The sequence below is a fragment of the Coptis chinensis genome, chromosome 5 (genome assembly GCF_015680905.1).
Source record: "Coptis chinensis isolate HL-2020 chromosome 5, ASM1568090v1, whole genome shotgun sequence".
NCBI lineage: Eukaryota > Viridiplantae > Streptophyta > Magnoliopsida > Ranunculales > Ranunculaceae > Coptis > Coptis chinensis.
The window spans coordinates 69,385,570-69,529,748 of NC_141460.1; the positions used below are offsets into that span (position 1 = coordinate 69,385,570).

At 37.1% G+C, this 144,179-nt stretch overlaps 5 protein-coding genes, 5 long non-coding RNA genes and 3 pseudogenes across 19 annotated transcripts; 10 read left to right on the forward strand and 3 right to left on the reverse strand.

Annotated features, from left to right (window-relative positions):
• The first annotated feature begins 17,094 nt into the window (after positions 1-17,094).
• LOC147498590 (uncharacterized) lies at positions 17,095-18,073 on the forward strand. Its single transcript, XM_086559059.1, has one exon. It carries the CDS (start codon positions 17,174-17,176, stop codon positions 17,750-17,752), a length of 579 nt encoding a protein of 192 aa, XP_086415185.1. The 5' UTR covers positions 17,095-17,173; the 3' UTR covers positions 17,753-18,073.
• A 6,054-nt stretch (positions 18,074-24,127) lies between these two features.
• LOC147498591 (uncharacterized) lies at positions 24,128-57,725 on the forward strand. Its single transcript, XR_015194329.1, has 5 exons — positions 24,128-24,254; positions 25,073-25,164; positions 25,319-25,385; positions 27,499-27,982; positions 57,388-57,725. It is a non-coding gene; the product is annotated as an uncharacterized LOC147498591 (long non-coding RNA).
• LOC147498592 (uncharacterized) lies at positions 54,240-55,522 on the reverse strand (annotated as a pseudogene).
• Positions 57,726-61,994: 4,269 nt separating the features above from the next.
• Positions 61,995-62,722, forward strand: LOC147498593 (uncharacterized). The gene is made up of 3 exons (XR_015194787.1): positions 61,995-62,197; positions 62,337-62,473; positions 62,559-62,722. It is a non-coding gene; the product is annotated as an uncharacterized LOC147498593 (long non-coding RNA).
• A 2,281-nt stretch (positions 62,723-65,003) lies between these two features.
• LOC147498594 (elongation factor 1-alpha-like) lies at positions 65,004-65,649 on the forward strand (annotated as a pseudogene).
• A 4,486-nt stretch (positions 65,650-70,135) lies between these two features.
• LOC147498595 (uncharacterized) lies at positions 70,136-71,788 on the forward strand. The gene has a single exon (XM_086563281.1). It carries the CDS (start codon positions 70,136-70,138, stop codon positions 71,786-71,788), a length of 1,653 nt encoding a protein of 550 aa, XP_086419407.1.
• A 17,987-nt stretch (positions 71,789-89,775) lies between these two features.
• On the forward strand, positions 89,776-92,142 carry LOC147498596 (uncharacterized). The gene is made up of 5 exons (XR_015194330.1): positions 89,776-90,047; positions 90,140-90,261; positions 90,373-90,474; positions 90,554-90,663; positions 90,758-92,142. It is a non-coding gene; the product is annotated as an uncharacterized LOC147498596 (long non-coding RNA).
• Positions 92,143-92,218: 76 nt separating this feature from the next.
• Positions 92,219-93,012, forward strand: LOC147498597 (uncharacterized). The gene is made up of 2 exons (XM_086559060.1): positions 92,219-92,536; positions 92,660-93,012. The coding sequence occupies exons 1-2, from the start codon at positions 92,245-92,247 to the stop codon at positions 92,926-92,928; spliced, it is 561 nt and encodes a 186-aa protein (XP_086415186.1). The 5' UTR covers positions 92,219-92,244; the 3' UTR covers positions 92,929-93,012.
• A 7,336-nt stretch (positions 93,013-100,348) lies between these two features.
• LOC147498598 (uncharacterized) lies at positions 100,349-101,674 on the forward strand. The gene is made up of 3 exons (XR_015194630.1): positions 100,349-100,418; positions 100,580-100,699; positions 101,466-101,674. It is a non-coding gene; the product is annotated as an uncharacterized LOC147498598 (long non-coding RNA).
• Positions 101,675-102,327: 653 nt separating this feature from the next.
• Positions 102,328-104,079, forward strand: LOC147498599 (uncharacterized). The gene is made up of 2 exons (XM_086563282.1): positions 102,328-102,389; positions 103,611-104,079. The coding sequence occupies exons 1-2, from the start codon at positions 102,328-102,330 to the stop codon at positions 104,077-104,079; spliced, it is 531 nt and encodes a 176-aa protein (XP_086419408.1).
• Positions 104,080-105,370: 1,291 nt separating this feature from the next.
• On the reverse strand, positions 105,371-112,592 carry LOC147498600 (uncharacterized). Of its 10 annotated transcripts, none has more exons than XM_086560549.1 (6): positions 112,330-112,592; positions 112,135-112,199; positions 111,966-112,034; positions 111,141-111,239; positions 108,512-108,574; positions 105,371-107,463 (listed from the first exon to the last, which is right to left on the reverse strand). In XM_086560549.1, exons 3-6 carry the CDS (start codon positions 112,021-112,023, stop codon positions 105,551-105,553), a joined length of 2,133 nt encoding a protein of 710 aa, XP_086416675.1. In that variant the 5' UTR covers positions 112,024-112,034; positions 112,135-112,199; positions 112,330-112,592; the 3' UTR covers positions 105,371-105,550. The 10 variants fall into 10 exon arrangements, with proteins under 10 accessions (XP_086416675.1, XP_086416674.1, XP_086416673.1 ...); XM_086560548.1 differs by having other exon boundaries at positions 111,141-111,245; XM_086560547.1 differs by lacking the exons at positions 111,966-112,034; positions 112,135-112,199; positions 112,330-112,592 and adding an exon at positions 111,722-111,893.
• On the forward strand, positions 108,568-111,140 carry LOC147498601 (uncharacterized). The gene is made up of 2 exons (XR_015195524.1): positions 108,568-109,655; positions 110,727-111,140. It is a non-coding gene; the product is annotated as an uncharacterized LOC147498601 (long non-coding RNA).
• Positions 112,593-114,923: 2,331 nt separating the features above from the next.
• LOC147498602 (uncharacterized) lies at positions 114,924-116,193 on the reverse strand (annotated as a pseudogene).
• Positions 116,194-144,179: the final 27,986 nt, after the last annotated feature.

Genomic DNA, 144,179 nt, shown 5'->3' on the forward strand with positions numbered 1-144,179 from the left:
CAGAAAACTTACTAAGTTCAACCCAGAAGCTATCTTCCCCATCAACTAGTACGCCTTTACTATACCCTTCATATGTGTTGTACTTTTCTTCTTTCCCTTTGCTTCTCCCTTGTCCTTACCACTCTTCTTATTTTGCTTACTACCAAATCCCTTGTCATTAAAACTCTTCTTCTTCTTTTGCATGGAATTCCCCTTGTCATTTGCATTCAAAGCCCTCTTCTTAATCAATTTTTTAAAATCCATTAGTGTACACATTGTTTCATCATATTCTTGAGATGGTGGAACAACACTTTCATCCATATTATTCTCCACAAATACATGACAATACCCTTCATCATCAACAACTAACAAATCAAACATTCCTAAAAGACCACTATCACTGTTTACATACACTTGCTTACCACTAACAATATAGAACAACTTAATGTTTATATAATCCAACTTTGACATGTGACTAGGTAGACTAACATCTGCAGCAAAGTCTATCATATTCAACTCATCACTATCAACATCAAGCATTTCCTTAACTGGATATTTTGATCTCAGAATCCAAATGTGACAATTCCTCTCCATTTCTTCTTTTTGAAAAATCGACCCAAAGATAATGTATCTTCAAATTTTTCCTATCACCCATTTCTGTAATACAAACATAAATGTTAACCCCACTTCCATTCATAAAAAACCAAAATTATATCTTGGGTTGAATCGAAATTGTCAAAATTATATACAAATTTAGACTGCATGCATAAAATTGTACAAATTTAAACTGCATGCATAAAATTGTTATCTTTCTCGATTTCCCAGGTACCAAATCAACATATTCCACCAAAAATACTTAAAACAACTTTAAAACGTAACATAATTACCTCCGCAAATTGCAAGTAAAATTTGTCCTTGCTTCTCCTCTTCAAGTTGCAAATGATTGACAGGTTGAAAATGATAACAAATAGCACTTGCTATGAAGACTAACACTAAAACAACATGAATTTATCAAACACGACCTAACACCATGACTCAACACAGACAATGAAAGCTAGAGTACATTTTCCCGCCTTAAAAATGAGAGAGCGCTAATTTTAGGGATGGAATATGGACTGTTGATCTGAGTGAACAAGATGTTTACACGTGTCCTTTTATTTTTCAAAATAAAACTCGGTCTTGTGAAGTCAAGGGATATTTAGGTAATTTTATATTCGAAAGGGTAGTTTGGACATTTCACAAGGAGATAACGGTCAAACTACATTGACTTAGACAGAGTCTGAGTTTGGGGGGGCAAGTCTAATTTCCCTGAATTTGGGGGCAAGTCTAAAAACCCATTATTTTTTAAAGAAAGGCAGCAACCAATCTAACAATTCTTGATATTAAATTTTTTTAGATTTGCTAAGGGTTAGGTGTAAATGGACTTATTATTCATGGAACAATAGTAAGCTCTCTTGCGGTGCTCCTCTCTACCCCTCTTTTCTCTACTCTTTCAAATTTGAATTCATAGTTTGCTTTAATTTGTGTTGTGAATAGGACAATGCGGAAACAACGTTATCCACAACAAATAGATCAATCCTACACAAGGATCAATCTTTCTCACTAGACAAGACTTTAACACCCTCCAAAGTATTCCCAACACTTCTCAATATCAAATAAACAAGTATCTAAAATAAAACAATTAATGTAAAAGGAAGAATAAACCACAAGACGAGATATATCGTGGTTCGACAATTTGCCTACGTCCACACTGTGAGTTCCAAACTTTACTAGATGTCCGGAGTAACAGATTACAAGTCTCTCAATTCACTCACAAAGAATGAACACTCAACTCACAAAGAATTGCTCACTTATAATCTCTATCTTTCTTAGTTTTGGAAAAGTTAGGTTTCTACAGAAAAAACCTATATTTATACTATTTCAGAAAACTTTCGAAATAAGTCAAATTCGTGCTGAAATACGGTGGAGCATGACCCGCGCCCTTGTGAAGGCAAAAGGGAGCGCAGGGTGTGCTGAAGAGCCTGGAGGTCAACCAAGGCATGAGCGCGACCCGCGCCCTTGTAAAGGCAAAAAGGAGTGCAGGGTGCGCCCTATATGAGAAAAGTAAAAATCACCTTTTTTTCTCTACATTCTCCACCTCGGTGAGGTTTTAACACATAAAACCGAGCCGAACACATCTAGCAAGAACACATCCAAAGAGGAACACATCCAATGGGAAGACTGCAATCAATCAAGCCCCCCAAAGGGCCATGCCCAGAAAGGGCTCTTTCAAACATGTACGATTTGGAGCAAGTCCAAACAGTGTTGGAACTTAACTCCGGTGACAACTTTCGTCAGCATATCAGCAGGATTGTCATGGGTGTCCACTTTCTCAAGTGCTACATCACCATCCTCAACGACATCCCGTATAAAGTGATAACGGACATCAATATGCTTGGTCTGAGCATGATGAACCTGGTTCTTCGCCAAATGAATAACATTCTGACTATCACAATACAAAGCAACACTGTTCTGCTCAATACCCATATCATCTAGAAGATCTTGAAGCCATAGTGCCTCTTTCACTGCCTCTGCTACTACCATATACTCTGCCTCAGTAGTAGATAGAGTAACTGTAGCCTTTAGCATAGACCTCCAACTAACCGGTGCACCATGCATCATAAATACATAACAAGTAGTCGAACATCGTCTATCTAGATCACCTGCATAATCTGAATCCACATACCCACTGACATAACAAGTGCCTCCACCATAAACTAATCCCACATCCAAGGTACCCTTCAAGTACCTTAGTACCCATTTCACTGCCTCCCAATGCTGCTTCCCAGGATTTGTCATATACCTGCTTACAACACTAATCGTCTGCGGAAATATCCGGGCGCGACACCATAGCATACATCAAACTGCCCACGACACTTGCATAAGGAACATTAGCCATATGCTTTTGTTCCTCCACCGAACTAGGAGAGAACTCAGCTGAAAGCCTAAAATGCCCAGCTAAAGGTGTGAAAACCGACTCTGCATTCTCCATAACAAATCGAGAAATTACTTTCTAAAGGTATTTCTTCTGAGATACAACTATCCGTCGCTTCTTCCTTTCTCTGTCAATCTCCATGCCCAGTATCTTCTTGGCTCCACCTAAGTCTTTCATCTCAAACTCAGAGCTAAGTTGAGATTTCAACTTGTCTATCTCCACCATACTTTTGACAGCAATAAGCATGTCATCCACATAAAGCAGGAAATAGATGAAGTCATTACCACGAAGCCTACGAAAGTAAACACAATAGTCATACTTACTTCGGGTGTACTCATGTTGCATCATGAATGTGTCAAAGCGCTTGTACCATTGCCTGGGCGATTGCTTTAACCCATATAGTGACCTATTCAATTTGCATACATGATCTTCTTTCTTAGCAACAACAAACCCTTTAGGTTGTCTCATATAGATCTCTTTCTCCAAATCCCCATGCAAGAAAGCAGTTTTAACATCAAGTTGCTCTAACTCCAAGTCGAAGTGAGCAACTAAACTCAATAACACACGAATGGAAGTATGTTTGACCACCGGGGAAAATACCTCATTATAGTCGACTCCTTCCTTCTGTGAAAACCCTTTTGCTACTACTCTTTGCCTTGTACCCAAGATCTTTGTCGGACTCAGGAAGGACCTCTTTCTTTCTGAACACCCATTTACTGTCGATAGTCCTTTTGCCCTTTGACAATAAAACTAGGTCCCATGTGTGATTTTTATCAAGAGACTCTATCTCTTCTTGCATAGCAACCAACCAATCTCTGTAATGAGCTTCTCTAACAACTTCCTTGAAGCTATCTCGCTCATCATATTCAATATTTAGTGCATATGCCACTAAATCCACCTGACCATAGTGTTTCACCAGCTTCTCGTGCCCATATTTGTACACTTCTTTAACTTGTCTCTTTGGCCTAGGGTCAGCCATTACAAGTTGCGGATGTTCATGCTCTTCTTCTTATTGCTGTGTGGTTCCATGATTTGGTACCTCATCATGAACCAACTAGTCATCTGCTGCATCAGACAACTCAAGCTCAGTGGCTTGAACTTCTATAGACTCACCATTCTGCCCAGCTACTTCCGGCTTACTAAAAGATAACACGGAAGTCTCATTAAAGGTAACATCTCTGCTGACCAGGAACTTGTGGTCTTCTAGACACCGTAATCTGTATCCCTTTACCCCATTTGCGAAGCCTAAGAATATGGCTTTCTTAGCTCTAGGATTTAGCTTGCTTTCTCTCACATGGTAGTAAGCTGTCGATCCAAACACTTGCAAAATACTATAATCAGCTGGGTTACCTAACCACACCTCATAAGGTGTCTTGCAATCTATAGCTGGAACTGGTGACCTATTATACAGGTAACACACCATGGACACTACATCTGCCCAATACTCTTTGCCTAGACTGGCATTAGACAACAAATATCTCGCTCTTTCAAGCAAGGTTCTATTCATCCTCTCTGCCATTCCATTCTCAATGCGGCGTGCCCTAATCGTCCGATTAATCCGACAATTCCACTGTTACAAGATAAAACTCTTGGAAAGGCCCATAGGTATACTCAGTACCGTTGTCAGATCGTAGTGTCTTTACCTTTCTATCTGTGCGATTCTCAACCCTTGCCTTCCACTTCTTAAATATCTCAAACACTTCATCTTTCGTTTTCATCATATACACTCACACATAGCGGGTATAATCATCAATGAATGAGACATAATAGCGGTTACCTCCCTTTGAAGCCACTCTGGAGGGTCCCCAAACATCTGTATGCACATAGTCAAGGATGCCTATTGTCGTGTGCTTGCTTGACTTGAACTTGACTCTGCACTGCTTCCTATAGACGCAATGCTCACAGAACCCCATACTTGGCTTTTTCAAGTCCTTTAAGATCCCTCGCTTGCACAACTCAGACAAACCCTTTTCACTCATATGCCATAGTCGCATATGCCACATCTTAGTGCACTCAGAATCATCACTACATGCAACCACTGCTACATCGCCTATCACCGTACTACCCATCAAAGTATACAAGGTTCCATGTCTTTGACCCTTCATAATAGTTAAAGAGTCACTGACAATCTTTAGGACTCCACCTTCGCCCATAAACTTGTGGCCTTTGGAATCCAAGGTACCAAGAGAAATAAGGTTTTTCTTTAGCTCAGGAACATGCCTCACATCAGTTAAAGTCCTCACTATACCATCATGCATCTTAACCCGTATAGTTCTAATTCCTACCGTCTTACAAGCAACGTCATTACCCATCAAAACGGAACCACCATTAATGCTCTCATAAGAAGTAAACCACTTTCTATTCGGGCACATATGGTAGGAACATCCGGAATCAAGAATCCACCTTTCGGCCATATAGTCTTGTGTGGACACACAGAGACTCAACTCGTCCCCTTCAGAGCCTGAAGCATAACTGCCTCAATTTTTGCCTTACCTTTCTTCTTACCATCTTTCTTGTTCTCTTTCTTCAGGTGAGGACAATTACTTGCGTAATGTCCATTTTCATCGCAATTGTAGCACTTCACATGTGTCAAAGGCTTCTTTGACTTGGACCTAGACTTCTCATTGCTTATAGAAGCCTTTTCATATGACCTTCCTCTTGCCACTAGCCCCTGACTTGCATCAATGCTATTCTCTACACGTGTCTTCTTCATCAACTCATAAGAAAGAAGTGCACTCTGAACTTCGTCAAGATTAACGTCTTCTCTGTTCATAAATGTAGTCATTAGATGCTCATAGCTTTCTAGCAAGGAGAATATTAAACATGCCGCTTGATCCTCATCATCCATCTTCATGCCAACATTCAAATAATCTGCTAGACGTCGACAGAACTCACTAATGTGCTCTTACATCGTTGAACCATTGACCATCATGTACCGAAAGATGCTTCTTAAGGTACATCTTGTTCGTCATGCTCTTGGTTATATACATAGACTCTAGTTTGAGCCAAATACTGGCAGCGGTATTTTCTCCCATCACACTATACATGACCTCATTAGCAAGACACAACCGGATTGATGAACAAGCCTGAAGATCGAACTCTTCCCAATCATCATCACTCATACTCGCCGCCTTTGCTTGTCTCCCCTTTAAGGCCTTATGCAAACCTTGTTGGATGAGGATGTCCCTGACTTGGACTCTCCAAATCCCAAAGTTATTTTTCCCATTAAACTTATCTACTTCAAACTTAGCATTTGACATCTTGGGAGCCATCTTTCAAGTTACACACAATAACCCAAAAAATAATTTTACTTCGGAATTTAATTGAACACCTTGTCTACACAAATTTCGAGCACTATAGTTCTTTACCAAAACTCAAAATCCTAGGTCGTAAACCTACGCTCTGATACCAATTATTGTGAATAGAACAATGCGGAAACAACGTTATCCATAACAAATAGATCAATCCTACACAAAGATCGATCCTACACACTAGACAAGACTTTAACACCCTCCAAGCAATATCCCAACACTTCTTAATATCAAATAAATAAGCATATAAAGTAAAACAATTAATGTAAAAGTAGAACAAACCACAAGACGAGATATATCGTGGTTTGGCAATTTGCCTACGTCCACACTACGAGTTCCAAGCTTTACTAGATGTTCGGAGTAACAGATTACAAGTCTCTCAATTCACTCACAAAGAATGAACACTCAACTCACAAAGAATTGCTCTCTTATAATCTCTCTCTTTCTTGGTTTTGGTTAAGTTAGGTTTCTATAGAAAAAACCTATATTTATACTATTTCAGAAAACTTCTGAAATAAGTCAAATTCGTGCTGAAATACGGTGGAGTGTGACCCGCGCCCTTGTGAAGGCAAAAGGGAGCGCAGGGTGCGCTGAAGAGCCTGGAGGTCAACCAAGGCATGAGTGCGACCCACGCCCTTGTCAAGGCAAAAGGGAGCGCAGGGTGCGCCCTATATGAGAAAAGCAAAAGTCACCCTTTTTCTCTACATTTTTGCTTTGGGATTACAATAAAAAGGACTAGAATAATAAAAGTACATGCTTTTTTCTATGCTACTGTTTTCTATAGTATAAGTTTTTTTTTGTTTCTGTGAAGGGTGGTTTTTGGTTCATCCATATAGTGTCTCAGAGAAGTCTTTCTGGTTCTATAGTGATGAGGGAACTTATGAGACTAAGTCTCAGAGGTGAGACATCAGGCTCGAACTCAAGATAAAAAATTGAACAGCTACAGGATGAGATGCAGCAGCTAATCTGCTCAAAAGAAAAAAAAGTTATTAATATAAAATGCAAAAACCCAGTGATAGAGGAGGAAGGAACGAACACTCTAGTGGGTAAGTTGTATGGGGAACGACATATAGAAGTGAATGAAGTAGTTGAAGAGCTACACAGGTGTTGGCAGACAACTAGCAAGACTAAAGTGGAACTTATTACAAGAGGTTTATACAAGCTTCAATTTGAGGATAAAACGGAATATGATTGCGAAAAAATGGACCATGGCTAGTACATGGTTTTATTATGTCAATGAAGAAATGGAGACATCTGGGCAATGGAGATGAAGTGCTTGGTTTTGATTTTGTAAAGTTCTGGGTTCAGATTTATGGGATTCCAGCAGATAGGATCAATGCTGAGAATGTGCAAAGTGTGGGAAGTAGCTTGGGCAAAGTGAAAGCTACTGATCTTACCTGCTCAGCAGAGTTCAAGGTCCCAGTAGCTAGAGTTAGAGTGAAGATGGATATAAAGGAACGCCTCTTGAAAGGTCTGGACTTGAGAACAGAAGTGGGAGAGGTGTTTTCGGTGTCATTCAAATATGAGAAACTGGATATCTTCTGCTACTTTTGCGGGAGGATTGGTCATGATTTTTACTTGTGTCATTAGAAGGAGAAGTATCAAATCAATATGCTGAAATGTGGAGGTTCTCCGAGGGACATTAAACATAATTTCTCCTTCATGATGAGAGCAACGGTGTTCTATAATGGGCTGGTGTACCCAAATACTACTTCGGTGATCATCTCTGGAAGACCACAGAAACCAAAGTTTGATCAGATTCCTGCTATGTTCAAAGGTGAGCGGAGTCATCGGAATTGGACCGGAGCTGGAATTTTGGCAACACCACCACGATCAAAACACGTGGCAAGGGATCATGGAAATGTAGCCGTTGGATCTAGATCGAAAAGGGACAAATCTTGTCAGGCTCCAACGGCTATCTCTGGACAAGGTATATGAGAAGGGTCAAGGTCTGTTGGTACAGGTGGAGGATCTGGGTCCACTTGTCTTGGATCAGACAACTTTTCTTCAGGCCCATATGCTCAGGGTCCAGAAAGTGTTAGCAGCTGTGTAAGTATCAATACTGGATCTAACATGGTATTAAATAGGATCGGGGCCTCTGGGCCTTTGGTGATTGTGGGCTCTGTTTCAGGTAGTCCGAATGTGGAAGTGGAAATGGGTAGCTAGGATATGGAAGTGGGCATGGGTGGAAGAAGTATGGATGTGGGGTTGCTTTATGGGTTGGGTGTATGATGCGGGGATTTGGTACCGCATAAAGGCCCTGTAGGGGCAGGTGAGTTGGAGAGAGAAAGTAATCATGATCAGGCTACATCTAGCCACTCATGTCCTCCGAGTTCTAATGTTTGCTCATCTTTTCTTGTGGGTTATGATGGATCAGCTGATACCAATCCAGTGGCTTCGAATCCACCCCCCCCCCCGTATCGGTTCTCCAACACACCTACACGTGGTAGAGGATACAAAGTTATGGCTTCCCGAGGACGGCGAAAGAAATTTAAGAGACCTGATGGTTCACTCCCAGAGACAAGAGTGGTTGTGTTATCTAAAGAAGTGCAAGTGGTAGGAGAAAAAAGAAAAAAAAATGTTCTTTACAAGCTTTGGGGATGGCAGATCACGATGAGGAGAATTGGGTACGCAGAAGTGTTCGTTTGATGGCTGTTAGATCGAAAAGAGCGAGGTTAGACGCTCAAGCTATGAGAGATAGAGGTGAAGGACATCTTCTGGTACCGAATGATGTGGAAATCACTAACATATCAAGTGATTCCATGGGGTCGAATGATTCTGCTATGGGTAATGATGAGGAGGCTGGGGGAGAGGCACTCTCTGAGGAGGTATCTTCAGATGACTCTCAGCAAGAGGATGATGTTGTATCAAAGGAAGAAGAGGAGGAGCAAAATGCTGACTTAGTGCCTCCTCTAGCAATGATGGGTTAGGATCAAGTTGATGTAGAGCAAGAGAGTCGTTTTATGTCCTTGGGTTATGAGTCTGGATCAGAGAATAGTGTTACCCTGCCATGTCCTCTTGTAGTGGATGATTCTACAGTGGTTCGAAGGTTAGAATATTATGAAAAGAACAATGATATAGGGGTAAGCTTAGAGGTACAAGGTAAGTGTAAGGAGGAAAAAGGTAAAGCTAAGAGTAAGGAGTCAGAAGGTACGTCAGGCAGTGGGGGTCTGTGTGGTCCTCCCCCAGGTTTCGCTGTGGCTGTACCTCAACAGCTACCTCATCAGCAATGATACATGCTTGGAATTGCCAGGGAATGGGTTCCTCCACGGCAGTTCAAAATCTAAATGATCATAGGAGGTCTTGCTCTACTGTGGAAGGAGGGAGTAAATCTGGAAGTGATCGGAGCAACAACAAACCAAATCTCAGATAAATTAAGTAATTATCATAGTAATGAGCCTTAGTTTTTTACTTTTGTGTATGGAGAACCTAATGCTAGTCTGAGACACCAGTTCTAGACAGAATTAAGGGAAATGGCTTCCTATATTCCTGGTCTTTGGCTGGTGTTGGAGACTTCAATGCTATTAAGTCTCTTGATAAGAAAATAGGTTTTTACTAAATGCATGACTGATTTTAATTCTGTTATCAATGATCTTGGGCTGATAGATTTGGGATACAAATGCCCTAAATTTACCTGGAATAATAATAGGAGGTTAGCTGATAATATTTTAGAACGTTTAGATAGAGCTCTTGCTTCCTTTGATTGGATGAATAAGTTCCCTAATATGTTGGTTACAAATGTTGCTAATGCTACGTCTGATCATCTTTCTATGAAGATCTCTCTGAAGGCTTGTGAGGATAAAGCTAAGAGACCTTTCAGGTTCTATAGTATGTGGCTGCAAGATGAGTCCTGCATACCTACTATAGAAAAAGCTTGGAACTCTGTCACACATGATTTACTTGATTGGAAAGTGATTCAAAAGTTGAGAAGTACTGCTGAGAGTCTTAAAATTTGGAATAAAAAGGTTTTTGGAAATATTTTCTATAACATAAAAAAGACTCAAAAAGATTTGGATAGAGTGTTACAAAGGCCTTTTAACCCTTCAAATTTAGAAAAAGCAAAGGTTTTAAAAAGTCAGTTTTTGACTAGTATGAAAAAGAAGAAACTTTTTGGAAACAAAAATCTAGTCAACATTAGATCAAAGAGGGGGGTAGGAATACAAAGTTTTTTCACCTGTCTACTATATATAGGAAAAGAAAGAATAATATAGATAAGGTTAAAGATGATAATGGTGCTTGGCATGAATGTAGAAAAGGGGTGGGTGATACTACTAATGCATATTTTGAAAATATTTTTGATTCTAGCAATCCTATAGATAATGAAGACATTTTAAACCTGTTTAATCCTTGTATCACTGATAAAGAAAATCAGATTCTTAGTGCTTATCTTTCTAGAGTTGATGTTTGGCATGTGGTTAAGAAGTTAGGGGCTCTAAAATCCCCTGGGCCAGATGGGTTCCAAGGTACTTTCTATAAACAATGCTGGGCTGTGGTAGGGGATAGTGTAACTGATTGTGTTCAAGATTTTTTTATACATGGTAAGATGAATGCTAGTTTTAATGAGACTTTTATAGCTCTAATTCCTAAGATTTCTAACCTTGATCATATCTCCAAGTTTAGACCTATCAGTTTGTGTAATTTTTGTTATAAAATCATATCAAAACTGCTGGCTAATAGATTGAAAGCACATATTAATAAAATTGTTTCTCCTTTTAGCTTTCGTAAAAGGTAGGAACATAGGAGATAATATAGGCTTGGCTAATGAAAATTTTCATAATATGAGACATATGAAAAATAAAAAAGGGTTTGTAGCTTTAAAAATGGATATGTCAAAAGCTTATGATAGAGTAGAATGGTCTTTTATTGATAAGTTATTCCAAAGATTGGGTTTTAATGAAAGGTGGAGATTCCTCATCTCCCAATGTTTGTCTACTATCTTTTTTTAAGTATTTTTGAATGGAGCTCCTCTGGATACTATGATTCCTAGAAGAGGGCTGAGACAGGGAGATCCTCTCTCCCCCTATCTGTTCATCTTGGTCTCAGGAGCTCTGTATAGGATGATAGCTTCAGCTGAACATAAATGGGAGTTACATGGGATAAAGATTAAAAAAGGAGCTCCACCTATCACTCATTTACTGTATGCTAATGATCTCATTTTGTTTACTAAGGCTAATCTCACAGAAAATGGGAATTTAAAAAAGATTTTGGAAGATTATTGTAAGGTGTCTAGACAAAAAATAAATTATGATAAATCTAGCTTTTATAGCAGTAAGAATGTAAATAATAAACATAAAAAGATTTTGAAAAAGTTTGGAAAATGAGATTTTTTGATAGGAAAGATAAGTATCTTGGGGTTCCTATAGTCCTCTCGATCTAGAAAGAAGAGAGAGGATTTTGACTACTTGGCTGATAAGATTCATGGGAAGATAAAGGGATGGAGGGCTAAAGTTCTTTCCTTGGTTGACAGAACTACCCTCATCCAGGCTGTGGTACAAGCCACACCAATTTTTGCAATGACTACTTATCTTTTTCCGGCATCTACTTGTGAGAAGATAGATAAGGCCAGCATGCAGAAATTTTTGGTGGCACGGTACTAAGGAAAGTAAAAGCATCCACACCATGGGGTGGGATAATATTTGTAGACCTAAGGCCCAAGGTGGCTTAGGATTCAGAAAAACTCAAGATATGAATAGAGCTATGCTAGCTAAGTTGGCTTGGAAGACTATCACTGATAAGACTTCCTTGTGGGCAAAAAAATTTATAGCTATATATGGAAGGTATTGGTTTGATGTGAAAGACAACTCACCCCCTAATGCTTCCTGGTTTTGGAAAGGGATACATAGGGTGGCAATACCACTCAAAGAGGGGTGCTTGTGGAGTATAAGGAAAGGGAATGAGGTTTCCCTGATGACTCAACCATGGCTGAGCATAAATAAAAGGCCTATCACTATCAGTGAGCTAATGATGCCTATGAGGCCAGAGCTCCAAATGCTTAAAGTAAAGGACATTTTTCTGGAGGATGGGAGTGGATGGGATATAAATAGGGTTGATCACCTATTCCCATCTGCTGTTTAGTACCCTCATAAAACAAGTGTTTATTAGACCAAGATATGGTGGTCAAGATAAGATAAGGTGGTTGGGTACTAGGAATGGTACTCTCACAGTGAAGTCAGCATATCAGAAGCTGATGGGGAACAAAGAGGTAGCACATTCCTCTTCTTTCAATATGAGGACTGTTAAAGCTATATGGAAAATACCTATCACAGTTAGTATATAGATCTTTCTGTGGAAGCTGTACATAGGATGTCTCCCCACTGGGGATTTGCTCAGAATAAGAGGTCTGAAGGGTGACTTCTCTTGCTCCTTCTGTGGAGAAGTCCAAGAGGACCCAGTGCATCTGTTTTTCCAATGTGATTGGGTAAAGTCGATTTGGTTTGCTTCTAACATTGGGGGCAGAGTAGAAGAGGTAGCTGACAAGATTGTTAGGGAGTGGCTGAACATGTTCATTGAGTGGACTAAGGACCAGGATGAAGGAGTAGTAGAAAAAGGGATTCTGGCAATGATAATAGTGCAGGAGCTATGGGAAACAAGAAACAAAATAAAGTTTGAAAGCAGGAGCAAAAATAGAGAATGTTTTATAAGAAGGACATCATCAATGTGGACAAGGATCCTCAAGGCCTTTGAAGGTGAATAGGGAGTTGGGGGGCACCAGTCCCAAAACAGAGTTTCTACTCAATTAAATAACTGTTTGAATGAAAATGTATTTCTTGTTATTGAAATAGATACAATAATAATAAGATTTGATGCTGCTTTTTTCAGGGAAAATGGAGAAGCGTTAGCTGGAGGTATGGCATGGGACAATGAAGGATGTTTAATAGCAGCATATCCTCAAGGAGATTCACAGCAAGGGATGTAGAGGAAGCAGAAATGGTGGCAATAGAGGTAGTAGTAAAGCTAGCTAGGAGTACAGGCGCTAACTCCTTCTTGTTCGAGGGGGATAGCAAGCTAGCAATCCAGAATGTTGTAAACACGATCGAGTCAAAGTCATGTAGTTGAAACTTGAACCTATTAAGTGTATGGTAGATGAGGTCTGTAGGTCTTTTGGGTTTTGGAAGTTCCATTGGATTAGTAGGAGGTATAACACTGAAGCTCATGAGTTGGCTAGATGGGCAGTTCAGGGTCAGGATGTTAACCTCTTGCCAAAACTCTTATTGGATTGTAGTGTGGTTCCTTTGATGTTTTAATATATAAATGTGTGTTGCTAGCTGAAAAAAAAATATTAAAATTTTAAAACATTGAAACTCTGGAAGTCTTAATAGTTAATACCAAAAGATTGACAAGTCTATATGCATGCCAACCTGTTTAATCTAGAGCACTACAAAGAAAATTGGTTTTTAAATTAGATTACTTAAACTTTCACTCTAGCCAGTGTTTACAATGGATTTTCTAAACAAAGAAACAACAAATTAAAGGGAGTAACTCTAGAGGACAAATTGGGGGAAAAAGTAACTCTAGAGGACACTCTTTTTTTTTAATCACAAACAAAGACCGGATAGATCGATGAAAAGTCAAGTATACCCTTGACGCGAAATTAAAAACGGTTCAAGTAGATGAAATTTCAAGTATACCCCTGGTACGAAATAATAAACGGCCCGGCCCGGCCCAACCGAAATGATCTGGTATTAACATGAGCTATGAACACTCATTGTTCATATAAACAATCATTGTTGATTGTTCATATCTATTTAGTATATGAACAATCACTGTTCATACCTCAATATAATGTATGATCAGTAAAAACACCTATTGGAGTATGAACAATATATGATTGTTTATACCTCAACATGAGTTATACCTATTTGGGGTATGAACAATCAATGTTCATATCTCAACATAATGTATAATCAATAAGGGTTATTGGAGTATGAATAATGATTATTCATACCTAATCACTGTTCATACCTATTTGGGGTATGAACAATCATTGTTCATATATCAATATGAGCTATGAACAATCATTGTTCATACCTATTTGGGGTATGAACAATCAATGTTCATATATGTGAACAATTATTGTCCATACCTATTTGGGGTATGAACAATCAATGTTCATACCTCAACATATATAATGTATGATTAATAAAAACACTTAATTATTGGAATATGAATAATCATTGTTTATAACTATTTGGGGTATGAACAATTAATGTTCATACCTCGACATAATGTATGATCAATAAGAATATTTATTGGAGTATGAATAATCATTGTTCATACATCAATATGAGTTATGGACAATAACTGTTTATACCTATTTGGGGTATGAACAATTAATGTTCATGTGAACAATTATCGTTCATACCTATTTGGGGTATGAACTATCACTGCTCATACATCAACATGAGCTATGAACAATCAATGTTCATACCTATTTGGGGTATGAACAATCAATGTTCATACATCGACATAATGTATGATCAATAAAAACACTTATTAGAGTATGAATAATCATTGTTCATACCTATTATGAACAATCATTGTTCATACTATATCAACATATTTGGGGTATGCACAATTATTGTTCATACCTATTTGGGGGTATGAATAATCAATGTTCATACCTAAACATAATGTATGATCAATAAGAACATTTATTGGAGTATGAATAATCATTGTTAATACCTATTTAGGGTATGAACAATTACTGTTTATACATCAACATGAACTATGAACAATCAATGTTCATACCTAAACATAATGTATGATCAATAAGAACACTTATTTGAGTATGAACAATTATTGTTCATACCTATTTGGAGTATGAACAATAATTTTTCATATATGAAGAATAATTATTGTTCATACTTATTTGGGGTACGGTATGTTCAACCTCAATATAATGTATGGTCAATAAGAACACTTATTGGAGTATGAACAATCATTGTTCATATCCGAAATGTTCATACCTATTTCGGGTATGAACAATAATTGTTCTTATTATTGATACCTATTTAGGGTATGAACAATTAATGTTCATACTTTAACATAATGTATAATCAGTAAGAACACCTATTGGAGTATGGACAATTATTGTTCATACATCAATATATTGTATAAAGTACGTTCACCTATTTGGGTCATTGTTCATACATCAGCATAAGGTATAAACACTCATTGTTCATAGCAAAATGACAGAAAGGGTAAAATTGAAAAATATTTATTTCAAATTCGGGCCATTTATCCTTGGATTATTTTCACTTGAAAATTGGTTTTCCGGATTATTTTCACCCGAAAAATTGTTCTTGTGAGTGATTATAAAAAAACTCTGTCCTCTAGAATTGTTTTGAATCGAAATTGGGCCTTAGACTAATTTCTTGAACAAATTAACACTTGCAAAATTGCTCTGAAAAATGAAAATACAGTTATTCTCCAAAAATGCAATTTTTTTTTGTTATATCTTTTTTTTTTCTAAAAGCAGCAAAACACGGATTTCATGTAAAATTATAAGTGCAATTGCTTGCATCCAAGTACGATCGATGCAACTTGCTGTACTCATCGAGCTTACTTATTTTTTATGCTTTTGTAATGAGATACTCTGATACTCGCTCATCAAGGTTATTGATGGTCTGATGTAACATACTAACATGCTTTATTATAAGTGCAGTGATTGATGCCACACTGAACGTCATTAACATGTACGTAGTAGACTCTGCATTTTCCTTTTTTTCTTGATAAAAGAGGAAACCCTATTGTGATGTAAAATTGATACTCAATTATCAGTTTGAGACTTGAGTATAATTTACGGATCGGAGTGATGAGTCTTGTAACACCAAAAGCACCAAGTTCATGCAGAATGCATGAATGCCTTTCTGTATATGATTAATTGGTTAAGTGGTAAGCAACTATATGATTGATTGACAACACACAAGTTGCTGAGTTTCTCTCACACGGCGGTGCCAGACATACGCGTAACGAAGTCATCAATCCATGACCATCTGTTTTTCTCTTCTCTCCGTTTCCCCTGCCATAGGAACCGCTCTCACGTTATATTTCCTTTTTTATTTTTAGCATTTACTATAACACAACCCTCGGTTTTGCGTTCATATTACTACTTCACCACTGATAGGGGAAAGCTGCTCCATGTTTCCCATTTTATCCTTGTCCTCCAAAACGGATTTGACTTACGATTTTCTAACACATTTCCCCTGGTTAACTCATGAGTCGTATAATTAGCTCCTCAGATGAATTGCCAAGTGATTTTGGAATCAAATTTTAGTTTTCCTTTATTGAGGTTTTCGAATGAAAGTCAAACCATCAAATCTTAGGCCGGCTTCAATTTTGCAAAAACACTATACCACGTCTCCGTTTAATGATGCTGTGCAATTGTTTTGTTCATTAACCAATGTCGCCTTTTTGCTTCATGCAAGTGTGGAACTAGCTGTTGAAATTTTAGTAAACCCTCAACAATTTTTCCGTATGTGCGACCATTTCGTTTTCTGCAGCATTAGAAAATTAGTATTAATTACAAGCATTAATGGTACATAGGAAACTAGCTATGTGACTCTAGTATGAAACTATGAACAATTAGGCTTTCCGTTTTCATTGACTCGGCGAACTTAACTCGTTCACAAAATGTTCAACTCAATGAGTTTTCTAAGAAACAAGGGTACTTGGGTAATTGAAAACCAAACGGTCTATTATTACAACATTGAGCATCTTATTGCCAGATATTCTTTTCAATTTGAATCAGTGAAAAACAATGGTCTTATATAATTTTTTTTGTTTACAAAAATCAACCTTATAAATAATGTTGCTCTTAGTTCTGTTTTATAGCCTTCTTACCTTCTCTCGCCCTGCTAAAAGCAGGGCTTGAACGAAAGAAAAAACACAAAGGCTCTCTTTCTCCATCATGGAGATAGATGAAGCCATTCCTATACACAACAAGCCTGCCAGACATCTTTCCACCAAGAAACATGGCTTTCTCAATCTTGTTAGGATCGCTGTCTACATGATAAAGCGCCGATCGGCCAAAACAGGGCAAGTTGAAGTCGCTTCAAAGGGACTATGGAAGAGACTAGTTGGTGCAATGCGCCCGTTGCACCACCAACACCTCCAACACCAACAATCTCCGCGTCTAACCATCAACGTAGGTGGTGAATCACCATATGCTTATACATTCCATGATGTTCCTCCTACACCTATGTCACCACCACATGGAGGAGATTCACCCTTCTCATCTTCAACTTCAGATGGTACTAAAAGTCGTTATGCGTCTGCTTTGAATCTCCAAGAACTTGCTAAAGAAAGTGATGAAACTGATGAGAATATTGAGGTTGTTATTGAGGAGGGATATTTTGAAGATGGAGGTGATGAGCTGATTGATGCAAGGGCAGAGGAATTTATTGCAAATTTTTACGAGGAAATGAGGCTCCAACGATTGGAATCGATCACTCGTTACAATGAAATGATTCAGTACGCATCAACTTAAGGGATGAACATTACTAGTGTGTGAAAGTTTTAACATGCATGCATATTGCGTAGCAAGTTGGTTGCATTTCGTGGTTCATAATACATATTATTTCGATCTGTTAAGTTATCTACTTATTCTGCTTTGATATCTCTATGAATAAATGAGTCTAGTTTAATGAAGAGCGAAAAAATGGAGAAGGCGGGGGAAAAAAACATGGTAATTGTATTGGGGATGTTCTGTTAGAAAATTGTATTGGTTTAATTTATCTTTGCATTTGTAAAATTCTAACTTTGTAAACTTTATTTTGTTCGTAGAAATGTAATTTAGATAATTCATACCCTTCCTTAATTTTATGTTTATGAGAAAACCAAAGCTCAAAGAATGATGACGGTAAGTCAGTAAGACAATCCTCAAAAGGGAAACACAATGTTTCTAACGTATCACTGAATTGAATCAGATGATCATTGTTTTTTCTGCATACTTTATATCTAGGAGCTACCCTATATTTCATATGCAATATCCAGTTGTCCATTAGGAATTTGATTCCAGAAATTGCACAAATACATTTCTAGGAGAATCTATGAGTTTAATACAGTTCATCGTTCTGTATTTGATGAATACGCAATCTATATTTTAGCCTTCAATTATATGTCTCGTCAAGGGAATTGAACTACCAAGTCCAACTTCTGTTACTCTCCGTGACAGCACATTTCCCCCCCCCCCCCAATTTAATGTATTACATTTTCGAACGTCTTTATATATTTCACATATAAATAAATTAAAGCAATCGCAATTCACAAAGACTTTTAATGAAATACAGTTGTCTCCAATTTATTTAAAAGAATCACACAATCACAGAGGTTGATTTATCTTCATAATTTCCGTTTCTTTTGTTTTTTGAACAATGCAAAGGCAATTCAATGGAAAATAATTTAGATTAACTGAAGTCCTACACCAACAGAGGAGTGTATATCAATCAGGCTGCACAGGAGTCTTTGGCTAGGCGGGTCACAGGTGTGCTACCATCCCACAGTACAAGGAAATCTTAGGTTTGATACTGCTTAGGCACTTACACCCAGGATGGGAGGGTTTTCATTTCTTTTAACACCTAGAACGGGGCACCTAAACACGAAGAGATATAATGTGAAAAGTAAAACAGGACAGGACAACTCCCTATCATATGATTTATGGTGAAGAAATGGTCAAGTGGATCAGGTTGTTAGGAGATTTCACTAGGAAGTCACACCTCTACCTAGTTACTCTCTATCCCAAATGACTTCTCTTGGAGATTTCACTAGGAAGTCACACCTCAACCTAGTTACTCTCTATCGCAAATGACTTCTCTTGGAGATCACACCAAAGAAGTCACTAACCCAAAACTTTAGTAGTTATTACAACAAACTTCAATAGAGTAATAAAGACTACTACTCAATCCATAAGAAATCACTAACAATCAATAAATATGAAAGTAAATGCAAAGAGACACAAAGATTTAAGGTGGTTCGGTAAATGTTACCTACATCCACACAAGAGCCAAGTTTCTTTTAAAGTAAAGATTGGAGAGTTTACTAGAATCAAGAACAAACAACCTCACTCAAACCCTAGCTCAATAGAGCTCCCACAATTCCCATGAAAATTAATCTCTCAAAGTTATCTCAACCCTAACCATAAGTTTACTTTTATATGTGGGGAGAAAATTTAGTGAGAAAATAGGCTTGGGCTTTAAATCGAAATTTCAATAAACTGTCGAAATTCCAGAATATCTCAAATAGGGGTGGTTTTGGCCGATGCCCACAAGTTGTGAGATCAACTATGACACGGTACGGTCGTTCAAGTATGTTGTTCGGACATCGGAGCGAAGCTCGACGGTTCCATAACCCAATAATCTCCCACTTGGAACCTTCGAGATTCTATATGCATATCACATCTCAATTGTAACAACTCCATCTAATTCCAATTTACTAATAAAACACTCAGCTCATCTAACATGGTCTTCAAGCAAGAAGACCCGACGAAGTTGAACACTTCAACTTCATCTTCATAACACCTCTACCATGACATAGACATGTCTCCGTGGTACTCCATGAATAACACAATATCCATTTCATTGCTTCCCAATGATGTTTGCCAAGGTTAGCTATAAACCTCCAAGCAACTCCTACTGCATGTGACATATACGGGTGCGTGCAAACCATGTACCACCGCCTAGGGGCTTGTTGAAAACCATGCAACCTCTTTCTCAGCTTGCACACCATATTCTATCTATCTTTCCGTAGAAAACTCAACAGTTATCGCGTGTAAATCTCCTCAACATGGTCACAATGGAGGTGAACAGTTTTCACATCTAACTGTTTAAGATTTAAACCTTCCACTACAACAATACTAAACACTGACTAAAAAGTATTTGGGGAGAATATCATTATCATATATCTCTTGGAACCATCATGTTCCTTCTTGACTCGATACATTTATTTGCTATGTAGAGTCATGTCCTTAGGTACTTTGGCCAACTCCCAAATGACACTAGAGACGAGGGACTTTGTCTCATCATACATAACAAGCTCCCACTTGTTAGCATCACCAACCTCCAATGCCGCATCATAGCAATGAGATTCACCATCATCAGTAAATAAATAGGTGGATGGAGAATACTTCATGCTTGGTATAGTTTGCCTAGATAACCTCCTTATTGCACAAGGTGGAGATGGACTTGGTGGCATAGTCTCCTCATCTGAGTCACTACTATCATCATCTGACTGTGGAACTTCCACAATACCTCGACTCATATCAAAGCCTTCCAACTTAACATACTCAGTGTCACTCTCTGTAACCGGCTCCATGGGTTGTGCTTCATTTCTGTCATTGTACAGAACCATCTCATTGAACACGACATCTTTGCTCCAAATTACTTTCCTGTTTTGGTCATCCCAAAAATGATAACCAAAATCATCGTCATTATATCCAATGAAAGTGTACTTGACATCAAGCTTACTCATAGCTTGGTCACTGATAAACGTAAAAAGTATGGTTTACTCCTACTTAACTAATTAAACTTAAACAGAAGTAAAGTTATACTAATTTACTCTAAACTATCAAAGTTCTACTCTCGTGAATCATGCAATAAATGGAGTAGAGAATTTGTTCCACTTATAGTCCTTTAAACATAAGTTTTCGCTAGTTTAATCGATACTAACAAAGCGAATGAGAGTAATGAATTGAATTATACTAATATGGCAATTGAACTTAAATAAGATGTATTAACTTATACTATGATAATTGAATATTGAAATGTGAATATGGAGAAGGGATTAGGGAGATTTGAATCCACTTGATGTACTCATAATATGTTAGTGTAGGTTATTGCAATCCTAATCAACTAAGATTAAGTGTTTGATCCCTAATTACTCATGGCAATCTCTGCCAACTAATAATTAGCATGTGAGGAAGTCCAACCCATTCTCATGGCGAATCAACTATCCTACTAGAGTGAAACTCTTAAAAGCAATAATCCTAACTATCACATCAAGTCTTCATCAAGCTTCATCAAACCCCTCTAATGGAGGTTTAGCTAGGAGTCATTAGACTATCATGAATATATAAATAAGAATGAAACATAATGAAGAACAAACTTTCTTTTATTAATCAAATGAATACTGAAGAACAATAACTTAACTTAAATTTAATCTAATAATTAAGTCTAAGTCTTTACTATCTATCTCTAATTAATTATATCTATCTAAGTCTAAGTATATAGAGAGTTATACTTTAGTCCTCTTTATGTAAGAGAGGCTAGGTTTACAATTTCATGCATGGGCTTTGGAGCCATGTTTTGGGCCCTTAAATCAAGCCCAAAACCTAATTACATAAGTCTAAAAAGGGTTTATATGTTGGAAATTATTACAACAGGCTTTTCGTCCACTTTTGCTCCTCTGATTGGGTCAAGGCCTAGACCGTTAGAAAGAACTTTCCGAGCCGATCGTTTTGACATATAATTGGCCCAATTCCAAGGTTGAAGTCCAAAGATACGGCCTGCGAAAGTTCTGTTGACTTTTCTGCTCTATTTCTGACCGCGTTAACTTTGACTTTTCAACTTTGACCGGGATTTAAAAAGGTTTTTTCTCCTTGAATCTTGGCCTTTAATCATAGAACTTCTTAGCAACCAACCTTTGCTCCTTTATCTCTCAAAAGTGACATGTTTCTTCACATATTTGACTCCAATGCCTGAAAGACATAAACGCACGTAGACAATACTAATTCATATTTATTATACACCTAATTGGCCTAAATGTAATGATATTAAGGGGTTAAAACTACAGTTTTGGGCTCTTATCAAACCACCCCCAAACAGTATTTTGCTTGTCCTCAAGCAAATATGAGAAATTAATATAAGTGACCAAAAATAGAGTTCTAACTAATCTCTTTTCGCCGAGTGTGATTGCATTGACCATATGCAATAAGTCCTTAAACCACTAGGAATTCCCTAGTGGTCGAGTTATAGCCTCGTGAGAGTTTTTTAGCGAAGGTACTCACAAACTTCATCTATACTACAACGACTAAAAAATAAAATTATTATTTCCTATTTTATTCTCAGATATCTATACATTTCACTAGCAATGAATATAGAATAATCAAGTCGAAATCTAAGCTAATATGTGCATAATAATCAATCATCTACGGATAAACATATATATAATGAACTATGCTATGAAATGCAATAACAGGTCGTCCGTTTCTGAAACTTTGGAATAACGTCCTTAAGTAGGTCCTCACATATATGTCAAGACAAAAACCACTCTGATTTTTCCTCTCAAGTTTTGCTCACTCCAGTGTGGAGTGGACACACTTTACCTTACAATCTCAATGACACACAAGGAAGCCAAAGTCGATCAAACACATCTGCCACTTACTATCACACTAACCTATTCCTAATTGAGCTAGATGTCTTTATTAGGTGTTGCGGGGATTATGTGATGGTTTAAGAATGAAGGAAATGGATATTCAAAAAGAACCAGTCTGTGATAATAGAGTCTTCATATTATATAACTAGAGAAAACCTTCACTAGTAGAAAAAAGGTTTTTTGTAACTGTTTTAAAATGTTATTTGTGACTGTTCTGTTTGAAACGGTCACAAATAGAAAAAAAGGGTTTTTGTGACTGTTATAAAAGTTTTTAGTGACGTGCATTTTCGAAACGGTCACAAATGGTTTTTTTCTAAAGAAGGTGTATATGTGTGGAGAACTATTTGTGACCATTTTACTAAAATAGTTACATATTATCCGACCTTAAGTGATCCAATATTTGACCCAACTAGTTTTTTGTCCAGCACTCACAACTCCACTAAAAAACAACTAATTCGAAACACAATACAGCCACGTTCACTCTCACCTCCCTTTGTCTCCCACTAACTTTAGATTTGAAAACTTTTGTTGCGACATAAAATGTTGTGAATTTGTAATTTCACTGTGACAATTTTTGTTTCAAAACTATGTCCAAAGACTTCGATTTCTTCTCAACCTCAACTTAAGAACACCAAATGAGAAACCCTTCTTCTCTACCTTTTTCGATCTATTCGAATTCAAAAAAAGGTGGTTTATGTTTTTCCCAAAATTACACCTACCGTGGATAAAGGGGTCTCAAAACCGCTCGATCGAAAAACAAAAAAATAAAACTGAAAATAGGGCAAAAAAACATAGTGCTAAAACTCCCTCTTTTCAATCGTCACTGGGTCTCTATGTCTCTCCTGGATATAGTTGCAAGGCTCACTTCTAAAAAATTGTCCTGCTCACTACGTGTTCGATTCACTTCATTTTCAATTCATCTGGTAAGAATTCCTTGTTTTTAGTTAGAAATTTTTTATGGGTTTCTTTTTATTGTGATTTCAAAATTTTGAAATTAAATTTCTCATTTTTAGTTCAAAACTCATGGTGTATAATTCCTAATTATCATCACATTACTGCTCCTCACGAGTCTTCTTGGCAATTAAATTTGTAGCAGTCATCCTCTTTCTGTTTTTTCCTTGTTGGTTTGGAAAAATTTATTGTAGTTGTACCAATCTGAAACTTAACATCTTGTTTTTAACCTGTTAATTTGCATAACTGAAATAATGTGTCGGTTGGGTGATGTATGTGGTCTAGAAGTATGCAACAACAAACACAGTAGTACCTTAGCTTATCTGTCTGTTTTGGGTTTTCTATTTATCTATGAAGTGTTTGACTAAAGGTCACAATAATGGCGTATAGTTTAATTTTGTTTTCACAGCCGTTTGTTTTTTCTGTCCCGTCTTTGCAATAGCCATTTAAATTGTCTCCCCTTATCTTTGATTCATTGTAGCAGTAGAAACATAGAAGCAAGATGGCTTATATTGTGTACAATAAGTCTGCAAGTAAATTGGTTTGGAGTTTTTATTGCAACTGGTTAGGTTGTTTGGATTACTGTCTACCTTGATTTGTTGGTCTGAATCGGAGCATATTGTTTAGGTCATCCTAGAGCTGGGAAAACTATGGAAAGAGGTTGGTGTCAAGTTCTTTGACATTTGAATTATATCCTTGGGTTCAGCACCCATATCACATCTTGTATTTAGTGCTATCGTATGCTTTATTTTGATTTGGGTGTTTGTTGATTTTGGTCTCAATTATTTTAATGGTTGGGAAGTGTTGTTGGGCTGCAATAGAATTTTATCTGTTTTTGAATGTTCAACCCTCTATAATCCCAGGCTAACACTAGTACATAAATTGGTTTTTGAGATTCGGTATTTTTTGCTTCTAGTTTGTTACAATTAGGAATAAAAATACGTTTATTAACTGCAATCTTTTTTGGTGTTGACGACGTATTTGATATTTCATGTTAACTGAAATTAGTGTTAGCATTAATCTCTTTGATTCAAACAAGATTCCTTTAAGAAGTAAATTTGTTAATTGTTTGAAAGAATGGTTCTATGCATTCGTAGGACACAACATCTTGAATCAAATAGTTAATTTTTTGTTTTTAGTTATAGACTTGCAACTTCTTAAGTCCTTACGGAATTTTCATATGTTATAAGACTTGTATCAAATAGTGGGGCTTTCAAGTTTTAACCATTAATGGCCAACAGGTTGCCTTGCATTACATTCTATATAACACACCCGGATTTTAAATCTTTCTTAGTTTCTTTATTGGTAGAACTGTGTAAAATGAAGATATCACTTGTTGACTGTCAATGTTAGATGTTGCATCATCTTATTGAGACGTGCTATATATCAGTTGCTATATAGCACTAACTAGATACTACTGACCCAATGTATTATGTTCATTTTTCAGTTTCAGTTTTATTCAAGTTGTGATCACTTACTGGGTGTGCAGACAGAAGGGACAGTGTGTTGGAGATGATTGGGGGTGGAATTTCGACGTTGGAGCCTATCTCTTAATGATGAAAGAATATCCTGTTGGACAAGGTATTGATATAGAAAATTTGTAACTTGCTCTTAAGTAGTGGCAATGTGTGTTTTCTAGACTAATTCCCTTTATGCATTGATTTATCAATCAGTTCCGCTTAATTTAATTGTGGTTAGTTGTAATATTTTCGGTATTGATATTTGATGCAACTAGTTAGCAGATTGATTCACATTAATTTCCAGCACACAATTGGAGGATCTGCCACTAGATTAATTACTTGGTAAGAGTTGTCTTCACCTACTTTTTCCTTATTCATGTAGAGAAGCACCCAAAATACACTTGATTAGATATATTGTTTTTACCCAATTTTGATTATCAGTTGAACATTTGAAGTTTCTTTTGAAAATTTTCTGACGTATTGGATTGGGGTAAGGAATTAAACCCAATCTCTCGATTGATTTTCTGCCCAAGTTATTAAGGGTACACAATTGGAGAATTAAACTTAAAAGTTTCTGTTATGTTGCCTCAGTTCTTGTTTTGTTCCTTTCATTTGTAATATGCAAAAGGTAAGTTTAATAAACTCCCTTTTAGCTATGCTACACTACATGGTGGACAAAAAGCTGCATCAACTGTAGTAAGAATGGCAGCTCCTACATGGTATTAAACATGTGCCCCTTGGCCAGCAAGCTAAGAAACGTAGACTCTTTTTCTTAGTTGTATGCCATAGCCAAGTGGTTTTATATGGCTTTTAGACTTGAGTAGACAGTTCCAGCATCTGAATTAGTTAGAGATAGAAGAAACACAGTTCTTTGGCATCCCTTAGTATGGAACAAATGTCTGTATCCAATGCTTGCTACAATTAGCATACTAATGTTACAAAAGTTCTCTTTACTTGGTGGGGGTCGAATTAACTGATGTAGTTTTTAGATAATACCTTTTCTCTGTCAACTGTGTTCCTTGATTATATTTCGGATGAGTGGCCCAAACACTAAAGAGGTGGTTATGGTGGGTCGACTTAATTCTCAAATGTGTACTGTTCCCTATATTTGTCTCAGCCTGCACGAAATAAGTTTTTAAAGAGTAAGATATTGCTAATAATTGTTCTGTCCATAATCAAGTTCACCAAAGTGTGTTTCGCACTATGTAGCACCGATCATTTAGTTAATCTTTGATATGTCCTTGAGTCCAATGAGGCTAAAGAGTTAGAAGTCTTAGACTCCAAGAGCAGCAATGCATATCTAGTATAATAGGTTTCTGGTTATGCTTATCTGCTGTTTTATCTGCTCTTTCCTTCGTATTTGACTAGTTAGGATGTTCCTAGTAGCTAGATATCTAGGTATCAAGTAAGTTCTATAATCTCAGACTCATGAGACGTATCTGAGGCTGGATAGGCTAGGTAGTTCGGTCTAAGAAGTCCACTATCCCTGTGCTAAGTGCTTCCCTTCCTTCCATTCTTACCGCAAGTCAGTACTGTGTTAAGGTCCTCCCTCCCCTCCCAGTAGTTTTGGCTCGATAGACCTAGTTCTCTCCTCCTGCCTAAGCGAAATGCGTAAATAAATGAATAAGTCAAGTGATTCCTTTTGTAATCCTTCTTTTAGTAATTCCTCCCGAGGTTGAAAGAAAGATTGGGTTAAGCTTCCTCGCCTAGGTGGCTGGTTGGAAAGAGAGTTTGAATTAAAGTTGTGTTGGTGTTGTGGTATGCTAAGGTATTTGTTTGCAGATAAATGGTTAGACTGAAATTCTTCTATGCTAAGGCTTGGAAATCGTTAAAGTATTATGAAGACCTTAAGTCAGGTTCCTACATACACCTAGCCTTTTCTTTGCTTTGTAGTATCACTTTGCTCAAGCTATTCTTGATGAACAAGCACTTCAAGGTCATTGTTGCCATCGAGAGGCGGCTTTGTCTTTGAATGTTTTCACATTGGGTATTAAAGAAGAGCGAATGAAAAGGCAATCAGGTGATGTTGTTTCACTCAGCCTAAGATTTGCTTGATATCTATGTTCATTCAAAGTTTAATTCGTTTTGGGTAGTTAGGGTTTTTTCACTTTTAGCTTTGATTGATCTAAAAAATCCTTAATTTTACTGAAAGTTTACAATTAATAGAATGCACTCAAATAGTCAAGGACTCTATTAGTTTGTGGTATTTAGAGTTGCATATAGGCTGACAGTATAGTATTAGTAATGGTTTGACATTGTTACTCAGGCATCTTGAATATAGTGCATAGTCAAGTGCAAGTCATATTATCACGATTTGATATAGGGCTACTGCCAAGGAATAAGTTTCCGTCAGAACTCATGTTAGTTATATTTGGATGCTACCTAAGTCCTGGTGATATGAAGTAGGTGATGGTCGCCTGGATTCTAGCTTAAGTTCTTATGTTATTTTGTTTAGGGTCAGGGAAGTAAAGAAGGAATCTACTTCTGTTGCTTGTAGTTTTATGGCTGTGCTATTTGAACAAGGACTTGGCTTTGGCCCTTTATGAATATCAGGTGCTTCTTAATTACTAGGTATTTTTTTTTTCCAATAATTCTTTTGTTTATGCTACTATACATGGCTATATGATGATTATTTTCTTTTGTTTCCATGTTTATATGATGATTCTACTGTAGAATGTTTCTTATATTTCAGTGGACATCATCACCAAGTTGATGCTATTAGTCTCTATTTGAAAGGCTGATATTTGGTAATGTTACTAGCAAAAGTGATAGTTGTTGTGTTTAGCAGTGTGCGCAGGGCAGAAAGTTTGAGTCGTGTTCAAGCTGGAATTCTGCTACCTACACGAAAATGTTACCCCGTCGAGTCTACATTTAAGCGAACCAAGTTTCATTACTTGTCGATGTCTGTGCTAAAAGCTACAAAACTAACAGATTAGACTGTTCAAACTGAAATTTTTATCGTTCATATACTTACACTGATAATGAATTTTCGTAGTTTACTTTTCGACTCTTAGGCACTTAAAATTGATTAAAGTGTAAATATATATTTTTTTCCAGCTCTTTGGGGGTAGGCTAAAGCATTGGCAAAATGTTTATTTATTTATATATAGGTGCTTTGTATTTGGTTGTAAGTGTTTGAGTTATTCACAAAGGGTTTCAGTTATACATGTGTTCCCCAAGAACAATTAATGGGTATTGGACCTAAGTGTATCTTGGTTTAACTTAACAATGGACAGATTGTTTGTTTGCGATATCAGGGTTTCTTATAAGATGCTTATAATGACTTGTAGCTTGTTTCAAATAGTTTCGATTGACTTACCCCTTAGATATATTAACAGTTGCAATTTTGCTTATTCACATAGGTATTTATGATCTTGAGTTAACTATTTTGCATTCAACTATCATGCCTACTAATGATTTACTTTAAATCCTTAAGAAATATATATATATTAGTAGAGTACACCATAATTAACATGGACATTTAAATTGGACCAGCCTTTTTTCTACCACTAAATACCCTTGATAAAATATTTAAACAAATTATTTAATGCCTTTAAAAAGGACTACTTAGTCATTTCAAAATTTACTACCATTTATACCCTTAAAATTACATAGTATCTTACGGACGTACATGTAAATTCAAGTTGGAAATCAACTACACGCCACTATTCAATTGTTCACGACTTAGCATTCACATTTATTGCCAAATTATTACCATTTATGCCGAATTTAAATGCGAGGAAACCAGCCGTCTCTCTCTTCATCTTCTCTTCTTCTTCTTATGCGCACATTTCTCTCTCTCTCTCTTAAAAAGGTAAAAGCCAACAAAAAAAAAAAAAAACATATATCTCAGACATCTTTCTCTTTTCTCTTTTATGAGTTTTATCTCTCTCAAATTTGCCCTCATTCAGTTATCAAAAAAGAAATCTCCCTTCATTCGCTCTCTCTTAAAAAAGAAATCCCCTTAGTTGAATCTTTCCTTGCATCATAGTTTGTTACTATTGTCGATTTAACACTTTCTGCTGAATATATCTGCCTCTTTATTTTCTGGTTTGATAACAAATTATAAATCCTTCTGATGTAAAACCCTCTCCAAGATTACTATGGCATGAAGACAACAAAGAAGCAGCGCGCCATCAAGCTAGAGATAGGTGAGACTAATTTCTAATAATTCATTTGCTCTAAGGTCTAAAATGTGCATTTTTTGTCGGTATTGGAGGAAACCCGAAGCTATAAATACCGAGAGAACAGTTATTTGTAGGTAAGAAAGTAAAAATGTTCTTGTCTTGCTTGAAGTGAGTCCGCCGGGTCGATTATGATAAACCGTTAAGTTGGCCATTCCTTTCATCTGAAAGATACTTTGAGATAGCCATGGGGATTTGGGTGGGTGCTTCAGAAAATGCTTGGGATGGATAAATCTTTTTTGTAGTGGGGACTTTTCCATGTGATAGTAACTGTATGTATCGTAACTTCCCTGCCTCGGTACTTCCATTAGAGAACTGGAGCAAGTGAAAAATCAGGATTCTCCTAGCTTGAATATTTTCATATTACAAAGTCGGGTTTACTATTGAAAATTCTCCCATGCAATCAAAATACTGTTAGATATTGGTACAATCTGATTTCGTGTTGTCATATTCTGGACATATTGAGTTTCCAATGGTGATTAAGTTGACTAACCCATTATTGTACATTATACACTGGTTGACTAGATTTAATCACTATTAATTGAATGCCACATTTTTGTATCTGCTTTTACAGGCCAGAAGTGTCGAGAGCTATCTTTGGACCTCATTTAGGAGAAGCGTCTCATAGGCTGCTCAGGAACACACTCCAAATGAAACCCAGTACATCTGCGTTGTTGGATTATCCAGCGAATTAGTATCATGTTCCAAACAACCATACAATGGACAAGCCTAGGCCAGCAGGACCTTCAGGATATGAAAGAGGATATGGCCAGGATCAAAATTATTTCCATGGGAACTTTAGCAATCCTAGAGGTACAATTGTTAATTCTAGATCGGCACCTTCTTACAATGAAATGTGGAAAGAACAGAATTACAGAGCACAAGAGAGGTATCGATTAAGAACAATACCACTTACAAAGGAAAGTCGCCTTTGACAATCAAATATGGTCCAACATACCAACACTCTGTGGTGCCACTAAGGAAGCCTAATACTCTATTTTCACCAAGCCCACAAAGAGATGCCCTGTTCAGTATGTGGGTCAACCACCACAGCCACTAACCGACTGGATCGATAAACCAGCCTATGAAAACCCTGGAATGTATGTCATACACCTGAAAATTTACAAAAACACTGGGATGTATGTCAGACAACCTGAGGTGCTCTCATCTTATGTGTATGAGAAACAGGTAAAAATGCTTCTGCCTCCACTGCCGATTATTATTAGAAGTAAAAAAAAAAAATCTCTGTTTCAAAATTGCCCCACTACTCAAAACCAGTTTCTTGGATGTGGCTGTTACCTGTCCCTCGGAAAGGTATGTATTTAGCTTGGGATTTTCTCATGCGGAGAGTCTTTCAATGTTTAAGAGGTAACCTTGTATTTTCGTACTTTCAAAAGAGAATATGCAAAGCAGGGTCGAGTTTTTCACTGTAAAACAAAATTTTGAACTATCGGATATTATGAAAAATCCAGTGATACTTGCTCTAAGTCTTGAGAAAAGGATCATTCCTAGGTGTAATGTGCTGGAAATTCTGTACTCAAACGGTTTGATAGGAAGACTGAATGCAGGTTTAGTCACTTCAGCGTTGACATTAAATGAGGAGAAATTCATAGAGAAGTATGTCACTAACTATCAAGTGACAGTCCCTGAGATGGTATAGATTGGGCTTGCAGATTTTAAAAGAGGGAGATGGGTTTTACAAGATGTAGAAAGTTGAGGTATGTATTCATTTTCTTTTGTGGTTTTGGTCCTTGACAACTATATCCATCCCACTTTTGTTGCTATGGTAAATGTGAAGAATGAATGTGATTTAATGTAATCGTATTTGGTTACTCTCACAAATTGTACATTAATTTTTAAGCTCTGCAATTTGTTTGCAGTGTCACTATGTGTCTCACTATATCCTATTCTTTAATTGTGTTTATAATCAATGGCCCTGAAATTCTCTTTTGAATTCTCACTTTCTGGAGTTGTTTTCGAAGCATACAAAAATGTAGTATTAGCATTTCAGTCAATTGATAAGTGCTCAAAAAGTGCAATTTAACTCTCGATTATGCCTCTTGTTTAGCCATCTTAGTGGACTAATAGTGTTTGTAAGTTATGTTTTATGATTTTATAGGTCAAAGAGAGAGTTTTGTGGAATATTAGAGAAAAAGGGATAAAACGGAGCAATTCAGAGCATTAAGGATCACATGGGAAGCCCATGGACAATCATGGAGAAGGCCAAGGAATTGGAGCTATTAAAGATGCGACTTGGACCTATTTTAATGTCTATTTGGAAGCCCAAGGCCAAAAGATTTGTTTCTTGGACCAAAGCCCGCAAAAGAGGATAGAAGGATAGAGCAGAAGAGACAAAATAGGCTTACGCGACTGGGACGCATGGATTGAGCGTCCAGACGCATTGCCTGCGTCTGAGACGCATGAATAGTGCGTCCAGATGCATGAATCGACACTGTAGCCAATTCCTTCTCAGTTTTGGAGACGAAGTTGGACTCTGAAAGAAGTCTATTTGTATTAGGAAACAAATGACAGTTTGGAATGCTTCTAGAGCTTATTGTAACCTCTATAAATAGAGGACCTAAGTGCCTCATGTAATTTGCCAATTTACTTATACTCTTGTCTCCAGAACTTAAGGCAGAGAGAGATTAATAATAAAAGACCGGCTTTAACTAGCTGAGTCTTAATAAATTAGTCTTTCTAGTCTTATGTTCTTTGACTCTTCTTCTTCTCGTTCTTCGTGTTCTTCCTTCTCTATGGAAGGCTAATCTTCTCCTTCAAGGGAGAAGATGAAGCCGATGTTAAGGTTTAATGATTCTTCTGGTTCATGGTGTTCTTCAATCAGGTTAGTTCTTTATGTTTTTAGTTATTAGTTCCATTGCCCACACCAGGGGATGGAAGTATAGAATAGGGTTTATGTTTTGCAATATTAATATCATGCTAGTGTTCTTTACTTTTCTTCTAGTAGTATAGTTCTTTAGAGTTAGGGAAGTATTCTTTGTGTTGCCTTAGAAGGGGTAGCTCAGGGAGTGGCTACCTAGGGGAAGTATTCTTTGTGTTTTCCTTAAGTGGTGATTCATTGAATGGCCACCCTATTAGGAAGTACTCCTTGATGTTGCTCTGGGTAATACATTGAATGGCTGCCCGAGCTTACATAAAAGAAAAGAAGATATTAATAGCATAAACATAGGAACAACCTTAAGTAGAGTTAATTGTTAACGATGCTTCGTCCAAGAGGGCATCGACACTCGCTCGATTGCCTAATTGTAGTCTACTTGTAAGAACAACCATGAAGCAGAAGGTCATAGATTAAAAGTATTGGTGGATTCTAATATCTTGAATTCCCTCTCTTATAAATTCTCAATAGTTTAGTTAATTTAGTTTAATTTAGCATTAGAATCTAAAATCTCTACAGTCATAGTTTTTAATCCCTTAAACCTGTCCTTCACATAACATATACTTAAAAGTGGAACGATACCCTACTCATCCTTTACTTATTGAGGGATAATTAGGTTTTGATACGCTTTTATTTTGTTTAACGACCATACACCATCTACATACACAAAAAGAGGCTTGTCAAATGGCACCGCTGTTGTTTTAAGTTGTTTATGTTTAACGTTTTCTTTCAAGATTAGAATTTTGGATCTTGAGGTAATTTTAGCCGCATCATCCATCCTTTTAAGAAAGAAAGAAGCTTGAAGGACATCTCGAAGACAAGATCTACCATCCAGGTTAGTCGAATCTTCATTTTTTTTATTTTTCTTAGTATAGTTGCATCATAGTTTAGTTTTATTGCTTTCTAGTATAATTGCATTTAAGACCTTTTCAACAATTGAAGTTGTAAGCCAACACAGCGAAACATCAAACTCTAGTGTTTCTTGTCTGAATCTTGACAAACGGACTATCGTCTGTGGGCAGTGGTACTTAAGCAATCCATATGATTCACCATAATCCTAGAAGAGACAGCTTTAGATACTAGTTACAAAGCCCAACCCAGTTGAAAGAAAGTAGTTTTACATTTTAGTATAACTTAGAATAATTGCATACTATTCAAGCATTGTAGGATAGTTTTTCATCATTTTCATAGCATTTTCTAGTGTATGCCCCATCGTCCATATCATCGTCCGATAAGAGCATAACAGTGGACAAGGTTTAACAATCAACTCACAAGAATACTAGACGAGATTGATACAATGGCCGCACGCAATGATGGAGTTGTTTTGGACACCAATAATCCTGAAGCTATCCCACCCATACAAGCACAACAGAGGAAGAAGCTGAGTGATTTCTATTCACCAATCATTGGAGACCCACCAAGCAGTATTGTTTTTCCAGAGACAGAAGCTAACCAGTTTGAACTTAGAGCATCAGTAATCTCTATTCTTCCGAAGTTCAATGGTTCAGATAATGTTCAGCCTTATGTTCACATGAACAAATTTCTATCAGTCCTCAGAACTTTCAAGAACCAGAATATCAGGGATGAGAGTATCAAGTTAATTCTTTTTCCACTCTTACTCGAAGGGAAAGCATCCGAATGGTTAACTATACAGCCGATCAATTCAATCAATAACTAGGAGAAGTTGAGAACAAAGTTTATGAACAAGTTCTACCCACCCCAGAAGACAGATGCCATGCAGCAAGCCATCAGCAATTTCAAAGGGAAGGTGACTGAAGAATATCATCAAAGCTGGGAGAAATTCAATAATCTGCTAGTCTTATGTCCACATCATGGTTATGATAAGAGCACACTAGCTCATTTTTTCTTTCGAGGACTTTCTACTATGAACAAGCAGATGATACAGTTAACGCATCAAGGTAAGTTTACATCACTGGATGGAGAGGAAGCCTACAACTTTCTCAAGAATTTAGCTGAAGACACTCAACAATGGAGTACTAGCAACGAGGACGTAGCTAGAGTGGAGGGGGTGCCGAAGCAATTTGGCAACCAAATTCAAGAAGAACCAAAATAAGCAATGCTATCAATTATGGCAAGCCTATCAACAGGACTTGAAACTCTGAACAAGAAGTTTGATCAGCTCTCCATGAATCCTCCAAAAGCAAACAATTTCCAAGCTAAACCTCAGCCAACCAAGGCCTGTTATGCTATTTGTGAGCTATGTTCTGATGAAGGCCACACCACTGAAGAGTGTTTGTACTATCTGGATACTAATGCAGAGGCATGTAGTATCAACTCTTTAGGAAGAAATAACCAGTTCAATCAGGGACAGAATTATTGGAAGCCACAAAATACAAATCAGAGGAATTTTCCTCCAGGATTCCAAAATCAGTCAAATCAATTCTAGAATAACCAGTATCAGTTCCAAAACTGCAAGCAACCATACAGAAATCAATAGTCATACCAGAACCAGCAATACCCAGCCAACAAAAATAGAGAGTTAATACCAGATCTTATGAGTGGATATATTGCCCCTACGCCTCAGTCAAGCAAAGCAGTTATCCTACATCTGGAAGAAGCTATCACCACCATTGTCAATGAGCTGAAACAGACAAATCAAAGAACCTAGAAGTTGGAGAGTAACTTTAGTTTCATTTAAGGCCAGATAGGGCAAATTGCTGCCGCCTTGACGGAAAGATCAAAAGGAGCATTACCAAGTCAGTTGGAGCCAAATCCGAAAGGAAGAGGTGTCCTGCAGGTGGATAACCTGGAGAATACTCAGTCAAATGCCCAAGTTAATTATGTCACCACTCTGAGGTCAGGCAAGAAAGTTGATAATAAGATTGTCTATGAACCAGGAAAAGATTTTGTAGAGCCTAAGATAACTTATGTCCCCACCATCCCACCCAGTTCTAACATTCCAGATATATCTAGTGTTGTGCCCCATCTTTGCCGCAAAAAGAAGTCGAAGGAACTACTGTGGAAGTAAGTAAGAAGAAGCCATCACGAGTGACTCCTCCTGTCACTCCACTATCTGTTACCAAGCCAACCGAAGTCGAAAGAAGAGAACCGATATTGAAGAATCCGCCAGCACCGTTTCCTTCGAAACTAGTGAATACCAGGAAGGATGACCAGTACAAAGAGATTTGCGATGTATTTCAGAATTTACATATTAATATCCCATTTCTGACCGCCATAAAGCAAGTCCCCTCGTATGCCAAGTTCCTGAAAGATCTAGTAAAGAAGAAGACCAACATTCCGAAAGAAGCTTTTCTCACTCAAAGATGTTCATCGTACCTACAGAATCTATCGGTTATGAAACTGAAAGATCCTGGAAGTCCAACTGTTACATGATAAATCAGAGATTCTTTGGAGGAGCAAGCTTTATTAGATTTGGGTGCCAGTGTGAATCTTCTACCATATTTTGTCTACGAGAAGTTAGGCTTGAAGGATCTTAAACCGACTGATGTTACTTTATAGTTGGCAGATAGATCAGTGAAGATACCTATAGGACTCATTGAAGACGTCATAGTCAAGATCAAAGATTTCTATTATTCGGTTGATTTCATAGTACTAGACACTGAACCTACGTCTGGTAGGTAGATACCAATCATTCTAGGTAGACCATTCTTGGCCATTGCAAATGCATTTATCAACTGTCAAAACGGTAATATGACGTTATCCTTTGGTAATATGAAAGTCGAGACCAATGTTTTCCATATATTACAGCAACCACAGGAGGTGTGTGCTGTGAACGAGGTATGCATGATTAAAGCGTTAGCACAGGATTATCTGACTCATTCATATCCTGTTGACGAGTTGTTGAAAGCTCTGACAGATTCAGATTGTGAGGAACTTAGTGTCGAGGCAATCAATGCGATTTTGGATTCATCACCTATCATGGATGACAGCAAGTTCAGAGAAAAGTTTGAATCGCCTATGCCTGATGGACCATCTAAAGAGCTTAAGAAGGAGTCGCCTAAGCTAGAATTGAAGCCTTTGCCGTCTACACTCAAGTATGTTTTCTTGGAAGATTTGGGAACCTACCCAGTAGTCATTGCATCAGATTTGACTGAGGAGTAGGAATCCAGGTTAGTAGCACTTTTAAAGGAACACAAGTCAGCTATAAGTTGGATAATTGATGATATCAAGGGGATTAGCCCTATGATAGTTCAACATATGATTCATTTGGAAGAGGATTCCAAGACTTCTAAGCAACCACAGAGGAGGCTTAATCCGAAGATGAAGGAAGTAGTCCGAGAAGAGGTCGTCAAACTCCTTGACGCCGGCATTATCTACCCGATTTTTGATAGTCAATGGGTTAGTCCAGTTCAAGTTGTGCCGAAGAAGTCTGGAACCACAGTGATCGAGAACGAGAACAATGAGTTGATTCCAACTAGGATTCAGACTGGATGTAGAGTTTGCATCGATTGCAGGAAGCTGAATAGCGCATCCAGGAAAGACCATTTTCCATTACCATTCATCGATCAGATGTTAGAAAGATTAGCTGGACAAGCTTACTACTGCATTCTTGATGGTTACTCAGGATATTTTCAAATCTATATTCACCCTAAGGACCAAGATAAGACCACATTCACATGTCCATTCAGAACGTTCGCCTACCGTCGTATGCCTTTTGGTCTATGCAATGTACCGACCACTTTTCAGCGATGTATGATGAGTATTTTTGACGACATGGTGGAGAAATACATGGAAGTTTTTATGGACGATTTTTTAGTTTTTGGGTCATCTTTTGAAGATTGCCTACACCATCTCTCCTTAGTCCTTAAACGTTGTTGCGATACCAACTTAGTTCTGAACTGGGAAAAGTGTCACTTCATGATAAAAGAAGGGATAGTGCTGGGTCACCAAGTTTCAAAGGAAGGAATTCTAGTAGATCGAGCGAAGATTGATATTATAAAGGATCTACCCAAACCAAGAACTGTCAAAGATATCCGTGCCTTCCTAGGTCACGCTGGATTCTACCATTGATTTATCAAGGATTTCAGCAGAATTGCAAGACCGCTGTCACATCTATTAGGGAAAGATATTGTCTTTGATTTTGATACGTCATGTGTTGAAGCTTTTATGAAGTTAAAGGAAGCACTCACTTCAGCACCAATCATTCATGCTCTCGACTGGAGCCAGCCATTTGAGATAATGTGTGATGCATCTGATTATGCTATAGGAGCAGTTCTAGGATAAAGAGACAATAAAGTGATGTACGCAATCTGTTATGCTAGCAAGACTCTAAATGGAGCTCAGATTAATTATTCTACCACTGAGAAGGAACTCTTAGCCATCGTCTATTCTCTTGACAAATTCCGACAATATTTGATAGGTTCAAAGGTGATTGTCTATACTGACCATGCTGCCTTGCGTCATTTACTCGCTAAGCAGGATGTCAAGCCTAGGTTGATCTGATGGATACTACTTTTACAAGAATTTGATTTGGAGATACGTGATAAGAAAGGAACAGAGAATGTCGTTGCTGATCACCTTTCTAGATTGCTAGTGGAGAATGCGGAAGACAGCTTACAAATCTGTGAGACTTTTCCTGATGAACAATTGTTCAATATATCAGAAGTACCATGGTACGGCCACATCACAAATTATCTTGTGACCGACAAGGTACCATTGCATTGGAGCAAGCAAGAAAAAGATTTATTATACTCAAAGGCTAGATATTATTTTTGGGATGATCCATACTTATTCAAGAAGTGCTCGGATCAGATTATTCGAAGATGCATCCTAAAATCAGAACAGGAATCCATTTGATCATTCTGTCACGATTAGCCTTGCGGAGGACACTTTGGCCCGCAACGTACTACAGACAAGGTATTACAAGCTAGATTCTATTGGCCTACTCTTTTTAAAGATGCAAATGTTTATTGCAAAGCATGTTCAAGATGCCAATTCTTGGGTAAGACCTCGAAAAGGTTCAAGTGGCCTCAACAACCGATCCTTATCTCATAAATCTTTGATGTATGGGGTATAGATTTCATGGGACCATTTCCGCCTTCTTTTGGTTACACCTATATTCTACTGGCTGTGGACTATGTTTCAAAGTGGATTGAAGTAGTTCCTACAAAGACTGCCGATCATAAAGTTGTCGTGGACTTTCTGAAGAAGAACATTCTACCAAGATTTGGAACACTGAGAGCCATCATCAGTGATAACAGTTCTCACTTCTGTAATCGTGTATTTGGGAATCTTATGGCAAAGTATGGAGTAATTCACAAGCTAGCTTTACCATATCATCCTCAGACTAATGGTCAAACAGAAGTGTCGAATAGGAAAATCAAGAGTATTCTGGAGAAGACAATTAATCCTTCTAGGAAAGACTGGTCTCTTAGACTCCAAGATGCACTATGGGCATACAAAACAACATTCAAAACACCCATAGGGATGTCGCCCTATCGCTTGGTATATGGAAAGGCGTGTCATCTACCTGTTGAGTTAGAACAGAAAGCCTACTGGGCAGTGAAAGAGATGAATTTCAGCTTAGATCAAGCAGGAGAAAGGAGGAAGCTTCAGATAAGTGAATTTGAGGAATTGAGAAGTGATGCATATGATAAGTCAAGGATTTACAAGGATAAGACTAAAGCATTACATGACAGAAGAATTTTGAAGAGAGAATTTGAACCTTGACAGAAGGTTCTGGTCTACAACTCTCGTCTAGAAATTTTCCATGGAAAGTTGAGATCTAGATGGACGGAACCATTTATAGTAAGACATGTCACACCTTTTGGAGCTATTGAAGTAGAAGACATAAAGAGAAGGACTCATTTCAAAGTCAACGCTCATCGACTGAAGTCTTTTATGGAGTTACCTATTGGGGATGTGGAGGCCGTTTTTCTCAAGGTTCCGGTTTATCAGACCACCGTTGAAGCAGAAAATTGGGGTAGGTTACCTACACACCTTAAAGATTACATTCTATGTCTTGCTAAACCTGTTACTCTGTCTAGTTTAAGTTTTTTGCATGAGGAAGCCAAGCGTCGTAAGCTTGAGTCCTTAGGATCTCATTAGTATAAGTGCCACCGATAGCCGGGCCCTCAGATTTTCATAACTTTATCCTTTATTGAGAGGAGTTGCAAGCGCCAGAGTCAAAGTCTCATAACTCTAGTAGACCGAGTATAAAATGTCTACAGGAAGTAAGCATGTTGTTGAGAGATCAATTTTTAGGTGGGAATACTAGTCTTGAGAATCTGACTTTAAAAGAGTCACATTACGTCTTGGGGATCTGACGTAAAAAGACCTAAAAATTTGTTTCTTGAACTAATTCTGATATTCAGCATCAATGGTAATATCCTACTTTTTTCTCATCCATTTCATTTACTTCTTTATACATTGAGGTCAATGCATGCATAAGTAGGGGGAGGGTGTACTTGAGAAATGAATTTCGAAAATTAGTTTTCAAAAACAAAAATATTTTTGTTTCTATATCTGTAGCATGAGAAAAATGAATTTTAATGATGAGTCTGGGATATATATTCTATACTGCCTAGTGTTGAGTTTGATAGATAGTTGATATTATTGATTTCATTACCGCTTAGACTATTTATTATGCTCGGACATAGTTCTTGTTGATAGAATTCTTTATCAAGGCACCACCATAGTACTTGGTCAGTTTTGTGTACTTTTGCTAGAAAAGAGATTTAAACCCCTAGTAAACTGGAAGTAGAATTTTTAGACTTAGCCCGTGAGATTTGAGCTTTATAACCATTCTTTGGAGAGTTCTTACGAAAAATCCAAGTCTTAATGACTCAACATCTTTCAGTTCTTTATGTCGTTGTAATATAGTCTCATTATTTGTTGATTTGGTTAATCACAAAGTGACATCAACTGGGGAGATAGCCATTAGGTCTTGTAGTCTATTCGAAATAGAGTATCATACTGATAAGTTAAGTAGTGAACCTATTCAGCCTTTATCCCACCTAATAGGACCATCATGTTAAACCCTTTTGAGCCTTACAATAAGCCATTTTCTTTCATAAAACCCTGTGAACCTATTCAGCCTTTATCCCACCTAATAGGACCATCATGTTAAACCCTTTTGAGCCTTACAATAAGCCATTTTCTTTCATAAAACCCTTTACCCTTTACCCAACTCCAGACAAGGACTATAGCCAAAATCTTTATCAGCCATACCCATATGTTTCTGAGAATACGAGGGGCACAAAGAGGAAGAAATAACACAAAAAGAAGATTACAAGGAAATACCAGAGAGATACAATGAAGACCATCATTCAGTTTTAACTTAACTAAAAAAAAACAGTTGAACAGAATGGATGGAAAAGCTAAGAGAAAGGAAGAACTTTCTCTGCAATACAGAATTTGAAGAAATCTTCCAAAGAATGAAGGAAAACCCTTAGTGTTTTCAGAAACAACCTTAGAATCCTTTTTACCTTTCCTTCATAAACCAATACCCAAGCCAAGTTACAACCCATGACTTATCACTACAATATGGTACAAAGTCTAGAATAGGTGAGAGGATGCTAAAGTGAAGGACCCGACACTTCATATGTGAATGACATTCTTTTCATGAGACTACTTTTATTCAGAAGTCTGTTTTTCAAGGTAGTATGTGGGATGTTCGTATGCATTATTCTTTTCCCCACATACATGAGGTAAAATAGTAGACCATCTTCTTAGAGATTCTTTTATGAGAGTATGACTGGTGAGAATTGAAAGTCGAGATTATATGTCTAAAGGTAAACTAGGGATTCTGTTTCTTGGATAGGAGAGTATAGGAGATTGACTAAGTACACACATAAGCCTTGATTGAGAATTTTGTCAATTTTTACTATCTTCCATCATAATCTATGAGTCTTTGCAGTAATATAGTTAGCAATGGAGACTGTCTGTTGGAGTAAGCACTAAGTGGGTAAGGAATTTCTCTCTCTGAAAAATACTATCATTCTTGAACATGCTATTGATTGATTTTGTGGGTATATCACCTGAAAACCTTCACTTAGACTATAACTTCGTCCTTTTGAGGAACTTAAAGGTTTAAAGCCTTGTTGCATATGGTAAATGCAATTCACGATGCCTCTTGAAAAATGAGTTAGGATTTTATTTTTGTTATTAGGATGTGATTTTGATCACTTATCTATTTTTTATCTTATTTGCTAAGAGACTAGCAAAAGGCTAGTTGGGAGCTGTAATAAGTGTTTAAAAAGTGCAATTTAACCCTCGATTATGCCTCTTGTTTAGCCATCTTAGTGGACTAATAGTGTTTGTAAGTTATGTTTTATGATTCTATAGGTCAAAGAGAGAGTTTTGTGGAATATTAGAGAAAAAAAAGGGTAAAACGGAGCAATTTGGAGCATTAAGGATCACATGGGAAGCCCGTGGACAATCATGGAGAAGGCCAAGGAATTGGAGCTATTAAAGATGCGACTTAGACCTATTTTAAAGCCTATTTATAAGCCTAAGGCCAAAGGATTTGTTGCTTGGACCAAAGCCCATAAAAGAGGATAGAAGGATAGAGCAGAAGAGACAAAATAGGCTTACGCGTCTGGGACGCATGGATCGAGCGTCCAGACGCATTGCTTGCGTCTGAGATGCATGAATAGTGCGTCCAGATGCATGAATCGACATTGTAGCCAATTCCTTCTCAGTTTTGGAGATGAAGTTGGACTCTGAAAGAAGTATATTTGTATTAGGAAACAAATGACGGTTTGGAATGCTTCTAGAGCTCATTGTAACCTCTATAAATAGATGACCTAAGTGCCTCATGTAATTTGCTAATTCACTTATACTCTTGTCTCCAGAACTTGAGGCAGAGAGAGATTAATAATAAAAGTTCGGCTTTAACTAGCTGAGTCTTAATAAATTAGTCTTTCTAGTCTTATGTTCTTCGACTCTTCTTCTTCTCATTCTTCGTGTTCTTCCTTCTCTATGGAAGGCTAATCTTCTCCTTCAAGGGAGAAGATGAAGCTAGTGATTAAGGTTTAATGATTCTTCTGGTTCATGGTGTTCTTCAATCAGGTTAGTTCTTTATGTTTTTAGTTATTAGTTCCATTGCTCACACTAGGAGATAGAAGTATAGAATAGGGTTTATGTTTTGCAATATTAATATCATGCTAGTGTTATTTACTTTTCTTCTAGTAGTATAGTTCTTTAGAGTTAGGGAAGCATTCTTTGTGTTGCCTTAGAAGGGTAGCTCGGGGGTGGGCTGCCTAGGGAAGTATTCTTTGTGTTTGCCTTAAGTGGTGATTCATTGAATGGCCGCCCTATTAGGAAGTACTCCTTGATGTTGCTCTCAGTAATATATTGAATGGCTGCCCGAGCTTATATAAAAGGAAAGAAGATATTAATAGCATAAACATAGGAACAACCTTAAGTAGAGTTAATTGTTAATGATGTTTCGTCCAAGAGGGCATCAACACTCGCTCGATTGCCTAATTGTAGTCTACTTGTAAGAACAACCATGAAGCAGAAGGTCATAGATTAAAAGTATTGGTGGATTCTAATCTCTTTAATTCTCTCTTTTATAAATTCTCAATAGTTTAGTTAATTTAGTTTAATTTAGCATTAGAATCTAAAATATCTATAGTCATAGTTTTTAATCCCTTAAACCCCCTTTCCAGTCCTGTCATTCACATAACATGCATTTAAAAGTGGAACGATACCCTACTCATCCTTTACTTATTGAGGGATAATTAGGTTTTGATACACTTTTGTTTTGTTCAACGACCATACACCATCTACATACACAAAAAGAGGCTTGTCATCAATGGGCAAGACATGTTATCTGTTTTTCATCTTCATATGGTGCTTAACGCTTTGACATTTATGCTCTTTGAGGATATAGGAATAAACTTTCTTAAGGGTGGATAATTATTTGAATACAAAAGTTGCAAAATTATGTTTGTGTGCAGTTGCGCATTATTCGTTCAGTGCCCATTTGGACACATGATAGAGTCTGAATGCTAAAGATGTGCTCTCTGATAGGCAATGAAACACCGAAAAGTGGTTCGAGTGACACCATGTGCCTGGCAGTAGAGATGGTTAGTTAACATTTCAATCAAGTTGGTCTTTTCTGTATTGCTATAAATAATTGGCATACTATTGAGAGAGTTTCCTTCTCAGTAGTGGTTATTATCTTTTACATACTGATGACATTGTTAATTGACTTTTCTCTTATTGGAAACTAACCGTACTTTAACTTAAGTTGGAGATACTAATTTTATATCTTTTCAAACTTAGACATTTTGTGCTATTTTTGGTTTATGCAGGTTTAGGAGGCAAGGGCAGCAGCTGAAAAATCTCAGTCATTGTTGCTTAACGTGGCCAATAGGAAGAGAAATAAGCCAGGTTAAGGTGACTTCAGATCATCATGAAGAAGTGATTAAGGTTGGGATCAGTCCATCATTGAAAGAAAGTGAGTCATTTCAGAAGTTTCTCTATGTCATTGCAAGCTATCCAGGTGATGTCAGGTACTACTGAGAATGTATTCTGTAATAGTTATTTATTTATATTTTTTCTGAAAAAAATGAATTCATCTTAAACATTACAAGGAGTCACCTTGGTTCAAGCAACAAAGTTTAAAGGTTCGGTATCGATTGCAAATAGTTTTTGTAATATGTTTATTGCTTTTGTAATAATCTGTTTGCATCAATTTTTTGGCTTCGATAATGGCTTCGTATAATTGCAATATGTATGTTTTTGTACGACTTTGATAATGTATGTTGCTGATCAACACTTAACTTAAGAAATTTAGGGTTTGGGGTTGGGTTTAGAGTTATCGGTAGCATTTGTTGATTTTTATTCCAATTTTTTCAAGATCTCAAGCTTCATATTAGTACTGATGTATTGTGACTTTTAGCTTATATTTTTTTGATAATATACTTTGAGATGTTTAACTATTTCGAGTACGTACCATGTTATTGCATAGGTACCCCTAAATGAGCCAGGCTTTGCCGAACCTATGGAATTGAAGATCCATATATTTCTCTCTACGTGCATGATAAGTAAATTTTTCATAAGCTTATTGATTTTTCTTTGATTTATTTCTACTTAGTTATATGAAAACTTTGATAATTATAAAGTATTTTAGCTGATGTATTTAAGACAAAACTTTATAGGAATGTAGATATGCTAAATCACCATCAATCATACATCACAAGACCACCAAGTAACTGCTACCACTATTTACTTTACAGTTCTAAATTTCTAATAAGCAGAATCAAGGATCTATATGATTCTAGCTGGCCTAGTGATGCAAGGATGAGACTTATGGAGCATGATGGTACTATTGTATCTTATTTTCTCAATAAATACCAAATAGCGCCAAGCAAGTTGATAACTGTAACGCCCGTATTTTTAAAAATACGTTTTTATCTATTTAATTAATTAATTTAATTATTTATTTTCAAAATTCGCTGGATCGGATTTGAGATATGTGGGCCTGGTTTTGGGCCCGAGTCTGTGTTGGGCTTGGGTTTCGGACCCCAGTATATAAACACATTGTTATGGAAAATAGGGTTTAGAGAATAATAAAATAATGAAAATGGAAATGGAGAGATTGAAAATTTGGATTTCGGAGGGTGGAGCCGGCGCCTGACTCGAGAAATTCGTAGGAGCTGTTCATACAGGTGAGTATCTATTTTGTTATTTCACCGGATTTATGATTTTCCGTGTATCGGAGTATACCGACTAAGGTTTCGGCCTATTAATACTGTTCATTATACTGTTATGTTGGACTTCGTGCCATTTGTTTTATTAAATTTTATTAAATTTCGGATTTGCATTTGAACTGTCGAATTTTGTTAAAATTGGTAACCGCCGGCTTCGAAGCAGAGCATCAATAAGCGTCGCCAAAACAGTGACAAATCTTTCTTTGGCTTGTTGAACTTTCTGTATTTGTTGTTGGTGTTTGGTTGTGGACTGATGAGGGTCGAGTGGGGGCAGTGAAGCTTGGAGGCGTTAATGGCGGTGGCCGAACCGGTGGTTGGGCTGTTTTTTTTGGTTTGATTGGTTGAATGATGTTTGGTGGTAGTGGGGATGGTTGGGGGCTGTCGGAAGTGGTAGAAGCCGTTAATGGTGGCGTGATTTGGCTGAAATTCGCGCTGGCGCTGGTGAGGGTGAGAGGAAAATCGAGTTGGAGGGTATCGAAATGTTGGGTTTTCATGGGATTGCAAATCCGAGTTGGTTTAGTTTGGGTTGGAGTGCCGGTGAGTGGTGGGTGGCTGGTGGGTCGGAAGGTGGTGGAGGAGAGAATTGGGGAAGAAGGGGAACCGTTGACCGAATTGGGCTTGGGCTTGGGTCAAGACCAAGTGGATCGGTTTTGTTTAGGCCCGATTCTAGTTTGTTTAGTTATTGGGCCGGTTTTGTTTTAAGTTCTTGGGCCCTAGCTTGTTTTGTTTGGGGCGAGACTAATTTGGCTTAGCCTATGGGCCAATTCAACATGTTGGGCCGGTTTTGTTTTAAATTTGTGGACCAGTTTATATTAAAGTTTTTGGGCCGAATCCAATTATGTTTTGGGCCAGTTCAGTACAAGTTTTTGGGCCAATTTCTGATATTGCTTGGGGTCAGTCCATAGGACTTAAAATAGATCTATATGGGTCTTCCAACTTTTAGACTTTTAAGTTCTAAGGTTTGGGCTTGGCCAGTTGGGTCCGAACCATTACCTTTGGTCATGAGCCCATGAGCCATGCACCTTTGCCCTTAGCCATGAACCATGGCTATGACCCTGAACCTGTCGAACATGGAAACGACAGTTTGACTTTGACAATGACGTGTCGACTTTGACTTTGACCATGCCAATTTGACTTTGACTTTGACTTTGACTGTTGACTTTTTCCCGTTTTTCACATATTTAAGAATATGGACAAATATAATAATAAAATATTGTCGAACATCATATAACGTTGTTGGTCATTATCTAATTAAGATTTGACGTTGATATTGTGATATTATATAATATGTTTGGATATATATATAATGCAATATGTTTGGGAGAAATAAATGTATAAACACTCCATTATTATATATGTGAGATGCTACTATGAGGTAGTATATGATTGGTGAATATTTGCCTACGGGATTGTGACTTAGTGCAATAATATATTGGCACGTGAAAGAATGAAAATGGTTATGAGATATATTCGAGACATTTCTAAATATTGTGGCTTAGTGCAATAAGGCAATTGACCTGTATGTGATATAGTGGATTTATTATGAGTCATTAATGTATGACACTTGAATAAATTACGTAACAAAAATCCTAGAACCTAGCTACCACAACTCATGTGATTGGCCCTTCTAGCGTTTCAGTTAATCTGAATGGCCTTCGGGCGTAACCTTCCGGGCGTTTGAAGAAAGCCGAATGGCCCTCCCCGGGCGAGCCCGAATAGTGGCTTGATTATTCCGTTCGCAAAATAGAACGATGATGCGCAATATTTTATGCCGAATAGTGGCATTACTTACATAATTGCTTCCGTGTGAGGATTTACATGGTGTGCGGCATCCCGCTCAGGGTGGTTACGCACGGAGTGGTTCATTATGTAAGGGGAGGCATGTAGATGTACATGTTCGGCGTTGGGTAGCGATTGTGGTAGCCAGGGAAACTAGGTAAGACATAGATACGACGTGATTTTAGGGACACTCAAAGAAAGCCTGAAATAATATAATTATGGTAATAAGATTGGTTGGTTATTGGTTTAGTTCGAACCTAAGGCGCCTCGATGGAGGAACTACATGCCTTATTTATAATGCGTATAGTTTATTGTGTGGTTAGTGGGAAGTTAAGGCGCCTCAGTGGAGGAACTACCTGCCTTAATTATTGTACTTGAGTATGTCATATTAGTCGTTGAAAGTTAAGGCGCCTCGGTGGAGGAACTAACTGCCGTATGGATTATGTATATATTTGTATAAGTATATATTGTTTTTAGAGCTACTCACACCAGCATTTTTATAATGCTGACCCGATTTGCATGTTTGCTTATCGGGTGTGTTCATTCAATGAACATAGTTGATAAGTTTTGACAGGTTTAGTGTTGAAGAAGAGTGGTTGCTGCTTGTGGTTTGCGTTAGCGTTGCATCTCAGGATTTGTTTTGTTTTCCCTTGAGGTGATATAGATTTTTAGTTGAGACAAAGTTATTTGTATTTTCATTTGTAAATTTTAAATAAAGAGTTATTGGAAAGAGATTTGTAACTTAATCTTATTTGTGAAGTTTTGTAATGAAGAGGACATTTGTATAATAGAAATTTTTATTGGTTTTTAATTATCCGCATATTTTAAACTGTTTATGAGTTTTTGGGAGTTGAGAGTGCATCACACCTCGGAGATCGAAGAGTCAGGAACAAATAATGTTTTTCCGAATTCTGTCGAAATTCGGGGTGTGACAATAACCTTCCTTTAATCGATATATGGTTTGTTTAGAACTGTAATTTCTTTAAAACATTAAGCTTCTTCTTTGCATACATATTAAATTGGCCAGAACCTTCTTTTCTTTTAAAATCGTCAAAACCTTCTTTTTTTTTAAAAATGGTCGGAGCCTTCTTCTATGCATTTCTCCCTATAATGGTAGCTAAGTGCACTCATGCATAAGGTGAGGTTAAAGTTCAACAAGGTTTCACGATCAGAGCCGTAGACGTTTGTAAGTCTATTTTCCTTTGTATATATGAGATTATGTCCTCTGATGATTTATAGCCAATGTGTCTTCCTATAATCTTGGACTTGATTGTGTTTAGTTTTGTAGCATACTGGAACTCCAATTCCATTCACTTGCACACCTTCACGTTTGGGTCTACGATGTGATGCGACACTTATGGAAATTTAAATGTGGCGGCAAAGGTGAGGCATTTGTAGATTGTGTTCTAATATTTCTTCTTTTCTCTTTCGTTTTGCTCCATCGTTACTAAAACATAAACATTTACTCATTATATAAGCCATTTCTTGAATTGGTTTGATTAAACTATAGCTTATTTCTTGCTTCGTTTTTCTGTGTGTTTTCTCAATTTGTACTATTCTGCATTCTACACTTCCATCTATACTTTATAATTTTTCATTATTTATGTAAATACGCATTAGTTGCCAGTAATTTCTCTCACCTTATTGGTATTTGTTTTTGTGGAACAAGGAAGATCTTTGGAAAATATTTGAAATAGTGCCAGTGGAGAAGCCCTGCTTTGATCCTCCAGTGAGTAATCATATCTTTACATTAGATTAGCTTTCATGTAAAATGTTTGTAACCGTTCTTGCCTTTTTTTTCCTACATTTTATACATATCTATTGTTCCTGAGTTAGTTTTGGTGTGCTTAGATATTTCATTTTGTATTCTTAGAAAAATCTGGTATATGCTTGGAAGCCTTTTGAAGATTTGTGGTTTTTTTTAGAAGCGTGAAATTGGGTTTCGGGTTTTGTTTGCAACCTATTGTATTTGAAAGTTTTTCCTCAATTTTTTTCCCGACTTTTTGTTTTTGGATTCTATTGTGTTTATTGCGTGAGATTTGAGAATGTGAAGTTCATGTGTTTTTGTTGGTTTTTTTGGCAGTTGAGGTTTAGTAAATACGATATTACTTCTAAGGAGGACTTCGTTGCTCTTGGTGGCTATAGATTGTGGTTTTCATTGGAGTTGCTTAATTTTCATTGTAGTTGTTGTTTACATACGATATCCTTGCGTGAATTTGAAATTATAGTGTGTGGGTTTTGATTATTTTTAATTTTTAATTTTTTTTTGTTGGGTATGGTTTTGCTGATGAATTCTTAATTAGGTTGTATTGAGTTTTGATACTGTGGTTTCTTTTGGTATCTAAGTGTTAAAAATCTATGATAACTATATAACATTATGTGTGGGGTACCGCTTATGCATATGTTATGCTACTAATGCTTACCAATATATTTTATGAAAGTAGTGTGTAGAATGTTTGAATATGTAGCTTCATTTTTATTACAGGACTTAGTACTTTATGTAGTATTCGGATTTTTCTTAAAAGTTATTAGGTTTCAGGCTGGTTCATGTGTTCTATTGTTTGTATCTTCTTGATTCATATGCTAATGTATTGGAAGTGTTTGCAAAATAACTGTGTCATTATTTATATATTAAGTCAAAGTTGTTGCGATAGTAGCATACAAAAACTTTTAAAAAAGAGAACACCTAAAGAGCCTCCGATCTATCACCAACGTTTGTCTTTCTTGACAACAGTTGTTGAGCCACCAAAACATTCCTCCTACTAGGAAGAAAAAATAATGGAAAAGCATATGGAAAGGTAGAAAAAATAACCAAATAATCATCATCCTGTATTCGTGTCTTTAGACTCCAAACTAATATGAAGAGATGGATTTTAAAAAACTCTTCAATTTGTTTCTTTTGTAATTTATTTTCTTCATCTATTTGGTGTTCTTTTAAGACCTTTTTCTTTGTCTTCTGATGGTTAGGATGACATGTGACTACAAAGGTGGAGATGATCAACGATAGCGTGCAAGAGTTTTGTTTGATTTCCAAGGACCGAGTGACAGTAAATATTCAAACTCATATATCTTTTTATTTATTGATATTTGTCTGTTTTAGTGTGCTTCTTTTGGGTTTCGAATACAAATATGAACTTTATCTTATCATATGAGGTTGTTTACTTATCTGTTAAACAATTGTGTTATGATTTTCAATTGCGTGCGAGTTTCCTCCAATTTTTCTACTTCCGGTTGTGTGGAAATTGTATTTGTCTTCAGTAATTCAACTCCAATTTTAGTTATTTGATTCAATTGATTTTCAGTAAAAGCTTGACACCATTGAACATTAAAGATGGCCTGCTTAAGGCCTTTGTGTTTAAACTGGTTGAATGCTCCTAAGTAGTGTCTTCGTCAATATGGCAGTATACCTCCAATCCAAAGATGTTGAGCTGTTAGATTTGTGTAATTAGAATTTGATTTGGCTTTTGTTCCCTTGGATATTGCTAGAGAGATTGAAAGATTGCAACAGTTAAATTTGGATTTCAGTAATAGTATGTTGGTGGGCTCGCTTGCTCGGGAGATTAGCCAATAATGTAATTGATCTTAGTATAAATGAGCTTACAGGTCAGTATGAGGATATTGAATTACTTATAACTTATCAAGGAATCGTCTCGATGGTTGTATTCCTAGCTTCTTCGATTGCAATACGAATACACAGACACTAACATGACACCTACAGGCAAGGCCAAACAATTCGACTACTTCCTCCAAGGAACGCTAATTGAGATACATGTCAGAATTATTGGAACATAAGGTGCAAACATTACAGACATATGGTACCACATTATCCACACAACTAACATTGCTTCTGGTGAGTTATCTTAGGGTTATTATTTTCCTATGAATTTGGCAACTTAATTGTATAACCTCACATTCAGCAATAGTACTGCACTTAGTTACTACACTTGGAATTATGAATATATATTGTTTTTTAAACTTAACAGGGATGCAATCATGTAATGTTCTTAAAGGTGAGTCTCATATTACAGGTTTATCCATGATTGACTTAAAAATGTTCTATTCAACTCCACTTCATTCTATGTAAATACGGTTGGATTTATGGGTGAAGCTGTAACACTTGAATCAAAAACCTAATTACTTGATTATAAGACTTGAATTATGTAACCCGTTTGCTCCAGATAGGAGATTTATCTACGAGAGCAATTTGGTTTTCATGTTGCGGCTACCCTTTGCCTTGCAAATGAGTGTATCATCCCTTTGGTAAGAAAATTGTTATTGACAATCTTTGTTAAAACACCGTTTTTGTTTGTATTGTCAGTAGACTTACACACAAATTACCAGTAATTAGTCATTGTCAATGTCTTGCATTCCATAGGGGATAGGGGATTGATATTTATGATCAAGCCATCTATAATGCTCTTGCTTTGCTTATGGTTTTTGAACCCTGATGTATGTCGCATGAACCTTCATGTTCATTAGTTAATGTTTTGCTATTCCAATGTTAAGGCTTAGGCTTTACTATTCTTGAATGGTTGATTATCACACCATGTTTGCATACACATCTGCTAAGATCACACCATGTTCGTAGCAATCTTATACAAATGCATTAATAACAAAATTATATGCAAAAGTAAAGAGATGGGAGAAGCCAAAAATATGATTATACTTTTTGTAAATATCTACGAAAATAGGTCGGGACCTATATTTTGCATTCTTACGGACCACTATCAAACAATATGATATAAAAGAGCTTTAATTTTGTGTTTATGAGTGCAATTGTAAGATTTATTAGAAATTTAGTTGTTAGTATGCTTAAATATCAACCAATTTCCCAAGTTTTTACTCAAGGTTTTGGTGCAGTTGTTCCAATACTTTAAACTTATATATTTGCAAATTCAAAAAACTTTTTTGTACTACACTCGAAGAGGTTGACAGGTTGACTGGATTTGTTGGGTTTGGTAGTCACTAAAGCTTCAGTTTCATAATTATCCTTGATGTAAATAGCGTATTAGCCTCTGTCACCCTTGTTGGTTTTTCAGGTTACTTGAGAAATTAAATAATATTTTAGCAGAATGTTTCAACTTTCATTGTGAAGTTGGTGTATGTTCTTTTCTAACTATTGCTAACTTTTATTCGACACACCAACATTCTTCAAGAGTTTGTGATGAAGGGATCGAAAACTGCTTCAAAACCTCTTCAAAGACTCATGCTCTTTTTGGGTATTTCCATTTTTTGTATTTATCATTAACTATTTTCTTAAATAGAATAAGAAGAAGAAATGAAACTTTCGTATTTGTATTCTGTTTGTATGTACATGCGTGAGAGTGCATCATATTTTTATGAACATATCCATCACTGTGAGCTCCAATTGGATTTTGTATTTTTTTTTCTCATTATTAATGAATCTTTACTTCTTTAATGAGAAAATTGTCTTAAACTGATTTTGGATGTGTACATGCACAATCAAGTGAATCTTCAATATAGGACAATGGTTCACTTCGTTTGCACAACTTTCTATTAAGTGATACCAATTGAATTTGCGTTGGCCAAATTATCAAGAAATGTCAAATGTGTGGAATGTCCACAATTTTGTTGTATATATTTTGTTCAATATAAGTTTAACTTGAATATAAGGTTCAGCGCTAGCTAGATTTGGGTAAAATATATTTTATCTAAAATATATTGATTCAATATATTTTAGATAAAACAATTGGGGAATATGGAAATTTGAAACACTTTCCAAGATTTGGTATTCAAATTATGGATTCAATTATGTTGGCTCTTGCTGTTTGAAGGCATGGTACTCTAGATTCGAAATAATATACCTATTGATACCGTCCATCTCCATCTTAGTTGGAATTCTATGGACTATCATACCGTGTACTCTGATATTTGTTTGTTTGAGTTTAGACAAACTCCACAAAGATTTCATGTTTTAGTGCAGAGTTGAGAGTTAGGTAGTATTTTCATATACTCCATGTGCAGAGCATGTGCCACTACTAAAAAAATGACATATTATGACGCTTGTTTTTTATCTATCTTGACGGCTTTGTTAAAAACCATCAAGATAGGTGTTTTAGTAATATTTTTATGACGGCTATTGCAATATTATGTCGTGTATGACACAAGCGTCAAGAAAATATAATAAATTTATGACGGTTAGTACAACATTATGTCGTGTATGACACAAACGTCAAGAAAATATAATAAATTTATGACGGCTGTTGTAACATTATGTCGTGTATGACACAAACGTCAAAAAAATATAATAATTTTATAACGGCTGTTGCAACATTATGTCGTGTATAACATAAGCATCAAGAAAATATGGTGGTGTTTCCTAAAACAGTCAAATTAGCAATAGAATAAACCGTCAACGTTCTCACAATTTTTTGGGCACTAGCTAGGCTGTACCATTTTGGCTTTCAATAAAACCGTCAACAACTTTACAAAAAAAAAAATACCAAAATAATAAACTCCTCACTAAGAATTGAACCGGTCAATAGACTCCTCAGTCCTCACTTATGGAAACCGCAATAGAGAAATCCAAGTTCCCCTCTCCAATGAAAATTCTCCCGCTCACCTCAATTGTTTTTCCCTCTCACCGGATATTAAGGGATTGATGTTAGGGTTACGCCTACTTTCTTCCCCTTCCATTGCAAACCCTAACTGTTACGCCTTTTTTTTTTCTTAGTCTCGTTGGTTTCTCGCACACTCACTTCTTTGCTGCGCTTAAACTTGTTTGAGAAGGGATCAGTCTGATTACTACTACAACAAAGTTTTCTAAAATCTAAAAGTAAGTATTTTATTTTTTGTTTATTTCTTTTTTCTTGTTTAAATTGTTTGTAGAAATATTTTTTATTGCATTCGAATTTTTTGTTTTCAATGAGAACCTCAGTCTGAGGTTTCAAATCATCTGAAAAAATGCAACAATATTATGTTTTCTCCCTCTCTCTCTCTCACCGCAGCTACACTATTCTCTCGCTCTTAACAGACTTATTCTTAAAGTTTTGTTTATGCAATGTTTGATTGGAAGCTTCAATCCTCCTAAACTAAATCCATTAAAGTATTTGTCGGTCTAGATGGTGGTTTTTTTCCGCTGTAGAGCTGTACTCTTAGTCTTATCTCTTGAAGATTTCTATCAATCTCTGTGAAATCTACAGATCTTGTAGGCTTCCTAGCACTGCCCTACGATGAATCCCATTTGAAGACAAAACACCCAAACAACGTCTCTCTTCATTCCTCCTATATACTGGATCAGTGAGAGAGATGTGGCATTAGTATCGTTAGTTGGTGTTGCTACAATGTTTCATCTTGCAGAGATGCATCTACTGCTCTTTTTTTTTTTTTTTTTTTTTTTTAAAAATTGAATTTGTTCTTATGTTCAGGATTCATATTTTTAAGTTGTGGGTTCCCTTTTACATAATTAAGCTTGTGCGAAATGTTTTACTCAATTCTAGGATGGGGCAGGTCGTATTGGGAAAATGCTATTCACAAGGCAAGGAAAGAAATTTGGCTATGATTTAAAACAGGTAAAGTTGCACTTACAAACGTAGCACTTTTACTTTTTTTAGTTCAAGATATGATCAAAAGAAAACAAAAATCCAACAGGTAAAACATGTTCTACAAGTAATTCTGTAATCAGTGTGGAGATCCCCTGGATGACAAATCTAGAAGTCAAAACCAGTATAATTTATCACCATTCATCGGATCGCTGCAGAGCCATCCCCTTCATTTTCATGAGGCTGCTCTCAATGTTTCAAATACAGTGTTTATACATGCGTGTAAGGCCATTATATGCTTGAACAGCGTGTTGGAGTTGTGCAGAAAGCTTCATGACCTCAGCAGAAAGTTCCTCTACTCTACTTTTGTTCTTTTGCAAGTTGCCCCTCAAGTAACAAATATTCATCTGTGTAAACTTTAGCACCTGCAACATTTCCACGATCTTTCTCAGCTTAAAAAAATCTTGACTGGACCTTTGCGTTACCCATAGGTAGTATGCTAGTCTTTTCAGTTCTTGATTTATCCAGTAAACCACGGAGTTCTTCATTCTACCTAAGACAGTCTTTGACCTGGTTCTGCCATTGTACCACCACTGCGGTTGCTTCTTCATAAGAGGCCGAGATATTATAATTTTCCTCAAAAAGCCTCTCTATCTCTGAAGATTGTGAGTCGATCTCCATCAGAAGTTTCTGACGACTATTTTCCAGTCTCTCAACCATGACTGCCATATCATGCAATTGTTTCTCAAATCTATCCTTGTCTTCCTTTGAAAGTTCCTTGTTAGCAGCTTCATCCATAGCTTCTGAGGTCTTTTTTGATAAAGCTACAAGTCTTTCTTCCAACTCTTGCTTTTCAACAATAAGCAACGAATTCCTAGATTGCTCCTCTGCTAATATTCGTTGCTCCCTGTTCTTTGCGGAGCTTCACTTGCTGCAACTCAGAGTTCAAATTGGCAAACTCTTTTTCCATGCTTTGGAAATGATCTTGTGAGATACCCATAGAAGAGATGCCACCAAGTGGATTCATTATTGCTTGTTGCTGTAAAGAATTTAATTATGCTCTCAAAGCTGCAGCATCTTCCTCGGTTAAATCGCTTTGTTCCTCTTCGCCTCCTTCAATCTCTTCTTGACCATCCGGTGGGCTGAAAATCCTCCCGCAGTAACTGCTGCATCTTTTTCCATGGCCACATCGAAGAGCTTTCCTCGGTGAGAGCATTTTACGCTCCAGGTTATTCAAACGCTTGTGCAACGCATCATTTTCAATTTCCTTTGCTTGAAGCTCAGAGAGTTGGCCACCACTTTGTGATCTATTGATTCCCAAAGACGGAAGTGGATTGGAAGAAGATTGGAGATCAGGCCCTGATGATGCTTTGCTTAGTCTTTCTGCCGCTCTTTTTTGACGAATTTCTTCCAACGTTCGTCTGCCTAGAGTTGCGTGGTCACCTCGTGCACACAGTAGCTCATAACAATATTGTATTATGATGTTGTTTTATGTTGTTCTAAGAGTGAGCTATATAACCTTGTGGACACATTTAGCTCATAACAATTTCGTTTTTATAATGCTGTTTATCGTTGTTCTAACAGTGACCCTTGCTATTCATGTACTCCTTCCAGGTCACAGTGGATTTTCCGTGATGGCATGATCCATGACTCATGCTTCATTTAATTTTGAAATTTTGGCAAGAGTATAATAGTATTTTATATAGAAATGTTGAAAATCTTATTTTCTTTATTATTGTTCATTTCGGTAGAATTGATTTGCTCATTTCAGGTGCATACTGAAGTATTTTTCAGCGACCGCCCTGTGCTAAGGGTATGTAATACAAAGGAAATGATTGATAAGCACTTGAAAGCAACAGGAGGCAGAGTTTTTTCTCGTTTCCCCCAGAACTGAATGGATACCTACAATTGGTATCCCAAGAATTGTTATTTATCATACTAATTGCAAGTATATAAAAAGAACAGAGATGATTGTAATTTCTTTGTTGACTTATGTAGCTAATGGAGTTGGCTAACACTAGGACATATACAAGCGCAGACCTTATTGAAATTCGTTTGGAGTTTATCAAGTACATCAAGAAATTTATCTCGGCATAGGTATGTGTACCATTTATATATCTTTTATGTTTGATAGGTATTTGGGGGTTGTATATGAAGCTTTAGTTTGAAGTTTTTCTACCATACATTTCGAATTTAGGTCTAACTTCTTATGTTCTTTCCTTTGCCTATTAGCTAAAGGGTTATTTGTGTACTTGTGGTAGATATATATACAGATCAGATATATCCTACAGTGGTGTACGTATGTTATTTCGGGCTTAACCAATATGATTCTCTGTCATAGTTGATTGTATCTCTTTCGTTTAGTAGTTATTGACTTAGTGTGCTAACACATTGTTTGTGTATTTTTTTTAATACTGTGTAGAAGTCGTTATATGATTATAGTTTCAGTTTACTTATTAAACAAACTAACACATTCTTCTTCATATTGTTTTTTAGGTTATAAGTGAGATAAGGTAGCTCAATTAAGTTTGTTTGAGATGGATTAGTTGATTAGCAATTTGTTGGATGGGTTATGTAAATTGCATTGTTGTTGGATTATGAGACTTGCTTGATTTTGAATAAAGTGCTTAAGTTATTTAATTTTTTTCTCCGTGAATAAATCATGTAATATGAACAAGTTCTTGGAATGATTTATGTTGGTAATAAAAGTATGATTCTTGTTTCCGTAATGGACTCTAGCTGTCAGGTGTCTAAATGTATTGGTGGTGTCTGAATGTATTGGTTTACAAGAATTTCAAATTTACAGGAATTTTCAGATTTACAGAAAAAAAAAAAAAAAAAAAAGGAGTTATGACTGCTTCCAAAGAACTGTCATGTGGCATACCAATTTTTGACAGTTTTTAGTGTTAATTTCTTGACGCTTTTGTTTCTCAGGGTGAGGCTTAAATAAAAACAGTCATAAATGAAGGTTTAGTTCTTGACACTTTTTCTAATAAACTATGATGGTTAAGTAAAACATGTCATGCAAAAGGATCCAGTTATGACGTTTATAAATGAATTTTTGTGATATTAAGTTTGAGCTTTTATGTCAGCTTCTCCAGAACCGTCATCATCTTTATGACGTTTTTTGTTAACTTTTATGACGGACTCTATAATGACGGTTGTTTTTTAAATGAAAAAATGTCATTAAACCTGTTTCATGACGGCTAAAAGCCGTCATCACAAGTCATTTTTTTAGTAGTGTATCATGCCTAGATTACTTGGTTACCTTGTCTATCGGAGCATTTACTGGCTATTTTATATCAAGTTATATTGAGTGTTACCACCTCTTTTCAATTACAGGATTCTAGTGTGTTAAAAGATGTGAGATAGGATTTTGGGGTTCCTTTGGAGGAAGGAATGCTACCAATTGGGAAAGCGCTGTGGATTTGTCCAATTTGTTCATATGTGGGTGATCGACTTTGACGAGATTATGTTATTTTTTCATTTGGATTTGGATTAGGTTGATTATATTTATATGAATTAGATGGGAAATGTGTTATTTACTTCATTACGTTTTACGATTAAGTACAAACATATATTGGTTATCTAAGAAGATTGGAATGTTTCAATGAAATTAGCAATATATATGGGTGTTATTTGAAATTTAATGGATCATATTTAGGTATGTAGTTTATTCAGGTGTGTAGTTTATTGCAGGTCCCAAATTTTGTGAGTTTTCATATATATATACATATCACGGTTTTATCCAAACCGTCATAACTAATGGTACTTTTTATGACCGTTCAAAAGGATGAATATATAACAGTTTATTTAAAACTGTCACAAATGATATGATTTATTGTGATGGTTTTTGAGCAGTTGTTACGTTTTATATGGTTTTATGACTGTTAAAAAAGATGAATGTATAACCGTTTATTTAAAACCGTCACAAATGATATGATTTGTTGTGACGGTTTTTAAGCAGTTGTTACTGTTTTTTTATGGTAGAGAGAGGCTAGACTGGAACAAATATTTGTGACGGTTTTGAGAAAAAAATAAATGACTCCCACTCCGTCACGATTTTGGAAAAAAAAAACAGTGACAAAAAACTTTTTGTCACTGTTTTTAACAGTGATATAAAGCCTTTGTTCTTGTAGTGCTTGTTCTTTACTTTGCTTCTTCACTTTGTTTCCATCCTTAGTTTTTTTTTTGGCTTTTGACTCATTCGATTTTGTTTTTGGAGTTCTAACTTTTTCTTTTCTTTTCTTTGGATGGAAACTTTCTTTTCTTATTTGAAGCAGCTAACAAATTTTTGGTTTCACAGGTCTTTCTCTTTCCTATTCTTCATTTAATCTCTATTCTCAGACTCATTCACAAATAGGTAGGCTGATTTTTATTTTTATTTTTATTTTGTTTTGTAAAAGGATAAAGGATTTGTAGTTTATGAAAGGCTAAAGAAAGGCTCAGAGGGGCAACTAGCGGAAATAATTTCATATAGGTTTGAATTTCTGGCTATATTGATCCAAAAAGGGCCTAAATTCTCGCTTAAGACATGGTATAGTGATCAAGCAAGTGGACGTGTGATTTCTTTATTCGGAATTTACTTATCCCTTGTGTCATTTCTCAAATATTTCATTCATATAAGACTTTAGGCTATATTCTCACTGGATTTGTAGAATAAGTACTCTAGCCTAGATTTCATAAACTTACTGCCAAACAATCATAGATACTCATGGAATATATTTATAGAAAGATGCAATGATTATTACCTACATATTAACCTAAATTTCTAAAAACTATTCTAATATAAGAGCTAATGTGAAATATGTAGACTATTATCATCATAGAGAAAGAAACAATATCAATATTTCTAAGTGTACAACATAATTTTTTTATTTATATTTATAATTTTTTTTTTAAATTTTTACTATAAAACAAGTGCATATTATATATGTATTATCCTAATAGGTGCCTTAAATTACGCGTGTTTCTATGTCACTCCCAAACAAGAACATGCTTTGTCCTCAAAGTATTAAAATAAGAAGAGTAGAAAATACAATAGAAATGCGTGAAAATTGAAGAACACCCTGCAAAACAAATTTAGAACATACTAATATATATAAATAAAAACAGACGCAACTCTATATGAGTTCTACCCGTTATGGGGTTAACAAGAATTAACTTGTTTGGGACATAAGCAGACACTAACAAAAATAAAAACTTACCTCATATCCCGCATTTACACGTCGTCCTCCTCCTCAATAAAGAATTAAGGTTCTTTGGCATCCTGCCATGCCATGATAATTTGTGAGGCCTCACGCCATTTATCATCTACAATTGCTAACCGGTTAAGCGCCACTTGGTCGGATGAGGTATAAGGGGTAACCCAATTAGGTTGTAGCCTCCACCCTGGCTAAGTCATTGCACGGAATGAGCATATAATGCAATTGGTGGGTCGCACTGTCAACCCCAACCCAATCTGTGAAACGGGCACAAAAATCCAGAAAGAAACATAGCATTATTCGACAAACTAAGACATAGATAAGAAGATATTTATGCCTCATACTGTGAACTCGGGCTAAACTAGAAACTAAGGTTTAGGGAAGGTCATAGAGCATACGTCTCGTGGCTAAAGCAAGGAAGACATTGCAAGTGGCGTCATTCACAGAAGAAAATCGCCATTCCCCTAATATGTTTAGCATGATAAAAAAAACATCACGTACCGTACCCACGTTAAGGGACAAGCTACCAAGGGTTACGTTATATTGCCCTTGGTCCTCTATACGGAAAATTCCTGCCCCATAAGCCTTATGCAAAAACTCATAGGTGTAGACATACATATTATCTACCCAATAGCCCCATGGGTCTTGAATTTCAGCAGGCATGGACAGTCCAAGAGCAAATGGCAATAAGAACTTGGTTATATCCATTGTTTCATCCTCAATGGTGACGGTGAACATATGCTCTCCATCCGGTCATTCAAAGAACATACAATGCTCATAAAAATAAGTTGTAAGTGCAGGAGAATATAGTTCATCAGGGCTTACCATTATAGGCTGCCATCCTGCCTGTATAATCATGTTGCGGAACCAAGATCCATACGTGTCACTCACGAATAAATCTTCGAATGACATCTCTGGTATGATCTGAGGAGACTTCATATCACACAACACACACTAGAACTGCTGGAGATAACCACGGAAGAACCTACAAAAAATCAGAACTGGAAGTGGCTGCGGAGGTGAAGGGCGTGGGAGCGCTCAACTTTGTTTGTGGGAGGGCGCGGGCGTGCTCTTGCCTTGCTCAATGTCCAGTGATTTTAGGGTGCGCGCGCTCTGAGCTACTACCAAAAATTTGATTTTCCCCAACAGTCGAGCAACAGCTTCCTCGATACTCATCAATTGTCGTTACCTAGCAACGGTTTAAAACTGCAAGTACTAGTAAATGACCGTCACAAATTTTTCGAGTTCGTCATATTTTATAATTGCAACTCTTTGACACTCATTTTTTGTTGGGAAATGTGTCACATCATAGATGTCGGTAAGAGAAACCGTCGCATTGTTATCCTCGATAGTTTTTTAAAATTTGCTCGATGTAATTTAGCCGTTGGAAGTAGTAATTGTTCCAAATTGTTGCAGAAACTATCACAAAATCTTCTATTATCATTGTTGACTTCTCTTAATTTCTTTTAACTGAAATTAAAACCTTTTACATTAATATTATTATTTTTTATTGTTTTTCGAATAGAAGAAGCATAATTGTAATAATTTTGAATATGGAATGAGGTGATGATATATATATATATATATATTGAGACTACATACAAATACAACTTTAGACTCTTTTAAATATATTCAGCCAAGTTTTTGTTCAAATTCCAATAGAACGCAAATATTAATTTGTTCCATTCAAGAAACATGCATGATTAAATTCACTTATATACTTATCGAATTAAACTTTAAAAATTAGTGATAATCATCTAGCTAGTTACAAACTTCAAGATAATTAAAATCAAGAAGTGATGATATTATTATTATTGTTAATTAATTATATGCAGTTAGGTACAGTTTAAAATTAAGTTTAATATTATAATCTAATTAATCAATAGGACGAAGTAATGTGAAGAGTTCAAACATCAACTATACAAAGTTTAAACTATATATGCGCGCAATATATATTAACCTACAAGTTGTTAAAAGGCATGAGCATCACATCCCTCTTTAGTTTTGAAGTGTCGATTTGTAATTAATTAAGGTTGTCGCTCCAAGTGACGTCGAAGTTTAAAATCCTATTTTTTTAGCGTCTCTCAATCCATTGGCGGGGAACTATAGGGTGTAGATAGTTATAATTTATACATTAGTGTGAAATTGGAGTATAATTTGAACCCCGGCACACCCAGTTAGCTAGACATGTTTACACCCCCACCCACGGCCCCTACTAGGGCAGGGAACGGGTTGGGTTCGGGTTGGATATGGCTATATCCGAATCCAAATAAAACTGAAATCTTATATCCGAACCCGACCAACCCGATCGGATAACACTAAAAATGCAAAAAAAGCCCATAAAATATATCCGAACCCGACGCAAATAAATAAACGGATATGAAAATCGATCCAAACCCGAACTATTCGGATTCGGGTCAAACCCGACTCGATTCCCCTAGCCCCCCCCACACACACACACACACACACACACACACACACACACACACACACAAAGTTTAGCATGGTTTCACCCCACTGAACCGCATACATGCACACATGCACAATTACATAAACTGTTGACTATAGTAAAAAGAAAAGAAAACAAGTGGGCCTTTGAAAATGGGTTAACATGGTTTTTGCCCATGGACTTGGTTAAAATAAGTGACCCGAATCAGACCCCAAAAAGCATGATCAAATGTGGCTGACCTAAGTCGTGGATGATAACAAATGAGAATGGGGTTATTTCTCCCTGAATTGCCGCGCATATCGAAGCGCCAAACCATCGAATTTCTTCTAAAACACCCGCGAAATAACTAACTCCCTCTAGAAAGATTGCACGAAACCCACACTCCCATGGTCGTGCAAGTTAGTTTTCCTCCATCTTCTCCACAATCCAGGTGCTTATATATATGTGGTTCAGCCCATGTCGTTTTTCACAAATCCAGAGCTTTCTTCCAAAGAGTTTGGTATGGAAACTTTTACTCTGTGAAATAGTTCTTCTGCCTTATTAGAATCTTTACTTGTTACTTCTTTAATTGTTAGTTTTAGTTTGGGACTTTGGTGTTTGTCACTCTAACTAGTGTCTTGGATTTTTCATCTGTATAGACTTATGGATCCTTTGGACGAACAAGATGGTAGCAATTTGCAAGGTGCTGGACAAGAAGACGATAGCAATTCGCAAGGTGATGGACATGACCGTAGCAATTTGCAAGGTACTGATTTGGGTGACAATGAGATAGGTGGTAATATACTGTGTACCCTAAACATTCTTGTTTTATAACATTTTATTTTATGGTGTTACCATATTTATTATTCTGACACATGTAGGAGGGACACCTGCAGTGACTTCTTTTACCAAGAGAGGACCCTCAAAAGGCCCTAAAGCATTACCTGATGGGAAGAAAAGGAAAGTTAGTACTAATGAGCTAGGACAGCCCAATGGGTTAGATCTGGATACCAGGGCATTTATTACCGGGTTAGGAGTGAACACTAGGAAATATGTTCCAATAACATACCGTAACTTTCGTGTGTAGTGCCAATTGACTATAAAAAAGAGTTTTTTGAGTGTTTTGGAGGTATATTATCTTTTAACTATGTTTATTAAATTTAAGTATGAGTTTATTGCTTTAAGACATACTACAATGTGTACTAATCAATGTTACTTTTACATGCATATTAGGACAATTTTGATTTTGATGACGTTTCACTAGAGTACCTCAGAGAGAGTATGGATCAAGCTTGGAGAAATCACAGGCATAACTTGCATAAGTGCCATATCAAAGGTAAAAGTTGGGCATCGAGTGAGAGCAGCTTCACCCCCCCTTTTTGAACTGAGAGCAGTGGTATTGGTTTCTGGAATACACAAAGAGTGAGAAGTTTCAGGTCTCAATTACATAATCCTGTTTTTTTCTTTGACTCCTCTTTGATTAAGTATTTGACGACTTTAATTAGTAATGAGTTAATGATTTTTTTGTTGGATTAACTTAGGCTGCAAGCAAAAGAAACAAGGCTAACTGTTCAAACTTCGAGAGCACCAAATACACTTGGCGGGGGAGGAGCATGGCTGCCACACGGCATGTCATTGTGAGTATGGTTCAATTCTTTTGTGGAGTGTGATAATTAGGCATGTTTTATTTTTTTTTAAAGATGCAATAAAGGAATTAGAAGATTAAATTAACATAGTTGTTTTATACTCACATACACCTATATTTTAAGGGTGTGGAAAACAAGTTCAAGTCTGACTTGGAGGTTGGGAGGGCAGAGGTATACATTCGAGCCCATACTAAGAAAGACAAAACCATTCAGTGTCCTGAGATCACTGTAAGTGCTAAAAAATTGACTACATTTTATTCTTCAGTCACTCATAGTTTTACAAAGGTTATTAGTTTATATTGCTAACTAATTAAAAATGTTTTAGGAAAAAATTCAAAGAATTGTGAATTCTGATCCTTCGTCCAACATTTTGAGTGTTGATGATGCACTTGCACAGGCAAGTAATACTTAATGCATTGATATATATCTTTATATATTTATTCCATCTGTTTTTTATGTGTAAATCGGATTAGTCTACAGACACTTGGAAAAGACAAAAGTGGACGTATGAGAGGTATGGGTGCTAGTGTTAGTAGTACCATGGTGAAAAAAAAACGCTCTCGGGTTCAAGAAAAATGAAGAGTTGAGATGTGAAAACACTACTACAAATTCAAAGTTGGACAGGTTAGAAATAGAGCTTCAAATGGTGAAGGACATGATAGTGGCATCACAGGTACATGTGGTAGGATTGTTGAACTTTAGAGTGGTGTTGTTTCTGGTTTTCCTTAGTTGCTAACATGTGGTTTGTCTACATTTAGCCTGCATCCCAAACTCAAAGAAATCCTGTTTTAAACCTACTTGTAGAAGTTCCATTAAAGGCAACCTAGTCGTATATTTTTTTGGGATAGTTTTATATATTGGTGCATTTTTTTATGGTGTATTACTTTGAAAAGGTATTTATGTTAGTTCAAAATTAATGCAGATACATTATTCATTTATGAACAAGATGAGAGATTTGTATTTTGTCGGGGGTTTAAAGGTTGCTAGTGGAGAGATTGTTGCAAAAACCCACAATCTATTGTCCATGGTAGGCCCATGGGAGAGGGGGTTTTCAAAATTCTCTTAACCGAGGTGGTTGACAAATGAGGCCGAGTGTTCTTTCCAAATGATTTTGCTAGTACACTTGGAGAAGTGGGTGTGCATGGATATGTCACTTGGCCAACAGCTTTTTTCTGCAAGTTCCAAAGGACGACGCTTTAATGTTTATTTTGTCCGGCGTGGGTGCCAAGCCTCCAGGCGTGGGGATCGGTTACAACATCCAAAAAAAAAAAAGTTGTTTATTTTACTAGTTTTGTTTGGACGTGGCTATGTAAGTATGTTATTTGACTACATTCGCTTAGACTTCTCCATTTGTACATACGTTATCTTTGTTGTTTGGCAATGACTACTTGTGGATATGATTCACAAGGTTTGTCTAAGGTTCCCTTGTACATTCATTTCTTTTGCTGCAAAAGCTTGGTTCTATTCTTCCTCACAAGCTTTCAGTAATGATGTAATTGAGTAGTCCCAAACAAATATATATCTTACATCATATTGCCCTTCTAGTTAACTTTGTGAGGCCCATCTGTGCCAGCTTTTAGATTCATTTTGTCTGCAGCATTTTGTTTTCCTTTGGCAATGAGCATGTATCTTATCTATATCCCAATTGTCTCTTTTCCTTCACTTTTATTAACTACAGCCATGGGTTAGGAAAAGATTCATATAAGCATTGTTGTTATTCGTCATGTCGACTCTGGGAAGTCCACAACCACTGGGCACCTGATCTACAAGCTCGGTGGAATTGACAAGCGTGTCATTGAGCGCTTTGAGAAAGAAGTGGCTGAGGTAAACAAAAGGTCTTTCAAGTACGCATGGGTTCTTGACAAGCTTAAGGCTGAGCCTGAATGTGATATCACCATCGACATTGCCTTGTGGAAGTTCGAGACAACCAAGTACTCACCGCGACCATTTGATGCTCCCGACATCGTGGACTTTATCAAGAACATGATCACTGGAACTTCCCAGGCTGATTGTGCAGTCTTGATCATTGACTCAACTACTGGTGGTTTTGAAGCTGGAATCTCCAAGGATGGACAAACTCGTGAGCATGCTTTGCTTGCATTCACTCGGGAGTGAAGCAGATGATCTCTTCTTTGTAACAAGGTATTGGCTTCACCTTTTTTGTATTTTCTTTTGTTCATATCACTTTTGCTAGTGTGAAGTTTTGTTACTTATCTTGTAAATTTGTGTTTATTCCTTTTGGTTTTGTTTGTAGATGGATGCCACCACACCTAAGTACTCCAAGGCGAGGTATGATGAAATTGTGAAGGAGGTGTCCATAACTTGAGGAGATCAGTCCGGGAAGCTACTCTCTCACCGTAGTCTTGCAACATGGATTCATCAATAGACAATCATTCCTATGATGGCTCGAACATTTCTTTGTTCCTTTTGGGGATCGGATTATCTCGTGCCAGTCCCACCAAGGTGCTTGGAATTAAGAGCAAGCGACTCTTTCAATCTCCCCGATGATACCGCTTTATTGCCGCAACAGCGATTTCGATGGTCCTCCGTGGGGAAACTATGATGAAATAGGGAGTATGTTGACTGACATGGATTGACTCCCCAAGTACATAAGCCCAGATAATGGATTTTGTTCAGTAAGGGGTTCAAAATATGCAGCTTCTGATGTCGAGGGATCATTTTATCTAATTTTCATCTCTGCATAGCACTGAGCTTTGAGGTAGCCAATTCATATGACTTTTTGTCACTCTTCAGTGAAGTGTCCACCATCTGTGCAGTTCAGATTGTAATGGCATATGTTTAGCCCACATAGGCTCCTACCATAAAGACTAGCTTAATGCATTTCTAAGTTCGTGTATACCTGAACTTGTACTACACCATTGCGGTACACATCCAATTGTTGCATTTGTCAGGTAAAGAGATTTTAGCAACATATATACAATTCTTCCCCCCAATCATCACAGAGGTCCTTTGGACCTTCCCTAAAACAACCCTGGGTGAACTCATGTTGCTAAGGAAGAGTGCATCTTGGTTCTCCATGATGCTAGGACTACTCTGTTGGAGCTTGACAACATTGTTCCCTTAGTTATTCGGTATACCACGTCATCCATGTTGTGAATACACATCCATGTTGTCACAGCTTCCTGTTGGTCAAGTTAAAGGCGCATTTTGGCAATGACTACTTGTGGATATGATGTTTTCACGACAGGGTTATTTAGTTTTCTTGGTGCGTGGAAACCTTCTATTGTCTCATTTATAAAAGGCTATTATATTATTTTCAGTGTAATTACAACTCTACTGCCTGAAACTAAGTTACTGCAGGAATGCATTCTCCGACATTATATCTTATCACACCTAAATTATGGTTTAGAAGATTCTCCTGTTGAAACTAAGTTACTGCAGGAATGTGTTCTCCGACATTATAGATTGTAATTCACACCTAAATAGCACCGACATTCATATATTATATCTTATCACTGCTGACTTGTTTGTAACATCACACACTCACACTATTTAGCTGACTTAGATATTTTCAGGAATGTGTGAGTGGTGTGGGTGATGCAAATGGGCGGGTGCTGCTGCTTCTTTGATCTGACATCTTGTGTGTGCAGGTGGAACTAAGTGAGAGTGTGAGTGTGTGAGTTGTGTGATGTGGGTGGGTGTTGCAGTGGTTTGAGTGGTGTGAGTGGTGCGGGTGATGCAGTGGTGTGGGTGCTGCTGCTGCCAATCTTTAGTTGGTGGGTTAGAATTAGGGTGATACAGTGGTGTGGGTGTTGTTTTCGCTCTTTGCTGCCAACCTTTAGTTGGTGGGTTAGAATTAGGGTGATGCAAAGTGTGGGGGTGCAATAACTAAAACAATCTAACTGGATTGTAGTATTTTATTTAGTAGATGTAGTGGTGTGGGTCTTAATTCTATTCTATATCTTATATAATATATGAATGGTTCGTAATTAGTAGATTGTGGTATTTTTCGGATTTTGAATTGCTAATACAGTACAAAGATTTATATATGATCTAAACCTTGGAACTTCTAATGGAGTATTGGTGCATTCCCTGAACCCCTTTACCACCATTCTGAAGTCGCAACCTTGGATGCGAACTTCTAATGAAATTCCAATATTGTTTAGACAAATGATGCAGACACGCATGCTCCCACTTTGGATGGAAAAATTGAACCAATAGCCCAATACCCATGACTACTCTCTAGGCGTCCCTTGGATTCCAGACACAATCCAAACCTCAAAAAGTTGATAATATAGAAAGGAGAACTGAAAATGCTAACTGAAAAGGATGGATTAAAGAAAAGAAGACTATGAACCAATGCAAATTACAAGTTAGTAATTGAGCTATCCGAGCTCAATCTTCCTTCTTAACTAAGCTAATAGCTATTCAAATGAGTGTCATACAATAAGCGAAGAGCTATCCAAAGTTCCATCTCCAATCTAACTAAAACAAGAGTAACATAGTACTACAGCTATGACACTACTAAAACACATTACTACCAATGAGGATCGTTGAATTTGGTTTGGGTTAAGGGTGACTTCAGATCGAATTGGACAAAGGGCTTTCGGAAAAATTTCCAATTTTTTTCGGATGGCAATATCCTTTCCAAATCCGATCCAATTCTTTTTCGGATGACAATTTTTTTCCGAATTCGAAAGTTCGAAAATCGAAAATTTTCTGAAATTTCAAATCCATAAAATACGGAAATAAATCGGAAATTTAAATTATATAATCGATTCTCTCTTAGGATAACCATTTTTATCCAGTTAATATATCCATATAAAAGAGCATTAATTATAAGAGATACAACTTTTTGTTGGCATATGAACAAGGCTTTCAAAGCCGACTCCACCATCCCAAATTTCATAAACGCAATAACCATTCATGTCCAAGTAATGACATCTTTCACCGCATCCTTTCAAATATAGAAACCACATCGTCCACACTACCACATTTACTATAAAACCCAATCAACGCATTATTCACACAGATATTCGATCCAAACCCATTCTTGAGAGCATGTGCATGGCATTCCCTTCCTTTCAAGTAATTAAAACCCTCTGTTGACGCCACCAAAAGGTTTGTCAGTGAAAATTGGTCCACTCTAAATCCATCGGTTCTGATTCAATCAGGGTCGGCTCTGAGTTTTGGATGGCGTTTTGTTTTGTTTTTGAGAAATACCGAAAATATTCGGAAAAAGAATTGAAGAAGACGAGCGGATTTTGTTTTTGTTTCGGGCTCAGTTAGTTGGGCTGGGGAGAACATTTAATGTTTTAAGCAAAAAAAACATAAAAGCGTGGGCTGACTTTAGTGGGCAGTGGTCATTCACTAACTAGGCCAAACGTTTAGTGTTTTGAACTTACGTGGACACTGACTTGCCATTTGTATGCATTATGTTTGCCAAATCATCAAATACGTATACATACTTCACAGTATAAATATACGGTACCCATATTAGCAATATTTGAAATCTACGGTACCCTATTTTGCAAAAAATAAATAATACAGTGCCCATAATGTAAAATCCACTATAGTTTAGTACCCATATCAATAATTTTTTCAATTCAGTAAATAGGAAGATAGGAGAAATTGAGATATGTACTAAAATGACAATATTGATTTTTTGGAAGTGTGAGAGAGACAATGTTCTACTTCTCAAAGATTTTATTTGGTCTGTAAACTATCTGCAGTTTTAATTTAGTAATAACTATATAAAATAAACCTGTATATGTTAAAAATGCAGAAATTAATTGGAAATCAAATTGGATCGGATTTTGAAAACACATCCAATTCCGATCTAATTATTTTTTGGAAAAATCGGATATCAGAATTTCGGATATCGGAACACAAATATTATGGCCAAATTCAGAAAAATATCGAATCGGAATTCGGAAAAATTGGATTTTCAAAAAAAAAAGACACCCCTAAGTTTGGGTAAACTACCAATGAGTTTATGACAATTAATTGAAGTTTATTAAGAATGAAAAATTGTTAAAAATGAAGAGGAACGTGGATTAATATATAGTTAATGAAAATTTCTCATAAAAGTCAATTTCAGGTTTCGCCTCTTGCCATAAGATGTGATCTCACCGTTGAGATACGAAACAACATACATCTCGATGTGAAACGACTGATGGCTTGTGAAGCCGCACATGTAGGGCAGGGATTGGGTCAGATATGGCTATATCCGAATCCGAATAATTTCACAGTATCCGAACACGAACCCGATTATATGTGAAATTTAATATCCGAATCCGACCTGAACCCAACCAAACCCGACTAACCCGATCGGATAACACTAAAAATTTAAAAAAAAAAGCCCAAAAATTATATCTGAATCTGACCTGAACCCGACATACCCGAATACATAAACAGATATGAGAATCGACCCGAACCCGATGTATTCGGTAATTGGGTCGGGTCGGATTCAGGTCTACCCGACCCGATTCCCTACCCTACGCACATGTGTTTTAGCGAGGGATATCGATTTGAATTCCAACGTCTAAAGAAAAGCAACTAAAATGGGAAGTTCCCATAAAACAGTTATACGAACTTCCAATCTATCTTTTCTCTGTCTCCTCCTTCTCCCTCAACACACCCTTTTTTTGTTACTCTCTACCAGTTCCATCGATTAGTATTAACCAGGGTTTTCTCTTTGATCAAGTAAGCACTTTTCTTCAATATTAAATCTTATTTTCAGTTGTCTCTTTGTTTTTTATATATATTTTATCTTGCCGAGGATTGTTTATAATTGCATAGATATATGCCTTTACCTATCTAAATTATGCTTGTTTTAAACATGTTGCAGAATGGAAATGGGTGACTCTGCAAAAGATGATAGGGCTTGGATTGATCTTAGTTTTCCTGATCAACGTTTTATTGATGGTGTGTCGAGCTTTGTGAAATTCGTGCAAGTTCGTTTTCCTGATACAGAGACGACAAAATGCCCATGTAATATGTGCAAGAATCAACGAATTCCAGTTCCTTATGAAGAAGTGAAGATAGATTTGTTCAAACATGGTTTCAACCCGGCTTATAAGATTTGGTACTTGCATGGTGAGAGTGAAACATTTGAGCACGCCGATAATGAATCAAGATTCCATGACCACCAAGAAGATGTATACATGGATGACTTTGACAAGCTTCTCATAAACTCAATGGCTCAAGATTCTGGTGGTAATCCATATGCTTGTGTCCAAGATAAACCAAACACGAGGACTCAAGGTGAGAACAGATTCAGAGAGGTACCACCTACTGAGTTAGGAAATATGCCAGAGTATCTGAACCCCTTGTACAATGGTAGTAAGTACAATGTGCTCAGGTTTACAAGGAGTCTGTTGAACCTAAAAGTGGGCCATGGATGGAGCAATATAAGTTTTACTGAGCTCCTTCAGCTTCTAAAGGATGCGTTACCTCCAGATAACAACACTCCAAAAAATACTCATTATGCGTCGAAAGTCATTAAAGAAGTGAAACTTGGATACGAGAAGATTCATGCTTGTCCAAATAATTGTATGTTGTATTGGGGAAAACAGAATTCCAAAAAGATTAAGTGTGACACATGTGGTGTGTCTAGGTTCAAGTTTGATGGAAGAACAAAACAGCGAGTCCCTGCTAAGATATTAAGATATTTTCCAATAACTCCAAGACTGCAAAGAATGTACAACGTGCCCTGGGTGGCTAAAGAGATGACTTGGCATTCAACCGGAAGAATGACACCCGGAAAGATGAGGCACCCAGTCGACTCTAACACATGGAAGTCCATGGATAGAAGGTATAAAGATTTTTCATCTGATCCTCGTAATGTTTGCTTGGGATTATCCACAGATGGATTTAATCCTTTTGGCACATTTAGCACAACACACAGTTGCTGGCATGTATTGTGTGTACCCTATAACCTTCCACCGGGTTTATGCATGAAGCCACAATTTACAATGCTCACACTACTCATTGAAGGCCCAAGCCAACCAGGGAAGGACATTGATGTCTTTTTGCAACCTTTGGTTGCGGAGTTGAAAGTTCTGTGGGAGAAAGGGGTCACAACATTGGATGCGTTCACTAATACCGAGTTTAATCTTCATGCTATGTTGTTGTGGACAATACATGACTTTCCAACATATGGGGATGTTTCTGGTTGTAGAACGAAGGGTAAATTTGGTTGTACTTGTTGCGGTCCAAAGACAGATTCTATGTGGCTTCGATATATAATGAAACATGCATTCATGGGTAGCAGGAGGTGGCTGTCGGCTACAGATACAAGCAGAAAAGACACAAGTGCTAACACTTTTAATAAGAAAGAGGAGTCTCGTGGACAACCAATATGTTTGAGTGGGGAAGTAGTGAAAAAAATGACTGCTGGACTAGATGTGGTGTGGGGGAAAACTAAAAAAAAGAAAAAAAGAAAGGTGGGAGAAGATGATGAATATGCAGATGGTGATGCATCAACTTGCTTCTGTAAATAGTCAATTTTCTTTAAGTTTCTCGAGTATTGGGAGCATATCCCTGTGCGCCATAATTTGGATGTTATGCATATCGAGAAAAACGTTTGTGAGAACTTGATTGCATTGATGCTGAACACAAAAGGAAAAATGAAAGATGATGCTAATGCACGTAGAGATTTGAAGCGGCTGAAAATCAAAAAGCGACTATGGCTGCAAAAACAGAATGGAAAGGAAATTTAGGGCCTGGTCGGTATTGGCTCATGAAAGAAGAGAAAAGGCTATTTCTCCAGACATTACGTGATTTACGTGTCCCTTTTGGTTTTAGTAGCAATTGGAGGAATATTGTCACAGAAGATGGTATGGACTTAAAAGGTGCACATATGAAGTCTCATGACTATCACATCTTGATGCAGCATTTGCTTCCTATGTTGATCCAACATGCATTTAAGGATAAGAAGGAAATTCGCCCTTTAATTAAAAGTTTCTCTTCATTTTTTAATGCTCTATGTTCTAAGATTATCGATGTTGATTCACCGTTAATATTAGAGAAGGATATGGCAAGGACACTATGTGAACTTTAGAAGTATTTCCCCGCCGTCGTGTTTGTTGTCATGATGCACCCCCCTATCCATTTGGCTTATGAGGCTCGGGTTTGTGGACTGTTTATTATCGATGGATGTATCCATTTGAAAGGTATGGTGTAATTTTGATTATTTACATTGTAGACATATTATTTGAAATATGTTATACTTAACACGCCGTTAATATTGAAGGTTTATGAAGACTTTTAAAGGCTATGTTGCAAACAAAGCTCATACCCTGAGGGGTTGTGTGGCGAGAGATACCTTGATGAGGAGGCAATAATATATTGCAATCATTAAAAGGAAAAGGTAAAACAAGTATTTTGAAAGAACCGGAGGAGAAAATGGATGACTTTGCTAAATCTTTAGATGATATTGATGACAATGGTGAGGCCGGACCAGTTAAGTAGGGTCGGACCTTTGTCATCCATGGTATTGAATATGAACAAGCTCGCCATTGGGTACTCAACTGTCATCCTAAATATGAAACGTGGCAAAGGTATGCATTATTGTAACCCTATATATTAAATTATCATTGTGCATCTTATGTAAGCTTAAATGTTCCCCTTTTGCTTTAAGGAAATACATCTAATTCTTACAAGAACGTAAAGGCAACTTTAGGAAAGAAATCTGACACTATAAGGTACCTAGCTTAAGAAGATTTTTTGCCACAGTTTGCAACAAAGCAGTACTAGAAAATAACATAATATTTGCCTGCTTTTGATTGATCAAATCTAATTCTTTGTTGTTAATATTTACAGACAAAGATCGTTGACTCTACGGATGTTGATTTCTTAGATATTATTAAATGACCTTTGTCGATTGCTACGCGCTACAAGAAGTACTGCATAAACGGCTTCCTCTATGTTACCAAGGACCATGAGAAAACTAAAAGGTACCAAAATAGTGGGGTTAGCACAGATTGTATAACCGCTTGTCGATCTAGTGCTAAAGACAAGACTCCAGTAGATGAATCATTGATGTACTATGGAGTTCTCAAAGATATCATCCAGCTAGAGTATTGAGAAGGGTACAAGCCTGTCCTCTTTAAGTGTGATTGGGTTAAAGTGACTCACCATGGTGTTAGATGTGATAAGGAAGCGAATCTAAGATTAGTAAATTTGTCGAACTTTGCTAGTTCTAATCAATTAGGTGACGAACCATTCATTTTTGCACAAGATGCTAACCAGGTGTTTTACTCTAAAGATCCCAAGGAGCCGGAATGGCATGTTGTACTAGAGGTTCCAGCAAAGGCATATTATGAAGATAAAACTTGTATTCTTCCTAATGAATCGGTCGTAACCAGTGTTGAAGTTGGAACCAGCAATAGTGAACAGGCAATGGATGATGAGCTGATCTATAATGATCTTGACGAAAATGTAGTGGTTGTTGAGAAGACTAATATACGAAAGCGGTCGATGAAGCGTTAGGTATTATTATTTGTAGTTGTTTATGTGGTACCCTTTTGCTGGCTAAGAAAGTCATTTGAATTGTATATTATTTGACAATTGATAGTTTGTCTTTTTGAATGTATTATGTGGTGCTAGTGAATTTTAAATTACCATCTTCTAGGTAAACCTTTAAACTCCACCAATGCCAAGTTTTTGCTTAGCATTGCCGGTCCCAAGCCCGGATAAAGGAGGAGGGAAAAAGGTAGGTTTAATCTTTAATAATGGAACATGGTGGTCTTACCAGGTATCATCTCAGCTCTCTCTTATTAGGAGGTAATTATTTGATAAACTCTTCTTGAGATTTTACTATCTTCTTTATTTATTGCTGTTTTACTTAAGATGTTGGAATGTAGCTTTGTTTCCTTTCTTAAATACTAGCTTAGAGGAAAGAATGGCTTCTGCATATGACATTTGCTTCGGGAAAAGCTAATTGATTTTGTCCCAACTATTAGTGGGACTTCATTGGCTGAATCCCCCACATTTAAAAAGGCTCCAGGAGGTGCACCTGTTAATGCTGAATTGTTGATGTTGGGATCGTACGACTTGGTGGTTCATCAGCTTTTATTGGCAAGGTATTATTTTTAAGGTTGTTTACTTTCCACTCTTTTACACGAACGAATGATTTCTTTTTTGTTAGTTTGTTTTTTTAGCTCCGCCCTTTTTGGAATATAAAAGTATCTACCATTAGTACCATGAAAGGTCAAACTAAGTCGACTACTTAGGAAAAAATTAATATTCTTAATCTCGATCTGATGTCATACTTTACTAAGGAATCTAAATGTACAAATGTTGTACCTTCCATTTTTCTGTCTATACCTTCTATTTTGTAGTCTATAACTTCTATTTTTCAGTGAATCACTTAATATCCCTTAAGGCTTGAGGAGTTGTGATTAGAACCTGTATTCATCATCTTGGATCAAATCAATGATTTATTTTTGTTTCACATACTTTTTGGAACTTCTGTTTGTTATAAATCCGTTGCATGCATTGATATCAATTTTTACACAACCTGTTGGAGATGCTGGTGAAACAAAATCCATGTACAAAGAAGTAGTTTTAGGCGGTGATGTTTGGGATCTTCTTGACGAGTTAATGATTTATATGGGAAACCCTATGTAGTACTACGAGAGAGAAGTGCAGTTTGTTCGGATAATTTTTTCTAATTCTGTTATTTATTACGTACTATTTTTAATCAACAATATCTTATTCTTTTTGGAATAAGCTTAGTTTCTATTGGTAGATTTTGATGTAGCTCTTTGGTGTCCGACAAGGTGTTCTTCTCTCGGTCCTCCTAGAATAGGTAAAACACTTTTGCACGGACACTTGCAAAAGAGAGGGAATGCCGTTTGTTTTTTGCTTCAGTGCGAGTTCAATCGGACTTGACTTTGGTCCCTTCATGAACATCGGTTTAAACTTTAATTAGTAGGTGCTTTCTTCTTCTTCATTTTTTTTGTTTGTTTCTTATGGAGATAAGCTAATGGTTCATACTTGAGTATTTATATTTCTCTCGGGACTTGTATAACACTCTACCCATACACATAGTTTGAAATCGTTTAATTATATTAAATCTTGTGCCAAGTTTTTGGGCAGTGGTGTTTGTTATGTAGCATTTCACTTGAGCTGATTTGCTTATGCCAAGCTGTTCTATTCTACTTGAGCTAATATAAAATGTTCAACTGTTTTGCTTTTAGTGAGTTAAAAAAAAAAATTGCTAAGGAGTCCTGTGATACTTTAAAATCGTTGGCCTCAATAATTCGACATATAGGATTATTATGTTATTCGTGTACATGTGTATTGACCTTGTTTCTTCTTTCATTATTTACCCTTTTCCTGTTATTCCTATCTCTTAATATCAATAAACGCTTTATGAATAAATCAAGAGACGACAAAACAAACGTAACACGTTTGAAGTTTTGAAACTTGGTTGTGTTGAAAATTCCACAATCCATGTCGACGATTTGTCACTGGTTTTAATTTGATTGTCATTTGTAAAAGTAATAAGTTGATAACATATCTACTAGTAGCCTGAAAAGTTTCTTGTGATGGAAATATACCACATATATTAGAGTATTTATTTTGATTATAGAGGTCATATATATTCTACAAAGAAATTAGTGATACTGGAATATTATTATTTCACAGAAAACAGAGGAAAAATGAAACTATAACACTTTAACAAGTAAACTTTTCTGCAACAAGGTGTACTACCTGATTAATTTGGAAAACTGAGCCAATCTGTTAACTAGTTCAGTGCAATTAAAACTTTATTGACAACTCTATGAAGTATTGGATTCCAAATGATTGTATATTCAGGATTAGCTTTTGTAGTTACGGCTATGTGTCTTAGACTCTAGTGTAGATCTTTATCTCTTATCCGACAAACCGAAGATATTACATTTGCATGTTGCATATATTTTTGGATACGTGGTCATTCTATTTTCTTTTATGTGATAATATTTATCAAGTTCGTGAAATATTGGAGCTCTATAGAAGGATATATGAGGAGTATCTAGCAATCCCAGTTGTAAAAGGGTAGGCAAGCGAGCTTGAAAAGTTTCCTGTCCTTTCATAAGCAATTCTTGCTCGCATTTTTCCTTCTCTTACGTGTGGATGTTTCACTTGTCCTAAGCAGAAAAACATACGCTTTAAAAAGAGTTGCGGGTTAGTATAACATTCAATAGAAATATCGATGAACCAACTCCAACCCAATTGTTCCCTTTATAAATAAATAAAAATAAAAATAAAGAGAGAGAGAGAGCGACATACTTCCTCCTACGCTTTCTATTATCACCACCTTCGGCTTTGAAAAAAGGTCTTTGCATCAAAGCAAGGAATGGAGAAATAAGAAGATACTTTGCGAGACGGACATGTGAATATCTAAGTCTTCATGAGCTTCCCCATCCCCAAAACCCTTTGTATTTCTCTTCTTCCTTTGCCATTTTCTCGAGTCCACTCTAAGACTGTTAATGAAGGACGAGATATGGGTCCTTTCATGAGTTATACAACAACCTGTTGAGGTGACTCGTGATAGTTTCGTGCAACTCATCTACTTGTTTCAATTGATTACTATAAACTATGAGCTTTCAAAGATCTCTCGCTTACGATTATATTTTGGCTGGCATTTATTCCAAATACTGGTCATGGCATACAAGGTGCAACATCCCATTGCCTCGGTCAGAATTTTGCCAAGATGTTCGAGATAACCTTCGAGAATGAGATGCGAGAGAAGGCTATGGTCCGGCAGAATTCACGAGGCGCATAACACTTTCGAGCGAACTCTCACACAATTTCTTTTGTTATTTTTTATTTCACATAATTGCTTAGGTACTTAACAAGATCTTGAAGTTAACCATCTCTGAAATTTTTTTATAAAGGCATTGGATGAGAAGCACTTCTACCGATATTTTCCAACCGTCCTAGAATAGTTAAAATTTGAGTGTGAAACCAATAGACTCTTCGTCGATCAAGAGTTCATTTAATATAGAACTTATAGAAGTCTGATTCATTCCGAAGTAATTTATATCTCCCCGCTCACTTAGCTGTTTGTAGGACTGTTCATTCTTGTATATGAAGAGACGAGATGTGCATTTGACAAATCTGAAAAACATAAATTTGCTTGGCAAGTCCTTGTCACTATCTGCCAGCCAAAGAAAGTAGTATAATGTACTCGTTTCATTCTCTTACTTATATAGATTGGAGTCATGGTGATGGTTCATGGTGATGACAAAGGTTTGGTTCTTCCACCTAAAGTGGCATCCATCCAAGTTATTGTGGTTCCTGTTCCTTACGAAGACGCTGATATGTAAGTCATCTTTGATGTGTGCTCTGCCACTATGGAAACATTGAGCAATGCCGGTGTCCATGCTGAGAAATATATAGAAGAGGATTCACCTAGTTGGAAATACTCACAAAGGGGAAATGAAAGGTGTTCCTTTAAGGATTGAGATTGGGCCAAAAGACATGCCTAATAATCAAGTAAGTGCATTGAGGTCCGCGATCTATTACAAGATCTGCATTGAAGAAACAAACTATTGGTATCTGTTTCCTTGTCCTAGAAGAAAAAATATTTCTGTGGTGATTCATAGTCTATTTATTCGTTATTTGTTTTTTCTGTAGGGAACTAAAACCAATAATTATTTGAAATTTTCAAGTCTACATTTTTTTTCCCTCAATGAACACATGTTTACACCATTACATTCTGTTCATTGTAGGAGTGCCATTGAGATGGTAGAGGCAGAATTAAGAGATTCTAGCAGCACAATGAATCTGTCATAGCCAGAGAATGCATCATCGGATCTATTTAAACCTCCTTTAACTGACTGCTTACTTAAGTAGGAAACTAACATTGTAATCTCTTTTAGCATAACATTGTTAAGTCCAAGTTCAGTACATAATCATCCAAAGTAGTCATCCTTCTCCTTTTCTGACCATGAAGGTTTTGACTTCATTTGCAGGTAAGGGTTGTTCATATGACTTTAGCTTTGTCAAGGACGTTTAAATCGACTATAGTGGATACCATACAATCCACCGCCTCAACATCAACAGTCGGTTCTCGCTTAGTTTCCATCTAGTTATAACCGTGTCATACACTATATCTATTGTTTTCATCAGTCAACTAAAATGTAATTGCAAAACCTAAATTCTACACATTTATAGCCCCTCGTAATTATATCCTTGCAACTTAAGTTCACTTGTAAAATTTATTAGCTGGAAAAACTTGTAACCAAGTTCTTGCGGGTCTTAAAAGTCAGAAAGAAACAAACTTCTATATTATAAAAGGAATCCAGTTTGCCCAGTTTTTAGTCAAAATACTCATTGATGGTTTCATGGTTAACCGGTAATGCACGCTAAAAACTTTAATTAGCCCTTCCTGTGCTTTCACATTATAACATTCAAGTTTTGTTTGTGAGTTACTCATACATTTGTCACTGCAGATCGTACTTTGCTCTATGGTGAAGCTTTTCCGTGGAACTAAGAAGGATACTACTGTTGGAGAGGTGCGCTCTCTTTCCTTAGATTCATTTTTAGAGTTTGAAGTGGCCATTAAGATACTCATTGCCTATTTTTGGTGCAGCTGATAACACAAATTAAGTTCCATTCCCTATCCTTGTTTACAAGGGCATCGTCCATGATTATTCATATATGGAGAATTAAGTAGAGTTTTCAACTTTCCTGCAAACGCAACAAATGGTTCATATGGGCTGAGGAAATATTACAAGGACCTTCTTTACCATTATGAGCATGTGTATTTCCATAGGCGGATAGTCCACCTCTAAGTAAAACTCCAACAGTATCTGATTTACAAACTCTGTTTGATTTGTATCTTTCCATATCTTTTAGGCTTGTAGTTGTATATATAATTATATATATTGGTATTTTTGGTTTCTTTTGAGTTCAGTGTCTCTTATTTGCAGTAGTACTTCCTGATTTGAACATATCTCTTTATGACCAGGAATTTGATCCTGATGGTAATTTTTTATGTTCACATTTACTTGTACTTTGCTCGATCATTATTTTCAGTTGATTCATTAGTTATAACTCCGTTTCATATTACGGTCTCTCCATGTAAGAGTGATTGAGTACGATTTATAGTGATGACCTCACACTTAGACTCGAGAAAAAAGAGAGAAAGAAACAACCGTATGAATTATATCCATCAAGTATCATTAGACATTGATATCAATAAGCAACGGATGAATTTAGCCATTAATTATTATATTTGTAAATGCATGCTATGTAATGCATCTCAATACTCAATCCAGAGGTATGCATAAGGCTGTCACCTTAAGATTCTGGATTAACTATGTAATATGATCTTATACTTTGCTAATACAATTTTGTCCTATTTGCTTAACCCTGTTTCCTCAATATTGACATGTCTCAATTATCATATTGTCTTTCAGAATCGGAAATTATGAACGTGATAGGGAAAGTTGATGGCATATTGTATGATGGACACTATTTAGGGAATGCGAACATTTTTTGGTCATTAAGTTACATTGACTTGAGCAAATCAGCACAAATTCCTCCCGCCGGCTTCCTGGAATTTTCAAATATGTGTAGAGTGCTTTCGGTGACCGTGTGCTTGGAACACCACCGAACCTAATGATTTTTCTCATCTTCTAAAAACACCGATATTAAATCTTTGCAATCGATTCAATTTGTGTGCATGACTCAATTACATAGTCATGTCGTGCCTTGTTAAGTTGGGTGCGACCCTATATTACAAGAGAAAACTAACAAATCCCAGGCTGTTTGGTATGCAGGGAATTTTCAAAATGGGCCAATCTCGGGATGATAGATCAAAAAGAGTAACACTAAAAGTTGATGAATCAGACATCATGTTTGCCTTGCAGGTACGCATCAAAGTATTTCCAAGGCATCTTATGCTCCAATTATCAATCCCTTCATAAAAGTGAAACATTTTTCTTATATTTTTTGGAAATTCCTTTGGCTTCACAGGCAATTAGATTTTTTCGGAACTGTCTCCAGTAACCAGGAAATTTCTTCTTGAGCTGGATACGGTGGCTATTTGTTGCAATGTAGGCCATTACTTTCGACAATTCTTTTGGACTCACTAAGCGAGATGAGTTGCTGATAATCCATTGATTTCGGGAGCTAAACATTCTGTAATGTAGTATAAAAAATTGTAAATGTTTTGTACTTCTATGTCATGTATATTGATTTTTAATAAAAAAGGGTATTGATTATGGAATTTTGTTTGAGGTGGTTTTGTGGTGTACGAATTGTTTTTATATTATAATCTTTAGCGACTATGCTTTAGTATTGGTTTATGCCGTTTTCAACAGCAAAAGCTCGTCATTGTTGAGAATTAATGACACATTCTGCAACAATTTATAAGTGTAGGCCATTATGAGAATTTAAAGCCGTTGGGAAAAAATTGGCTATATTGACCATTTTGAGTCGTCGAGATAGTTGTCAGTATTTGCGAAAGAAATTAGCTGTTGGCAACTCTGATGATTTTAAACCATTGAAATATCTTGTTTAAGCCGACAATTTTGGGTCATCACGCTAATTGTTGGAATTCTTGACAAGCCTTAGCTGTCATTCTAGGTCATGGTTGAAAACAGTCGCATAGGTGTTCGCGGATGTGGAAGCATTGCCAACGGTTGTAGTGACAATTTTAACCCGTCAATGATGCATTTGTGACACCACCAAAATAGAGGGCGAGTATAGGCAAAATAGAGAGCGTGCGCTCTCCGAGTATGATGGGTGCTATGAAGTGAAAATTCAAAGGCAAAGTGAGAGATACAAAGTGAGAGGTGTGATGTGAAGTTAAGAGTGCACCAAAGATTTATAGAGAACTAGTTTCTAAGTTCCACAAACTTTCCAACTAGTTAAGGCAACATGATGGAAAAATATATTTCTAAAACCAAAATAGAACTAGACAAGAGGCATGCTCCAAAACCAAACCAATAGCTTTTTGGCTGGAATTAAAATAGCAATCATCTAGTTATGACTCCTTGAGGTTGCACCAAACAACACTTGCTAATTCTAGCGACACCAATTTAGCAACATTCTCACATAATTCAATCATTATCAAGCAGACAATAATAATTCAACAAAAAATACGTGGATATGATTATAGGCATTTCTAAATAAATAATTCTACCCCCAAACAAGTTGAAAGGATGGGATTCATGATACAACACAGAGCATATGCCAGAAACTAAAATAACTTCAAATTAAAATAAAATAAAATAACAATTACAGAATCCAAATATTAACTACTTAACTAACAACTCGGAAACAAAATCTATGATATTCAAGAAAACAAATCTTAACACAACAAGAATACAAAATAAACTAGCCATGCAACGATGATGGGCTAGAGTCATCCGTCCTGCGCCGACGACGGTCATGCTTCACAGAGGTATCAGAAGAAGAACCCCTATCAGGTGGCAAGCGTCGTAGAACTTCTACTTGGAATTGGCGTTGTTGGTCCATGAATGCATTCATAGCTCCCCAACACTCATCCTCACGCTGGATGAGAGTCTCCATGTTAGCCCGGATATCTCATTGACTATCGCTGATCTTCTCAAAGTTCTCGTGCATTGTAACTTGCCTAGTCCGAAGATCCTCATAGATGGTATTAAGAGAACGCATGCCACGATGCAATAGGGAGCCATGGGCTTCATCCGTAGTAGCCTTTTCCCAAACTCCGACATCAAAACATGACGTCTCATCCTCATCTTCCTCACTCGACTCCGTCTCAACACTCCTATCCTCAGGCAATTTCCACTTCCTCTTAATACAGTTTTTATAAATTCGTGGATTTGCATGCAACTTCAACATAATCCTATCAGTCTTCGGAACACGGCCCCAATGCATCATAATCTTTTTAATTAAAGCAGGCAAGGGTGCATTATTAATACCAACGCATCGAATCTCAGCTAACAAAAAGTCGAGGATGCAAAAATCATACCTCTTCTCCTGCATAACCCAGAGAACGTGTAGACAGTTCGAATTAATGTCACTGACTTTCATAGTGCAAATGACATTCTGACCAATCCACTGAGCTATAGCCAGCTGGTTGGTTCTTAGAGACGATTATCGAACACAATGCGACTTCGTATTGTATTGCCATTCCAATATTCTCTCTCATCAAAGCCTCGATTCCTCTGAACTGGGATTCTTGCACTGTCAGTGTGAGGCGTCTTGCATCAATGCCAAAAATATTAGCCAACACACCTGTACACAATTTCTTCCTCTTCCCATTCACTCTCGCAAAAATCTTCCTACCCTCAATCTCTCTCTTCTTATAAAAACTCAACACCAAATCGGTGTGATAAAAATTATTCACTGAATACCGCAACCCTTTCCACCTCCTACTAATCATCTCAGTATCATACAAGGGTGAAAATTGCTTAGAAACAAAAGCTTGTTCCGAGAGAATTTTTCGGTTTTGGGTAGCCATTGGGGTTTAGAATTCGAATTTGGGTGGAATGCAAGGTGAGGAACGAGTTTGAATTGAAGCTCACTCGAAAATTTGGAGTGGGTCGCGGTGGCTTTTTGGATTTATTTTTTTATTTTTATTTTTTTTTGGTTCGAAATGTTCTTGGAGGCACGGAGAAGGTGAAGAACGCAAAGGGGTTTAAACGAGTGGGGTTTAACCTATTGTGCCCAAGCCCAGAACAAATTTCAAAATACCCATTCTGTCCTATGCTGCGTAAAATTAAACTAAGATTCCCAATTCGTTAACAGCCCGATTTTTGCGAATGAGCTATGAAAACGATCATCAAAGAGAGTACAATCCAATGATCTATAAAAAAAAAATCAAATCTAATCGTGGTTGACATATAAGAAAATGGAAAACGTCTCAAAGTGTGTGCATGACATAAGTTATGTGAGCAAAAAGAATCTAATTTCATAGATAGTGTCAACCCGAATCAAAATATAACTAAATGGCATAAATAACAAGAATAGGAAGTTGAGCGAACAATAATGGAAAGACCAACACCCCACCCCCAAACAAATTTTGAAAATAGGGTTTAGAAAATTTGTTTAAACACGTGGGTCTTTTAAAGTCAGATTCCCGAGACTTGTTAGATTACATTTTTTTATGGTTTTAACATTTTCTATTTTTTTTTTATGAATACCGATTAATATAAGGGAAAACAATAAAGCAATAAAGATATAATTCACACCATAGAGAAACATGACTCAAAAATCGAGAAAACATGCAAGAGTGGAAAATATGAATTATGTTAAATGTGGACTTAGGATCAGGAGACATTAACTCGTGAAAATATTTTAATCGTTGGACATTAACTTGAAAGGTATTGTTGTTCTTGGGATTTAACAAGGTGATTGCCCCGTAAGGGGTGACTTAAGTAACCATAAAAGGACCAGACCAACGAGTTTTTAATTTTCCAGTAGATTTCTGGAAAAAAAAATTCTGAACCAAACACACACAGTCAGAACCAAACAAGGGTGGGTGAGTTTAATGGGGTTTTGGTAGGGACAAAAATACTAAAGGAAACAAATTTAAATAGAACTAAGACGGCAGCGGCGCCATTTAATAAACGTAAAAAGTATGGTTTACTCCTACTTAACTAATTAAACTTAAACAGAAGTAAAGCTATACTAATTTACTCTAAACTATCAAAGTTCTACTCTCGTGAATCATGCAATAAATGGAGTAGAGAATTTGTTCCACTCCTAATCCTTTAAACATAAGTTTCCGCTAGTTTAATCGATACTAACAAAACGAATGAGAGTAATAAATTGAATTATACTAATATGGCAATTGAACTTAAATAAGATGTATTAACTTATACTATGATAATTGAATATTAAAATGTGAATTTGGAGAAGGGATTAGGGAGATTTGAATCCACTTGATGTACTCCTAATATGCTAGTGCAAGAAATGAGGCTCAGCCCCTTGGTTCTAACTTGGTTGAGTTTAAACTCCCTCCCATCGACCCATATCACATAACCTCCCTATTATTTAGGTTTCGTTAAATAACCTCCCTATTTTCCAAAAAAGAGATAAAATCTGGTCTGTTTTTATTTCCTATTTTATCTTATTTCCTTTTTTACCCTTTTGGGATTGAAAATTTTCCGACTATATGTAAATGTATTTTTACATAGTCATATATATATATGTAAAACTATATTTGCATAGTCATTAGAGCTATAAAAACTTAAATTTATATAGTAACTTTTGGGATTGAAAATTTCCCAACACCTAACAGAATATATGTAAATTATGTTTACATAATTATATATATGTAAAACTATATTTATATAGTCATTGGAGCTATGAAAACTTAAATTTACTTAGTAACTTTTGGGATTAAAAATTTAAATTTAAATAGGTTAAGAAGACTGTGTAATTTTATATTGTCATATGTAAATACAAATTTACATAGGATGACGTCAGCCCGATTTGTCCTTAAGCCGAAATTATAAATAAAGATTGATGACGTCAGCCCGATTTTCTTTAAATTCGAAATAGAAATTTAGAGTTCACATGGGTATTTTGGTCTGTTTTGGCTTTGATGTTATGTTTTAAATAATAGGGAGGTTTTATGCATTTGTCCGCTTCCGGGGTTTTTTGTGCAACCATTTAAGTACTAGGGAGATTAAACCCGTTGCATGTATGCTAGTGTAGGTTATTACAATCCTAATCAACTAAGATTAAGTGTTTGATCCCTAATTACTCATGACAATCTCTGCCAACTAATAATTAGCATGTGAAGAAGTCCAATCCATTCTCATGGCGAATCAACTATCCTACTAGAGTGAAACTCTTAAAAGCAATAATCCTAACTATCACATCAAGTCTTTTATTAGACTATTTTGAACATATAAATAAGAATGAAATATAATGAAAAACAAACTTTCTTTTATTAATCAAATGAATACTGAAGAACAATAACTTAACTTAAATTTAATCTAATAACTAAGTCTAAGTCCTAACTATCTATCTCTAATTAATTATATCTATCTAAGTCTAAGTATATAGAGAGTTATGCCTTAGTCCTCTTTATATAAGAGAGGCTAGGTTTACAATTTCATGCATGGGCTTTGGAGCCATGTTTTGGGCCCTTAAATCAAGCCCAAAACCTAATTACATAAGTCCAAAAAGGGTTTCTCTGCTGGAAATTACTTCTACAGTCTTTTCATCTACTTGTTCTCCTCTTATTGGGTTAAGGCCTGGACCGTTAGAAATCTCTTTCTGAGATGGTCGTTTTGACATATAATAGGCCCCATTCCGAGGTCTGAGTCCAAAGATACGACCTGCGGAAGTTCTGTTGACTTTTCTGCTCTATTTCTTCCCCCATTGACTTTGACTTTTCAGCTTTGACCGGGATTTAAAAAGGCTTTTTCTCCTTGAATCTTGGCCTTTAATCATAGAACTTCTTAGCAACCAACCTTTGCTCCTTTATCTCGCAAAAGTTACGTGTTTCTTCACATATTTGACTCCAATGCCTGAAATACATAAATGTACGTAAATAGTACTAACTCATATTTATTATACACCTAATTGGTCTAAATGTAATGATATTAAGGGGTTAAAACTATAGTTTTGGGCTCTTATCAGTCACTAGTGTGCACATATGACACCACCCAAACACTCTCAAATGGGAAAGCTTCACATCCTTCCCACTCCACACTTCCTCTGGAATCCTAAAATCCAAAGGTACTGACAGTCCTCGGTTGATCAGGTAAGTTGCTATGCTAACACTCTCTGCCCAGAATTGCTCAGGCAAGCCTGCTAGTGTACACATACACCTAGCCCTATTTGTCAGTATTCTAATCATCCGCTTTGTGACCTCATTCTTCTTAGGTGTCCCTCGCAAAGTCTTTTCCATTTTGATGCCAATGTTAGCACAATACTTCTCAAAACTTGAATCAACATACTCTCCACTATTATCTATTATCGGGTCTCAGCTTCTTCACCTTGAAGCATGTCTCATCCATAGTCTTCCACGTCTTAAACACTTCCAATACCTCGGACTTGTGTCTCAAGAAATTGACCCACACCTTCCTTATATGGTCATCAATGAAAGTCACAAAATATAACTTTCCACCAAGTGAAGAGACATTAGTTGTCCCCCAGACATCTATATGAATCAACTCAAGCTTCCTAGCTTTCAGAGTTCGATCCATCTCTTGAAAACTCACCCTTCTTTGCTTTTCAAACATGCAATTCTCGCAGAAGTCAAAGTCCGTCGACTCTAATGGGAGTTTACCAGTAGAGTGAAGTGATATCCACTTTTTACTACGTTAGAGATTGTCTCTCTAATTTGACAAAAGTGCAAATTCAAAGTTTCCTTACTCACAAAATTTCGTGTTCATATAGTTGGAGTAAAGATTCGATCTAACCTAAAGTCTAGGACAACTACAACTTGGTTTTTACTTTTAGGGAACTAGTGAGTAAGTTTAAATATTAATACTAGGTTTCTTTCCTACACAAACATTAAGAAAAACATTAAGATTCAAAATCATGCAACTAAGGCCTTGTCTGATTTACTAAAAGAAAAGGTGGAGAGCTAATCCTCCTCATGTGAAGATAACTTTTGTTGTTGATTTTAATAAATTTATTTTATTCTTCCTAGACTCATAGACAAGTCCTAATAGAAGAAAACTTGATCCCTAACATGTATGGCTCATCTCTAAGCTCATACATGTTAGCAAGTGGAACCAAGCAATGACTTATCTATAAGCTCATCACTTTGATTCCTAACTAGACACTACACCAACTATCATTTTGGGATAGGATGTAGGTCTAGTGATCTTCCTAACTAACTTACCAAACCAACAACAAATATTTTCCCTCATATGAGTTGGATTAACTCCCCAAAAGGGAAGTTAGCTCATGATCCTTGGGATAAAAGATTACAAGTTAGAAATACAAAAAGAGAGAAAAAAAAAGAAAAAGAAGACAAATTATATAACTCACTTGCTTTTGATTTATTTTCAACTAGAAGAAAACCAAAGTTTCCTCCATTAAAACTATTACAAGCTTTTCTTACAAAAACTAAAACTAAATAATCCAAATGACTAAGGAACTAAAATAATACAAGGTAAGGAAAAAAAAAGTCAAGGGAGTAAATGGAGTGTCCCCCCCTTGTTTTGTTTTCTTCTCCATTTGAGAGATATCTCATTTCCTCCCATGTGAAACATCAAACCACATTTACTTCATTTTTATCCACCACATTAAAATAAAGTGACACCTTGCCTTTTTTTTCACTATTAACACCTAATCTAATTAATTACATACAAGGTGTCAACTTTACACCAATAATTTGTCATTTTTGTGTTGACATGCTCCATGATTGATGACTCATCCAATCTTGCGGGCCCACATAGTGGGTCTTATATGCAGTCCAATGGCGGTTCGGTCTTTAGGCAATTTTATAACTTCCCGCCTATGCGTAGAGTTCATCGCCCTGATTGTTTGAGCAGTTCACTTGTCGCATTCGGAGTCCTGGTTCAAGAGGTAGGAGCTTCGGAAGTTTGATGCTTCTGTGCGGATTTAAAAAAATTCATATATATGTCGTTCCTCGTGCTTTATCGCAGGTTTAAATAATATTTCCATGTTTACTGCGAATACCTGCAAAAGTATGAAAACATATTTATTTCATGATTATTAAACACATAATTAACCAAATTTATATGTCTCAATGGGGTTTCATAGTACACTTTTGGGTGCTTATCATGAAGGACTTGCATTCCTTTCTCACTCATGTGACCAAGTCTGCGGTGCCAAATATTTGAATCCTCTTTGCCATTTGCCATGACATTCAACCCACACCCTTGTGTAGTCATATAGAGAGTACCATCTTTGTCACTTTTAGCGACTATTAGAGAACCCTTAGAGACTTTCCAAGTATTCTTCATGAAGATTGTAACAAATCCTTCACTAGCCAATTGACCCACTGAAATCAAATTCTTCCTCAAATCCAGAACGTGTCGAACATCCCTCAATAACCATGTCCTATCTTTCAACTTGACACGGACATCACCTTTGCCAACAATGGAACAAGATTGGTCATCACCGAGAAAGACCTTTCCAAGGTCACCTTTGGTGTAGTTCTCAAAGAACTCTCGATTTGAGGTCACATGGAATGATGCGCCAAAATCTAAAACCTAAGACTCCTTGTTATTCTCCATCGAACATATCAAAGCATCATCTTCCACTTCAACTACATTAGCTTCTTGATTCTTCATGTAGTTGTCATTCCTTGGTATTTGGCATCGGTTACTATAGTGGCCAAGAAAACCACAATTGTAATATATAATGATACTATCATCTCTAGGCTCATCTCTAGGGGCATGAGAGTTCATTCTCCCCCTTCTATTTCTCGGTCTACCACAACCCTTGTGTACATGCATCCCTTCGCTCTCGGTACTCAAATCCAAACCAGATGTCGAGGCTCCATCCGAACTCCTTCAAATTTCCTCCGCTAGTATCATATTAACTATATTGTCGAATTTCAACTTATTCATTCTCGCCGAGCCACTAATAGCTGCAACCGTAGCCTTCTAACTTGGAGGCATTTGTCTTATTATCGCCAACACTCTCACTTCATCACTAAATGTAATCTTAACTGACTCCAATTGGTCTTTCGTTTAGTTGAATCCATTTAAGTGGTCCTTGAAGGAATCATTCTCTGACATTCTCATGGAGAAGAGCTTGGTAATCAAATAGACTTTGTTCACGGCTGAAGGTTGCTTATACATGCACGTGAGTGCCTTCATGAGAGACGTCGCCGTCTTTTCATTTTCAATATTGAAGGCCACCGACTTTGAGAGACTCAATCGAATTGTCGCCAATGATTTTCTATCTAGCAAATCCCATTCACTTTGCTTGTAACTCGTTGGCTTCTCTCCTATCAAAGGTTCATACAAATCCTTTTGGTATAGTATGTTCTCAATTTGCATATTTCAATAGCCGAAGTTTGTACCATTAAACTTTTCTATGTTGTAGCTTTCTCTATTGTTCGTCATGACTTCCACTTGAACCAAATAGCGGTGGAGAATCTCTTTAAGGAATTTCTACAAACATCTAGCTTGCAACACAACGTTGGTGCCGCAATACTAAAGGTGTAGTATTTTCTTCAAACACATTGTGTACTATGATTCAAATAACTTTTGCTCCGATACCACTTGTTAGGAGATTTCACTAGGAAGTCACACCTCAACCTAGTTACTCTCTATCCTAAATGACTTTTCTTGGAGATCACACCAAGGTAGTCACCCACCCAAGACTTTGGTAGTTATCACCATAGTACAAAATATCGCGATATATTGCGATAAATATCAAGATTTCAGAAATAGATATATAAATATCGCGATATTAATTTGGATAAATATCAGTGTAAATATCGATGATATTTGTGGATATTTCGACGATATATAAATTCTGGTTTAACCACGATATTTTCAGATATAATTGGTGGTGGTGGTGGTGGTGGTGGTGGCGGTGGCGAAAGAAAGAAACTGGAGAGTTTCGCAAACCGACGAACAAACTAAAAAAAAGCTACTCCTACCCTCTCCCACGCGAAATTTTGATGGCTATAAAAGCTCATTTTTCTCCACTCTCGGTCTCTCGCACACCTCTCAAACTCAACGAGTCTCCTTTTATTAGTAAATTACTCTGTATATCAATCTTCATTCTGTTTTTGCAGTTCTATAGCTCTACTCTACTTGTGCCTCATCTCCATCAGGTCTAAATCTACCAACGAGATAATTTTAGCTTCTCACATCCTTGGTAATCTTTAATCCTTTGAAGTAACTAAGACATTCTGTTTTCCAATAATCTTATTTAATAAAAGATGCATTTTCTGGCGTTGTGATTTGTAGGATTGTTGTCCCTCACTGTCGGTTGTCAGGATATTGGAGTAGAACATGAAATACTGGAAGACTCAATTCCTCGAATCTCCCAAGCTTTGAAGCTTGATTCTGATCCATCGAGTTTATTATGTGTAAGTATGATATAACAAGACACTTGGGATTTATTCTATCATTTTTAACCATAATAAGAATGTTGTTTGTATACTGAACTGTTTTTGTGTAATTTCACTGTATGATCATAGTTATTGGAATCTTTGGCAATTGTTACCTTTGTCGGAGAATACGATCCTCAAGATACTTAACACTCAATGCAAGTGATATGGGATTTTCTTCATCACAAATTGGTACTTGGGCTTACTATTTCTTTGAAAAACTGCTATTGATAAGTGAACTGGGTGATTGAAATTTATTGGTGTTATTCAGGAAGCAACAAGTGAGCGCAATAATCAAGTACTAATAGCTGCTATATCTGCTTGGTCCTTTCTACTTGCAAGCTTGAATAGTTGGAGTATAAGTCCAAAGCTTTGGAACGAGTGAGTACCTGTTGTCAATCCTAAATTCACAAGATTCAATTTTGGTATGGTATTTCGATGCAAGAAATTTACATGCATTTGTGGTTCGTTGCAGGTCAATACCTTATCTTTTCAATCTACTAAATGAAAGTGATCCATCTGTGGGTATGGTAGCGAGTGAAACACTAGCTCTTATTATTGAGATTGGTGCTATAGAGAAGTTCTCAAATGACTACTAAACTATTATTAAGCCCTTACATCCGTCAGAGGTAAGTACTCACTGTTGAGGAACCAAAACTCTGAATTTCTCTTTTTTTTTTTTTTTTTTTTTTTTTTTGTAAGTTTAACCAGACCTTTTACCTTCTGAGAAAGATAAGTAACTTAGTTAGCCACTTAGTTAAAGTAAATTAGCATAAATAACTAAATTTTTGAGATACCGACTTTGCTCTTCTTGAGGTCTACAAGAGCTTTGTATATGCCAACAGTTGCCATGCTGCCTAAATGCTTGTAGACAAATGAGGCACCTAATTCCTTGTCTCCGACACAGTTTGCATGTCCTCCGCCTTCTTTTCCAATCTGGTTTAGCATAGCTGCTAGATGTTTTCCCTGCCGCTCGGCAACCTGTTCCAAGTTCCCTGATTAAGTAGAATAAAGAGGCAATGTAACAGTTGCAGCTCGCTTTCACTAAAAAAAAAGTGAAACAGATGGAGTCGCAACCAGGACAAACTATTCATCTAACTTAAAATAGTAAAAGAGGGTTTCAACATATTCTTGAAAAACAAATAAGAGAAAAGGACCACATTGGCTAAGGCAAGAAGATTTCATGTTTTATTTTATCGCGATACTCCAGAGAGGAACCAATGCGAAGCTAGAACTAAGGTATGTTCATCCACTGGAGAGCATCACTTTTTCTTCTTCTTTTTTCCCTAAAAATTCTGGTTCTCTTGTTTGGGTTATGTTAAATTGAACTTTGTAAGATGACCTCTTCTACTGTTGTCTTATGAACCTTACATTCTTCAGGAAGAGCGAGAGGCAGCTTTCAAGCAGCTTAGGAAGAGCTTGACATTTAGAGCAAACCCAATGCCAAGCTTCTACCAAGAAGGATCACCACCTAAAGTCGAACTTAAGAAGGTACTCCTGGACCTTTACAATTTTCAGCTGCAAAGCTTTCTTAGTCGGCAGAGATTGAAAAAACATACTGTAGCTTAAGAAAATACTTTTTACTTGGTCTCTTCTCATTGATAGTCTAATCAGTATATCTTTTAGTAGTTGGTGTAGTTTTATTGGATTTCTAAGTTATGACAGGATTTAAGTTTATGAAATGTCGAAAATACAGAGGAAATTCTGCCTAAATTTTTGTAGGATTTTTCTGTCTCTGTGTAGTTTGGGTTTTGTTTAGTTGGTCTGTATCACGTCCTGAGTTTTGTAATAATTGTAGATGCCACGTGTCTTTGGAATTCAGTGACTGTTTTATTGTTTTATTGTTATCTTCGTTCTCTTATCTCTTATCTCTTATCTCTCTGGAAATGCTAAGGCTAGTTGTTCTTGTGTGCGTGCATCTGTGCTAAAGATTTATACGTGAAGGAATCATCATAAGAAAAGATGATAAAATCAGTCTCAGCAGAAAAGATGATGAAATCGGTCTCAATAGAAAACGTCTCTGAAATCAATGAGAGTTATATTGATAAAAGCATGGGAATAATGATGGTCAATGGTCTGAATGAGACGATGGGTAAGGTTCTAGAGTTCTTGCAAGAGGCAAAGGATCATGATCATAGAAAAGGAGAGGATCTTCTTGATTCAGTGTTGTTTGTTGGGAAGTACTTTGCGGAATCACCCTTTGCCTGCATGCTAAAGGCTCTGGATCTTCTCGAGTACCTTCTTTCCATCAAGGGTGAGGATGAACCAAGACCATTCTATTCTGTTTTATTTATGCTTCCCCTATTATCCCAAATAACAACCTCCATTGAAGGGTGTAAAATCCTGGCTTCAACCAAAGGGCTGCAATATGTTGTAGATTGCCTGATCAAGATGATGGATGCAGTTTATGGCAGTGATGGGGAGGATACTAGTGGGAGCATGGTTTTGGAAAGTGATGTAATTGAACACGTCCTATTGACAACTGATGAAGTGGATTGGAGTTGTGTTGGTCGTCTCCTGAAGACGTTAGAGTGTTGGATAGACTCTATAAGCGAGGCATCTATGGACATCAGGGTTGCAGGTCTTCACGCTCTCATCATGGATTCAATCACAACAGAAGATCTAATAGATGTGATATATGATTGATGCTCAGTGCAAGTGCAACAAGTATTGTAATATGTAGAAAAAAAATTCAAGATTCATTGTTAAAGAATGAAAAGTCAATGTAATATGTAGAAATTCTGAGGTGTATTTTTGAGCATTAAAGATTAGAGAGTAATTTATATTAAAAGTACGACTGTGAGGGAATAATATATTTATATATATTATGCATGTGTCCAACACGAATCAGGAAAATTCATAGAAGATCGTTACAACATAACACCTCGTCCAGAACGAGGTGACAACTTCTAGGACTCATGACAGATCGTCACAATATATAACACTTCGTCCAGAACGAGGTGACAACTTGGCATATGCACGCAACGGGCAGTAACGCTCAACGTAGCTGTGTTGGTTAAAGCCATAGCATCAGTCGCGCTCATGAATACACTGTCTAAAAGCTCATTTATTCTCATCAAGACAGGGACCTGAGCTGACGGAGGAAAGGGGGGGAAGCATTGGGTACTTACCTATAAAACAGAGGAGAGGAACTACGTCTGACTTGATTCAAGTTCATCACAAAAACTTGATACGTAGGCAGCTCGTCCCAAAGCGAGCTCAGTCAAAACTCGACCCATCACAATCTTCCCCATTATTCACACTTGTAAGGATTGATTAAATTCAACCTTTACAATGACCACATTTAAAAAAAATATAGTTGATTTGTGGATATTTATCAATATATCACGATATATCTACGATATTTGCAGTCATAAATACCCACATATAGTCTGTGGATATTTGTTGATATTTGTCGATATATCTCGATATATCCACGATATTTACAGATGCCCCAATGTAATATATCCCCACACAGGGGGATATATCCACGATACATATCCATAAATCAGAGGTCGATATTTTGCCATATCCTGATATTTTGTACTATGGTTATCACAACAAAATTCAATAGAGCAATAAAGGCTATTACTCAATCCACAAGTAATCAATAGCAAGTACTAAGTATGAAAGTAAATGCAAAGAGATACAAAGATTTAAGGTGGTTCGGTAAATGTTACATATATCCACACAAGAGCCAAGTTTCATTTATAGTAAAGATAGGAGGGTTTACAAGAGTTAACTAGAATCAAGAACAAACAACCTCACTCAAACCCTAGCTTAATAGAGCTCCCACAATTCTCATGAAAATGAATCTCTCAAAGTTATCTCAACCCTAACCATAAGTTTCTTTTTATATGTGGGGAGAAAATTTAGTGAGAAAATGGGCTTGGGCTTTAAACCGAAATTTCAACAAACTGTCAAAATTCTAGAATATCTCAAATAGGGGGTGGTTTTGGCCGATGCCCACAAGTCATGGGATCAACTACGACACAATACGGTCGTTCAAGCATGTTGTTCGGACACCTGAGCGAAGCTCGACGGTTCCATAACCTAACACAGGTGGCAACGACCCTAGTGGTATATCATTCGGGACATACATGTTTCTCGAAACCTATAATATAATGACATATATGGTTGCGTATGGATGATGGTTGCCTTTGGGTCTAACCTTAATTAGTATTTAGACCACAAATCGTTGCTACAACTTGAATTACTTGTAGGATTGTAGGACCTTCATGTGAGCAGGTAGTACCATTGCAAAATGCACTACTATCATAAAATCAACACCGGTTCAAGAACTTTGCCTTGGAGGTAAATGACTCCTTTCAGTCCTTTGGTGTTCTCTCTCCAGGACTTCAAACTCCAACAGTCTTCGCGGTCTCCCTTTTCACCATAGGCAAAAAAGTTCAAGAAGCCCATCCACAATTCCACAACCAAGTATAATGATAGATCACAAAATGATGTTTCTAATTATAAGCAAATCGATAAATCGATAGGAACCAAGTTGTGATGACCAAGTCATAGCCCTGCCACCCCTATTTGGTATCTCTATAAAAGTTACATTTGGTGTATAAACTGTATTACTAGGTTGTTCCATATTAGAAAAATCTCAATTGATTCCAGACATAAAAACCATATATTAAAACTGAAGATTTTATTCCAAGAACTACTTTGTATAACATTGAGTATAGAAAGCTTCATCTAGTTTTAGCTTATCCAAATTGCAAGGTGCTCTTGCATTAACAACACAAAACTCCAATAACTTGCATCTTTGGTTGTTGCAGTTGCAAGTCCACACCCACTAGTTTGAGTCCTGAGTTTCTACTACGAAACCATGGTGTGTGTCAGTTATATTTGCTAAATTACACCTCTCATCCTTTATAGTGTAGGTTTCCGGCTTTGATTTCTCCTTGCTTCCTGTCCGCCTTGGTGTATCAATACCTTGGCACATATTAGTGGATTATAATTAGGCCACTCCCGCACCTTTGTTGTGCACTTGGTGGGGGGTTTTAATTTAGAAGCGTCATTTTAACGATTGAGACTTTTGGGTCTTCTGTTTTGACATTCGAGTCTTTGTTATAGACCTTCGGGTTTTTTATGGAGGAAACAGACGGGCAGGAGATAGGTGCTTCCAAGGTTTTGATTTGGTGTTAGTTTAGTGGATGTACATCGAACACTCTATGTTTGCCGATGGCCAACAAAAGGAGAATCTGTTGGGGTTTGAATTGTCTACATGAGTTCATTGTTATTCATCTTTGTTTTGACTTATGTAATTTATTCTATTTTTTAGTTGTTTGTTGTAATCTTTGGTTCAGATCATGAATACAAAAGTGATTTATCGAAAAAAAAAAAAAAAAAAAAAAAAAAAGGCGAATGATTTCAAACTAAATTTAATCATTTGACAAAAAGAAAAGGGCAATCACATAAACGATATTGGTTCGGTAGTCATGTTAGCTCTGTAATAGAAGACCTATGAACACCTTGAATTGAAACATCTCTATTGTCCTCTGAAACCATTCTGACCTAGCTCAAATTCACAAGCTACACTACAACAGAAGGGCTCTTTTGCAGCGCACCCTTTTGCCACGCTAAAATTTTGTTGCTAAAACACATCTATTGCAACGCCAGCTGGCGCTGCTAAATGTCTTCCGTTCCATAAGGCCTGACTTACTTGCATTCACATATTGCAACGCCTAGACCGTGACAAATGCTTCCTTTTATTATTTTTAAGAAACAATAACAAATATTTTTTTTAGGAATTTTAGCATTGGCAACGCAGTTGTCGCTGCGACAATACATGGAATTATTTGCAACGCCGTATTCATTGCTATAAGCTTTAGTCGATTTAATATTTACGCTTTCTCAATATTTGCTATATATTTGTTGCGGCGATTGTGGCGTCACAATTAGACTCTTTCAATTTTCACAGTCTTCTTCGCGGGCTTTCTTTTGGGTTTTGGCCCGAACAAAATAACAAAATACTGAAAAAATAGAAATAACAAAAAAAAAAAAAAAAAAACCCTAAAATCACTTCTTCTCTCCAACTGCTCGCTCCCCTCTTTAGTTTCTTCAGCAAATATTGCTATTGCTAGGTGGCTTCAATCTTCCACCCCCGAATTAAGGTAGTCTTCTTCTACATTTAAGATAATTCATATAAGCTTTCCATATTTTGCAATCTATTTTTTTTTTCATATTACATATTAAATTTTTAAAAAAAAAAAACTTTGTTTTCGGTTCTAGGATTGGGATTGGTGTTTTGATTTTAAGGTAATCTCCCACAACCAGAAAAACGTTAGTTTTGATTTAGCAGGTCAGCGAACTTAGCTTATGAAAGTGCTACTTCTAGTAAATTTTAATGGAATCAGTATCTTCAAGTTGAACATCTTTGTTGTTCCAACCGAAGTTCGACCTCTTTTTGAAATGATTACTTGTCGAGATGAACGCTTTGCGATTTGATGAAATATTGTCTTGAGTGTTGGATCCAGTGCGCAAGGAGAGGTTTCATTTTTGTCATGGAATCATAAGGTCCACCATATATTAGCATCCACTTCTAATAATGGTACCACAGGTGAAAAAGGAAGACATTATCATTTCTCGATATTGATAATTGTGTGTCGGTTTTTTTTTTTTTTTTTGAATTCTTACTAATGCATGTTTTCATAAATAAGAATAATGGCTGAGACATAATAGTGTACTATATCAAATAGTTCATTCCCTCATCATCGTTCATTCTTTTCCAAGTCAAATGCCACACATCTCGCTTTCCAATCTCCCTCTTCTCTTTATTCTCCAAAACCGGTGATGGTGGGAGAAGTTTCCAATAATTTTCTCATACATGTGAATTAGGATTGGCTAGAAATGCAGAGATGGTGAAATTTGACTTGCACTTGAAGAACATATATGATGAAAACCACAATTCTTAATAGCATGGATGCTTTGGTAGAATAAGAAATAATAAGAAAAGAAAGAGTGCTTAACGAGGACTAGTAATGACATCGACCGCGAAACGATTGAATGAAGAAGATGGCATCTGGAGCTCCCCGGATTCCGCTCTTCTTGAACAGACACTTTGGAGAAGAAGATATCTTGAAGAACTCACTGCCCACGAATCGTTCGAGCTATCGAGCTGAAAGACGATCAATTACTCCATTTGGGCTGCCAGTTCAAACCGATACTTGCGCGCTTATGAGTGTAGCTCACATTCTGTTCTCCTTGATATCTCCCCTCGGTAGAGTCCAAGATAAAGCACCTTTGCACTCATCCAAATTGTCCCGATTGATTTTAAGGATATCCATAAGCCGGTTCGATACCGGTGGGATTACAAGGTTCAACCTCCTTGATAACATGCAGCATTGTTGCAGTAGCAAGTACAGAAGGGAGATAACAAACAGACCTCGAATCAGCAATGACAGACAGAAGCAAACGTTCACATTTTGGTTATGCCATTCTAACTGTTTTGTTTTGTGCTGTGTCTTTGGCTGCGGTGTGTCTTTGAGTCTTGCCGCTTTTTCTTTGGGGTGTTGCTTCTTCTTTGCCATGGACTTCTTTGGTGCTTCTTCTTTGTTGGGTGTTGTTTCTTTCTTTGCCCGGTGCCTTTCTTCTTTACCGCCATGGACCGCTGGTGCCTGCTGCTGCCATGGACCTGCTGGCGTGTCCATGTAACCTAGCATTTTTGTGACTGTGGCCCTTGGTAGTCTTGTACAGTGTTAGATCAATGGATTTTGGAAATGCTATTACATCTCCCTAATTCTGAACCAAAGTTATTGTATTATATTTTGTTATGGACAAAACACTTTAATCTTGTTTTGTCGTACGTGGAGATTTTCTTTTAAGGGTTATTTCAACATTTTTCTTTAAGATGCATTTAAAAGATATGCATATTCCTATACATGAAAGTAAGGATAAAAAATTAACTATGTGCTATTATGTTGTACAGGGAAACAGTTTAAAAGTTGAGCTTGATTCATTGCATGGTCAAGCCACAGTTCTAGCAGCTCTTGTATCCATTTCCCCAAAGCTACCTCTTGGTTATCCAGCAAGGTGAGCTTTCCTTTGCTTATATAGATACTAGTATATGCCCCGTGCCTTAAAAAGCACTCATCAGCGCGAGCGATCGACACATTTTAGAACAATGATAAGAAAATCCCTGTAAAGATTAACACATTTTAGAACAATGAAAAGCAAATGTCGCTAAAGAATATGAGGTAAAAGGTCTCCACCTTAATGCAAGTGGTATAATGGATAGCTGGTTATCTGCTTAAGGTTTCCTTTTATTGAACCTGGGTTCAAGTCCCCCCAGTTCACCCTTTTATTTTGTTTTTCACTTTTGATCATAAATGGAATAGAAAAAAATTAAAAGAAAAAAAAAAGACAATAGAACAACTCGAACCCAGGCCTGTGAACCGCCCAACGGACCGCTGGTACTAAGGAACTTTCGCGATATGTAGGAGACTTTTATTAATGATCACACATATCTCGAGGAAAATAAGCACACAGGAGCCGTTTTATGGTGCCAGAATCGATCTGGAGCATCCTTTGTTTATTATTGTCTTCTAGTGCCCGAAAAAACCCTAGCTTATTAAATAGATAGTGATATACCATGCAAAAGTTTCTTCTCTGTTATTTATTTATTTATTTGTTTTTCAGTTAAAGTAGATACTTCCTTTCACATGCACTGCATGGTTCTTGTTATATGCTGCGTCCCTGTTTGTTTGTTTTTTCACTCTTGGTTTTTGTTTTGTTGCGCCCTTGTTTTCTGAGTGCCTCAGTGGATATTATGGTATGACCCAGTCTTTTTTGGAGAGTTGGGGGATTGAAGAGATTCACAAAGGGATTATGGTGCCTCAGTGGATGCTTCCTCTCTGTACAAGATGCACAAATTTATACTAGCCAATGTTTCTTATTCAATGACTTCAAAACGCAAAATGTTTCTTTACTTCTCTAGGCTAGGCGTATGTTTTTCTCTGTTTTAGATTATTTTTGTATATATATGTTCTTTTCTCTTTGATGTATCCCCTTTTGCTTTAAGCCTGTGGTGTGATTTTGGAAACCTCTTTACTAGCAGTCTTCTTTTCATGCCTATATCTACAAGACTTACTGTACGAAATTGATCGTTTTATATGCTTATTGAAGTTTGTTCTCATTGATTGATTGATTGATTGATTGTTGTCTGTGTCTTAAATGCCACTTTATCGTAATAATACTAATAATGATAGTAACAATAACAATATAATAAGAATGCAGTCTTTTTCTTTCTTTCTTTCTTTCTTTCTTTCTTTCTTTCTTTCTTTCTTTAATAGTAATTGTAGGTTTTCTCGACTTACTTCTTTATTTTTAATATACTCTTTTAGTTCACCGATACAAAAAAAATGTAGTAATCATAATTACAGTAATAATGATAATATTAATGACAACAATAACAATCGTTACTATTTATCTGTTTCTGGATGTCATTAATCATTAAGTTGTTTTTCATCTAGAGGTATTGGGGAAGCCCGAAGTGCATAGAGTCTTGAATCCCCTTCCGGATTTTCTTCTCCTTAATGGTTATGTTTTTGCAACATTGACATACCCGCATTGCCTCGGTCCGGTGCTTGAAGTTTCAAAGAAGATGTTGACTGAATTTAGTCGGAACCCAGTAGCTTCATTTGTGGAGAAGGAAGCTGGATGGTTGCTTTTGGCATCACTTATAGCCTCTATGCCAAAGGAGGTACCTACTCATCTTCTACACACACACACTCTTAAACTCCTTTCCTTGGTGAAGGTGGGAATTGAACCAAGGCCTTGGCCCAACCTCCGTAGTCTTGATTCTTGACCTGTAGGTCACTGGACTCCTTAGGTCTTTCTGATTCATAGGGGCTTTTGTGCTGTGTACAGGAACTTGAAGACCAGGTGTTTGATATCTTGTCACTTTGGGCTCCCCTTTTTGGTGGAATTTCTGACTATCTATTGAAGGAAGGAGAAGATTTTGTCTTCTGAAATACGGTTGGTTCTTTATTATATTTTTCATAATTTTATTAAAAATCTTCTGTTCCATCTGTTGACTTTATGGTTGTATAAGCAAGATGATGCTGTCTCAAGTTGCCTGTGCAAAAGACAATAGGACTATTTGCTGGGATACAATCTCAGGAGAGGTGGGAATGTTTTGACTGGCGTTCATATTTAGTGCTACTTCTTTTTTGGCTCTTTGTTATTCAACCATTTGTGCTCCTAGATTCTTGTTAACATTATTGTCCGCACTTGGCTATAGTTTTCTGATGTCAACAATATTGGCTTTATATTAAATTTAGTGCAGATAGTATGTGAATTACCTCCTGGAACCAACTGGAATTTTGATATTCACTAGTATCCAAAGATCCCAGGGTTGATATCAGCGTCCTCTTTTGATGGGAAAATTGGCATTTATAATGTTGAGGTATGGACATTCTACAATGTATGTACAACTAGTTTTTGGAGACATTGTTTGACAAGGCTTCATTCTGCTGAGTTTTATACTTTTATTTGCATATTGCCGAAGAAAAATAACTGGATTGTTAGAATTAGACATTTTGCATGCTTGATTGAAGGTTGTAAAATAACCGGATTGTTAGAATTTTACATTTTGCATGGAAGATTGAAGGTTGTAAAATGACTCGAAGAGACAGGAAGTCGTCCCTACTTCATATTAGCAATCGACAAGTTAGAACCCAAAAAAGAAAAGATACTAGAAATAGACAAGAGAGCAAAACCTGAAAACCCACCTTTTATTTTGAGTATACAAGAACCATCCCACGCCCGATATTTTTACATCTGACTCTGCCATCTGTTGGAACTGCTTTTTATAATTGAGCTTGTTTGCTTGATTTACTTGATGTTTAGCCTTGCTTATTTTATTGTTTCATTGGTGATAACTTTATGACATAAGGTTTTTTAATGGTTTGGCATTTACATGTACAATTTAGTTCAAAATCTATTAGCTTTTGGCTATTTTTGTCTTCTTATTTGATCTGTGCCTTCATGAATGTGATCAAGTTATAACTTTGATAAGTTCTTTCTAAGCTTTTGGCCATGGGCACCAATTTACTCATATAGGAGGTGCATAGTTTCACATACATTGCCAACTTGAGTGTATTTTAGGTTTATTAATGTTTCTAATAAATTTACTTAAGTGATTTTTTTTTTTTTTTAATTTGTTGTGCCAGATTGGTCGGTCGCCAGAAGTAGTAAAATCAAGAAGAAGCTCCGAGTGGATGCTGCTCAAATTAGCATGCTATAGACATTATTTGTGGAATTTTAGTTTTGAATAATTCGTCTAAATTTAGTTGAAAGTTGTTAAGATTATGTGAGATGATGTTTTTTTACAAAAAATAGTTATGTGAATTCTTTAAGATCTTTTGTATTGAATGATTTAGCATTACGATGATGTGTATATAAAAAATTGTTTTGGGCAGGATTATGTAAATGGAAATATATAGGTATATGTATGAATTGCACAATCTGTAATGTTAAATCGTCCCAAATAAAGCGTGTGTTTTTTTCCGAATTTATATCATTCAAACAATTTTAGTGTAGCTAAAAGCTTTGATTCTACCGTAACGTAGACATTTTTTGCCACACTTGGTGTGTGGCTAAATTTATAGGCGTCTTTTGCCACGCCAAATGTTCAGCTAAATATTCAAACTTTCCGCACTGTGTAGCCAAATATTTAAACTTTTCGCAACGGAAATAGTGTAGCAAAAGGTTGCCTTTTGTGACGCCTAGTTGTGTAGCTAAATGTATCACTTTTGCAACGCCATCCTAGTTGTTACAAGCTCTCTTTTGCGACGTCAAGCGTTGCAAATAGTTTGAATTTTTTTTGCAATTAATTTAATTTTCATAAATGAAGTAGCAACGGAATTAGTGTATTAGCAGCGCCCACAGGCGTCGCAACAAACTAAGAACATTTGCCATGCCACTTTTGGCGTTGCATTTGAGTATTTGAGACGCACTTTTTAGCAACGCCTTTGCAACGCCATCTGGTGCGTTGCGATAGATCTTTTGCCACGCTCAAAGGCACCTTTAGCGATGGGGTATGGCGCTGCTAAAACCATGTTCTGTTGTAGTGAAGCTAGGATTTTGAAAGGCAAGTAAGCATTGCCGCAAAATAACACTTCCGCACTAATTTCAGGAGCACATACCCTAGGGGTGTAAAAAAAGGCCCTCAAGCCCTTGGCTCGGCCCATGGGCCAAAAAACCTTAAAATTTAAGTCCTCATGCAATTTGAGGGCCAGCTCGGCCTGACCCTCATGTTTTGAGGGGAGGGTAAAGGCCTATATATAAAAGCATGAGGGTGGCCCTCAACCTAACCCTCAAAGGCCCGCATTAAGGCATGACCTCACAACTTCTCTATGTAATTTTATATATATTTTGATAAAAAGTAATTGTATAAATAGCAAAATGAAAAGTATGTTTTACATAAGCTAGTGCTTTGTGTAGGCTTCTCCAACATTTTTTTTTTATTTTTGGATTGGCAAACCTGTTTTAAATGAGATCAGTAACTCTTTGATGCTGGCGGAGTCGCCCCATACCTATGGTATCATCACCCAAAGGTTTTACCGACTTTGTTAGTTCAATGTTACTTAAAAAATCTAGTTCAAAATAACAAATTGTTTCATTGCCGGGATATAAACCCATATCACTTCTCTATGTATAAGCTAGAATAAAATAAAAATCAGAGTGATATGATATGATTCTTGATATATGGTAATAAAGTTTTTAATCAATTTCAACTAATTAAACACAAATTATTCTATAACCTACAACACCACATCATATTTTTGGTCTTATATACACTTTTTATTGATTCATGGAATACATCGGCACATAGAACCTAAGAATGAAACTTTTGAATTTTATTATATTACAAATTTCAGCCAAATTATTAATTAAGTACATTAACCAAGTTGAGATTGAGAAAATCTATTATTTAAACGAAATAATTAATTTATCGCGTATCAATTTAGCAAGATTATACTGTAAATAAAGAGTTTAAGAGAGTAATCAAATCCGGTCCTCTAATCCGTCTCTCAATTCTCTAAAAAGAGGACTGAGATGAGGGTTAGGGTTAGGGTTAGGGCCTCACAATTTTAACATTGGCCTCATAGGCCCTCCCCTCACTACTTAAGTGGGCCGACCCGGCCCATAACCTAATCTATCTTCTTAGCACTCTCCTGCCTGAATCTATTTTTTCAAAGCAATACGACACCCTAACTTCTAGGTGGGAATATATTTTTTATCCAAAAAAATAACGCTTCTATGTGGGCATATAATGTAACATAGAACCAATGTGCTTATGTGCGCCTCTGTAGGGAGGCAGTTTTGCAACATGCTTACTCTATACACAAAAACTGGTTCAAAGCCTTCGAGCACACAGAATCACAGGTGGATGATAATGTACAGATGCAGGATGCCACAGCTAGGGACTCAGTTTGGTTGCCACCCCCTCCTGGGTGGATGAAACTAAACTTTGATGCAGCTTTTAAGAAATGCAATTCTTATGCTTACATTGCTGTTATTGGCAGGGATTCAAATGGTATGCCAACGGGTGGCTATGTTAAGAAGCTACAAGCTGCATCAGCTGCGGAAGGTGAAGTTCTGGCACTCGAGATGTCTATCCAGTTTGTAAAGCAGAGAGACTGGAGAGCAATTATTGTGGAAGGTGACGCAAAAGAGGTGATTGCTTGTTGCAAGGACAGATCCAATGCAAATGTAGTTTGGGAACGGAGAGCCACTCACTGTAATGTTTTCACCAGTTTAAATTATTTTGATTTACTGTAATGTTTTCACCAGTTTAAATTATTTTGATTTACTGTAATGTTTTCATCAATTTAGGTCCGTGTTGTAGACTCCGTAGAAGAACTATGTAATGACTTCATCTTTCTGAAGTTAATGCAATAATTCGGTGCCCATGGGCCGTGTTGACCACCATAAAAAAAACTAATAATGTAACATTTTTCCCAAAAGATAAAATTGTTAGAAGGGTAATGTTTTCTTCTTTTTTTTCGCTAATCCACACCAATCTTATATATTAAAAACTCCAAGGGAATAAGTTATGTTTTAACATACAATTTGGAAGAGGTCTGATTCCTTGGCCATGGCTAGCCCATTGTGCCAGGTCATGCGCCTCCCCATTAAACTGCCTGTTAATCCACTTAAACTGACAAAACCTAAACACAGCTGAGGATCTCAAAATAGAATTTCTTACAGCAGCAAGACCCCAGCTACATGGACAATCAGGACTCTGCAGAGCCTGTATGATCGAGGCATTATCACCTTCAAACCTATACTGAACTCCACCCAGTGCCTTGGCCAGTTCCACTGCTATTTCCACTGCAATCAACTCTGCCTCCTCCACGCTGCGAGCTTTGTACCTTCTGATAGCTGCTCCTACTGCCCTATCCTGCCCATTCCAAGCTATTACTCCTGCTCCAGCCCATCCCGTACTCCTGTCATAAGCTGCATCCATTTTGATATAAATGCTTCTGACATGATTAAGGGGAAAACTTACCGTTGCATTTACAAGTTCAGAACTAGAAATAGAAATAGTGTGAAGAGGATGCCCCTATATGGCCCATTCCTTGATTTGTTTCTTGTTGGAAAGCTTCTAGACATTTAAGACTTTGTGCTCGAGTCTTTCTGATCGCTCCTTCTCTGCTTCCTTTTGCCCCTTCAAACTTTATTTTATTTCTGGTATCCCATATATACTGCATCAGGTTGCAAGCTAGGATTCCTTTGGCTTCTCTCTCTTCTTTTTTGCTGCAGCACCACCCCATAATCTCATCAATCCGCTCTCTCATGGACTGATAAGGTACAAGATCCACTCTTATACCTACAATTGCAAACCATACACTTCTGGACCAAGTACACATGAAGAAGCTATGGCTAGGGCTTTCAACCTCTTTATGGCAAAAACGGCATTCAAAGTCCCCCACCATTTGCTTTCTTTTCAGTAAATCTCCAGTTGCCAGCCCATTCATATAGCCCATTCAGTAAATCTTCTGGACCAAGGGTAATGTTTTCGTTTGCTTTAATAGTATTTTCTTCAATAAAAAAGACAATGCCTACATCATATTCTGAATGATAGCTTTTGAAGATTAATCGAAAATTTTCAAGAGCATAACATGAAAATTTTGGTTTACATGAACTTGAACCCAAAATAAAACTAGACATAACTTACTAAACTACAAAAACTTCAGTCACTTTAAGCACTAAACAACCTATCATATCAACATCCATTAGAAGTACCAATTTAATCAAAGAAGTCATCAAAGTCGACTTTCAGCCATCCATCAACATCATTCTCATCCAGGTGAACATCGTCAGGGTAGTACAAAGTTTCATCTTCGCTGCTGAACTCAAGTTTAAGGCCAGGCGCATTACCTTCAGCTGCTGGAAGCACAAGATCGTCATCACTGTCAGTAGTAGCCTTACTATCATCACTGTCAGTAGCAGTATTATCATCACTCTCAGTAGCCTTATTGTCAGCATCACTGTTATATACAAATTTAGTGCCAGATGCATCTAAATCAGGGGTAGACTCACGAGATCCATCATTGCTACCATCAACTCCGTAATCATAAATTTCATTAGTCTGATCCGGCATGTAGTGATCCCGGCCATCTTCCCCTGCCTGTGCGGTTATATTCTGGCTAGGATCTTGATTTACTACCAAGTTAGCATCAACTCCAGCAGCAGCAGCTCCATTAGAAATAGTAAAATCACTTATTCGTCCGGCAATGAACAACATCATACTGTAAGTATCATCACTGACATCTTCCAAGAAACTCTTCAACATCACCTTCTTTTGAGTATCTCCAAGATCCTCATTTTTAAGAATCGTTAAAACCTCATGAGCCACTACACACTGTACAACCTGTGGCTGCTGAGAACCAATGTTATCAATCACTATGTCCAGAAATATTTTGTAAGGAACACAAGAATCCTCTGACTTAGGCTGATAGAAGTTATCTTCAGGAGTAAAAAGGGCCGTTCGAGCATCTGTTTTGCCAAGAGGCCTTGCTACATAGTAATCAGTGATCAGGTTCGCAACTGAAAGAAGCTCATTGAATGCAAAGTCAGGAATCGGAGACAAGATTCTCTCAATCTCGGTTTTTTTACTGCTCGGGCTGTTGATGATTGTGCTCTTCAACACTGATAGAATCTCATCGGCTACTCCGCACATCACTTCTTTAGGAATATTGGGGCGGTATAAATGTGCTTCTATAAGACTGGTCAGTGCTTGGTATGCTTCCCAAGTTGCTTCTGTACTTGGTTGATAGAATCCTCTCTCTGGAACAAATGGTGTGTCTTCAGATACTTGTTTTGCACCACCACAAGCAGAGGTAGAAGTATTTGCAACACTGTATCCAGTTGCAGAAGTCTTTTCATCACATTCCCAACCAGTCGGAGAAACATTTGCACCACTCCAACCAGTCCGGTAAGTATTTACACCACCACCGGTACCATAACCGTAAGTATTTACACCACCACCGGTACCATAACAATAAATATTTGCATAACCCAAACCAGTGGCATAAGTATTTGCACCGCCTAAGCCAGCAGCATAAGTATTTGCATCATGACCCCAACCAGTGGCATATGCATTTGAATCACCCCAGCCAGTAGAAGGCGTATTTACAGCACCAAAACCACTGCCATAAGTATTTGCATCATCATCCCAAGCAGAGACATAAGGTTTAGAAGTTTTTGCGCCACCCAAACCGGTGCCAGGTGTATTTACACTAGCCAAACCAGTCACAGATGTATTCACATTACGCAAACCAGTGCCGGAAGAATTTACACCACCCAAACCATCCACAGAAGTATTCACATAACCCAAACCAGTGCCAGGATTCTTTACATCAACAGCCCGACGAGTGGTAGAAACTTTCGCACCACCTAAACCGGTGCCAGATGAATTTACACCTCCCAAACCATTCACAGAAGTATTCACACTACGCAAACGAGTGCCAGAAGTCTTTGCATCAACATCCCAACGATTGGTAGAAACTTTCACACCACCCAAACCAGTGCCAGAAGTCTTTGCATCAACATCCCAACGATTGGTAGAAACTTTCGCACCACCCAAAGCAGTGCCAGAAGTATTTACACCACCCATACCAGTGGCAGTAGAAGAACCCTCTTTATCCATGGACCAAGAACCTGCAAAGAAACAAGAAAAGAGTTTCTTGGGTACCATCCAAATAAGGAAAGAGATGGGGCTGCTTCAATCTTTATTTCTAAAGAGTAACAATGATCAGAACAGAATGAACTAAGCAAGAAATGGGTTTTTCAAGAATCATATAAACAAGAGAAATGGGTAAAGCAATACGAGCAACAATTCTTTATTCGTAAAGAGTAACAACAATAAGAGCAAAATGAGAACAGGACAAAGGATTATAATTCTTTTGAAAGATTTTGATGAATGTACAAGGAAGAAAGAAATGGAATTAAAGAGAACTTACGGAGCTGAATTCCTATCTATCTTTGTGTTTTTGTTTTTATGTTATCAAGTCTTTCATAAGTCTTGGTGGTGGTGGTCAGAGAAACGACTTCAGACTTTTCTAATTTTCTAGGAAAGCAGGGGAAGCTGTGTGGAAAGAACAGGGGAAGTGTGGGAATGACTTGGACAAAGTGAAAAGTTCGGTTTCACATTGGCTACTTTATATATGAGGATTTGATCAAAATCACCCACTGAAAGGAATATATTTTTTTTTCTTTTGGTAAAGCTTAAAGGAATATTTCCAACTCACCTAGGCTTCTTTTATACTCTAGGTGCCAACAACAAGACTCAACAAGCGATCACTGTGCCAAGCAAGCACGCAGTGCAAAAGGCGAAATACTACATTGTCTATTTAACTCGAGTACAAGATTAGGAAACCACAAGTACTCTTTTTCATTAAGGACCTTAATTACCCGCAAGAAATAACTAGTTGTATGAGAATACAGGATTAAGATCCCGTCAAGTCTTCCTCGCATTCCACATGACTTTGTAATCCATCCTGTTTTTTGCACGTTAACCCTTGTACTATTTTCTCAAGTCTACTCTTAAGATAAAACAAACTGGCAATTGCAAGGAAATTACGCTAATAAATGTGAGAATTAAAAGCAGGTGGCCCATAGGATGTAGCTTTCGGCAATGCATGCATATATTTGTTTGATCATTTCAAGCAGAATCGACCATCATCAAAAGAAATAAAAATCAGCTTACTTGGATCTATAAAGGAGCGTCTCCGTTGGGGAGCAGAACATTCAGTTGGCCAACTTCGCTCATCTGTTGAACAAAATGTACTTACGTTAGACTACTTCAGTTAAATACACTGAAAACCTACAAGGAAAAATCTAACAATAAAGATGGAAGGACAGAACATAAAAGGGCAGAGGTACTCTTCAATTGAGCTTTAAGTGGGTAGGCTCGTCTATAGTAGGGAAAATTTATTAAAATAGCTTCGTGCTGTTGAATTTTTATTAAAAGTGTACTTAATCCAGATTAGGTAAACTAAATACACTTACACAATTTATCAAAATACAAGGTAGACTATATTGCATTGAAAGGAAAAATGGGACAGAGTACCCTTTTATTTCGATAATAAGGATGGAGGAATCAGTTATGCTTTAATTCGGTTGGTTTATCGGTTGGAATAGCTAATCAGATGTATTCGATGAAACTTGAAGTTTTAATCCCCTGTACTGAAGTACAAAGGATTAATTTCAATAAGAAGAGTGTACAACTAACAGTTTTGCATTACAACAAATATAGATCCCTAAAACCAGTGGCTGGATATGTACTTATATAGATGAATGTTTTTTTTAAAACCACTCTTCAAAACGAAAAATAGAAGATCGTATAATGCACTCTATATAGATTACAAGAACAATATAATCTAGCTTCGGTAGACAAGGAGACAATTAAACGCACGGGTCGGGTTTGGGACTAAACCGATGACCGAACTGACTATCGGTTTATATTTTATAGTAACCAAACCGACTGTTATACTAACTGAACCTAATCAATTTCCAATCTAACCGATATCCAAAGCGAATCGAACCAATTGGGTTACGGTTTAATCAAAATTAACCGACCCAAACCAACTGATTTTTACATATTTTCAAATCAAATCAAATTAAATATGTATATTCTAATATATATATCTATATAATAAAAAACAATGGTGTGGAGGCCGTAGGGTCTCCATCCAGTGGTTGTTATTGTCTTTTAGTAAGTTGTGACATGGCAGATCCAAGTGTTTGGAGAATTTGTGTAATTTTGTTAAGTGTAATCAATACTATGAGATTTGTCCAAAAATCAACAAAAAGTTAACAATTGTGACTGGGCTTATAAATTATTAAGCTCTGTGCTATTAAATCGGCGAGTACTCGGTGGGGAATCGCTACTCGGTACCTAGCCGACCCGACCAACCAATTACTCCCCGTAAGTGATCGGGGTCCAAAAATCGCCGAGTAATCGGCCGAGTTGCCGATTTATGAGGAATCGGAATCGGGCGAGTTACTCACCATAAATCGGTATATAAAAGAAAACCAAGATTTTCCTTTTTTCTAACCGCGAAATCAAGTTAGGACTTTTCTCCAGCCGCGAAAACAAGCTCCAATTCCAACCTCTTCTCTAGCCTCTCTCCAATTCCAGTCGTGAAAACAAGCTCATATTCCAAATACGTTTTTTTCTTTTTCTCCAGTTTCTTTTTTTCTTTTTCTCTCTGTCTCTCACTCTCTCCAGTCTCTTCTTCTCTACGTTTTTTTTTTCTTTCTTTCTCTTCTCCTCTCCATCGCCACTTTTCGCCCACTCTCCACTCTTCTTCTCCTCTCCAATCTCGACTCTCCACTCTCTTTACAAATGCAAAACGCCGATTTTTTTTTTTTTACCGAAATCTTCACAAAATATGTTCAATGAACACTATGTAGTGTATTTTGACTGAACACTATGTGGTGTATTATGATTTTTGAGAACCCACTTGAATACTTGATGACAACTTAATATAAAAAAAATAAAAAAAAATGCGAGACCCATGTTTTGCATTTGTAACTATAACAAGTTAAAGAAAATAAAAGATTGAAAAAACAATGATATTGACTGAAACTTTAGTAGTCAAATAACTATGGACAATGTCAACATTTCTATAGCATATTGATAGCAAAAATTTTGTACCATGTTGTATGCCACATTGCCCAGCGTCATGTACATGCTACATATAAACATATAAAAATTAAGACATCTCGAGTAATCCCGATTAATCCCCGACCGAGTAGACCTACTCGCTACTCGCTCCTCCACCGAGTAGCGACCGAGTAGCGGTTTAAAAAATCGCCCGAGTAATCCCGATTAATCCCCGACCGAGTAGACCTACTCGCTACTCGCACCTCCATCGAGTAGCGACCGAGTAGCGATTTAACTGCCCAGATTAAGCTAGCCCATAAACTGTTAGGCTTCCAATTGATTTGGGCTTATAGATAATGGGTAATTGGGATGGCCTTGGGGTTGGACTTATAAATTGAGTTGTTTCGCTAGTCTTGCGCCGAATATTTTGCGCCTGAAATGCGTATACGCCTTACGACGAAGGTGCGATGAGTTGTGGGGGTAGTGCTGCAGGCGAGCAGATCGGTTCAATTTGAGTTGGGGACTAAACCGACAACTGAACCGACTCTATGGGTTTTCATATATAATTAACCAAATCAAACCGACTAATAAGCATAACTGACCCCAAACCGACTAGTTCGGTCGGTTCTGTCTGTTGTGCCGGTTTTATGCACACCCCTAAGTACAACAAAACCAGAAGAAGCTAGTTAGCTAGATGAAGTTAATCAGACGATAAAAGTCTACCTACTTTTGCTAGAACTTTTAATAACTGTTGCAAAATTCTCCAGTGCTTTGTCTATAGCATCTCCACCATCACCCTCCATCTCGTCTTCCAACGGCAGCAAATCTACAGCTTGAGTGAAAAATAAAATGGTTAATTCCCAATTCAATGGTTGGTTTCTCTTTAACCTTTCATGACAAATTAAATTTCAAAAGGTACCTACAAAACAAACGAAGTCTAGTAATACAAAACATTAATTAAAATTCACAACTAAACTACAAAACAAACCTTGTCTAGTAATACAAAACTTAACAAAGAGATAAATTAACATTCATTTGCAATAATTGACCAGGAAAACGATAAAAGAACACGTAAGGATAACAAGAAATATCTTGTTTATTTAGGAACAAAGACATAAGATCGACCAAAACAAACCTTCTTTATTAGGAGCACGAAAAATAAAGGTCTTTTCTGGACCAACTTCCTCTAGGGCAGCTACCAAAGGTCAGATAGACTAATTTAGATTACACATATACGATATACTCCCCCTAGAAACAGTACATACCCCACCTCTACCCCCTAGAAAGAAGATGAAAAAAAATTCTAACCTTTTATTAAACTAGGATTAGCTTCAACTAAAATCTTCGGTTTATCAGATTTGACAGCACCCACCCCGCCACCACCTTGAGTGTATACTTCAATTCCCGTAGAAATGAATATAACATAAAAACAATTTTCAAGAAAACAACAAAACCTAATAATCATGCACCAAACTACCCAAAATCAGAAACAAGTAGCTAGAAGCATAGTAAAAGACACAAGAATAAAAACATAAAATTTAACGAAAAAAACCTTGTATGTTTCCACGGAATACGAAGATTTCCTTGTCGGTATCGGAACCACCTTCCATTTTCTTAGAACCTAAACAGAAAAAACGAAAAAAATAATAAGTCTCTTGATCAAAACCATTAATCACTAAAACAAACAAACTTCTTCATTGAACAAAACTCAAAAAACATACCTAGTTTTTTTGTATCAGTCAAGAGTTTGTTAGTTGAACGCAGTATCAGTAAGCTGTTTTTTTATCTGGAAATCAAGTAACATTAATGAGTAATGATCATGTGAAGCATAACAACGAAACAAAACAAAAAAAAAAAATAATAAACTGTGTAGGGTTTCATTTTCATATATGAAAAAAGAGGACAAAGAAAAATACCCCACGTTCTTCTTCTTTGTTGAACTTTGAGTGCAAACGAAGGATTTGTTTCAAGATCTCTTTTTTCTCTTCTTTGTTTACTGTGGTATTTTCTCTCTCTAAAACTCTTTTAAGTGTTTTTGCTAAGAAAAATTAAACTCAAATTCCGCAAAATGGGCTATTTGTTCGGGATTACTGGCTAGAGTGTGATCTTCTTTCCATTTATAAAGTAACCTAATGCTAGTAAAATTCATTTTAATTTGTTCCAAAAGCTAACCCTATTTAAAGCATCAATATACTTGCCTAATAAAGGATATAAATGGAAGATTGAAGAGAATCTAATGCAACTAGCTGTCAAAACTTGCCTTTTCAATTCATGACGTCAGTCCTAGGAATTTTAATCATTGGATCTAAGAATGTACTTTGGTGGGTCCAGCCGTCCAGCTCATTGCAGATTGGCTCAAAGTAATCCAAAGGTCATCTAGTGATTGCCAGGATTGTAATTTGGCATTGAGTGCTCATTTGCATTATTTGCATTTGCAGCACCTTAAACGTGATCTTCTTTCACTAGCTTATTGAGTAAGATTTATTAGTTCTTTTTATTTCGACAAAGCAACAAGGTCGTTAGAGGAATTAGCTTGTTCTATGATGAGGCTGAGCTGTGTTTTTCTTGTTTATGTGTAAGATAAGATTATTGGCTACCTAAAAGGAAAATTCTATATGCAATCTTAATAAAGGACAAATTGTTAGGGAAACTAATCGAACAGGCACATGTGTTAGAGGCCTCTTAACTTGTACATGCATGTTTGGAGTCATGGGTAGCATGAAGCCTAGCATGACCATTAAATAGCAAAATTTAAATATTAATAACTGGTTTTACAATTCTTTGTGGAACTGGCGGACTCGAAACGGCTCTGGAATGAACGTGCAGTGAGACTGTGAGAGTGTCTTTCAAACAAAATAATTCCCAAGTCCCCAGGAAGATTGGAAAGTCTAGAGTGTACTCTGCCAAACCTGAGCCCAGGTGTCCAATTGATCTCACTAGTAGTACAACACCACTCCACGGCATAGCTAGTAATTCGCCGAATTATTCGCGAATTATAAGGTTTGGCGAATAATACGAATAATTCGGCAAATTTTTGAATGATACGGTTTAATTCGCGAATTGGTTGGGCCAAACTTATAATTGCCGAATTATTCGCGAATTATTCACGAATTATAAGGTTTGGCGAATAAAATGAATAATTTGGCAAATTTTTGAATGATACGGTTTAATTTGCGAATTGGTTGGACCGGGCCTTAGTTGGAACCAAAAATAAATGTGTTAGTAATAGTAAGTAGAACCAAAAATTTGACATTTGTATTATTTTTTCATGAATAAAATTGCAAAAATAAAAATAAAAACGTTATATACTTATATATCAAAATTTTAAATGTAAAATATATAGCCGAATTTTAAAAGAACGCATTCGTATTATACCCGTTTAAAACACGTATATCGTATTTTTACCGTTAGCGTTTTATTGGACCGAATATTTAAAAGTATTATTGTTGAAAATTTCGAATCTTAGGCGAATAATTGCCGTATCGAACTTTTGCCGTCCACGAATTTACTAGCTATGCTCCACGGCACCTATTGGGCTTTAGGCCACAACTTTCACATGCTATTCAATATGAGACTTTTCTTCCCAAATCCCAATGCTATTCGTCAAAGTAATAATGTGCTATTTTCTTAAAGATGATGTGGAAAAGAGTAACTGAAAATCTGAAATCTTCAATGGAAACTGCTCTTCATCTTTTGGTGTTATTTTGTGATTTGTGTCAAAACTGCCCGACCAGCCAACTCGGTCTTATGAACCTGATCAAATGGCTATACGTATGATTAGTTCAACATTTGCTTAATCAAGCCCATTATATGAATTTCACCTTATATGAACTCCATCACCAAAAGTAGATTTATAAGATGAATTGAGGACTGATGTTTGGTGAAGATAGTTTTCTCATAATAGAGAATTTTCCTACAAAAAATCAGCCCAAACAAAAATGTTTAACGTTGTCGAAAGTTGTTTTGAAATTTGAAAAATCTGGACCGTTGGATAATTTTATAACAGTGTAAACAAATTTTGATACGTCTAGACATCTTCAAAAGTGCTAATTTGTTTAAGGATGATCTATATTGTTGTGGGAAGAACATCTCCACAAAAAAATCAGCTTCTAAGTTATTGTTTTTCATGGTGGAGTTTCTTTGGAGTTCGTTTAAGTTTAAGTGGAGTTCATATAACGGGCAGGTTGCTTAATACACTAGTTGTTTGCACTAATAATATACTTGATAAAACAAAAAATAATCCGTGGCCAAATATGCTTTCATTTAAATTAAGTCAGTGATGTATAGTGGCGGAGCCAGGAATTTACCTCACCTGGGGCACTCATTGACTCATGCTAATAATTTTCTAATTTTAAGCAAGTAATAGTGTACAACACACAATTTTATTTCGCAAAACGACTACCATTGTAGTATAACAAAAAATAGCTTAAGTTGTCAAAATACATTTCGCTCTTTTGAACTCTAACAATTCTAAAAATGAAAGTTATAAATTCCATTTACGATCGGCATCTTAGAAATGTTTCAAGATTGCCTCATTGCTAATGTTATCAAAAATATCTTTTTCTATGTATGTCACTAGACAATTATTCAACCACTTGTCTGCCATTCGATTCCTTAGACGATTCTTCACTATGCCCATAACTGAAAATGATCTCTCAACTGTAGCAGTAGAAACCGGTAGTATCAGTGAGAGCTTTAAAGCCTATAAACCAAGTTATAAATAATATATTTTCCCAACTTAACCATTTTTCTAGCCAAACTACTAATTCTTTTAAGTGTTCTAAAGGCATCATTATCATTGGATTTCATATCAATCTCATAAATCTCTAGTTGATTTTGAAGGACTATACACTCTTGCTTGGAGAAATCATCAGGATAAAATTCAGCAAGTGTATGAATCAACTTGTTAGTATCAAACGCACCAAACAAATCATCCCAATTCAAGTCATACAAAGAAGCAACTCCGTATTCACTTTATCAAAATGGTTATTAAGCTCAACACATTGCTTATCGATACAACCATAAAAGAATCCAACCTGATAATAATGTAATATAGTTGCCTCTTCTGCTTTTCTTCGGGATCTTCCTCGATGAACAAACTTAGCATCTATTTGAGGCTTGTCTATACCATGCTTTGTACAAAATACAAAAATCTCGCCTAGTAGCGAATCCCAACCGTATTCCCTCATTTTTTGAAAATGTTCCTTGCATATTTTTACTAAAGCTAAAGCATTCACTATATCTTGATCTTTTCGTTGCAATGCTTTTGAAAGATTATTAGTGATTCCTAATATATTCTTCATCAAATGCAAGATGAAAATGAACTCAAATGAGTGCATCAAATCTAATAAAACTTGTGCTTCTCCTTTTTTATCTAAACTTGAGCTCTCTTCCATCACCTCATCAAGAACTTCAACCACGGAAGGAAATATAACAATGAAATTAACTAATGTACCATAATGTGAGCCCCAACGTGTGTTGCTAGGTCTTTTAACACCAAGCTCTAGATTTAGTCCTTTACCGCTTGATAGTTCACCATTTTTAAGTTGCTCAAACACTCTAGTAGCTTCTTTCTTTTGAAGTTTTTCCTTATGCTTGCAAGAGACCCCAACAACATTCACCACGTTGCAAATAGAGGTGAAAAATGAAGCAATTTCTTTGATATCTTTTGCGACATGGACAAGCGCCAACTGAAGTTGATGTGCAAAACAATGTACATAGATTGCAGACTTATTCTCATTCAAAATGAGCGCTTTTAGCCCACTGAACGGCCCTTGCATATTACTAACCCCATCATACCCTTGACCACGCAGTCTCGAGAAACTCAATCCATGTATGTCGAAATTTTTTCCAAGTGATGTCTTGAGTGAAGCTGATGTAGTATATGTTAGAAAAATGGATTTGCACAAATCCATTGAGATATGAATGAGTAATTTGTCTTCCAAGTTACCCCACTTGAGATGAAATGGGTTTCTCTTGAAACAGTACATAAAGTGAGAAAAATCTTTTCAAAAGGGTGCACTAGTTCGAAGCAGTGCATTATGCCGAAAAAGGTGCGACCTTTCTGAAATGTGCATTGGTTCGAAACAGTGCATCAAGCCGAAAAGGTGTGACCTTTCGAAATAGGCACTGGTTCGAAACAGTGCTTTATGCCGAAATGGTGTGTCCTTCCGAAACATGTGACTTTTCAAAGAGTTGCTTACTTTTTCCCAAGAGTCACTGTGTTGTTTCGAAGAGGCACCACTCACCTATAAATAGTGGATGAATTTGGAGAGAAAGACACACCAAATCACATAGAGTTATGATCTTTCTCTTCTCCCTCTGTTCTTAGTCAAATACTATGTTGTGTTTGCTAATTTTGTAGAATTGAAGTGATACCTTTCTATAGAAGGAAATCCGTTCTATCTTGGGAGGCAATTTTTCATCAACCTTCAAGCACCGTGAGAGGGAAAATCTTTCTTAAAGACATAGTGTATCTACACTAGGCTCGGATTTAACTAAAAAGTACAAGACACGTACAAGACAAAAGGTTTGTATATTTTGGTAATTGGTAAAGAGTAAGTACAATTAAGTTGTATATTCCTAACAACTTAAGACAAATTTTTCTTTGGTAAATTAAGTTTATTTGTTGAACTAAATGTTTGTTCATGATATATTTGTTATATCAATTTGATTTTCTTGTTTACTTAACAATAAGTATATTTTTGGAATAAGTTTCCTACAAACTTAAGACAAATTACTTGCCTTGAATTAATTTTGGTTATACTTATTGTAAATGCACTAACAATCTTGAAGTGGGTTTTGTTAACGTGTCGTTGAGAAGTGGTGGTCAAAAGATTGATATGTGGCAGAAACATTTTCTTGCCATAGTTCCTCACTATGATGCTTCCATGCACTGGGATAGGTATGTATTTATAGTTAATTACACACTCAGAAATTATATATTTTGGCAGTTCTTTAGTAGTGAACGCTAAGGTGACCTTTGAAATTCCTTCAATCCAGTTGAAGAGATATGAAAGAAGGGAATGGTTCACGTACTAATTGAATGGAAAGTCGATTTGTGTCGATGAAGTGCTTGAAGCACACTAGTTTGTATCCAATTTAATGGACATCCGTCCAATAACTTAAATAACCACCATGGTCTTTGTAATAGTCTTGGCGCCATATGGTTTGGGTTTAAACAAAGATGGTTCATTGAACATGGGTGGAATTAAAGTGAACTTGACGAAAAGGTGTGACTATTTGAAAAGGCAAACACTTGGAAAGCGGAACCAAGATATTTCGAACAAGACACCAGCCTGTTGGTAAGATAAGGTTCAAAACTTGGAGTTTTTGTGACTCTTTGTGAGCATAACCAATAACCAACAGAAGTACTAAATGGTTGACTATTCAATCTTGTGAATGTCAACATACTTGTAAGCAAATCGAGGTCTTATAAGTGTTTAGACACTATATGAATAATATGTGACATTTTTTTAACAAGACGTCTCACTTGAAAAACATATATCTAAATGGTTTCCAATTTATTGACTTTGTCATGAGAAATTGGAAAAATGTGAGGGATTATGTATCTCCTTGAATTAATCAATTCAAAATTGGAAATTTGTTGAATCATTATTCAAAAGACATCAAATGTGATATTTTTCTCTAGGAGAGTTGCATAAATTTCAAGTAAATCCTCATAGCAAACGTGCATAGCAAGGTCCACTATGGAATTAGAATTCATAGCATTGGATAAGGCTGGAGAAGAAGCAAAGTGGCTTTGAAATTTCTTAGAGAATATTCCAAATTGGGCTAAACTTGTGCCAGCAGTGTGTATACACTGTGATAGCCAATCTGCTATTGGTATAGCACAAAGTAGCATGTATAACGGGAAGTCTCGACACATACGTCGTAGACATAACACCGTTAAACAATTGCTCTCAAATGGAGTTATCTTAATCAACTATGTAAGGTCAAAAGATAACATTGCGGATCCATTTACAAAAGATTTAACAAGAGAGCCAGTGGAAATCAAGGGGAATGGGTTTAAAGCCTTTGAGATAATCAACCAAGAGTCATCATAATGGAAAAACCTACCTAGTTGACTGGAGATCCCAAGATCTAGATTCAAAGGGCCAACTAAATTATGTCTGTGATTCAGTTAGCACTGGAGAGTAATAATATACTCTAACCCATTCCTATATAAGACAGTGCATATCTACCGCGAGACCCAAGATAAGTCAAGTTTTTAATGATTTACTATATCTTGGAAAGTTATGTTATCCAAGTAAAGTATTGCAGGATACTCTTTATAGAAATCACCTATGTGAGTGTGAAGTGAGGCCACTTCTATGAGAATTTTAAGGAAAATGTCTCAAAAGCACTCTCTGAAACCAAGAAGTGTTCAAGGCCAAAATGAACACAAACGTGAGAACCAACAATATTCGAGAAGGTACTGCGTGAAGATGATTATCTAGGTTTATACAAACGGTTGACAGTTCAAGGACATTAATTGAAGTCTACTAATCGTCCAATTAAATCCGATCGTCTTTCACTAAGGCAAGTTCAAGGCCTCCCATGCTACTTGACTTGATGTGGTATCTTTTCATTTGTAAAAGAACAAAAATCCGATGTTTATGATAGAAGAAACCAAATTTTCATTCATATGGGGGATTGTTAGAAAAATGGATTTTCATATGGGGGTGATTGTTAGAAAAATGGATTTGCACAAATCCATTGAGATATGAATGAGTAATTTGTCTCCCAAGTTACCACACTTGAGATGAAATGGATTTCTCTTGAAATAGTACCTAAAGTGAGAAAAACTTTTTTGAAAGGGTGCACTGGTTCGAAACAGTGCATTATGCCGAAAAGGTGCGACCTTTCTAAAATGTGCACTGGTTCGAAACAGTGCATCATGCTAAAAAGGTGTGACCTTTCGAAATAAGCACTGGTTTAAAACAGTGCTTTATGCCGAAATGGTGTGTCCTTTCGAAATATGTGACTTTTCAAAGAGTTGCTTACTTTTTCCTAAGAGTCACTATGTTGTTCCGAAGAGGCAACTCACCTATAAATAGTGGATGAATTATGAGAGAAAGACACACCAAATCACACAGAATTATGATCTTTCTCCTCTCCCCCTGTTCTTAGTCAAATACTATGTTGTGTTCACTGATTCTGTAGAATTGAAGTGCTACCTTTCTATAGAAAGAAATTTGTTCTATCTTGGGAGACAGTTGTGTGTACGTCATAATTTCGGTCCAAAGTGTACTCGGACCATGGACCGGGTGTAAGGCCAGCGGCGGACCAGTCCGGTGGCTATCAGAAAACACTTTGGATAATCTGGTCCTCTAATCCGTCAAAGTTCACAACAAGTTCAGGGCCCATCCGGGTAACCCAAGTTCATGGACCTAATCCGTTCAGAACATTATAATCCAGTCGCCCGATAAGATCATAATGCAATCCGATGAGATCTTGCACAAGGATAGAATGAAATCTTGGGGAATGATCCTATTTTAGATAGAGTCATATCCTATTTGAAATAGAGTCATGATAGGATTCATCAAGGAAGGCAATCTCCGAGAATCACTTTCTTGGCCGCCAAGGCAGGAGATTGCTATATATATGAAGGCTTCTGCAGCCTCCAGAACTACGTTTTAAGATACTTGATCTTGGATTCCTCACTAGGTACGTAGGCAACCAGAACGTTGGTGTAGTCTCTCTCCTTCCAAAATACCTAATCCCACCTCTTTCGAGCTTTTGGAAGCACCATTACACCGGGAGTGTCGGGTTAACTTTTTGCCTTGACATTCTTTGGCACCATCTGTGGGGACTTGAACCCATGACCACGTGGTCTTCCGTTGGAGCTTGATATCCTCGACCTTATTTTTCATACATCCTTGTTACCATGGCTGAACAAATTGTGATGAGTAACACAGAAGCTGCCAATCGGCATGTAGCAACTCGACATAACATGGAGACTGTTCCAGGCACCACTACAGAGGTGGGGCAGTCAAGCCGTCGTAGATCTTTTTCTCAGAACAAAGGAAACAAACTGTCTGAAGCAGGTCCACACACTTTGGAGCCGTTAGAGACTCGGGGATCTAATCCTCGTGTCCCTCACCGTAATGTTGTACGGAGCATAAGAGCTACCAGAGTACACATCAGGGATGGTTCTACTGAACCCACCCATAACGCTACTGCACGACGTCTTGGACGGGGCAGGGGAGGTCGACATGCTAACCCACGAGTCTCCATCCGAAACTTGCAATACCAATCGGATCCAACTCTCATCTCTCTTTTGACAAGAATAGTTGTGGAAAACGAGAGCTTGAGAAATAAACTAGGCAAGCGACCCAGAGACCCTGAGGAGCACCAATCAGTCGAGTCCCTTTTGTCTGAACGTAGGCAAAGGCAACGGGCCGAACCAGGACAGTGCGAAGATCCTAACAATGGCCAAAACCTTATTCACAATAATGGTCGAGTTAGAGATCCAAGCTAAAGCTGGACTATCCACCTTATCGTGCCTGTCGCCACTCATTCACAGTCAAACAATGTTTGGGATCATTTGGGCACAAATCCTTGGATACACCAGTCATATCAATCTAGAACGCCAGCAACTGCATTGAGTTCTAATTTGGAAACGCCAGCATCCCTGGAAGTGTCTGGATCAAGATATGAGTCCCAACGCACAAATCAAAATGAGAGTCCACTACCTGCTAATAGAGTGGCAGGGAGAAGGCGGGGTAGAATCAAACGTTGGCAACGACCGAATCCAAATTGAATCTTAGCCCGGGATGAACGGATCTGGAGAAAAAAGAATCAAGATGAAGATAGCTATGAGAAGATGAATGAACAAAGGGTTAAGGAATTGATTAACCAAGTCGTGACCAGGCAAACCATCTGAGACGATCCCCTCTTGGAAAGGGTTGTGCGAGGTTCGGAATTTTCACCCTTTGTAAATGACATCAGGGACTGTGTTCATCCTGAGGCATTCAAACCGCCCTGTCACACCCCAAATTTCAACAGAATTCAAAAAAACATTATTTGTTCCCGACTCTTCGATCTCTGAGGTGTGACGCACTCTCCACTTCCAAAAACCCATAAACAGTTTAAATATGCGGATAATTAAAAACCAATAAAATTTTTAGGATAAACAAGAGTCCTCTTCATTATAAAAATTAACAAATGAAAATGCAAATAACCTTATCTCAACTGAAAATCTATATCACCTCAAAGGAAAACAAAGCCTATCTTAAAATGCGACGCTAATGCAATCCACAAGCAGCAACCAATCTTCTTCAACACTAAACCTGTCAAGACTTATCAACTATGTTCATTTAATGAACACACCCGATAAGCAAACATGCAAATCGGGTCAGCATTATAAAAATGCTGGTGTGAGTAGCTCTAAAATACAACATATATTTATACATATACATACACAATCCATAAGGCAGTTAGTTCCTCCACCGAGGCGCCTTAACTTTCCACGACTAATACAACATCCTTAAGTTCAATAACTAAGGCAGGTAGTTCCTCCACTGAGGCCCCTTAACTTCCCACTAACCACACAACAAACTATACTCATAATAAATAAGGCATGTAGTTCCTCCATCGAGGCGCCTTAGGTTCTAACTAAACAAAACCAACCAAGCATATTATATCCGTACCGCATTTCATGCTCAATTACAGAGTGGGTCGTCTCTGCCCAAGTAATTAGTTTGACCCACCCTTATGCCAAACCATATACAATCATCTGTCTAAAGATATATCAGTAACCAACATATTACCATAGTTATATTAATTAAGGCTTTCTTTGTGTGTCCCTAAAATCACGTCGTATCTATGTCTTACCTAGTTTCCGGCTACCCAATCGCCTGACGCCGAACATGTACATCCACATGCCTCCCCTTACATAATGAACCACTCGGGCGAACTACCCCGAAATGGATGCCGCGACACACCGTAACCCTCACACGGAAGCCATTATGTAAAATCGCCACTATTCGCATAAAATATCGCGCGTCTCGTTCTATTTTGCGAACGGAATAATCAAGCCACTATTCGGGTTCGCCCGGAAAAGGGCCATTCAGATTCAATGAAAATGCCGGAAGGGACAATCACATTACTTACGCCCGAAGGCCATTCAGATTCACTGAAACGCCGGGAGGGGCCAATCACATTACTTACTTACCAAAGGCCATTCAGATTCACTGACACGCCAGAAGGGCCAATCACATTACTTACGCCCGAAGGCCATTCAGATTCACTGAAACGCCAGAAGGGCCAATCAAATTGCACACGCCCACATAGGGAAAATCACATGAGTTGTGATAGCTAGGTTTAAGGATTTTCGTTACGTAATTTATTCAGGTGTCATACATTTATGACTCATAAAAAATTCCACTATATCACGTGCAGGTCAAATACCTTATCGCACTAAGCCACAATATTTAGAAATATCTCAATTATATCTCGTAACCACTTTTATTCTTTCACGTGCCAATATATTATTGCACTAAGCCACAATCCCGTGGGCAAATATTCACCAATACTATACTACCTCATAGTAGCATCTCACATATATAATAATGAAGTGTTTATACATTTATTTCTCCAAAACTATTGCATTTAATATATATATCCCAACATATTATATAATGTCACAATATCGACGTCAAATCTTAATTAGATAATGACCACCAAATTTATACAAGCTTCCACAGTATTTTAGCATTTGATTTGTCCATACAATTTACAACATAAAATGTAGCACAATTAAACAATCCACAGTCCACAATCAAAGCCCAATATATATATGTTTTACACACTACTCACGTCAAATCTTAATTAAATAATGACAAATAACGTTATATAATTTCGACAATATTTTATTACTATATTTGTCCATATTCTTAAATATGTGAAAAACTGGAAAAAAAAGTCAACATTCCATAGTAAACGGTCAAAGGTCAAAGTTAACGGTCAAAGTCAATGGTCAAAGTCAAAGTCAACACGTCATGGTCAAAGTCAACACATCATGGTCGAAGTCAAACTGTCATTGTCAAAGTCAAACTGTCGTTTCTATGTTTAACAGGTTCATGGTCATAGCCATGGTTCATGGCTAAGGCCAAAGGTGCATGGCTCATGGGCTCCTGACTAAAGTAGTGGTTCGGACCCAACTGTCCAAGCCCAAACCTTAGAACCCGGCCCTAAAAGTCTAAACCAACTTATTATTCAACCCGACCCAAATGGGGTCATAAGGACCAATCCACATAAAATTATAAACCGGCCCAAAGCCTAATAGAACTGGCCCAAAACTTAAAATGAAATGGCCCCAAATACTTAACCTAGCTAAGCCCAACAACTTAACCTAGCTAAGGCCCAACATAAAAATAATGTTTTTGCCCAACCGATTAGACCCAAGCCCAAATCGGCTACTGTTCATCTTCTCCAGGCTTCTCTCCCTCCAGCCACCAAAATCGACCACCACAATCCTCCACACGACCACCCATTTCAACCAACCGAAAATGGAGAGGGTACAAACCCCCACCACTTTAATAAAACAAAAATCCCCACATCCTTCAATCCCTATCTCCTTCAAAACTAGATCTAGAATTTTTCGACTGCCATTAATGGCTTCCACAACCTTTCAACAGCCCCCCACACACTACAATCAACTATACACTAGTCTAGGTACAAGCCCCACACTCCAATTAAACCCAAAAACAGCCCAACCACCGGCGCCACTAACGCCCTTACAAGCTTTTACCGAGCCTTCGACGGAAGCTTAGCCTCCGGCCAAAGACGCCCTCCCTACTCTAACAACACTCAATCAAACATCCACAACCAACAATTTATCAAACCCCCAAATACCAAACAAGCAAAACTATAACAGTTCAAGCCACAGTATGGCAGGGGAAGCCATTAACGAGTTCTCCAAGCTTCACTGCCCCCACTCTCCAACACCTAATCGACAGCCCTTAGTCCAACCTCAAATCAACAAAGATAACACAAACTAACAGTTCAAATAAAATCATAACGCCCCCACCGTATCACAGTAACGCATACAGAGAAAACCATTGTTGAACAGAAATGAGCCGGCATGAAAAATGAATGAAACCTGTTTTTACAGTAAAACCACCTTTGTGTATATACGAGAAAAAAATGCAAACTAACTACTCACAATAACAGTTTATATATATGGACAACCGACAGAATATATCGACATCGAACAGAACGAACTGGAAGAACGAGCAAACTTATATAGTTTGGACAGTAAATTCGTAAATGCTAAACAGACAAAAATTATATTTTTAGTAGTGGTGAGAGATAAGCTCTACTCACCTGTATTATAACCCAACGAATCCTCCATCGTCCGAACCGTCGCGCTCCCACGCTCTAGCAATCCAGCTTCTATCTCTGCCTCCATATTTATTATTATTATTATTATTTTATTATCTAAGAACCCTATTCTCTAGAACAATACAAATATATACTTGGGTTTGAAACCCAAGCCCAACACAGACTCGGGCCCAAAAATCAGTCCCGCGTATCCCAAATCCAATCCAGCCGATTTTTTAAATAAATAATTAAATTAATAAATAAATAAATAAAATACGTATTTTAAATACTGGTGTTACACGCCTCCTCTTCCGACTTACGATGACGTGGATGGTTGTCCAAACGAGCACGTAATGAGCTACCAAGCGGCTATGACCTTATGGGAATTTCATGAGTCATTAATATGTCGGATTTTTCCAGCAACATTGAAAGGATACGCACTGTCTTGGTTCAACAAGTTGACGCCGCGTTCAATTGATTAATTTACCAAGCTCAGTAATATGTTCGTTGAACGTTTTCAGTACAATATGAAAACAAAGAAGAGTCCGAGCACACTGTTCAATCTCGTTATGGAGAAAGGTGAAATAATTAAGAGTTTGGTACGACAGTTCAGGAAACTTCGCGCCGAAGTTTAGGATGTGAGTGATGCTTTCGCAATACAGGCATTCCATTAAGCGTTGCATTTCGACAGAGATGGACTTTACAATTCTCATATCCGAAAATCGCTCACCACCCTCTTTGATTTATTCACCCGAGTTGAAGGTTACGTTCGTGTAGAAGATGATTAAAAGTCTTGACAGAGAAAAGATGGCGAAGATCCCGCTTCCAATGACTCTAAAAAAGATAAGTTTATCAATCAAGGTAACAAGCGGAGTACTCAAAATAATACAAAGGCCCCAAATCTAGATGAAAAGGTATTTACCCCTTTGACTCTTGGCCTTGCAGACCTGTACGAAAAAATTAGAACTAAGAAAATTTTACAGCAAGTTCGACCGCTACCAGAAGATCCTACAGATAGGCAGGATAAAAATCGAAAATGCAGATATCATAATGATATTGGGCATGAAACAGATCATTGCAGAGCATTAAAGAAAGACGCTCATCGCCTCTTTGATGATGGACAACTTACTGAGTTTGTTCAAAGCAAAACTCGATCAGCCCATATCAACTTGGTTGAACACAACATTATCGATGTATGCCACACACGTATCGATAACATCTCCCACCATCAGCAAAAAATAGAAACTTGCTTGAAACTTCGTCATATACAAGATCATTACCAGGTCAGCAGTTTCAATTTTGACCAAGGTATCAATACTGAGACCTATGAAGGTGAGGAGTTGAAGTTCACTGAGAACGACGAGAAGAGGGTTTATTACCCTCACAATGACGCTATTGTCATTACTACATGGATAGGAATCTTTAGGGTGCAAAAAGTTCTTATCGACACAAGAAGCTCAGCTAGCGTGTTATTCACCAGGGCTTACTCTAGAATGAAACTGTCCGAGGACCTGATCATAGAAGACCGTAATCCAATCAATGGATTCAATGGAGAACTAGCCCATGCTATTGGAAAGGTTCATCTCCTTGTCATGGTTGGGCATCAATCTGTCGGGATAAATTTCATTTTGGTGGATTGTGGTTCTTGTTATAACACAATCTTTGGTAGGGATTGGATCCATGCAAATTAGGCCGTTGTATCCACTTTCCACTAGGCATTGAAATTCCTGACGCCAACGGGAGTATGTAAGATCTGCAGTGACCAGATGATGTCACATCAGTGTCACGATTTGGCATTAGAAGATATAAGGAAATCCGAAGTCCGGGGCAACACGATCCTCCAGGTGGATCATGCCAAATAGCAATTAAGGACACGTTGGGCTTATCAGGTACGAGAAGCCCGACCCTCTGAAGATGGTCTCTCGATCGATCAGTTGGAAGAAGTTCAGATAGGGGGCGAAAGCCACGAAACTACTTTCATCGCTGCATGCTTATCCCCAGCCGAAAAAAGAGCTCTAATTCACCTGTTATGGGATTATCAAGAAATATTTGCTTGGAATATCGACCAAATGCTCAAAATCGACACGGATGTCGCTTGCCACAGGCTCGATATTGACCCGAGGTTCAAACCAATTTGACAATGACCAAGGAGGATGGCTCCAGAACGAAAACTGAAGGTCAATGACGAGATTGGTAAACTGCTGGAAGCAGGGTTCATTAAGCCCGTCGAATACCCGACTTAGGTGTCTAATATTGTCGCGGTTCCAAAGAAAAATGGGAAGCTCAGGGTTTGCATTGACTTCACCAACCTAAACAAAGCTTGCCCAGTGCATCCATACCCATTACCTCGCATCTCAGATCTAGTTGATGCAACCTCAGGATTCGAGCATCTGTCGTTCATGGACATTTCCTCTGGTTATAACCAGATACCTCTGCTTGAGGAAGATGATAAGCACCCAAAAGTGTATTATAAAATCCCATTGAGACATATAAATTTGGTTAATTATGTGTTTAATAATCATGAAATAAATATATTTTCATACTTTTGCAGGTATTTGCAGTAAACATGGAAATATTGGTTAAACCTGCGATAAAGCACGAGGAACGGCGTATATATGAATTCTTCCAAATCCGCACAGAAGCATCAAACTTCCAAAGCTCCTACCTCTCGAACTAGGACTCCGAATGCGATAAAAGAGCTGCTCAGACAATCAGGACGATGAACTCTACGCATAGGCGGGAAGTTGTAAAAACTGCCCAAAATACCGGACCGCCACTAGACTGCACATGGACCTACTATGCGGGGCCACAAGATTAGATGAGTCATCAATCATGGAGCATGTCAAGACAAAAATAACAAATTATTGGTGCAAAGTTGACACCTTGCATGTAATGATTAGGTGTTAATAGTGGAAAAACAAAAGGCAAGGTGTCACTTTGTTTAAATGTGGTGGATAAAAATGAATTAATATGGTTTGATGATTCACGTGGGAGGAAATGAGATTTCTCTCAAATGGAGAAGAAATTAGACAAGGGTGGGGGACACTCCATTTACTCCCTTGACTTATTTTCCTTACATTGCATTATTTTAGTTCCCTAGTGAAAAAAAAAATCATAAGTTAGTTTTTAGTTTTTATAAGAAAAGCTTGTAATAGTTTTAATGGATGAAACACTTGTTTTCTTCTAGAAAATAAATAGAAGTGAGTTTGATTGTTTAGCTTTCTCCTCTCTCTCTCTCTCTTTTGTTTTTTTTTTTAGTTTATAAATCCTTGTCCCAAGGATCATGAGCTAACTTCCCTTTTGGGGAGTTAATCCAACTCATGTGAGGGTAAATCAATTTTTGTTGGTTTGGTAGGTTGTTAGGAAGAACAACTAACTCTACACCCTATCCCAAAATGATAGTTGGTGTAGTGTCTAGTTAGGAATCAAAGCAATGAGCTTAGAGATAAGTCATTGCTTAGTTCCACTTGCTAGCATGTGTGAGCTCTTAAGTAAGTCATACATGCTAGGGATCAAATCTTTTCTTCCATTAGGGGCTTGTCTATGAGTCTAGGAAGGATCAAATAACCTTTTTCAAATCAACAACTAATGATAGTTTCACATAAGTAGGATTAACTCTCCACCTTTTCTTTCAAATTTCTATTTTGGTATTAAGTGCATGTTTTCAAACTTTAATGTCTTTCTTAATGTTTGTGTAAGAAGGAAAACCTAGTATCAATATTATAACCTTACTCCTTAGTTCCCTTTATTGTAACATCCAATGTGTAGTTGTTCTAAACTTTAGGTAAGTTCGAATCCTTATTCCAACTCTACGAAACGAAGATCGTGAGTAAGGAACTTTGAGTGCTTTTGCATCAATTTAGAGAGTTCAAACCTCTAAGTAGTAGTAAACAAGCTTATATCAAATGGCGCCGCTACTGTTCTAAAGTCATAGAACTTGTGCTACAGATCGGAAGTTACATCAAGGGGGAACCCCCATTCTCTTCCTTCCTTTCCTTTTCATTCGTTTACGTTTTTTTCTGTTCAAATTCGTATTTTTACCTCGCAATAGACCTGTTCACTAAAAAAAAATTCGTTCCACTTTCAGGTACCAAAAGTTAGGACTGGGAAACATCACTGCAGGCGATTATAAGAGTGCTGTAAAAAGTTGAAATCATTCTAAATTAACCCCGACAAGCGTCTTTATTAATGGTTAGCGTAGCGCCAAGAGGTGTGACTGCGTCCATGAAGTCCTTTTTCTTGTTTGCTGCTCTGTTCAACCACCAAACCTCCTCTGATCTACCTTGATCCATTTCAGTGCCTAAATATCTGGCCTCAGACGAAAAATTTGATAATCCTTTGGGATTAATTGCGTCGACGAATTGAAACGTTTGTTTCAGTTCAAGGGCGAAAAAGCGGGAATCTACAGGTTCCAAATTTTCAGTATTATTATAATTTTTTTTTTTATGTTTTTTCTGCATGTCTGCCATGTATATAGTATTAGGAAAAATTTATGGATTATTATTTACGTTTTAGCCTAGAATTATGCATGAATCAAGTTTGTATACCGGTAAATATTTATATACGATTACACGGACATGAATTGCATATTAATGTATATTTACATATTAATGGTACTGTTTTGCATGGGTATATGTCTTTCTACGTATAAATGTTTCTTGTTACATGTTTGATATTTCTATACGTCTACATACACGGTATTGTCTAATAAGTCGATTTTGTCAAGAAAGAGGAGAACATTCCAACGAGGGTTAAAATCTGAGTTGGGTAAGTTGTTTCTAAACCCTACGGGGTAAAGCTGCTCTCTATATGACATTCACAATCTCAATGAGTATTGTCGAAATCGAATTATTATGCAATACAAGAGTCGTATTTTAGTTTATGTATAATACCTTGCATGTTTAGTTTTGTCGTATTTATCTGCGTATGTATACTATATCCGCATGCTTATGTAGTTAGATACGTATGAGTGATTCAAATTTGCCTGTTACTGTTGATATACGTTTACGTAATATTGATTTACAAATTAGCGTACATATATGTATTACTAATGTATATTTGCCTGTACGTATGGAAATATTTATCGATGACACAAGCTTGCCTATTCGTACAGCTATACGTATGAGTAGAGTACCTTCACATGCTACTGCACCTAGTATTGTATGAGTAGATTGTATTTGCATGTTTGTATTTTCACCCTTGCATAAATCTTTAAAAAAATAATAATAATAAATTAATAAAAAAAATAAAAATAAAAATAAAAATTAATAAATTAATAAATTAAATTAAAGTTAATACCGCATTTGCATAAATTTTAATCATATTCCGATGGTGTCTAGGAAACTTGAAAGATTGAGGTTACTTAATTAGAACCGTGCTTGCACGGAAAGCCTCCCTCATATCTCTCTTGTGACCTGGCTGTTGGTTTATGCACACGTATTCCTAGCTTCACTGCTACGTTAGCAGCATCTTAGGCATATGTTGTTAAACTCTAATGCTTAAGATAATAATAAACTTCGAGTCCTACTAAATTCCTTCTGTAAGTTAGATCTAATTTTATGCTTGCATGAGATTAAGGTCTGGTTCCACTAAAGAAATTGAACATACATATCGTCGAAAAAAATATGATAAGCAATTGCGTAAGCTCTCACCTAAAAATTGTTCTTCTTCTGCTAATTACCTTCATCACAATCCTTCGTTAGCCATTAACTTCGTCATTTATGGCGGCGATCCTCCACAGCCAGAGAAGCCCTCTCGGACTTCTATCTTTGCATTCACGGAAGGACCTTCTTCCCCATCAAACTTGAGGACATTGTCGGTGATTTTCGTTATCCCACCAAACGCGTTTTCAGTTTGTTACCTATATATCATGGTTTGGAGCACGAAAAACCTTACAATCATCTTCGTAGGCTTTAACAAGTGGCAACAACATTTCACCATCCAGCAGTCTCTAAGGAACAACTCTTGCTTCGACTGTTTCCATTCACTTTAGCGGAAAAAGTGTCAATCTGGCTAGCAAGACAACACCACGATCCATAGACACATGGAATAAACTAGTTCAAGCTTTCATGCTTTAATTTTACACTCAGAAGAAAACAACTGAAATGCTTCAGAAAATTCAGTTCTTCCGTCAAAATCCTCATGAATCCTTTACGGAAGCATGGAGTCGTTTTTCTTGATCTTACGTTAGAATGTCCTCACCACCAACTAGACAAAGTTTGTCCTTGTTCGTTCATTCTTTAATGGTCATGCGATCATCAAAAAGAAACTCTTGATATAATGAACGGAGGTTGCTTCATGGACAAAGGAGCTACCGAAGCTTATACTTTTCTTGAAAAACAAGTGAAAAAGGTACACCGGGTAACACCGAGTCGTCTAGATCATCAAAGGATCTTTATAAAAAGCCACATCTATTTTTTTGAGGTAAAACCCGATCCCGAAATAAAAATTTGATAGAATCCCTAACTAAAAAGTAGATGCCCTTGCGGTTCAAGTAAACGATCAACTACCAAAACCGGTCATGAACGTTGACACCTCTCCTTGTGTCCTTTGTCTTAGTCCCGACCATCCCGATGCATATTGTCCCTTTGTTATATGCTTCCCCTACTCAACAATCGGAGGAGGCATGTGCATTCAACATTCCCAATGCACCGTGGAGACAACATCCGAATTTAAGCTTGGTGCCAAAATAACCAACAAATGGGGGCTCCTCCGGTTTAAGCTAATCCACCGTTCGCCTACCAACAATTTTATTCCATACCGCCAAGGAAATAATCAACAATACCAACAAGGTCAATTTCAAAATAATTCCAATGCAAACTATCAAACCAACCGCAGCCTTGTTCCAGCTAATCCAGATCCCAACTATAATCAACAACTTCTCAGCAATAATCGTGAACTACTACCTGTTGCACAACCTGCGCAACCCGTTTTAGATAGGACAAACGAGACTTTCTTAGCTTACATGAACCAACAGTCTCAAATTTTAACGTCTATCCAACAATCACTTCAGCAATTGGCGAAGAAAAAAGTCGAAGAAAGTGTTTTTCCGCACAAGCGGTTCAAACCCTAAACCAAAAAACCACGACCTTTGAACTCACCAATGCCCTCGGTACAAGCACCCCAACCAAGGTGAGGTGCATGCAATCACTACTCTACGATCTAGAAAAACTATAGACAATCGATCATTATGCGGATGATCAACCAAAGGAAAAAGAGGGTTCAAAGGAATCTATTTCTAATAATGAACCTACGGAAGATTCCCCGGATCCAACAAAGTCAACACCTCCTCATGTAGGAAACAAGCAAGTAGACCCCTTTGTCAAATTCATACCTAAGGCACCGTTTCCTGCACGCAAAAAGAATAAACCCGATGAGAATTTTGTTGAAATTCGAGAGACTTTTCAAAATTTAACAATCAACTTACCTTTTCTCGATGCCTTAAAACTATTACCAAAACATGCAAAATTTCTGAAAGATATGTGCACCACAAAAAGAGAACTAATGTTCCTCAACAAAGCGTTCCTCATTTGAGCGGTTTCCTCCATCACCGAACAATGGTATAGTAAAATACAAGGACCCCGGTAGACCAACGGTTCCATGCACCTTAGGTGACAAATACACGGCTCTTGCACTACTAGACCTAGGAGCTAGTGTGAACTTACTTCCATATTATTTATTTAAACAACTAGGTCTTCATGAGCTCAAACCTACCACCATGACTCTACAGGTTAGCGGATCGTTCCATAAAGTATCTAAAAGGAATTGTGGAAAACGTCCTTGTAAAAGTCCAAGATTTCTTCTATCCTGTAGACTTTGTTATTTTGGATACAGAAGTTGCATGTGATTCCATTCCTATAATCTTAGGACGTCCGTTCCTCGCCATTGCTAATGCTCTTATTAACTGTAGAGATGGTTCCATGACCATGTCCTTCGGAAATCTTTCGGTCGAGGTGAATGTTTTCAAGTTGATGAAACAACTTCCAGAGCCTGACATTGATGGTGAGGTCAACAGGGTTGACAGTATTCCGCAAGAGTATTTCACAAACTCTTTTCCTGAAGATGAAGTGTACCAATTTCTTTCCTTTAGCGAATCTGAGTTTGAGGATGATGATTATACACAAGAAGTAAATGAGTTATTAGAGTCAGTACCATTATTTGACCCTACAACAGTGATGTCAAGTAACTTGGATGATCATCAATCTGTTTACTGCATGGATGATGACCTTTCTCAGGAATCTTTAATACCTACTCCGCCCACCCCTGATTTAAAACCTCTTCCTTCGAATTAACATACGTCTGACTTTGATGCGATGGTCGCCACCCGCTTATTATTTCTTCACAATTGACCGACGATCGGGAAGCACGCGTTTAATTAATGTCATTCAACAACATCGCTTACGCTATTGGATGGTCCCTCGATGACATTAAAGGGATTGAACCTAATGTGTGCACCCATCGCGATACACTTGGAAGAAAATGCTAAGACATCAGCGTGAACCCGCAATCACCTAAACCCTACCATGAAAGATGTGGTCCGAGAGGAAGTGTTAAAATTACTAGATCGCGGGTATTATTTACCTTATCTCGATAGTGTTTGGGTGAGTCCCGTACACATGGTTCCAAAGAAATCGGCATTACGGTTGTCGAAATGATAAAGATGAATGCATTTCCGCCAGATCCCATAAAATGGCGAATATGCATTGACTATCGCGAAACTTAATGTCGCCACTCGTAAGGATCACTTTCCACTTCCATTCATCGATCGGATGCTTTCGAACGTTTAGCGGTCATGCCTATTACTTTGCTTTCTTGATGGTTATTCAGGTTATTTTCGGATAGTCATAGACCTGGCGATCAAGAAAAGACAACGTTCACCTGTCCATTTGGTACATTTGCATATAGACGAATGCCTTTCGGCCTTTGCAATGCACCTGGTACTTTCCAACGCTGTATGGTTCATATTTTTAGTGATATGGTTGAACGGTTTATAGAAGTATTCATGGACGACTTCTCAATTTATGGAGATTCTTTCGATAGCTGTCTATCAAATCTTGAAAAGGTCTATACACGTTGTGAAGAGAAAAACCTTATTCTTAATTGGGAAAAATGCCATTTCATGGTTACTAAAGGAATAGTTTTAGGACACATCGTTTCAAAGGACGGAATCGAAGTCGACAAAGCTAAGATAGAAAAAATTGCTTCACTTCCTATACCAAAAACAGTTTGAGACATTCGCGCATTCTTAGGACACGCAGGTTTCTATAGGAATTTATTCAAGATTTCTCAAAGGTTGCTAGACCTTTAACCAATCTCCTGCTTAAAGATGCCGTTTTTGACTTCAGTTTCAGTTGTAAACAAGCCTTTGAGATATTAAAAACCACATTAACTACCGCTCCTATAATTCAACCACCTGATTGGTCTAAACCTTTTGAATTAATGTGTGACGCGAGCGACTATGCTATAGGAGTTGTACTAGGGCAACGCCGAGAAGATAAGCCAGTTGTCATTTACTATGCGAGTAAAACCCTTAATGAAGCTCAACGTAACTATACCACCACCGAAAAGAGTTTACGCCGTTGTATATGCGTTGGATAAGTTTCGTCCTTACCTAGTGGGTTCTCCAACTATTGTCTACATCGACCATGCGGCGCCGTTATCTATTAGCGAAAAAGATTCAAAACAAAGGTTGATCCGATGGATTCTCCTTTTGCAAGAGTTTACTATAGAAATTAGAGATAAAAAGGTAGCGAAAATGTGGTTGCGCACCATTTATCAAGACTTGTCGATGATGTTGATATCGATACCGAACCTATCTCGTGATTCCTTTCCGGATGAACACTTGTACTCTATTTTTTAGTCCCTTGAATTGGTACCGACATAGTAAATTACTTAGTTACCGAGGAAGTCCCTTTATCTTGGTCTCGTAATGACCGAAAAAAGTTTTTATCCACTGTGAAATTCTATTTCTGGGATGATCCCTACCTCTTCAAATATTGTTCAGACCAACTAATCCGCCGTTGCATTCCCGACTGGGAACACAACGATGTGTTATCCTTCTGCCATGAACAATCTTGTGGTGGTCATTTTAGTGGTAAGAAAACTGCGGCCAAGGTTCTACAATGTGGTTTTTATTGGCCAACACTGTTTAGAGATGCACACGAGCATTGCAAAGCATGCCATCGCTGCCAGCAGTTAGGTCGCATTACTCAACGCAATATGATGCCCTTAAATCCCATTCTAATTGTGGAAATCTTTGATGTATGGGGCATCGACTTCATGGGTCCATTTCCAAATTCTCATGGTTTCCTATACATACTTGTAGCAGTTGACTATGTGTCAAAATGGATTAAGGCATTGGCATGTCGTGCTAACGATCATAAAACGGTCGTTTTGTCCGTAAAAGAAAATATTTTCTCTCGATTTGGTGTTCCAAAAGCTATAATTAGTGACGGGGGAAAACATTTCTGCAATAAAATTTTTGAATCATTAGTAAAGAAATATGGAGTCACACACAAAGTGGCAACTCTGTACCATCCTTAAACCAGTGGTCAAGTATAAGTCTCTAATCGAGAAATCAAATCCATTTTGGAAAAAACTGTCAATCCATCTAGGAAAGACTGGTCTCTACGATTATCTGATGCCTTGTGGGCATACAGAATAGCTTTTAAGACACCTATAGGGATGTCTCCGTATCGCCTCATTTTTGGAAAACTTTGTCATTTGCCGGTTGAACTTGAGCACCATGCTCTATGGGCCATCAAAAGCCTCAATTATAACACTAACGTGGCAGGCGAAAAGAGAAAATTGCAGTTAAATGAGCTTGAGGAAATTCGGAGTGATGCCTATGATCTCTCGAAATCCTATAAAGCCAACATGAAAAGAGTGCATGACAAGCACATATTGAGAAAAGAATTCAAAGTCGGTCAAAAAGTTTTGATGTACAACTCAAGATTACATATTTTTCCGGAAAATTAAAAACTTCGATGGTCCGGTCCTTTCATCGTCTCTGCTTTGTCACCCTTACGGGCTATCTCTGTGAAAAACGTAAATGATGGTAGCGAATTTCAAGTAAATGGCCAGCGCCTTAAACATTATCATGAGTTGCGCTCTCCAGATGTCGAAGAGACTCTACTCAATGATCCAGTCTACACAGACTAATAGATTCACTGTGTATTCGTCCATGTATTTAAACAGGAAAAGTATGCCATTAGGGTAGCCGGGCCCTCTTCTATTTTCTTTTCTAAAAATCCCTAGAATGTGTGGTTGCAAGCGCCGGAACCTTAGTCCACAAAACTCTACTTCAGAACTGAGTATAAATGTCTTCTGATAATCGAGCAAACGTGCCTTCTGGAAAACAATGGGTACCAAAAATTTCAAATCCTTCTTTTTCTTCCCTTTTCTATTCTCTTCCTCGCGAACTCCAACTCATCATTTGGTGTAAATCTCACCCATCTCGAATTGGTAATGGTCGTAGTACTTTTGCTCAAAAGCTATGTGCGAAAAGGATGGGGTGGTGTATGAACTGTCAAACTCCTTTCTGTCCAGGTCTTGATCTTCTATCCGAGATGAGCCGGTATAAGGTATATTATTGTCTGACACCAGCTCAGCAGGATAAACTTCGTCGTCATCCCGTTATTCCCACAGGTTGGGAATCATATTGAGGATCTGACGTTAAAAGACTCACAATCGTCTTGAGGATCTGACGTTAAAAGACTCATATTCATCTTGAGGATCGGCGTTAAAAGACTCATAAAAGGATCTCGTAAAAGACATGTATATACTTGTTTTTTTTATTAGCACCCAAAGATGGTGCCCAAAGAGAGTCGTGATATGCACCATCGGACATTTCCTAGTTCATGCGGGCAATGGATTCCACCGGCCAACCCCGATCGGTTTTCTATGTGATCGTTTTCGGGCGGTTTGAGGCTATACCATATGTACTAAGGGTAATATTATTATTAGACCATTGCACATTGGTCAAGGATGGTACCGATCCGAACCCTAGGCCCCCAAAACATAAAGGATAAGCCACGGTCCGGCTGGATTGGGTTAAGCCGAGCCGACATGAAAGTTGCCTGAGTTAAAAATTTGTTTTGATGTGTTGTTTTATTTGGACTTCGGTGTTGTTGACACGTTCTTCTCGACTTGTACATTTGTATATAAAAGTGTAAATAAATAAAAACCAAAAAAAAAAAAAAAAAATTGTTTGAATGTGATTTTTTTTCATATTCTAGTGGATGGCAATTTTAATGCCGATCGTTTTGATATCTCATCCATTCAATTTGGAGTTGAAACGAATCGAATTTCCACGGTTGAAATTTCGGAACATTTCGGGACATAAGGGGAATTTCTGTTATTCATTTGGGTTTGGGCCAAAATTTTGACCCGACCCAAAAATAAAAAATCCGGGTACAAAGCCCACGCGCGAGGCACCTACGCGTCCACCCCTCTCATTTCTTCTTCCAAAAAAATCGGATCTTGGTCCCCCCCACACATCACCCGCGCGCGCGACTAGGCAAAGGTGAATTCGACCCGCACACGCGGGCCAAAGTCCACCAAACTCAACCCCCTTCCTCCAGCACCATCTCCTCCACCTTCCCTTGCTATTTGCACCCTCAAAATATCCTCTACACCACGCTATGGCAGCACGAAGGCGAATTACAGTTGAGAGGAATTTCGCAAATCTCTACAATTCCGGGATGTTTCACCCATTTTTCGATGAAGAAATTGCTAGTAGAGAGTGGGAATATCTATTGCATCGAATTCCAGCTCAGTACTCTGAGGATTTAGTGTTGAAATTTTACAACAATGGAGGTTTTCGGGGTGACGAATTTTGGATTACGGCGGATGGGTTGGAACGTGAACTCACGCTGGAGTTGATTTCGAATACCGCACAGATTCCGATAAATTCTGATAGTCCGACCCTGTTATTGTCAGAATATCCGACCACGAGGGATTTGATGTTTGACACGCTTCTCGAGGGAGAGTACAACAACGCTCGAATCGCTGCGTGTACCAAAGATTCGCCGGACATAACCAATTAGCCGTCACTCGATGGATGGGCGTACAACGCCATTGGAACTTCAAAGACGTCCGACGTGAACAAGACTTTCTTACACCTCCGTGGATCCTACGGAGAGGAAGAACACTTTTGTATGGTCCATTTCTGGGCCATATTCTTACGACAGCGTCAAACGAATCAGCTCCTCTTTGTACTTGTTACTCGGCTTTTATGCTTAACTTAGGGTTCGATCCGCTACTCCTTTCATTGAAACAAGGTCTTTCGAGAATTTTGGAATTTTTTGAGACTTGTGTTTTAGACCACCGGGACCCATTAGCTAGAGATGACATTGAGCATGATAACGCATACCTCCTCCTCCTCCTTCACCACCGACTGTTTTAATGAAGATACCATCGCCCGAATCAATACTCCTATGGGCGCTTGAGGCACATGAATACTAGTATCGTGGGATGTTTCTTCGCCAGAAAGAGATGCTTACTTCCCGAAATGACTTCCGAAGAAAATGAGAAATGCCAACGCCGTTTCGAGAGAATGATGATGGCAACTCAGCAGAAGAATTCCAAGATCGGTTGCTTTCTGATCTATAGGCCACATTCCATACATTTCGGCTGAAGTTCGTTAAAGGTGGCGTAAGGCGTAGAAACCGGGTTCATCTTCTGCTAACCCTGGGAGGATTCCCGATGAGATTTTTTTTTCCCTTGGTTTAGAAATGACTATGTCATTTATTTCCCTTATGCATTGCATTTTTATTTTTTTAGTGCTAAATTATTATATATCGGTTGATTTCTCATAATTTTGTATCTCCAGACGGTTTGAATGAGAAATTATTTATATTATGCGAATATAGTACTTTCAAAAATATGAGTTTGCTCCTTGATTCATTGGGCCTACTTTCAAAGCCCAACGGACTGATCCAAACGGTCAGATGCCCAACGGTTAGAAATCAAGTTATAAATACAACTCTCCTTTCCACTTTCACTCATTCCCTTCTCTCACTCTTCACAAATTCTTCTTCACAAATTTTCAATTCCTTGAACATAATGAATCAAATAGACCCGATGGGAAAAGGAGCAACGCGAGTGGGCTATCACATTAATCGTGATAACAGTGTTTATCATTATTCTCTTGTCACTCATGCATAACATGATCCAGAACATCTAGATCTATGTAACCGTTTTTCTTTTTTCTGATTTTCATTTTGTATATTAGTATGGTGTGTTAAATAATTCTCACACATTTGTACGGGTTACGTATTAAATGGAGAAGTTCCGTATTAAATATTTGTGTATATTAGTTGTCTTTTCCTCTCTAAATAATAATAAATAATAAATAATAAAAATAATAAAAATAATAATAATATATAAAAAATAAAAATAATAACAAAAATAATAATAATTAAATAAATAAACAAACCATAACAAAGAAATGCCATCCAAAACTCACCAAAATAATTAATGGATACACATGGTGTTCAGAGAAAATCGCGCACGCTACAAGATACACATAACACTTGTCACACATGCAGCTCGATTATTCTATCCATATTCTATTATTGAGTTATGATCATCATTTCTGAAATTACGTGTAAGTCTAACTAGCCTGTGAAACTTTTCTCCGTATTTTCTAACATTAAACCATCTCATTAATTGTATTTGGATATCTGACATGACAAAGACTTACTGTGGATCCCCTATGATGATGTTCATAATCACATGGGTCATTAACTACACTTGGACTCCAGATTGGTATAGACTCATAGATTGGCTATAAATCTCTTCTTTTTCAGCCATTCTTATTCAAACAATTTTCACTATCCTTCCCTCAATAATGACTCAACCAAGAAAAATAACGGCAGAGAAAGACTACCTGAAAACTTTCGAAGAGGGCCGGTTTTCTCCTTATTTTGACACCGAAATCATATAATTCGTCGGGATGGGCCCTCTTCTATATCATTCAAGAAATTTGGTTATTCCCGAGAATTGGTTTTGATGTTCTACCAATTTAGCGGATATGAAGATGGAAAATTCTACTTCAATGCCTATGGACAACGATTGGAATTGAATAAGGAAATGATTTCCGACATACTTCAAATTCCAATACATACCCAGGAGTCCCTTATTCAAGAGTCATCATTTGATTCCGCAAAAACTTTACTGCGGGCTACCGTATCTCATGGCGACGTCGAAAATACACATCACATTGTTCTTCAACGCTCTTTGAAACAGAATCAACGTGTTGTGCTCCACTGGTTGGGACATAATTTGGTAGGTACATCACACTAGGGGTGATAATTTGGCCCTCAGGCCCTCAACCCGGCCCGACCCGGCCCTCAAAAATGCACGTCAAAACCCTCAAAAGTTGGCCCTCACAGATTTGAGGGGCAGGCTGGCCCGGCCCTCATGCTTGTTAGGGGCGGGCTAGGGTCTAGGTTCTGGAGCATAGGCCCGGCCCGCATTTGGCCCTTCCAAGCCCTCACTTGGCCCTCAGTATTTTTTTTTTCGATAAGATATATTTTATTTTTTTACATTATATATGTAAGGTACCACAATTATCCCTATTTGAACTAAATATTTTCACTACAAATAATGTTTAATAATAATAGTTTACCACATATCATATGAGGTATTTTGTAATTTGAGTAAAAGAGTTCAAATATAAAAAGAAAAGTGAATTATGATTATTTTGTGTAAACCCAAAATAGAGGTGATAATTTATGTATTATACTATATATTTGTGTAAACCCTAAAAGAAAACCATATTTTCTTGTTATTTTACATTATATTTATGTATTATACTATAATTATCTAAATTGTATAAAAAAAATTATTAAATTAGTTTTCAATAGGGGATAAATTATAACATAATATAATATATGCACTTTTGTAATTGATTTAATGATATGTATATAAGTCATACATAAAGCAAATCTAACCTAACAACATAGTTAAGTATTAAAAATGTAGATATTTTAAGAATATCATCTCTTCCACCATATCTATTTATTTTTTTCTAAAGATATAAGAATTAGTTTTGTATACTTATATACGTATCATTAAATCAATTACAAAAAAAAAAAAAAAAAAAAAAAAAAAAAATTACAAAAAAAAAAAAAAAAAAAAAAAAAAAAAAAAAAATTAAAAAAAAAAATTACAAAAAAAATAGTAAACTAGTGAAGTATAATTAGACCGGGCCCGACCCGGCCCTCATTTGGCCCTCAAAAATGAGGGTCGAGGGGCGGGTTAAGGACTTGAGTTTTCATGTTTGACCCTACTCGACCCGGCCCTCAATATCAAATAGGGGCGTGCTGACCCGGCCCTCAATCATGAGGGCTTTTATGGTTTGAGGGTCGGGCTAGCCCGGCCCGGCCCTTTTATCACCCCTACATCACACCAATCAGAAGTCACAAAGCCTCAACTTCACCTACTTTGGATTTTGCAAACTCAAAGAGATGACTTTTGTCTGATCCAACACCTCTGGAACGTAATCACCAAGAAAACAAGAAGGTCAACACCCCTACCCACTTTAGTAACGCAGATTATGATGCGTTGGGGTTATCCAATAATTTCTCCAGAGACACCCCTTCAAAGAGCATATATAAAGGTACTCCAAACAGACTACTCCGTTGGCTTTTGAACCCCTGATACTCGATAGATGAAGCCGAACAACCCAAGCTCAAATTGACCATTTATTTGATGAAAATGCCATCTTTGAATATTATTAATCCCATGGAAGGCATTAAACTTCTTCATCGGGGTTTGAGGGAACTACACGCTCGTCGAATATCATCATCATCAAACTCTTCAGATTTTCCAAGATCGTCAAGCAACGCATGATGTTGAACGGGGAGGAGATCTTGGAAAATCATTATCAATCCTTACAAAATCACGCTCTCCTAATGGAAAATCAAACTGTACTCTCTGTCAGCCAAGGGGACATTCAGATGCAGCTCGGCTAACAAATAGAAGACCTAAACAGTCTGGTGCAAAATATGCATCTCCAAGATCAATATAAGAATCCATGATATTACTAAGTCAATAAGTATATAAACATATAGGTTATTACGTTTTTCCGTCGTACTATGTATTTTGTCTTATCTTTTTGTCTTCTTTTGTATACAATGCTTAGTAGGATTGTCATCATTTCCGTTGTGACTAATATCAATTTTAACATGTGCTACAGGAGGGTCTATTTTCTTACATACTCATTTTTCCATACAGTTGCCGGTATCATTACATATTTCTTTACTTCACCCACCATGGCATCTTCATCAAACATTGCATCTTCATCATCCATGGTACCTCCCAAACTCATTCCTGAGCAATCCTTTCAGTCTATGATGGATTCCAATGCCTATGGCCATCTCTTCCATGATTACATCACAAACATTGGGTGGTCTTCCCTAATTCTTCAACCTGACCAAACTTATTCTCCGAGTTTGGTTGCATACTTTTATGCTAATATGGAAGACACACCAGCATTCAACCATGCACATGGTTTCTACTTAGACGGGTTCACAATCCGAGTTGGTGACACACCTCATATCTTTTCTGAACAACAACTTGCCCTAACTTTGGACCTTCCATACCACGAACCTGCTGCATCTTGGCATTACATCTATCAAAATTCTTACCGTTCCTTTCAGTGGCAAGCGTTTCGCGACTCTTATGGTGATGGTCTTGAGATCAAACGAGAAGGAGATGGCCATGTGCCATGGCGCAACATCACCATTCCATTAGCAAGCATGACCATGAACATGGGGACTGCAATGTTATTTGTACTCCTGAACATTATGGGAGATTGGCATTTTTCTACTACCAATGAGGCTGCTTGCATCATATTTAGTGCATTAGCTCAGGGTCATGCATTATTTAACATTTTAGGTTGTGTTGTCTCCAACCTGAAATGAGCTCGCACTTTTCAGGATCAGTATATACTTTTACTAGTCACCGCTTGCCGAATCATGAAGACACATTTCCCACAGTTTGCAGCTACTTTTCATGACTGGGTCAAGGTGGATTCCATGTGCCCAGTAAACAGAATCATTCGCTCATTGAGGTTTCGTCAATGGAAGCGTCCCGCTCGATACCTGAGGCATGTTCGATGTTACCCAAAGGACGAAAAGATGAAGACCAATTTGAGGGAATCCGGAGACAAATAATGGGCCGAAATTTGGCAGACTATTATCTATTGGCGCGATGCTAAGGAAATGCATTTCCTTAAAGAGGACGCCAGACCTTCATATCCTGCTGGATGGTAAACTTGAGTTTGCCATTGTACATATATCTAGTTAAACCTTATGCTTGGTGTGCTATTGTTTTTTATTTCGTGTGCTATGTTTAGTGTGCTATTGAACATTTTCTTGTTCTTTCTGAATAATATATTATGCTCTCCAACCTTTCTGTTCCAGCAATCTAGTCCTAATTTTGCTCACGGTTCGCATGTACTTTCTCTCTTTAATTATTGATACTTCGAGGACTAAGCATCATTCTATTTGGGGGTGCTTTAAACCTGTAGCAAAAATTAGGCATCTTGTAGCCTGTATATAGTTTTTATTTTCATATTAATAATTGTACTTAGTGACAAAGTCTTGTTTACTTTTCAATAATGAAAATTGTCTAGAAATCTCACATTAGTATCCGAATTATGATTTGTTTTTAAGAAACTTTAGATAATACGTATGCAATATAATAGTTTATACATCTTTTCATGAATATTCATGTACTGAGTATCATCAATTGTACATAACAAGAAGTTTACGAACCAACGGTTAGTTACTTAAACTATAAATCCCGTGAGAATCTAACCAAAAGCTTTGACATGAGTGATTTGTGTGTGATGACACGAGGGAGTAGTTTTTCCGATTAGAGGAAATCACGATCTACTTACTTGATCACCACCAACCCTAGGAGAGAATTTAGGCCTTCTTTGGATCGACATAGCTAAAAATTCTTACATTACAAATATTACCGCTTAGTCACTCCAATCAACCTTTCATCAAACCTTTCACTTTCACCACAAAAATTCCTTACCCATCTATTAAACCAAATAAAAGAACCTACCTAAGTGATGAGTATGAAAAATAGGATGAAATGTGGAAGAATAAAGAGAAAACTTGTCCTAAATATAAGTCAGGTTACTTGCTTCAGAAAGAAAAATAGAATCATGTTCTTAAGCCATATATATATATATATATATATATATATATATATATATATATATATATATATATATATATATATATATCAAGATCCAGAGGCTTAAGAACAAAGTTGGAAAAACTTAGTTAGAAGAAGGAAAGGAAACAAGGATTTCTCTAGTGTAAATATATGAAGACCCTATTCTCTCATACTTGTAAATTTTGATTATCCATTTCCATTTTCTTATACACTATCACCTAAGCCCCACAATACCTAA

What these genes read in the sequence shown, in the direction of transcription:
- LOC147498597 (XM_086559060.1), top strand. Translation starts at nt 92,245, where the DNA reads ATGATAAAATCAGTCTCAGCAGAAAAGATGATGAAATCGGTCTCAATA. An exon ending in GTACCTTCTTTCCATCAAGG is followed by an intron (nt 92,537 to 92,659) that starts GTGAGGATGAAC and finishes AATATGTTGTAG; the next exon opens with ATTGCCTGATCAAGATGATG.
- LOC147498590 (XM_086559059.1), top strand. Translation starts at nt 17,174, where the DNA reads ATGGAGATAGATGAAGCCATTCCTATACACAACAAGCCTGCCAGACAT.
- LOC147498600 (XM_086560546.1), bottom strand. Translation starts at nt 111,878, where the DNA reads ATGATTATTAGGTTTTGTTGTTTTCTTGAAAATTGTTTTTATGTTATA. An exon ending in TATTAAAAGTTCTAGCAAAA is followed by an intron (nt 108,575 to 111,140) that starts GTAGGTAGACTT and finishes TTTGTTCAACAG; the next exon opens with ATGAGCGAAGTTGGCCAACT. An exon ending in ACGCTCCTTTATAGATCCAA is followed by an intron (nt 107,464 to 108,511) that starts GTAAGCTGATTT and finishes GTTTCTTTGCAG; the next exon opens with GTTCTTGGTCCATGGATAAA.
- LOC147498599 (XM_086563282.1), top strand. Translation starts at nt 102,328, where the DNA reads ATGGGGTATGGCGCTGCTAAAACCATGTTCTGTTGTAGTGAAGCTAGG. An exon ending in GCTAGGATTTTGAAAGGCAA is followed by an intron (nt 102,390 to 103,610) that starts GTAAGCATTGCC and finishes GCGCCTCTGTAG; the next exon opens with GGAGGCAGTTTTGCAACATG.
- LOC147498595 (XM_086563281.1), top strand. Translation starts at nt 70,136, where the DNA reads ATGGAAATGGGTGACTCTGCAAAAGATGATAGGGCTTGGATTGATCTT.